The 121449-nt window shown below is 45.6% G+C and overlaps 6 protein-coding genes across 11 annotated transcripts in view; 5 read left to right on the plus strand and 1 right to left on the minus strand.

The window, feature by feature from the left end:
- LOC143323515 (mRNA decay activator protein ZFP36L1) overlaps nt 1-3016 on the plus strand; it is a 4203-nt gene extending 1187 nt beyond the window's left edge. The window contains exon 2 of the mRNA XM_076735388.1: nt 1-3016. This exon is cut by the window's left edge and continues 147 nt beyond it. Within this exon, the coding sequence (XP_076591503.1) occupies nt 1-1080 (1080 nt within the window). The 3' untranslated portion in view covers nt 1081-3016.
- A 6106-nt stretch (nt 3017-9122) lies between these two features.
- Nucleotides 9123-34922, plus strand: LOC143323567 (glycerophosphodiester phosphodiesterase domain-containing protein 5-like). Of its 3 annotated transcripts, XM_076735472.1 has the most exons (18): nt 9240-9408; nt 20468-20679; nt 21532-21637; nt 22138-22241; nt 22424-22517; nt 22707-22766; nt 22850-22948; nt 23097-23190; nt 24981-25126; nt 25308-25390; nt 26194-26443; nt 26550-26768; nt 27173-27330; nt 29427-29574; nt 30089-30171; nt 30827-30906; nt 31361-31483; nt 31697-34922. In XM_076735472.1, exons 8-17 carry the CDS (start codon nt 23136-23138, stop codon nt 31453-31455), a joined length of 1317 nt encoding a protein of 438 aa, XP_076591587.1. In that variant the 5' UTR covers nt 9240-9408; nt 20468-20679; nt 21532-21637; nt 22138-22241; nt 22424-22517; nt 22707-22766; nt 22850-22948; nt 23097-23135; the 3' UTR covers nt 31456-31483; nt 31697-34922. The 3 variants fall into 3 exon arrangements, with proteins under 3 accessions (XP_076591589.1, XP_076591587.1, XP_076591588.1); XM_076735474.1 differs by lacking the exon at nt 31361-31483 and having other exon boundaries at nt 9123-9408; nt 26293-26443; XM_076735473.1 differs by lacking the exon at nt 31361-31483.
- Nucleotides 34923-35095: 173 nt separating this feature from the next.
- Nucleotides 35096-58259, minus strand: LOC143323564 (unconventional myosin-VIIa-like). Its single transcript, XM_076735466.1, has 47 exons — nt 58161-58259; nt 57118-57302; nt 56540-56661; nt 56155-56297; nt 55897-56010; nt 55608-55676; nt 55358-55442; nt 55169-55245; nt 54920-55039; nt 54554-54696; nt 54230-54440; nt 53969-54104; nt 53720-53826; nt 50534-50671; nt 49945-50103; nt 49622-49714; nt 48330-48424; nt 48133-48217; nt 47767-47985; nt 47451-47558; nt 47112-47321; nt 46696-46902; nt 46242-46418; nt 45486-45575; nt 45274-45401; nt 45010-45136; nt 44788-44907; nt 44120-44293; nt 43805-44032; nt 43488-43655; nt 43145-43262; nt 42766-42892; nt 42412-42581; nt 42072-42262; nt 41828-41952; nt 41201-41358; nt 40832-40985; nt 40422-40577; nt 40236-40341; nt 39859-39972; nt 39512-39599; nt 39131-39237; nt 38774-38959; nt 38429-38545; nt 37917-38000; nt 37627-37746; nt 35096-37344 (listed from the first exon to the last, which is right to left on the minus strand). The coding sequence occupies exons 1-47, from the start codon at nt 58236-58238 to the stop codon at nt 37252-37254; spliced, it is 6330 nt and encodes a 2109-aa protein (XP_076591581.1). The 5' UTR covers nt 58239-58259; the 3' UTR covers nt 35096-37251.
- Nucleotides 58260-77322: 19063 nt separating this feature from the next.
- map4k1 (mitogen-activated protein kinase kinase kinase kinase 1) lies at nt 77323-98553 on the plus strand. 2 transcript variants are annotated; one of them, XM_076735467.1, is made up of 32 exons: nt 77323-77593; nt 86569-86626; nt 87628-87718; nt 87798-87862; nt 88416-88471; nt 88703-88750; nt 89175-89217; nt 89648-89720; nt 90040-90171; nt 90506-90568; nt 90867-90948; nt 91302-91418; nt 91496-91577; nt 91941-91993; nt 92421-92467; nt 92546-92590; nt 92723-92743; nt 92821-92869; nt 93078-93231; nt 93529-93629; nt 93881-93922; nt 94263-94341; nt 94447-94523; nt 94696-94756; nt 94850-94952; nt 95065-95123; nt 95296-95399; nt 96283-96460; nt 96610-96678; nt 97037-97129; nt 97223-97349; nt 97852-98553. In XM_076735467.1, the coding sequence occupies exons 1-32, from the start codon at nt 77486-77488 to the stop codon at nt 97946-97948; spliced, it is 2577 nt and encodes an 858-aa protein (XP_076591582.1). In that variant the 5' UTR covers nt 77323-77485; the 3' UTR covers nt 97949-98553. The 2 variants fall into 2 exon arrangements, with proteins under 2 accessions (XP_076591582.1, XP_076591583.1); XM_076735468.1 differs by lacking the exons at nt 77323-77593; nt 86569-86626; nt 87628-87718; ... (2 more) ...; nt 88703-88750; nt 89175-89217 and adding an exon at nt 89429-89480.
- Nucleotides 98554-99145: 592 nt separating this feature from the next.
- LOC143323581 (WD repeat-containing protein 20) lies at nt 99146-109798 on the plus strand. Its single transcript, XM_076735507.1, has 4 exons — nt 99146-100059; nt 102557-102739; nt 103420-104829; nt 105504-109798. Exons 1-4 carry the CDS (start codon nt 99649-99651, stop codon nt 105549-105551), a joined length of 2052 nt encoding a protein of 683 aa, XP_076591622.1. The 5' UTR covers nt 99146-99648; the 3' UTR covers nt 105552-109798.
- A 902-nt stretch (nt 109799-110700) lies between these two features.
- Nucleotides 110701-120750, plus strand: hif1al (hypoxia inducible factor 1 subunit alpha, like). Of its 3 annotated transcripts, none has more exons than XM_076734749.1 (15): nt 110701-110784; nt 113463-113653; nt 113834-113991; nt 114583-114667; nt 114993-115108; nt 115509-115693; nt 115891-115997; nt 116259-116406; nt 116567-116838; nt 117089-117261; nt 117373-117543; nt 117842-117996; nt 118830-118941; nt 119130-119253; nt 119735-120750. In XM_076734749.1, the coding sequence occupies exons 1-15, from the start codon at nt 110750-110752 to the stop codon at nt 119800-119802; spliced, it is 2100 nt and encodes a 699-aa protein (XP_076590864.1). In that variant the 5' UTR covers nt 110701-110749; the 3' UTR covers nt 119803-120750. The 3 variants fall into 3 exon arrangements, with proteins under 3 accessions (XP_076590864.1, XP_076590865.1, XP_076590866.1); XM_076734750.1 differs by having other exon boundaries at nt 117385-117543; XM_076734751.1 differs by having other exon boundaries at nt 117391-117543.
- The last annotated feature ends 699 nt before the right edge of the window (nt 120751-121449 follow it).

A 121449-nucleotide genomic window follows, 5' to 3' on the forward strand; every position in this document is an offset into this window, starting at 1 on the left:
AGCAGCTCTGAGGTGACCGACTCAGCCTGCTGGGGGCTCAACATGGCCTCCACCCAGCAGTGGAGCAGGGAGGGTCAGCTTCCCCGCTCCTCACTCAGCCACATCCCTTTCAGAGTCGACCGCTCCATCAGCATGATCGAGGGCAACGTCGGCAACTTGGGCGGCAGAGAGGACACGGCGGCAAACGTGTCCCCGCCGCTTCTGCTCCCTCCCCCGGGTCTCTGCATCAGCAACACCTCTCTCTCCTCCACTGCTTCCCCCTCTACCTCCAGACCTCCAGCCCCTTCGCCTCACATCTCCACCCGGTACAAGACCGAACTCTGTCGCACCTATGAGGAAAGTGGGACCTGCAAGTACGGCACCAAGTGCCAGTTCGCCCACGGCCTGGACGAGCTGAGAGGCCTCAGCAGGCACCCCAAGTACAAGACAGAGCCGTGCCGCACATTCCACACAATCGGCTTCTGCCCGTACGGCGCCCGCTGCCACTTCATCCACAACGCTGACGAGCTCCTGGCCGGAAACGGTGCCGCACCTCTCCAGAAGCAGAAGCCGAGGCCTCCTCTTCTGCGACACAGCCTTAGCTTTGCAGGCTTTTCCTCTCCACAGACTTTCCAGCCAGATGAGGAGTCACAACCTTCTTCCCTCCTCTTCACCCGGGCCTCCTCGGTTTCACCTTCTCCATCCTCCGCAGGGAGCCCAGAACTCCTGTCCCCTCTCTTCCCCGAGCCGGGGGCACTGAAGCATTGCCCCTACCCCTTCTCTGGCATCCCCGACCTGGCAGGAGACAGCGGTGATTCGACCCCACGCTTCTATGCGGTTACCGATTCTCTCAGTGGCAGGTGTCCCTCGTCCACCTTCACCTCCAAAAACCCAAACCCACGTTACCACCTCCCCCAGCAGCTGCCTGTCTCCATCAACGCCCCTCCAGGCCTTCAGCGCTGCTCCTCGGCCGACTCCCTGTCTGAGGAAGGCTACACCTCCTCCTGCTCCCTCAGCTCTTCCTCCAGTGGCACGGAGTCGCCGAGCTTCGAAGGCCGGCGCCTGCCCATCTTCAGCCGCCTGTCCGTTTCAGACGAGTAGGGAAGGGTTTTACCGCAGGGCTGAGTTTAATGTGGGATAGATGGTCTGATTGTTTGACTCTATGTGACCAGGATCTGATGTTTTGTGCCCAGTCCAAAAACAAAAGAGCAGCTACATAAAGAAACTGTCTAAACTAGACATTCAAAGCTCAGATACGAGTCACAGAGGGGCAAAACGTTAGGTTTTCAGTCCCTCCTAAATCCAGTCGGGTAAACGTACCTAACTTTGTGCATATTGCATTTCTCATCCAAGCAGCTGTAGCGCTGCTCAGTGTTCGTCCAGTTTTAGCCGACTTCTTCTTTTGTTTGATTGTTATTTTTGTAAGTTTGTTCTTTTGCGCCGTTGTTACTGCTGTATACTGTTGTATACCCATTTTTAGAGAATACCTGCAGGGTACTTCACTTAGCTGGTCCTGCTCAGTGGGAGGTTCTGTGTGAGAATTTCCTGTACCCTGATTTAAGAAGGATTTTAAGATTAGTGCTGTTTGCTGTGTGTAGGACTGCTGTGCTATCCACAAGGTTTTTTCTTATTTTAATCCTCACGAGTGATGCCAGCCTGCAGCACTTCTCCAGTCATATTCAGGGCTCTCTGTATGAAACCAGCCTCTTGAGTGAGAGGGTTGAATAACTGTATGCCGTCACTGATGGATTCATTGATTGGTTGCATGGCTGTGGCCACTTGATTGTATTTGCCAATTTAACTGCCTGGCATGGATTCAGCTAAACTGCCTTAGCAACAAAAAATAGCACAAGTGTAGGCAACCCACTGACTCTCTAGCTACCAAAGTTAATGCTAGATTTCCCTTAACACACTAGTACTGTTAACACCTAGACTAGCCTTTAGCGAAGACAGGTAACACACAGTGTTAGGATTATTGTTATTGTAGCTTAACACTTTTCTAGACTTATTTATTGCTTTTTGTATCATTTGTTGTTTCTGTCAGACTTTGCTTTGTGATTGTGTTTATGCATTTTTTTTATAATACCAGAGAAATTCTGCTTTACTTATGCATCCATGATGTCCGTCTGCTTTTCACGCCATCCAGAAGCTTTAAGGAGGCTCGCGGAGAGGAGAGGAGGAGGAGGAGGAGGAAGAAAAACATTTTGGCATTCTTTATGTATGTTGCCTTACTGAACAGAATCAAGGCTCTTTGAATTTTCACATGAAAAGCAGCTCGATGTGTCGGTCAGCGTTCGTGCTGCTTCCTGCTGCTGGTGTGAGCGTACAGTGAGTCTACTCTCCTCTCCACCGAGCCTCACGTCTCTGACTGTAACAACCTTTGTACAACTGTATAGATCTGTTATCTAAAGACAAAGTGGTGAAAGACGTTGGCCACTCACTCACAGCCTCAGTGTGAGTCAGCAGTGCTAAATGCAATTGTGGGTATCAGTTTGGGATCTACTCCACCATCAGAAGAGTTTAATGACTGTGTTGATTGTGGGACTGATCTGAGCGTCTGTCAGGGCTGCTGTGTTGCTGCACTGTGGTCTCAGTGTGGCGAAATTCCTACCTGTGCTCTCCTTTTCTCTCACGATGAAAACAAAGGTGACCTTTGTTTGCAGTGTTTTTTTATCTATCAGAGTTGCCTTGATGACAATGTGTTTGTAGGTCGACCTCTGTTGCACGCTAGCTCGCTAGCTAACTCTGAGCGGCAGGTGAAATCAAGCGAGTTGGAATGAAACCAGGCAGATGTTTGTCTGTCGTGATGAAATCGACTCAGCCTGCAGCGACGAGTCCAGAGACGCTCGCTGCTTGTTGCTGTAGCTTATCGTTAGCTCGACCCGACAGCAAGCCGTTTTTGTAACTTTTGTTAACTTAAAGTCTTATTTATTGTTTTTCAAAGCAAAACCTATATTGTGTTTTTTGTTTCTACATAATTTAAGTGCATTTATTGTTTACATTCCATGGGTTATGTTGATATCTTAGCTCTTTATCTTAATATATTTGTCCATTTTTATTTCAAAATAAAAGTCTTTGAACAATAAGAGCTCAGTGGCCTTGTGTCTCCACTTTGTCTGAAGTAATTACATTAAATTAAGGATGCTTTAATTAGCTTTAACATGGATTTAAGATTTTTCCTATGACGCAGAACAAAACTTGAAAGTAGTATGAAACATAAATATATGAAAGAGTTAAACCCCACACCTTTCTTTAAAACATGATATTGAGCTCTTTCACTCTTCTCTGATCCACATTGTCCACACTCTGTCCTCAGGAACGTCCCTGTGTCCAAGCTTAAGTGTCTCACATCATCCCTCTCCGCTCACTCTCCTCTCGCTTTCTGCAGCTCTTACTTTGTTATTCCCTGTTTTCTGCAAGATTGTGTCTCATGACTCGGAGGGAAATGATCATAATAATGACTGATTAGCTCAGCCTGATAAGCCTGTGTGCAGTTAAAGGCAGCTTCACTCTGCAGAGGCTGCTGTGGACAAAATCTCTGTATTGCATAGAGAGGAGAATATGGGGGGATGCATGAACAGTAGAGGTGCTTTTACTGCCACTCTTAGAAGTACTAAATGCTTAAATTGACAGTATTGATTTTGTCTTCCCGTGTCAATGTGAGTGATGAGACTGGAAAGTTCTTTGTGTTTAACATGAAGCAATAACACAAATGTTCCTTTTCGGCGAAGCGTTCCCACGAGCGTCACTTCAAAATGCTGCCAGTGCCTCCAGGTCCTTTACGATCATCTGTGTCTCACTGACACACAAAAGAAACAAAGATTAACTCTTACTCATGTTTAGGGGATCTCGCAGCCCTCCCCTCTGTGTGTGTGTGGTGTGTGTGTGTGTGTTTATGTGTGTGTGTTGTGTGGGAAGGGGAGTGAGTTTTGTTGCGACTCGTCTAAACAGACCAATTTAGAGTGAGTGACACTGAAGAGAATGTTTGGGCAACAGATGCTCGAACAAAGACTCCCCAGCACACAAAGGGACACAGAGATACTTGTGACTGATTTCCATCTATTCACACAAAGTGGAGCAGAAGTTGACGTCCTCCCCTCTGTGTGTGTGTGTGTGTGTGTGTGTGTGTGTGTGTGTGTATTTGGACCTGGGGAACGAGGACATTTTTGGAAAGCGAGGACACTTTGGCCGGTCTTCACTTTCAGACATGTGTCCAAAGGGAGATGGAGGGTTCAGACTTGGTTTTTAGGGTGAGGGCATTTAGTTGTGATGGGTAAGGTTAGAGTGAGAGGCTGGGGGATGTATTATGTATGAGGGACCTCACAACTCTAGAAGCACAAACGTGTGTGTGTGTGTGTGTGTGTGTGTGTGTGTGTGTGTGTGTGTGTGTGTGTGTGCGTGTGTGTGTGTGTGCGTGTGTGTGCTGGCATGCAGCTGAGGGCAGGCTGAGGATTTCCCTCTGGTGAATGAATAACAGTAGAGTGAAGCAGGAGCAGACTCCCACAACCCCCACCGCTACTTACCATTCAATACTCATGGTTGTGTGTGTGTGCATGAATGTGTGTGTGTGTGTCTGTAAGACCTTAAAAAGGCCAAGGGCCATCCCTGTGCAGCCCCTCGGCCCTCCCTCCCCTCTTGGTCATGCAGGCCTTTTGTGTTTCCCTGCTTTCCCTTTTCAGCCTAACATCTGTATGCTAATGCTGTTCAATGGGAATGGACTGGAATCATCCTGGGAGAGAGGGTGAGGGGCAGCTACCCCGTGTGTGTGTGTGTGTGTGTGTGTGTGTGTGTGTGTGTGTGTGTGTGTGTGTGTGTGTGGATAGAGATGGGTGAATGAAGTGATTTGGGAGAATTCAGCAGTGGGAAAGGGTTTGCACTGGGCTTAGAGAGAGAGGAATGAAAAAGAAGATTTATTGATTAACGAGTAGCTCAGGAAGGAAGTTTAAAGGAGGTGTGTGCATAAGTGTGAGTGCGTGTGTGTGCGTGTGTGTGTGTGTGTGTGTGTGTGTGTGTGGAGGGGTCCACAGATAGCCCTGTGGCGTGTTGAAGTGTTGAGGTTAACCTTTTTTGATATTATTTTGATATGGTACTGATATTTTTGGACATCTTGCTCATTTTTGTGAGATGTTTTAGTTATATGTTTCTTATAGTTAATATTTCAGTGTGAAATGCTGAAGGCCTGTGTAGACACTCACAGTGTGGAACAAACGATAGCAATGACGTGTTTCAAATATGTTGTTGAGGTATTTCACTCTGGATCGAAGTTTTGGTCCAACTGACTGAGTGAAATACATGAGAGGAGCTGGTGTCGTGTTGCTGTGAAGAACCCAGCTTTAAAAAAACATTAAAATAAATGAGAGTAGATGCACTGTTGATGCTGGAGGCCATCCCTGCTGCCTGTATTTTACTGTTATTTTACAGTGAAATCCTTTACAGAGCATAAACACTGGAAGCCCGTTGGAGAGGGAATCGTTTCACAGGAAGTAAAATATGTTCTTTTTTACAAATTTGTTTATTGGATTTTCATCATAACCAGCAGAGACGACCACGGAGACATGTGACCCACAGTCAGCTGCTGACCCGTGGATGGAGACGGCTAGTCTGAGACTCCATCAGGGACTGAGAGGAGCATCTTCATCGTCTACCAGGCAGGAAGCTGAAGAGGAGGACAGTGAAGCGGACTACATTTATGTGCAGTGTTAATCTATAGATGCATGAAGTCTGATATGTAACAAATACTAAAATCTAACTCACCTGATTTCTTTGTGACACTTTCTTTAGTAGTTTTTGTATAGCAGTCACAGTATACACGTATGCAAACACACTCAGTATGTACATAGATGCCAACATATAAACCTATGTGTCTACACACTGGTGTAAACAGCTACCCAAATACCGTATGCACATATACATACATACATAGAAACCTAAAGTGGTAATATTAAAGAAAAAAATGTGAAATGATTGCAAACAAAGTACATTAAAATCTAAGACATACCAACTAACATACATGTTACAGTGGCTTACTTTAATGCTAGCAGCTTTCTTCATCATCAGAGCACTCAGCTCAGTACAGGACACATTTACTTCAGCACTGATGTCCACGAAAGACAAATGAGGAGACCCCAGAGCATCAGCCAGGTGGAGATGTAGAGGTGATGCCATCTAGTGGAAGCTTTAGTGAAATACACAAGTCTCTCTCTCGAGTGTGTACTGTATGTATTTACGATAAAGGATACTTGGTGACATTAAATATGATGGTTTTTACACCAAAATACTTTGTAGGGAGTAGTGTTAATATTTAAGATGAACTTGCCATTTGTCATTAGTTGGGTTGTGCAGAGTTGTGCAGTGTAACAATTGCACAGTCTGATAAACTAATCAGTTTAGAAAAATAAAAGCACCAAGGAAATGACTGAGCACTGCATGTTTATAAAAGAGAGGTGAACTTTACAACTTTTACTCTAATCTTCATATGTTGTGTGTACCGTGTATTTTGTGTCTAAGTTTACCTTTCAGTCCTGCCCTCGCATTAATGGATGTGGTTTGATGAAGTTCCCTTTTCTGACCACTGGATGGCAGCAACACGCAGGATTCTACATGAAATCATGAGCTCCATCAGCATGAAGGCAGACATGATGACATGATCTCCAGCCCAGAAAACTGTTAGAAACACTTAAGTAAAATAGTTTTTAGACAATAGCTGTTAGTTGTAATAGTCTCAATAATAATTATAAGTATTATTATACACAATTAACACTGACAACCAGAAACACATTGGACTATTGCAGTACTCGCATGTGACCACTGGATAGCACCGAAGATCCATGGTTTTTCCACAAAAGCCATTTGTCAGACACTTCCTGTGAAATCTTTCAAAATAAAATATATCAAAGGTAATATAGGAGGAGTTTTTGACATATATGACTAAAAACTGTTTCACTTGTTAGCCACAAGCTATCACAGCAACTGACAAACTGAAAGGGTTAGGGATGCTGAGTGGGTCCTGCTGTCTCTAGGAGAAGGCGATGGATCCAGCTCCGACCACTCTGACACCCAGGTGTGATTTACCTGTTTTAACAATATTATATACAGTTTATTTGTGAGTTTGGGTTTGAGTTTAAAGACACGTTTTCCCCCTGATGGCCATTTTTCATTTTAAAAGTGTGTGGGACCAAGCAGACAAGCATGAGGAGTCCCAGGTGGATCTTCACAAAAAAAAAAAAAAAAAAAAAAAAAAAAAAAAAAAAAAAAAGATTTATGACACAAAAATTAGTCAACACAAAAAAGTTCTGGGCCCATAAAAGAAGTCAGCTTAACAGATCTTAACTCACTCTATTATAATTTAAACAGAATGCAACTGACCTGACCAAACAAAGGCAAAAACAAACCTGGCAAAGACAAAACCGAGCCTAAATCCCCCCTGATGCTGCAGACACTTGGTACAGTCCAATTGGCCACTTCCTGTATTCCTGTATTTAAAGGCTGTGTTCACTTAGTCGCATCTTTCGCTCAGGTGTGGTCAGATGTGCCTCCCTCCAGATGCAGTGGACTTTCAATGCTGGTAACTGAAAAGACGAACTGTTAGAAGTGAAGACAAACTAAACAAACTGCAGCGTGACTGTATGGAAGAGAGCTAAGAGAGCTACAAACAGCAAAATAAATATGTATATTTTGTATGAAAACAAAAGTTACATGTCCTCCTTTGTGTCTGCATGTGTAATGTCATGAGGTTAAGAAGTCAACTCAATGAGTGATTCAATGTACAGAAACTAAGGTGAGTGTAGGGGGGGTACGGGCGAGCTGTGGCAGCAGTAGGCGCCATAACAGAAATATTTAGCGGTTGTTAATTTCAATTGTTTTAATTGCTGATATAATAAACGGTTTAAAACAATATTTGCAGTGTTTAGTGCAGGGTATATGGCGTATACCCACTTTCTTTTCAGTCGCAGCCAACGATGACGATGCTAACGTTACATCAGTGCTAGCCAGCAGCTCAGCTAACGATGATGATGCTAACGTTACATCAGTGCTAGCCAGCAGCTCAGCTAACGATGATGATGCTAACGTTACATCAGTGCTAGCCAGTAGCTCAGCTAACGATGATGATGCTAACGTTACATCAGTCCTAGCTAGCAGCTAAGCGAATGATAGCCCATTTCCCGCTCAAGGATCTGTTGCTGCCCCTTCGTCTTTCTGTGGTTAATGGTAATTTCATGATGATCATGACAATGCGCAAATACAACTGGAACATTTTTGGGTGAAGTAAATGTGCAAAAGCAGTTCTACATGTGAACACAGGGTGTCTATACTTTGCTGGACAGTTTGTTTGTTTGTTTGTTTGTTTGTTTTTAAAGCATAAATTAAGAGTATATCCACTTCTTTAGGCACCACTGCATATTTGGGATTTTGTTTTCAAGACAAGTTTAATGGCTTTTTTTAGCACAATGATGTAGAAATTGTTAATTTCAATGATTTTAAGTGATACTTTGTAAATGAAGTATGTGTATGTATGTAAATTTGTTCCTTTCTGTGGCAGTTTCTATCTTAATTAAAGGATTTCCAATGACTTTCCACTGGTCCTGAATGTTATACATTAATATACATATTGCTATACATTATTATTAATTATTTTGCTGTCTTAAGTTGTGATATAAACTGCCTTTGATGCAGTATATCAGGGGATCCATGTGGTCATAGATGAAGTGAGAATGAGATGAATGGTGTTTTAAACACCTACAGAAAGGGCCATGCCATCACCTAAGACATAGAAGATACACAGAAACGAGAATTAATACAGAACAATTTCTTTGTTAATTTTGATGTTGCTTCAAATATTTAACAATCCTGAACAGAAATACCTAAATGATATAGTTTGGACTGAGTTCTGCTTCCGTTAAGGGTGGTGGGTGTTGCTGCGCTGTAAAGGAACATACATAACACGACGTTTATATGTGTGTACACACACAAATATATACACGTGTATATGTATACGTTAATAAACAGGAAAAAATACTGCACAGTTGTTTTTCTGCCAGTATTACAAAATCCTCAGAAATGTACAAATGTGCTTTCTGTTGTTTTGTAGATTTGCTTCCGGTCATCTTCGTTGGGTCATTCGATTTCAGACAGAAGTGCGTTGTGGTGACGTAAGCAACAGGTTGCCTGGAGCCCCTCGCGGATGCCTCGTGCCTGCGGTTCTCCTCCTCCCACTCCTCCTCCCACTCCTCCTCCTCCCCCCCTTCTCGCCCACCCGCAGCGCGTGCTGGTACTGTCGGCTCTATGCCCGTGTCCTCGCACAGGCAGCGACGCGGAGCTCGTGAGGCTGCGGCGCTGCACGAGACCACTGCAGCTTCAGTCCGCATTTTCAAAGACTGTCTAAAAAAGAGGGAGGAAACGAGCGGAGAGCAGCAGCCAAACGGCCTGGAGGTAAGAACATGTCCACAGCTCTGCAGGCAGACTGGAGTCAGTGTGAGCGGGCTGAACGTTGTCCGGTTTAACGGCGAATTCACGCGCTGTCATTTCGGTTAACGTTACTCAGCTGACGGTCCGCTGATTAAGGACAGACAGAATTTTTCTCCTCTGATTTTAGTCTGAGACATTTTTTGCGTTTGGCGTCGTTTCATTGAAATATTGTCAAAATCTTGTTGACACTTGTGATTTTTATGTTTGTTGGTGTTTTACATTCTGATTTAAGTTGCTGCTGCTGATTGAACGCGTTTTAATCAAACTACCGACAGCTCAGGAGGACATTACAATCCGACAGTTTGAGTAAGGGTCAGCTCTCGAGGCTGTGGCTTTTATTTTTCCATCCTTTTTATTTTCTTTCCTTGTTGGTTTATTTGCATTGTCGAGTAAGAACATATCTGCTGATGATACTCTGTCCCTCCTCATGTCCGGAGTCCTGCAGCCTTTATTCTTTATTCTAGCAGCTTGTTTTTCATGGTGCCTTTCGGTGTCTGTCCTCCTGCGGGCTGCAGTCCTGTCTCAGCAGCTGATGTCTCACGTTGTTGATCATTCCGTCAGTGTTGAGCTCAAACTGCGTGTCTCCCGCAGGAGCTCCGTTTAGTGACATTGTTGTGATTGATTGCGTTTATGCGGCACTTTGGTTTGAGCTGCGCGTCACGGCTCCGTCGGCCTGCGTCTGGGTCGTTCTGGGTCTTTACTAATAAATACAGAATCCAGGTTCGAGTCCCGAGTCACGTGGCTGGACAGCAGATGTACATTTATGCACTGATCCCCGAGCCAAGGTCAGCTCATAGACATGCAGCTGTGTGAGGAACAACGCGTGTGAATGAGCTTTGACAAGGATGAAGATCTCTCAAAGTCCCATCTTAACGTCAGGACACATGCTCACAGTGGTGCTGTGGGTGCAGGTCTGCTCAGCAGTGTGTTTACCCACAGTCAATTCATCCCATCACAGAGGCTGAAATGAGGAGAGGCTCAGGATCTGTGCGTTTTGTGTTACTCAGAATACAAAAATACAAGGTGCACGGGAAGGAAAAATAAGGAAAATGAAAAAACTGTGAAAGTCGAATCAGCTGAGCTCAGGTTTAAGTCTGAGCCCGCTTAGATTGGATAGACAGAAAGATGAGAATTTGTCTGTTGGTGTGTCTCAAAACAGAGCAGCACACCATCATCTGCTTTTTGATCTTTAAGCTGTCGTCTGCCTCAGCAGCATCAGTCCAAATACTTGAACCACACCAGCTGAAATCACAGGGTTCAGGTGTCTGAGAGGTTTCTGAGATCATTAGTTTTGGATTTGCAGACCAGTCTGGCTCGTGATCCTCATAAATCCCTCAATTCTTGGGTTTTAATAGTTCTTTTGTGTTTGGTCATAGATGCGTCTGTAAGCCACATCGCTCATGTTCTGTGTTGTGTGAGTCTGGATCATATCGAAACTGTGATGTTTCAAACGCGGCTTGTTTGCTGGTTGTCTGTCAAAGCCGGTGACGTCTTCCACATCTGCTCCTAACAGCGTGTTCTTTGAAGTCCAATCTGGGAACCACAAATGTAATTGGAGGTTTTGCGTGTGTGTGTGGGGTCTGTCGTGGGTGTGTCTCCCACGTGTGGCACTCAGCAGCAGAAACCTCTAGGTCCTCAGACTCGATGTGATGGCTGTTTTCAGCTGGTCTTTGTGGTACCTGAGTGGAAGACAGCATGCTGGTGGTGCATGCTCAGCAGACTCCAACAGACTGAGGATCCAGCAGCTGAGGAAGGTGGTGGTCATCTCGGGGTCTTCTTCTGACCCACAGTGGAGTCGTGCTATGGGGACTGCACACCCCTTGAAGCACTCTGAAGACTTCACTGCACAGGTGTCCACTGCTGAGCCAGATGGGAACATCTGGATCCAATAATGGAACACCTTGCAGCGATGGGGTGTCTGGCAGGTTTGAATGAACTACAGGCCTCCAGTCGGACCCCTGCACGCCAGCGGCACAGGGCAACAGCCGCTAGCAGCTGGGTTTGAGTGGCAGCTGCTGTCAGACGCCTGTGCGACCGAGCACTGCTGCTCACCCTGACTGGAGAACGGCCTGGAGATGGTGGCCTCCTGGAAGGTTCCACTGAACGGTCGACACAAACACAATACACAGTGGTGGTGTTCAGGACCCACACACCTGCAGCAGGTGTCATGTAAACACTAACACACAGCAGTGAGGAGGAGAACGATGATGGAACATCTCCTCTAAAGCTCTGCAGCACAGCTTCCTGACCGACCTTCATGACTCCTCAGAGAAACTAGTGTTCACGTTCTGCTGGGTCTGTCACATTTGTGGTCTCCACCAGAGCTGCAGCTGAAAGAAGGATTTCCAAGTTTCCAGATTGTGCTGATGCTTTTGTGTACCTTGACGCAGTGGGAAAAGACAGATGACTGGACTGACAGCACGGCTTTGAATGGGCGGCTCCTTGGCTGATTGATCGACCACATTTTTCCCTTTTGTAAACTTGGATATCATGAGTTTTGTATGATGTTATCAGTTCAAACACAGTTTTTTAAACCTAGCTGCATCTTTGTTGCTTTAACACTGAAAATATTTCTAGAGAAATAACCAGTTTTATTTCAGTGTTGTTGTTTGGCCTTTGGTTGGCCTCTGTCTCAGCAGCTGGAGGTGATGGTCGTGCCTGCAGGCACCATGTCTGGGCCATCAAATCAGCCTCCTTCCACTCAGCCTGACCTTTCAGATACAGAGGTGTACAAGTAGATTTTGTTTTTTTCTTGTAACTATTGTTTTTCCTGTTGTTTTTGTGCCTCTTGCAGTTGGCAAGAGGCTAAGGAACACAAATCTTAACATACCACACTAATCATAGGCAGATTTTGAGTCATACAGTTGGAATTAACAGTTGCGTTAAGCCTTATTTAAATGTTTTGGACAAGTTAATTAAATTGTGAATGAATATTCCCACAGGCTGACAGAGATCCCAGTCCAGCAGTAAAAAAAAGCAATTAAATCGTCCTCCGATACGAGCTGTTTCCTTTGCACTGAGGCTGATGATGACGACATGTAACGAGCAGTTTAGTCAATAAATCAACATGTTGGTTAGCTTATCATCAATCTGCCATGACCCTAACATCACTGCTGATATATGGCTCCTCAGACAGAGCTTTAATAAAGGCAGACTCTGCAAAATTCTGAATTGAATTCATTGCCAAATTTTTTGAAAGATCAATGCCGTCATTGCATTAATTATTCCTTCAAAATCAGCTCACAGCGTGATTAATGATTGGTAGGAAACTGACCATGACGTGGTTTCTTGTTGAGAGAGGATTGTGGGCATTGTGCGGGGCAGTTGTTGATGTGCTGTTGTTAGCTGCGTTCGGTCGGTGTGTTAACGGCAAAGAGCTGATTGGTCAGTGGACAGAGGGCTGCATTGTCTCAGTGCACTCAGTGTCTCCCCCTCTTTCTCTCCATCTCTCCATCCATCTGTCGTCTATCTCTGTCCATCTACCTATCCACTGTGTGTCCTTGTCCTCCATGTTGTCTGCACGTTCAGTGTTTACAGTGAAGAGCAGATGAGCTCTGAACGCTCACACACTGAAACACACTGCAGCCTCCTCCACTGTGTGCTCAGTGTTCAGCTCTGGGATTGCTTCTCTCCTCACCACCGGCCCTCTCAGTCTGGGACCAGTCCCGTTCAGCTCCAGGATCTGCTGCAGGGCTGCATGTTGGGACCACAGTACAGTAGCTCATTGTGTTGTTTGCCTCTGTAGTAGCTTGAGTCATTTCACATGCAAAGCAGTACAGCTGACGAGCTCTCTTGTGCTTATTTATCCATTGTAGATGCCAGAATCTCCCTGTTTACTTTTACTAAACAATATATCTTAGATGTTCTTGACACTCCCATATTTATTTCTTGGCCTTGACCCGCTTCACATTCATGCACCTGATGCCCACAGAGGCATCATTAAAGTTGAATCTAATCACATCCTGAAACCACAGTCGTGTGACTCCACAGGGGCAGCGGGGATGAAGTGCCTGCTTTAAACGGCACAAACAAACCTTTGGGGATTCAAACTCACGTCTGCAGTAACGAGCTGCTTCTATCACCGCTGGAACAAAACCTGGTTTGCACAAGTTGTTAAAGTGCCAGTTAGCTGACGAACTGTGCTGTGCTATTCACTGCAGATGGTTTCTGTCGCTCAGCTGACAAGTTAATCTTGTTTGCTCCATTTACCTTTTGTTGCTTCCACATCGTTGTTATTTTCCCTTCTTGTCCTGAGATGACTGCAGTGGGAGTGAGACATTAGTCACATTCAAACACAAAACCACTGTCAGCTCCTGTAATTCATCCCATAGAGACCAGCTAAATTAACACAGCTCTGTTTTGCATTTCCATCAGTTTAATGCCTTTAATAACTCTGACAAACCTGGAGTTTGAAACTGAGAACTGAGAACTGAAATCTATAATGTTTTTGAATTAATTAATGTTCAACAGAGCCAGCATCTCTGTATTTGCACCTCACCAGCTGAAACCTGCTAATTCACATTGCTCAAGTTATTTGTGCACATATAAATATGCATGAGGGTCCCTGACACTTGTTTTTATGAATTTGCACGATATGGAAAGTGTTAATATTCTTTGGTACATCTGTACAATCTATCGCTCTCAGCTTTCATTCAGCTCTGCATAAACTCTGCCTTTACATTTACATTAATGTTTTCATCTCTTTCCGAGGTCGTAGTTAAGGTGGTGGTGCACTGGAACATTTTTTGGCTCTGGGCTTCCTGGACGCTGTGATAGGTGCAGTATTTCCAGTTGTTATCAGTGCTGTTGGTTGTAATTTAATTCTTGCCGGGACACGAGGCAGTTGGTGATCCTGTCGGATGTAATGGGGCCGAGCAGGCAAGTGAAACATGACAGATCGCTAACCTGTTCTCTACCCAGCTGCCTCAGTTCCCCCCAGCATCCAGAAATGATGTAAGGCAGCTCGGCCTCAGCTCCTGTGATGTCTTGATGGCATTTCTACGGCGAAGGCCTTGTTCAGACCCACAGTGGGTAGTCCAGCCTGCTGAACTGCAGAGTGGGCTGCCTGAAGCCATAAAACTGCTGCTAATGTTAAAATATGAGATGGCACTTAAGATCAAATTTCAACATCTCCAAAAGAAAAGAAAAGAAAAAACAGATGGAAATCCTTTTGAGGCTGATAAATGTGATAAATTAGGCCTCACCAAAGGCCGGACGGCTCCTCACTCCAGGACAAATTTCATTTACCCGTCAGTGTATTAAGTTTGTGTGCAGCACATGACTTCAAGAGTGCAGATACCACAAAGAACTGCTTTTCCATTTTTATAAGGAAGGCGGTACCAAATATATTGTACCCTCCGTACAATATAGGTGATACTGATCATCACATAGATATATACATAAGACCGATCGGTTGACGTAGGAGCCGAGCTGAATGTAGGAGCCCTCAGTGATTAATTCCTTTTTGGATTTGACCTAAATATTGTCAAGTCCTTGGTCTCAGCAGAGGAGAAAGGCAGACTTTGTTCACCGAGCTCTTCTTCAACAATCGGTCCTTTTGGAAAACTAGAACAAGGCTTCTGGAAACTGGAGCAGTCTTTAAAACACCCTCTTCTTGTTTTCCTGGGTCAGCAGCAGGAAATCGAGACCTGTACTGTAACTATGTGCTATGTGAATGTTATCAAGCAGTCATTATTCTGCAGTCTGTTCGGTGCTGTGGACGGTGACAGGCTGGGGCTTCTGCTGGCCTTGGAAAACAAACTGTAGAAGATAAACGTGTTACTGTTGCATTTGATTATTGTGTCAGTTAGTTTAGTCCAGTTATTTCTAAGTGGACTTCTTTGAACCTGCTAATGATTTTCTTGTTTAATTGTTAATTCTTTGGTTTAAAAAATCTACAGTTTTCATCTTCAGCAGTCAAAACACAAGTTTTTGGCATTTTTGGCTCAAATATTCTGTTAATGGATTCAGATTCAGAGTCCTCTAAAGATTCAGCTCTAAAATGTTCCAACAGATAAACAGGGATCTGTGCTTAATGCTCGTTGTTTGACCTGAGGTTGAATTCTCAGTGGTGCTGTGTGACAAAGACAAACGCAGAGTAAAACTTTGTGAATGACGCATGCCTGCGTGTGCACGTACCTTCGGTTAGCACGATTCGGTTCATGTGCTCTGATGTGTGTGCCCTCTTTGTTTGGAGTCCCTCCACATATGGCAGGGCTCCCCCCTCTCCGTCTGTCTGCCTCCATGTCAGTGTGATGTACCAGAGGACGTCCCACACTGGGATTAGAGCAGTGCTGCCTGTCAGACATCGACTCTTACCTGCGTCATGTTGCTCCTGTGGTGCTGCAGTGGTTCGGTGGTCACAGCTGTCGGCTCACAGCTGCGTAGTGTTTTTTGTGCTTGGGTGTTCCTCAGGATGTGAATGTGAATGTCTGTTTCAGTTATTCTATGCAGCGTTTCCCACAGTGTGTTACAGAGGCAGAAATAAAGGCTGCTTCCACCTTTAAACAGATGATACTGAACTGACTGCACGATGAGACGCACCAGGATCTGTCAGACAGACAGCTGAGCAGATTACAGTGAATGACCCATCGTAGTTTAAAACGTCAGAGCAGCATGTTGTGGTATTGGGGGGCAAAGAAAACATGCAGAGTTTGTAGAGAGGGAGAAGTAGAGGTGAATGAATACGTTTTATTTACTGTGCGTAGTCCAATATTACAAATCACAGATTTTACTCAAGGAGCTTCACAGTCTGTGCAGTATATGAGCTCCTCTGTCCTTGATTTGGAAAAGGAAAACTACTCTCACCTGCTGCACGACTCAGAAGATGTCACCTGGTTGATGTTGGAGAAATAATCTGGATTTCATTTGTTCACTATTTAGACAAGGTCACACACAGAGGAGGCTGCCCGGCATCTGTTCGCTCACAGTGAAGTTTCTGTGAAGCTGTTTTTGAGAGCAGCCCCCAAAATTCAGTGGACTGCAGATTTGCTCTGAACTCCCCAGTGATAATTTGTGCAACGCTCTGCATTATCCGCGTTCCCCCTCTACGCCCTTTACCCAGAACGCTCCACCGACATTCACTCAAAGCCGCACCACTGAAGCGAAATCCTCAGCATGTGAAGAAATACCTGCATGTTCAATGATTATGAAATGCAAGGAGAAAAACACCAGCAGACCTCGCTGCTGTTCTTCATTCAGCTGGTTTCTCCGCTTAGCGAGTGGGCGATCTGTTTATTAGAAATAGTTTGTGCCTCATTCGTGCTCCTTGCTCTTTTCATGTTGATCAAATAATGCATGATTCAGGTCCTTTCAGCCTGTATGAAATGCTCCTGTTCTGTCTGCTCGACGAGGACGTGAGCGACACTCTGGCTGTCTTTGTGAAGAGCTGGCTGAATAAAGTGCGGTCCAGTCAGGTAGTCTGATATCAAGCTGCTTAAGTACTGGCCAGTGTCCAGAAGCAGAGAGACAGAGGAAGACTAACAGATGGACGGGGAGGAAGGAGAAGAGACAGTAAGGAGACACAAATATTCAGGAAAACGTCCAGACAGACAGACACACATAACATGTTTTAATCTTCATCACTTTTTTGGCAGTTTGCTCTATTTGTCCTTCCCTCCTTCCCTCCTTCCTCCCTGTGCTATCTTTGTCTGTGTCCTCGCTTCATGGACAGCAGGGGCTTTGAAATTTAAGACATGTGCTCTCCTTCTACCTCAGGAGCTCAGAGAGTCCTTAAAGTGTGTCGTGGCTCTCCTGATGCCCCGCCTGTCATACAGGTGACCCACCTAAGTTTGGTCTGTTGTATAACCCTTCACAATGAAAGTGACTGCAGGGGGACGGGATGTATTTACAGTAACCGCCACCGTTATCACCGTCCACAGTGGACACAAAGAGCTTTAGAGCTGAAATACTTAAATCTAGAATCCAGAAGCACTTTTCATCCAGTCACCTTGAACTCGAGCAGAAATGAGGAGGCAAGCACACACGCTGGGAAACAATCTCTGCTGCATTTTACGTCACACGACTCGTCCTATTTTAAAAATGGCCATGCATTGAGGACACCTGCACCTGCTCAGAGGTAAAATGGCCGTTAAGGTTCATGACCAGGGAAACGGCTCTCTGAGGTCACTGTTAATGTCACATCATAGTAAGCGGACAGAAGATGTTTGTATAGACTCTGATGGAAGATGGTGAAGTGAAAAGTTGTCTTCGTGAAGTCATGTTGTCCATGTGGACAGAGCGCCATGAGACAGCCGTCAGTGTCAGGATGTGGATGCTGAGCTCAGTCACGTCATTTTCTGTTTCTCTGTTTCTGTGTTTGTCTCTCTTTCTGTATATTCAGCTTACTTCATGCTGCCGTGCGCTCACTCTAAAATGCATTATTCACTGAGTGTGTGTGTGGGACACGGAGCAGTGTGAGGCGTGCTCTGTGTGTCTCACCCTGCAGAATTCGAGCCGAGTGCATCGCAGCTCTGATGACTCCTGATGCTAATCTGCCATTTCTTCTTCAGCCTTTTTTATTACTCCATCTGGTCCTTTCTCGTGTCGCCCACCTCCACGCATCCTTCACAGCCATAATAATAACAGATCTGATGTCACAGTTGCCATGGCAGCGGTGTGATGACTGGGCTGGTTGAATCGGTCCGGTGGCTGACTTCAGTCACGGAGATGAAGAATAGAATAGAATAGAATAGAATAGAGTTAACATGAATCACATACCATAGACTACAGTTTAAATGGAGTGAATTAATGGGTTGTTATATACCAGAATAGAACTTAATATAATTAATCAGTGAATATTATAATTAGCTGCTATTTTAGCTTTGCTGCTGGGTTCAAAGATATTGCGCTCTGGTTATCAGGTCGTTGCTGGTTGAAGAAGATGAACAGCGTGCAGCTACAGACGTCAGCGTCTGTCATTCAGTCCTGATGTGCTGGAGCCTCACACTCTGTGTGTTTAACACAACTCAGTGTATTTGCCATCTGTCAGCCTCAAACACCAGGATTACCCATATGACTGTATCCTGTTACACATCACACACGCACACGCTCACACACACACTGTGGGTTAAGCGACGTCAGTGTTATAAAACACTGAATGAATCTTATGACCAGACCAGTTCACACTCTGGCCTGTAGAGGATGTATAGTGGAGGGTGTGTGTTAAGCTGTGAAGATGACCTCTTTGTTGGCCACTGTTAAAAGCTGCTGCTGGGCAGACATTAAGCAGATTTAGGCCACCTATCTGGGCCTGGAACACATCACATCACCATTAATGAACTACAAGAGTAAGGAAGCTCAGCGGTTTACTGGGTCTGAAACAAGCTGAAGCTGAAACAATTACTGGATTAATCATTTAATCAATCAGCAGACTTTGATTAGCAACAATTTGGATATCAATTGTTGATCAAAAGAAAGTTCCAAAAATGATTTCCTCTCCAATGTGAGGAAATTTTAGAATTTTATGAAACAACATTTTGGATTTTGGACTGTTGGTAAAAGAAACCTTGAAAAAGAAACCAAAATGGGCTGTTACACCGGGGGTCTGACTTATTGACTTATTGTGTGAGTGATTGATGGACTGGACTTCCTCACTGGTTGGCTCATGGTGATAGTTTGGTTCATTGGGACATTTGATGGAGAGCTGTTGTATAACTATTTTTATTAAATCACACTACTGCTGCTGCTGCTGCTGCTGCTGCTGCTGATGATGATGATGATGATGATGATGATGATGATGATGATGTTCTGATGTTCTCACAGGTTCAAAATGCCATTTCTCTTTTCACCACATGGTGGCACCAGCAGTTTGTAGCCTTGTCTTTTAGTTTGACCCATACTGCGACCCCTACCAGCGAATTTGTGCAATGGCGGCTGCAAATGGAAAGAGGAAAGTTGACTCTGGAAAAATATTTTTTTTTCACTGAACAACGAAATTACTGTTTGTCTAAATTGCCAAAAGACTGTAGTCGTGTATAAGGAACTTAATGTTAAGAGACAAAACATGCTAATGTAGAGGACGAGCTATCGGGATCCACCGCGCCGAAAAAGTGAGGCGCCTTGAAACTGTTCCTCTTCACGCGAGCCCGCGAATCAGCGTACGCGAAAAGGCGATGCTAATCGCTAAACATGGCAGACCTTTTACGGAGGGCGAGTTTAACAAAGACTGTCATAAAAACGGTGGGGAGCATTTGCCCTGAGAAGAAGCAACAGTTTGCTAATGTTTGCCTGGCTCGTAATGCTGGAGCCCAGAAAATTGAAGACGTATAATCGGATGTTAAGAGACAACTGGAGGACAAGGGAGTGGATTTTCATTTATTTTCCGTTAGTCTGCGATTAAAGCACAGATGCATCTGACTGCTCTGTTACAGATTTTTCTTAGAGGAGGTGACGAGGACATGAAGGTAACAGAGGGGCTGCGAATATTTATTCATAAATGGGTAATTAATTAACAGTTATTATGTAGGAGGTCAACCATGAGCAACATGTAAACCAGGTGTTATAACAGGTAGAGCCAAGCTGCAACTAATTACTATCATTATCTATTAATCTGCTGTTTCTTTTATCACTAAGTTGATCATTTGGTCTGGAAAATGTCAAGAAATAGTGAAAAAAGTCCCACGACTTCCCATATTTTCATTCATTCATATTTGTTCAGACAATATTCCTGGCTGCAGTGTTAAGACGATGATTAATAGATTACCACAGCTGATTTTCTGTTGATGCTAATCAATTAATCAGCCTTAGTCTGGGGTCCTGTGCTCTGTTGCTGTTTGGATGAATGGCTGGTTTGCTGGCTCCTTTGGGGTTTGTTGAGCTTCTTTATGGAATCATGGATTAGCATAAAGAGACCATGTAAAAAAGGTGTGTGTTTGTGTGTTTCCTCCAGTCATAAATCACCTGAGCAGGTACATGTTGTATCAGATACATAGTAGGTCATTGTGTATTTCTGTGATTCCTGCTGAATCTGCTTTAGTTATAAATACACTTTAAATTGACTCCAAACTTTCTTCCCTCCCTCCAGGTGAAGGCAGAGCAGTGACCAGCAGTCCTGCCTTTTTCCCTCTGTCTTCCTCTTCATCTTCCTCTCTCTCTCTCTCTCTCTGTCTCTCTCTCTCTCTCTGTCTGTCTCTCCGTCCCTCTGTCTCTGTGATGCTGGGCTGTGGGTGAGTGTGTGCCTGTGACCAGACTGAAGCTGGGGAAGCTAAAGGTGGTGCGGCGGCAGCTGCTGCAAAGGTACAAACAGCACACACTCCGAGTCAGCGCTGACACACACACCTGACTGACTCACTATCATAAATGAATGAGTTTGCTGATGGTATTGGTTGCTATGGAAACTGTTGCAGTAACTATGGAGATAGGCAGCACTCATCACTTTTTGTTATGCATTTGAAGCAGCGATCGAATCAGCGACTGTAAGTTCAAATGAACTGCAGTTTACTCAGTGAGACGGTGTCCAGCCTCGCAGATCTGAGTTGACAAGGTTTTGGAGATCTTCTGCCACCATTTGATTATTTTAAAGCAGCAGCAGCATCAAATTATGTCTCAAAATCAAAAACCAGCAGCGATATCCCTTTCCAAAAAATGTCCTGTTACACAGGAAGACCCACAAACTGAGCTGTGTTCACTTGTAGTGGGGAGCTGCTTGTCCTGACATCGGACGGCCTATGGAGTGTGTCTGCACAGAAGGATGAGTCACAGCGCCTCTTTCTGAGCAGAGCCTGAACGCATCATCTAAAGAGGGCTATTGTGACAGATCGGTATGACTACTGTATGTTTATGAAGCACGTGGTGGTTTACTAAATCTGAATCCAGTATCAGAGTTGATTATTGAATTGAGGTCCTCATTCAGAGCTGTCAGAATGATCAGCTGTAATTATTGGCATGATATGAAAGATTAAGTGGAAGAAACTCTCCTGAAAACGTCATGAGGCAGCTCAGTTGTTTCAGTGAAGAAGCATCTCTGCTCTTGGTCTTGTCGGGTGACATGTAGTGTTGTTGGCAGAGGGTTCAGTTTATTCAGATGGATGTCTGAATGCACTCTGTAAGCTGCTGTTTACTTCACTAACTCCTAATTGACTGTTTCAGGTATGAACACCAGCCGTTTGTCTCCTGCCTGGCCGGCCTCTACGGGTGCCAATGGAGACGATACCAAAGAGCCCGAGCGCAGCCAGGAGAGTGCTGCTGCAGCAAGGTGAACACACACACACACGTCGGAGACAATGCACATTTTTTAATGTCAAATATTTTCCTTTGAGTAATGCATTAAAGTTATATATGATTCTGCCATCTGCTGATGCAAAAAACAACAGTATGATATCGGCGTTATACATCACCCATCGGCCACTCTGCTCTCTAAATATTGGCATTGGGCATTGAAAAACCCATATTGGTCGACAGCTAGTTAATTTGCTGATCATGCAGAGAGTATTGATTCCCTGGCCTGTTGTCCTCCACCCAGCCTGCTGACTCCAACAGTCAGTTACTGCTTTTCTCTGAGAAAATATCAGCACATATATACTCTGTCAGCTTGGATCAAAGTGTACTGCTTAAATAGCTGATTTCCTCTGTATCTGCCAGATTGTGTAGCGTCAGGGAGTTGCTGTTTTCCCCCCATTTATGACTGTGAGTCTTGTTAACATGGGAAAACATTTTCACTGTAAACATTTGATTTACCTGTCGTGTGTGTTCCAGGTGGAGTGTGGCAGCTTTGGCCTCCTGATCCTCACCTTCTTCCTGAGTTTTTTATTCCTGTATTTCTGGAGTGAAGCTCAGAATGACTACAATGACTTTGACTGGTGGGTCATACGCAGCACATCCTGTGCACACGTGTTGGCATGTTTCGAGAGATTTGTTTCAGCAAATAACATAAAGGAATGAGAGAAGTGATCATTGTAACTGTGAATGAATAAATGTGTGAAGGAACCAAATGCGTGATTCAAGCTTGATCCTGTTGACTGTTTGACTTGTGCTTCTTCAGGTTTAACTTTGGGAATCTGGGTTTCTGGTTTCCCTGGTCTCTGGTCCTGCTGGTTGTTGCTGCTGCTCTCTTCACATACATCGCCCTGCTATTGGTATGCACTGATAGATTTCAGCCTGTATAGTTTAAACAAGATGAAATTTACAATATAATACGATATACAATCAATCAAGAAGCAAACAAAAAATCTCTAGTGTTTCTCCTCACATAGAGCAATCTGAGGCATTTTAAAGTTTCAAAAGAATCAAATGCCTTCTTTAATGAACATCTGAACATTTTCCAGGTGCTGGCAGTGTGTCTGCTCTCTGAGGGTCAGAGGCTGTACCTTCACTGGAGCCACAAGGTAAATCAACACAGTCACTGACACGCCGCTCTTTGTGTTTCCCTTTGTTCGGAGCTGTGTTTTCTCACCCTCCTGTGTTTCAGACTGGCATCGTGGTGACGCTGGCGTTCTCCGTCACAGCCACCGCCATCCTGTCTGATCTCTGGAGCAAAGAATGGAAGACTCTCCTGCTCTCCCTGCAGGTAAGTCAATCCTGCCGCGCCAGCCAGTTAATACTGTGGCTGCATGTATCTGTATTGTGCTCATACAAACTGTAATTTGTGCTTTATGTTTGAGTGAAATATTCAAAACTGTGCTCTGACTTTCTGTAATTTTCTTCCTGTTTTTTAGGTGACAGCACCTTTCCTCCATGTGGCTGCAGTCTCACTTATGGCAGTTCTCTCCTGGCCAATTGCGTTGCACTTCTTCCGCATGAACAAGAAAGGTAAGCAAGCTGATGAGTGTTTATCTCTGTCAGCCTGGAAGCTAACATTGGAGGTGAGGCAGGACTTTGGCTCTATGTAAGAATGTCTGGTCGCAGCAGTTGTGGATATCAGATGTTTAATCTGTTCAGGTTTTGCAGTGAAAAAGGACAACATGTACACAGTTAGTATATGCTTAGTCAGCAGGAAAAATAAAAGTTAAACTACACGAAAAAATACAGTTTTGGTATCCTGTTTTCAATTTTTACAGTAATTCTGATCACAAACAATGTGTTATTACTTATAACCTGTTCAGAGTCCTCGCCCTCTGAGGGAGATCAGTTTAATTCACTCTTTGCCTCAATCCAGACCCAAAACATCTTAGCCAGGCCCTCCAGGACCCTTTGTACATGAAAATACTTGATGTTTGGGAATGTCATGGAGAAAGAGAGGCAGAAGAAGAGAAATCTAGTGACGAGCACAGCCAAGCTCTCACTGACGTAACAGCAGTAAGTGGAGGGAAGAAAGGGCTGAAGGACCTTGTTGATGACATATTGGCTGATTGCTGGCAGACAGTGGAGGGTTCCGGCTCTTAAAGCTTCAGTCAGGGTGGCGCTGAGCTGCCCCGTCTGCCGGGAACAAAGCTGCTCTGAAATCAAACATACCCCTCAGCAGCGTGACGCGCTGGTCTGACATGGCTTACACAGCTGCAGAGCTCCCTGTCGTCCCTCCTTCTCACCCTCCACTTCCCCTTAACACAAAATCAATGTCTCATTATTCTGCTCAACTTGTCTGTCTTGTGTGTCTCTCTGAAGATTTCTGTCTTCTTTCATCCTCTCTCTTCTTTTTTTTTGTTTATTTCTTACCTGCCCTGCCTCTTTTGTCTTTTACGTCTCTTTGTCCTGCATTGTCTCTGACTGTCTTTTCCCCTCTGCTGAACGGCTTTGACCTCTACTTTATGTCTGTCTGTGCCTTTCTTCTCTCTTTGGTCTCCATGGGTACTGTCCCCAGTTGCCATGGTGATTCAGCGAGTAGAGTGATGCTGAGTCATGTCGGGGGTCTCTCCTGACAAGAGATAAGGGGGAGAAAGACTTGACAAAGCACAGGATGTGGTACAGCTCTACCCTGCTCTGCTGTATTGAGATGAAAGGGAAGAGTCAGTGGGTTGGTTTTGTTGTTTCTCTGACTCCATTACATCACCTGTGGGTGTGATAACGGCTTTTCTACATGGAGTTAAGTTATTTTTTAACCCTGGTGACTGAATAAACCAGACGTCCTACATGTTTATGTAATGATGATGAGTGATTCTGTGTATGTTGTCTTTACCTGGGCTGCGTTCCCAGGAGGAATGGCTTCCTAACCAGACTGTGTCATTCTGTCTGTTGCCCGTATGGCTGCTGTTCAGCACCATGCCGCCATGTTGATCCTATCAGGAAAGATTTACTGTATATAATCCTGATTAAGTTCCAGTTCCTACCAGCAAACTCCTATAACCCTGAATCAGGTCATATTCAGAGGCTCGAAGGTGTATCTGTGGGTTTGTGGCGCAGTGTACTGCAAACAAAAAACACAATGAATGAACTATGATAAAAGCTTCAGATCTTGATTCACATCCTACATTTCTTCAAGGCACCCCAGGGTGCTGCTTCACCCACTTCAGGAACCGCTGTTGTACTTCCATTTGAATTCATCAACAATAACATTTAGTAAGTCTTGGATTGAAAACGAAGCCGAGCAGCTTGTATTCAGTGATTAAAAAAGGTAAATGAGTTTCAGATCAACGCTCATCCCAGTGTCTCTGTGTCATCTTTAGTGCATCAGGTGACTGTCCTGGGGCTCTACCTGTCCGTGCTGTTTTCTCTCTACCTGGTCCCTCTGGGAATGTATTCTCCCTGCATTAAAGAGGCAGGAACACTGGGACCCCCCCCAGCACTCATTGGACACAGAGGAGCTCCGATGGTAAGACTGAACTGAACCGTGACAGCTGAGTCTGTCTGAGTTCTGTTCAAAGTCTGTTCAATATGATGAGGTTTTACCCAGAAACTTCACTGCTGAGATCTGGAGATGTTTGTAACTGTGTGTGTGTGTGTGTGCGTGTGTGTGTGTCTGTCTGTCTGTCTGTCTGTCTGTCTGTCTGTAGCTGGCTCCAGAAAATACTCTGATGTCATTTGAGAAGGCAGTCGAAGCTGGAGGAGAAGGACTGGAGACTGATGTTACTATCAGGTATTAACGGCTCTCGTGTGTGTGTGTGTGTGTGTGTGTGTGTGTGTGTGTGTGGAAAAAATGTGTAATATTGCACAAGATGTAATGGGTTGGAGTGTATGTTAGCATAAATAACAAACAGTAGGTTGGTGATGTTGTGCTGTACGTCATGGCTCTGATAATATCAGAGCATATCATACCAACATGTTGTCTTGCTCCTGAAATCCTCATCAGAGCAGTCAGTCAGCAGTGAGTCTGTGTCTTGATGCTAATTGTACAGATCCGATGCTAGCGTGCTACCCTCAGAGCTAAGATGATTACTGCCAAGCTTAATTCAGTTAGCTGTTATCCCTCCCATCAGTCCGCGGCTGGTGGGTTAGCACACCATTTCACAGCCTGAGAACGGGGGGATTAGCGACATGGCATGACCCACAGTTAGCGAGTTAGCTTAATCCCATGCTGCAGGTGACCTGGTGAGTCTGGTGGTTCCTGTGCGTGTGTACAATAAGGTGTGTGTGTTGTCTGCATGAATGATTGTGGATGCTAGGCGGTTCCTGTGTAATTAAACTGTCAATGCTGTTGCGTATGTGTATTTATAGACATGTACATAGCTGATGTCACCCATGTGATTAATTAAGATGACAGGCTCGCTGCTTGTGTGACTTAATTGATCGCTGGTGTCTTGAGCAGTGAAGAGGGCTTTAGAGAATGAAGTGCTTATTGGTAACTTAAATCATCTTCTCTCCCTCCCCTCATTCTCTCTCCTCTTGTTTCTCTTCATTTCCTTTTCACTCCTCTTTGCTCTCCTCTCCTTTCATTCACAGTCACATGTCACAAGTTACCTCTGACTTTTGCACTTTCCTTTGCTTACATCCTAATTCCTCACTTTGGCACTCTTTTAATATCTCCATCTCTCTGTGTAGTTATGATGGTGTCCCCTTCCTGATGCATGACTCCACTCTGAGGAGAACCACTAATGTTGCTGAGGTTTTCCCCAATCGAACATACCTCGATGCCTCCATGTTCACCTGGGCCGAGCTACAGCAGCTGAATGCTGGCAGCTGGTTCTTATCGGTGCGACTCAAGCAGGCGCGCACACACACATACGCACACACACACACTTTGTAGTTGTGGCTTAGTGCCTTTTTTCTTTTCTGTGACTGACCACACTCTCTTACAGAGGGATCCATTTGGTACTGTGTGGTCCCTGTCTGAGGCGGACTGCTCCCAGGCCCACAACCAGTCTGTTCCCTCACTGGCCCAGTTCCTGCAGGTAGCGGCCCGAAGCGGCAGACTAGTGCTGTTTGACCTCCGCAGGCCACCGTACGGACATCCCTACAGTCGGTTATACATCAACGTCACTCTGCAGGTGGTGCAGGCCCACATCAACACCTCACAGGTAACTGTACAGGATGGATGTGTGCGAAATGTTCTCAAGTCCTCATTCAGTTGAAAGCTGAATGTATGATATGTTTGTGGCTCGGTTTGTTGTGTGACTAATAATCATGATAAACAGTGAAAATCTCTGTTTATGCCTGTAATATACATGTCTGGTACATTATGTAGCAGCAAATGTGAAATGTTGAATAAACATGTATCTTGCCTACTAAATTTAGCAAACCTTATTTTTCACAAGCTTCTTCATCACATTAACAAAGGTGTTTATTCAAAAGTGAATTGGTGGAGAAACGCAGGACAGCTCAGATAGATCAGAACATGATTGTCTTCATTTTAGTCAGTACTGATCCTTTAAATGTTTATGTGCCTTTGTGTGTGTGTGTGTGTGTGTGTGTGTGTGTGTAGGTGCTGTGGCTGCCGTCTGAGGACAGGGAGCTGGTCCAGGCCGTGGACCCGGACCTGCAGCAGACCTCTGGAGAGAAAGCTTCTATTCAGGAGCTGACGGACGGACACATCACCAGACTGAACCTGCACTACAGCACCATGTCACAACAGCAGATCAGGTACACACACTCGCTTACTCATGCAGTAATGACCTTCACGACAGCAACATTTTAGGAGATTTGAAGAGAGAGATTTCTGATTGCTGAATTTATGTGACAACTACATTATGCACATTATGGAGTGAACAGATTAAACTTTAAGGATCATTGTTATTGACAGATTTTAATAGACTGTTTTAAATGATTTTCACCCAAATTATACAACAGAGAAAAACATGAAACAGTAAAGTTACATTAGTAGCATGTTTGTACTTGAAAAGGTATTTTCTAAAATCTCATTTAATCGAGGATGTTTGCATTCCCCCAAAAAGCCTGATAAATTCATAACATACACATTTCTGAAAAAATAAGAAATTAAAAGAAACACACAGTACAGTCAAGCACTCAGTTATGCAATCAGAAATGTGACATTTCACCTGGGGAGGTTTTCAGACTGTGTGTGTGTGTGTGTGTGTGTGTGTGTGTGTAGTTATGTAACTCAAGGTACAGATGGCCACAGCGTCCTCAGTGACTCCATCTTGTTGCTTGTAGAACAACCACAGGGAGGTGAGAGGAGGAAGGGTAGTTAAAGGGCAGGTGGGTTAGGAGTTCATGAGAGAGAGAGAGAGAGAGAGAGAGAGAGAGAAGGAGACCTGAGTGCAGGAGAACTTATTCAGTGGAGGAGAGATTAGTTGGAGTGATAGGGAGGAGGAAAAGGATGCAGGAGAGGATGTATAGACAGTTTTGACTTGGAGTTGGAATGAGAGGAGGCGGTTTAGGACAGAGAAGGGTATGAGAGGTACTTACAGGAGGAGTGAGTGGGAGGCACTCGAACATACGCAGAGTCTGTGGGAGAACAATCTGCAGAGGAAGCAGCCAGAAAGATCGTTGAGTGACTCACATCGATGGTTTTTAACACAACTCGCTCATAGTCCACTGAAACTGTTTCCCCCTTGGTGCCGTTGATTCATCGCGTTGAAACCTGGAAACATCAGCTGTCACGGCGCCGTATTTGGAGCTGCCTGATTGGATGAATGTTGTCATATTGTGTGGTAACGGTTAGTTGTGCTCATAAAACGTTTGCTCATTTGTGTGATTTCTAGTTTGTGTGGTCGAACTTTACATGATGATTCTTCAACAGTGCAACTGTTCAGTGATTTACTTTCACTTTGGTAACTTCCCTCCAATCATTTTAGGGTGTTTTTGCAATACTCAACACCTAAACTAAGGAATACCACTCTGAATTAAAATGAAATGTTTTTACATTTAAATTAGGGATGCAGTGATTCGATTGGTCGAATCAGTATCGGGCCAATGCTGACCAATGTTTTATAGGCACTGTTTCTTTGTCAGCTTCATGATAAACGCAGTGTTTCCACTATCAGTAATCAGTTTTTAGTGACAGTATCGGCCTCATGTTACATCAATAATCACAATTAGTTCCACACAGTGAGGCCAGTAGATGGAAAAAATAAAGCACTGGTAGGAAACAGGTACAGAGTTAAAGCATTAGTACAGAGAAATGATTGTACCATTCCACGATGAATACGAGGAGATTAACCTTCCATAGCAGAGCTGTCTGTTTAAATGGTGAAATAGAAGCAACAAACTCCAGTGGCTGTGGTGAAACGTGTGCATTGATTTCAGTGCAGTGTTTGTTGCTCACTGCTTCACCCTGTGAAAGGTGTGTTATCTTAACACGAAGCCTGAGGCTCGTACTCCTGAACGTTTCTGCAACTTTTGCATAAGATCAAAGTTTGTACACCAACTGAACAAACTGCTGTGAGCTGACCCTCAGCGTGACATCAAAACCAGAGATGACAATGAGATGATGTAACTCCTGCAGGTTATACAACCCTCTCTGAATAGAAAATCTCTCTCAATCTCTCTTTCTTGGTTTGACTCAACTCTCTGATGGTCAGCTGTGATCAGCTGTGATCAGCTGCTTCTCATTTTTCTCATTTCAGGAAACGCAGTTGAGGAGACTTGGGATGTGTTCACTCATCCTCTGTTTGCAGCAGATGATCATCAGATTTCAAAGGACTCTTTCATCCTGAATCACGGTCTGTTCTGTTGTGTCTGATTTCATAATTGCACCCCCTCCTCTCTCTCTACAGTAAGTACCAGTCAGAGAACATCAGCACTAACCTGTATGTGATCAGCCAGCCGTGGCTCTTCAGCCTGGCCTGGTGTGCTGGAGCTCAGTCGGTAACCACCAACTCTATCCACATCCTGTCCAACATCAAGAAGCCGCTCTTCCTAATGGTGAGCACCTTCAGCTCAGTTGATCACATATTATCATATCAGATTCTCAGAATAAAGTTCACATCATACTACCCAGAATCTGTGTTAACTAGCTGCCATCAAAGGGAGTTTAGAAGATACTTTCAGTGACACGTCTCTCATTTTAAGTTAGAAAGCTTTGGAACATTTGGTGACTGTGGCTTCAGACTTGTATGTTTATATTTTAGACATGTGGAATTTGCTCTTATGCAGTCACACAGGAGCTTCTGTACCGTCTGAAGTCCTCTTCAGCAGGTTTCGTGGGTGTTTCGGATCGAGTCTGTGACCTTTTGGTTACATAAACTTTCTCTCTCACCACCTACATGTCTGTGTAAAAATGAGTGTGATTACATTTTTAATATGAGTGCTCCGGTCCAGGTCCCGTACTCTGTGCTGGCTGAATGAACAGACCATATTCACAGTCACACTCTTCTGTCCTTTAGCCAACATTTGTCTCAGCAAACGTAATCAACCCTTTCTCTCCGTCTCTCTCCAGACTCCAGAGGAATATAGCTTGATGTGGATTCTGACCGATGCTGTGTCTGCCTTCCTCATCATTGCAGTTTTCATATTCCATTGGTGAGTAGACACACACACACACACACACACACACACACACACACACACACACACACAGACAGACCTACCATGACACAAGTGACACAAGTCATATCATTTTTTCTAATAAAGCACACAGGAAATATCAATGTTAATAGTTTTATTAAAGCACTTCTTTTGCCTTCTGATGTGATCACATGACTCGTACACACATGTTCTTTTTGAGCATAAGCTGCCCTTTGAAGGAGAACATTAAAAGAGTGAGAGTGTGAATGTCCGTGAGGTTCATCCCTCCCTGTCAGCCTGATGAGGCTCTCCAGCACAAACGGCTGGAAATCCTTTTCACGGCCGCCTCTGCGGGTTTGTTTTCACTGTAGGTGTTCTTACTGTCGTCTCTTCATCATCAGTCCACCTCCTCTCCTTTTTATACCTGGGCTTTAGTCAACATTCACCTGGGTACCCTCTCTCTCTCTCTCTCTCTCTCTCTCACACACACACACATCCTCATGCATGCTCAGCATACACATCAAAGCAGTTACAGTGGTGTGTGTGGCAGTTTCAACGCACTTTGATCAACTGAGAAACACACCTGATGTTCTCTGCTGCTCTGATCGCTCTCTCTGTTGTGTGTGTGTGTGTGCGTCTGTGTGTGCGTGTGCGTGTGTGTGTGTCACAGGTGGAGAGAGAGAGGCCTGCCCTTCTGGTCCGGCAGCCGTCAGACTCAGGAGAACGGACCATACAGCAAGTTCAGAACAGGTATGAGAGCATTTCCCTCCTCTTGGCTCTCGTTGAGGCTCGTGTTTCTACTCTGCGTCCCTGTGGACAGTTTTACAAATTCCTTTCATTTCCATTTGATCTAATGCCTCATCTCCATCCTGGCAGATACTTGCTGTGTTTACTGATCAGGCACTTAGCCAGAGATTAGGACATCTCATCTCATGGCTTGAGTGAGAGTAAAAAGGAAATGAGCTATTAGAGAAAAACCTGAAGATATCCTTAAGATTTTCTCTCTTTTCATGAACAAAAGATAAAAAAGGTAAACTGTAAAACTAATTATTATATCTCAAGTCAACAGTGTTGATTCTCAGAGAATGTCAGCTGGCTCGTTGGAGGCTCCAGCTCGACCAGCAGAGACGAGACATGATCTTATGATTACCGTCTTTGCATGCAGTGATCTCCTGCTGTGTGTGTGTCTGTGTGTGTGTGTCAGACTCTTCAGAGGTCATCTGTGTTCGCTGGAGCCCCCTCCACTCTGACCCCCTTGCCGGAGCCCTCATCTCTCTCCCCCCGGTCTTCAACCCATGACCCTGCATGTCAGCCCTCCAGGAGCCTTGTATGAACCCTGAACCCTGGTTGAACTGTAGAAAACTTGCATGCACCCTCTGTGAATGTATACTTTCAGAGCTCACAGTGCTGTTGCTTGGCTACCTGCCTGTACTCACCCACCCCCCACCCCCCACCCCATCATGTGTGTGCCTCTCTCCTCCAGTATAGCCTCAGTGCTATCCTCAGTGCTCCTAAACTCCAAACTGTTTGACTTTTACAGAGCTAAGTGACGTGTGGTCCATCTCCAGTGTCAACGTCCGGCCCGACCTACGGAGCACGCCCAGTTCACCCAGTACCCCTCACCTGCCCACCATCACAGAGGAGTGACTGGGGGAGAGGGGGAGAGACAGACAGAGAGAGAGAGAGAGGCAGTGTAGAAAGGTCCAGATAATGAGAGAGAGGGAGTGTCAAAGCCTGAATCTGAAGTATGTCTCACTAACACTAAACATTCATGGCCAAATAAGCGACCATCAGTCCAGGTTTGACTGACAGCGCTGCAGCGTTCAGGAAAGACACGACCTGTGAGAAACGCTCAGAGAAAGCCAGAAGTGTGTAAATAAGCAGAAGACTGCCTGTTCATGGATGACCTCACCACTCATCGTACGAGGCTGACTGACATCCTGAGACAGCAGACTCTCTTGTCTTTCTCCACTTCCTCTCTCGTCCTCTCTGAGTCTGTGGGCCGACCGCCTGCAGGAACTGAACCACTGAACCAAACCTCATTCACAAATCTGCCATCAGGGACGGAGCAGAGACACTGTGGACACCGGTCCAGGAGCACCAGTGTTCATTTCCATACTGTAACCTCATAGATGCCATTAAAACGCCTGGGCGGCGAGGACGGTGACACGCCTGAGGATGTCTCCATCTCTGCTCATTCAACACCACCAGCTGAGCTCAACAACACAAGACGTTAAAGAAACTAAACCCCCAAAAGAAAACAGTGAATATATGAGCTGCAGTAACACAGCCTGCTTTAAGCTTTTCCGTCTCGTGTTTCTCGTTGATAAAAACCAAGCGTGTCAGAGTGGAGGCGAAGCTCTGAATGAGTGAACGCTGATGGTGATGAAGCTTGTAACCTCAGAGCAGGAGACAACTGGACGAAGATGAAATGGACTCTTCGGTAGGAGCTACTCTTTTTCATTTTCAGCTGTGCACATACAGCATCAGGTGTGTTAGACCAAACCTTAACCATGTCTCTAAGTGTCATCTGTCCGTGAGTCGTCGGATGCGGTGTATGGACTGTACACTGTTGGACTGACAGAATGAATGTAAACCTGAGGCTTGAGAAGGTATCGTTAGCTACCGTTCCTGTTTTTTACTGAAGTGAATGTATCACCACGTGGGGCCATGTTTCTCAAAAGCATGTTAGCAATGTTTTGGCTTGAAGTTACTTCAGTTTGGCCTCAGAGTTGTGCCAAATGTAGAATCAGCTGCTCTAAATGAAAATAAAGATGCTTTTGAGAACCAGACCTTGTATTCTTTTTACGAGGCAGTGAATGCAGCATCCGCTTCCTCCTCAAATATACGCACACAGTACTTTGTGGAGGCGCGACTGCCTGTGCAGTGTTGTCCTCACTTACAGCGACGCTCAGTCTGACGTGCAGAGTGTCTTGTCTCAACCTTTCAGGTGTGAAATCCACGAGGTTAGGGGCCTTGATTTTCTGAGGGGGTTTCCAGTTTTCTGGACAGTGATGGAGGTGAAGCAGGACACGCTGCAGTAAGTGCCATTAAAAACAACTTTATTTTCATTGTTTAGAATCAGAATGACTTTATCCGTCCAGCACAGTCAATGTGCAGTGATGTATTTGGAGAATGTAACAGCAGTTTCTGACGATGCACCTGCCGGCAGGTATCTGCTGCAGACTCAGTATAACACAGTGATTCACAGTGGGGCGCTCTTCATTTAACCTGCTGAACGAATTCACCTGAGTTTATCCAACTAGTCTTCATTCAGCGTTTAATCCCAGATTCATTCTTAGATTTGGATAAATATTGGACTGTACAGGTTTCGGGCTGTGGATTTTGGCCGTTGGTTTCTGTCTCTGTGTGTCCTGTAACACCCTGTAGTCTCACTCAGAGCCTCAGACCTCTGAAAGAGATTGGTCGATGTTTTCCTCAGTCCTGAGGTCTGAATGAAACATTGCTTATAAGATCTAGAACTAAAGTAAAATTACGACTGTACTGTACTGTATTGTTCTATGAATCAGTGGTTAGCACTTAGTTTCACTGTATTTGTGTTCCTGTTGACAGTAGTAGTACGATCTCTTGGTTAGGCTAAGCATTTTAGCTACAGTTATCAATCACTGCACAGCGATATGTATTCTATTGAATATGATGTTTCTCACCATGAGACCCTTCATTTTGAGTGAGCGGGTCAGGTGACGATGCTGAACTGCGTAGGATTTCCTTTGGAAATGGATTACATTTCAAGCCTCACGTGTTGGATTTATTCAACCTTTGTTTCATGGACACTTTCTTGAAGTGTTAGCACACCCAGAATCTGTGTTGTTGGTGGCAAACGCAGCTCGTCCAACGGTGATTCAAGGAGGACAAGTTTTCAGTTGAAGACTTGAAACTTCTCTATTTCCCAAAATGAGTCGGGTGGAGCAGCAGCAGCACCCCAGAGGTCAAAAACCTTCCTGAATTTCACAAATTCATAGAGATTTCTCAAACTCAGTCCACTTCTCCACTCTTACACGCTGCTCTGCACCTTATTTCACAGAGATAAACCTAAATGAGTGCCGTCAAACCGTTAAGATCTAGAAGAAACACACAGTGAGGGTTGGAGGAAATGGATGTTAAGGACACTGAACAGTCGGGCCACAGACTCTCCCTCTAGATGCAAACACCTTCTCATCGTTACATTACTGTACAATTTTCTAGTTCTTGGCAACACTAAAGGCTTCGTTTGATCTTCCTCAGCCTTCGTTAGTACCACATGCCTGCTTTGCTGTCTTGATGCCTGCTGTAGATATAAATTAGGTTTTTTTAAAGGTATGTTTGAGGTCAGTGCTCAATTGGAATTATTAAATGGAGTTCTCCATATCAAAGCTGTGTTGTGGATTCCGCTCCATCAGCAGTGATTTAGGGGGCTCGCCCTGACTGGACTCTGAGGTCGTCGTGTAATGTGAATAAAAGTTTTCAGACAGAGGAAAACACTGAATCTTTTAAAGTCAGAGCTTCTGAATTAGAAAATCACTGAAGTGATGAGTGCAACCGTCAGCATCTCTGAAATGATGTGAAGTGTGTAACAGCTCAACAGCATCGTTGGTGCTGAAGAAAAATAACATACGGTGTAATGGAATAGCATTATGGGTATTAGAGTAGCATTTTACATCTTGTACTGGACTGAACGGCTGTTTTCATTTTGTTTTCTTTTTTTACTGTAACTTTTCTCTGATTGTAAATGCTGCTGTCATCTGGTATTAAAACATTAGAAACGAGCTCTGGCTGTTGGTAACTGTCTGTCGTGGTTCTCCGCCCTGTTTGCATCCTGGCAAACAGGAGCCAGTGCTGGAAGGTGGCTAGCTAACATTATTTCAGACAACGAGCCAACATCATGACCGTAAACAGCAGAATGCAAAGCTAACGAGTTAATTCACAGATATCAGTCCAGTGGAAACAAATGTATTTAATGTGTTAGAATAATATAAAATAAAAGTGAGAGCACACGTTACCCAGACCATGAAATCACCACAGGAAGTGAAGAAGACTGAGATACAGTCACAGGCAAAACAAAAACGAATGACTCCACCCTGAAACAGCAACACAGCAGGAGAAGTACACGTCTGCATCAGTCCATGAAGAAAAAGAACAAAGTGAACAACACGAAGGATCAGCTGGAATAATTGGCACATCATACAAACAAAACCAGTGGAGGCGAGGCCACCAGGTGAGTGTTTGTCCAACACTCAGAAGGTTTTCTGTCCACCGGGAAGAACAGCTGAGCTCAGGTGAGGCTGACTTTCTGTCATAGACCAGGCTGTGTGTTTCAGAGCTGCCAGAAACATCCTAACTCTCAACTGTGAGTAAAAATGTCCTTATTAAAAAGTACTGAAGGTAACTTTGAGTCTGTGAGTCATCACAGCTTTGCTCACGTCTGAGCAGCTTTTCACCTCCGGTCCAAAAACGCAGTTTTAATTTGATCTGAATGTCGTTTTCTTTAATCGCTGTGTTTTGATGCAGGTCCAGATCCAGAGGGAACACGTCGTACACGTCGACCCTCAGCCTCGGTGTGGAGGTATGTGCTCGTCCAGTACTTCAGTTAAACTTACTTTGAGTCATTTTACTGCAGTGCAGTGTCAGTGAAATCACTTTCTTAGCAACAGGAAAAGTTTAACAACTCTACTTTCTCTACATTCCTTTTTACTTTTTTCAGTTTCCCTTTTAATACAGTGATGGAGGATTTAGACGTCAGAGTTAAAAATATTTACATCTGCTAATTTCAGCGTGTATTAAGACACTGAGGTTTGGAACAACAGAAAAAAAAAGGTAAAAATACAGGACTGTTGAGTCCTGTTAACAGTCTTAACTAACTCACTGAAGACAGATCCAGCTGAAAGCCCACAAAGATAAAGATGAGTAAAGATAAAGGAATGTTACGAAACACAAGAACAGCTGCTCTCCACGGGAATGCTGGGTAATGTAGTCTCAGAGAGAAAAACAATTAAGGCAAAACTAAAAACAAAAGAAGAGGCGCAAACATAAACCATGAGCTGAATATTAAAAGAAAAGCTCCATATTCAGCTGTTACAGACAGTGTGCTGCAGGCCACAAACAGCAGACCTGTACTCTGTTTGTAATCTCACAGTTTGAAATAAATTAGGTCCCTCACATCACTTCACTGCTCAGCGTTTGGTTCAAGGCCAGAGAAATAGATAAAAGATGAAAGTGATGACAGGAGAGAGACTGAACCTAAGAAGGAAACTCAACAACTTCTCCACCTGGTCAGAGTTTAAAGAAGGAACAAGACGTTGATGTTCAGAGCTTCACTGAAGCTCCTGTGATGCTCATCAGACACAAAAACGCCACATTGTTGGATGGATGACATGTTTTTAGATCCTTATCGCTTCAGAACAACATGTGTTTACCTAAACAAAGACTCTGACAAACGTAACGTCTGAGCTGAATGCTAACGTTCATACGGTCACGTGTGAACATTCACATGTTTAACTGCACATTAACTTTACCTTTTGTCAGTCAGGCCTACAGGTGTTGGTTAAGCACATGTATGTATTAAAGTTCAGTACTTACAATATGATGAAACATGAAATGGATGGATGAACCCATGAATTGACTACTGTCAATGAGCTTCCTCTCTACTGTAGTCCAGTTATAGTCTATAGATGCATCACGTCACATGACAGGTTAGTGATGTCACAGGTCAAAGTCAGACATTAAGCTGTGAACAGCTGCTGCCTCGCAGGGTCGCCGCATCTCAGCTCGTTCTGGTTCTGCTCTTGGTTCCTGAACCAAAACAGGAAGAGCGACCAGTTGGACTGAGGGTTTGAGGTGTCAGAGGTAGTCGTCCTCACTGGACGGCTCGTCCTCATCGTAGTTGTAGTTGTCGTGGTAATAGTAGCTGGGGCCTTCGCCGGGGTCGTCGCTGCTAGCAGCCGAATCCTCCCCGGTGAGCTTTGACCCTTCGGAGCTAGCAGAAGGACTGCGGCTCATCCTCCACAGCTGGTGGGCAAAGGTCCGCCCCCAGCTGCAGTGCTGGCCAATAGGGCGCAAGAGCCGGATGAGCTCGGCGGCCTCCTGCCAGTAAGAAGTTCACTTGCTGTGGCCCCGCCCGGAGCGCTGCTTGTTCATGGTGGTCAGCATCTGACTGATGTAAGAGGTCAGCAGGTCGTCCATCTTGTAGCCCTGCAGGTGGAATGGAAACACACACACACACACACACACACACACACACACGATAAAAGTAGAAACCTCAGCAGAGCACAGCGCTCATGAAATCAGAGCTGTGGAAATTTACACTGTAAAAAATTCATCATGTCACCTGCAGACAGCAGGTGTTCTGACCCTTTGCTCCTGTTTGTTCATGAGTCCGCTATCACGTGACACTCACTCATTATTTTAATACCTGCTTTCATTTCAGAATTCACAGTGTGTGTGTGTGTGTGTGTGTGTGTTGCTGCCACCTACCAGCGAGGTCTCACACAGCAGTTTGCTTCCTCTGACCAGGTTGCCGATGGTGATGTGGAAGTACGTGTTCCCGCTGCTCCAGTTGGAGATCTTGGTGAAGGGGTGTGTGGTCAGGATGTCCTGCACGCACACGCACACACACACACGCGCGCGCGCAAGCACGTACACACACACAGAGGGGACGTCAGTTAACATCAGTGGGAAATGGCAGTTTACTGTGCGCTCGTCCATCATTAAAGCAGAACCTTTAACCTTTAACCTGAGTCAGGTGTTCCTCTACAAACACTAACCTTTGTCTTTGGGTCGATGAGACTGACTCCATGCTTGTTGATGGCAATCAGCAGGATCTCTGGGAAGTTGGGCTCCGTGGTTTGCTGAAGACAAAGACAGAGATCAGTGTGGTGTGACGTCAAAATATCCGTTATCACATCTCATCACTGTTACATGTACAGCAGTAATGATCCTGCTTGATGCTTATTTCTGCTTCAGGTGACACAGGTGAAGCAAAGATTTCTTCTCCGACCAATCAGAGGCCTGCATCTCTAACCGAGGCGAGGTTTTTCAAGTGGCTCCATGAGGATACGGAGAAAACGGGATTATTTTCAATGATTGATTTGATTCCCCTGAATACTGTTCGAAGTTAAAGCTCACAGAGACACATGCTGTTAATAAATGTGAAAAAAAAAAAAAAAGCGATGGTGTGATTTTTTTCAGCTCCACGTGGACGTTATGCTTCACTACGAGCATTGGAAGAAAAAAGACTGCCACACAAACAGGAAGTGACAGGCTCAGGTGTGTTTACCTTGACCTCAAAGAAGGCGGAGCCAAAGGTTGGCCATTTGTAGATGATCTTCAGGAACATCAGTTTGGCCTCTTCTCTTGATTTACCAGCCTGCTTGTTGAAGTAGGCCACCACAGACTGGAATCAGACAAAAGAAATGTGTTCAGATGATCAAACACCGAGAAACCACGTGAACCGTCAGCGCAGCGCCACCACAGCCACCGCACATCTGCACGTTTCTGTAGTTCTTCACAGAGTAACACGTCTTCTTCTCTACTGAAACCATCAGCTGATCGTGTCCCATCTCATTCACATCATAACAAAAATTAAGCAGATCAGCTTCTGAACAACAGAAAACCCTTTTACCCGTTTCCAGTCATCTGGGGACATCTGACGAATGAGATCCTGAGGAACCAGCTCCCGGAGCATCTTGGGAATTGTAGGAAAGTGGGATTTGTCGTCCTCAAACTTGACGCGGTAGATGAGCGCTGCGAGCTGGAAAACCTCTTCTCGTGAACACTTGTGGTAGCCACGCAAGTATTTAGGCAGCTCCTGGTTAAAGGAAGAGAAGAGCGGGAAGAGGCGACGTTATTCACACAAAGGTACGTTTTTATTACAAACACAATATGAATCATACCTGTTGGAAACAAATCAACAGATAATAAGCAGATAAGAACTGTGGTGAATGGAAAATAAGCATGTGTTAAATCCCAAAACGCTGACCTGGTAGTAGTGAAAGATGGAGTCAGCGAATGAGTCCTTCCCCGGAACTGTGCTGGTCCACAACTTCTTCATGAAGAACACCTGATAGGTCAGAGAGGGGACGATCCCTGCTGGGAGGGAGGATATTAATATCAAAGTCATGGTGCTTCTCTCTAAAGCAGTGTCAACAAAACTGATCATCAGACCTTGAAGGTAGAATTTATTACAGAACTGTTTGGTGTACCTAACAACACCTGAGCGTGCAGGTGAGTGGAGACCTGACGGGGGCATTTTTCATTCATATTCCACACTTGATTTTCACAAATAGTCCAAACTTCCCACCAAAACTCAAGCAGTCAGCATTTTTACTTCCAAACAGGTAAAACAGACGCAGGTACGAACCATCTTTAGCTGGGCGGGACTTCTTGATCCAGTCTGTCAAATGTCTGACAAAGTCAAAGAAGAAATCTCCTTCTGGCACACTGATCACCTGCAGAACACACACACACACACACACACACACACACACACACACACACACACCAGCTTGATGAAAGGTAATCAATAACCTCCCTCGACAAACTGGACCTTATGATTATGTTATATATTTACATATCAATCAGGAAGATCAAAGGCTGTAAGACCCTTAAAATGTGAATTATAATCATTCAAAATGAGGAGCCTGCTTTGAAAGGGGGGTAGGGTGAACATTTTGTTCTGCTTCCCAGAGACGACCTTTGACCTCTGACCTTGTCTGAGATCTTGACGAAGAGGCTGAAGCCTTCAGGAGATTTGAGCAGCAGTCTGGTTGAGATGTTCTGGCAGAACTCCTTCGCTTTGGTGCTGGACTCCACCTCAAACGCCTGCAGGGTTGAGACACAAACAGTCTCAGTTTTTAAAGGACAAGTGGACGTTCAGGTCATGGCTCAGGACGGATGTATAACCAGTGATCAGAGGCGTGTCTTCCAGCTATCTCACCTGCTCGCTCTCTAAATATGAACAACCTGTATTTTATGTTGGCTAAACACACATCTGTAAGTTCTGTCGCCTGGATGACGTGTCCACATGCAGATCACATTTTAACACCATGAGTGGGGTTTTATATGCTAACGTGTGTGTTTCATACCTCGTCTGTATCATCAGGGAAGTAGACTTTGTGGAAGATCTGGGTCGTCTTATGTTGGATGGCCTCCACTTCCACCAAATGAGGGGGATACTTCCTGGATCCGTTCCTGTTTAGGCAGCCAGGAGCCATGAATGAAGTGGTGAATCAAAGGCTGGTGTAATCAGTTAGAACTCACTGAAGTTTTACCGTAGAGCTTTGTGCAGCCTCTGCATGCAGTCTCCAGAGAGCGGGTGGTGTTTCTTGGACTGGAGGAAGCGCTGGATGTGCGGCAACAGAACGTTACTGGGAGGGAAGAGACCAGTACACAACCAGAGCAGCTCCCAGCCTTTCTCCTCACTGTACCTGCAGCAGCACAAAACTCACGTTCAGCCTCTCGACCTACTGTACCACAGAAGTCTGGACCCTGTGCACGGCATCCTGTACGCCCCTCCCTGCATCCACACCTGTTCACTGTTCCACCTGCTCCCACACTCCTGTTAATTATACCTCAGCAGCAGACTGATGGATGTCTGATGTGACTCAGATGTAGCAGTAAATGATATTATCAGTCATACGAAGTGCAGCGATCAGAGTGATTATGGTGTCAGTTTACACACTTGACGTGGTTGTCAGTGAGCTGCTTGATGATCTGACAGAAGATCTCGTCTTTCAGAGGTTCGGCCTTCAGCGCTCCTTCAAAGATCTGGTCTGTCAGCTCGTTGACCGAGCGCGTCCTCTTGGACGGGTAGTCGCCCATGTACTTCATCATAGGTGGGACACACGTCAAGGAGTAAAGCAGTCTGGTTAGCTTGAACACACATGTAGAATGTACATGAACATCTGGATGTGACACACACACACACACACTTTAGTCTAAAATCATGAGGTTAATGTCGGTGTTTCTCAGTGTGTGTGCGTGGTCAGCAGATGGGATCCTCAGAGGAGCTGCACTAAGCTGAACTTGAAATCAACTGATTAAAGGATATCTATGAAGGACATGCAGGCGTCCTGAGCCAGCTCCTCGTGGTTCACGACCTTCTTCAGCAGCGGCTGCTTGAGCGGCTCTCTGGTGCAGCTCCACATCTTGTCCTTCCCCCGATTCTTCGTGACCATCACCCTGCTCAGGGTGTGCTTGGGCGGAGGCCTGGGGGGAGCAGAAATGATGCCAAGAGGCAGGAGTGCAGCTGACGTGAAACCACGCGTGGTGTCAGAGCACAAAGTCTGTCACTAGTTATTTATAATGTGAGCTGTTATGTTCAAGAACCGTGGGCCACAAGAGCGTTGATAACTTCTGAATCAAACTGAGGACGTTTCCAGATCACACCTGCAGTCCTCTACACTGTGAGGCCAAATCTGTGCGTCACCTGACATCACGCCTGTGAAAGATCTGACTTAAAGGTAAACAAAGACCAAAAAGGGCCGAGAACTGATCCCTGAGCAGCTCCATGACTGACGTGACTCGAGGAGAAGAGACAGGAAGAAAAGACCCAATACACCCAAAGTCCATGTGTGGGTGTACTCGTGTGTTTTGTGCTCATGCTTTAACAATGTGTACATACCTGTGTGTGTGTGTGTGTGTGTGTGTGTGTGCGCGTGTGTGTGTTGTGTCATACCTGAAGTAGTCGTAGGAGAACTCCTCCAGCGTGTAGGGTTTCATCCTGCCGTCGCTCTCTGGCAGGACGAGCTGTGAAACACGAACTGACTCCTGACGCTGGTCCGGTGTCATGGTTACCAGCGCCTGATTGGTTACAGTACAATACATCAGATTACATTCATTGAACAGAAGCGTGGGGGGGGGGGGGTCAAGGCTGTGAAGACGAGTCGTTCTGTGGAGTCATAAAAGCTTTCTTCTCTCACCACGATGTCCTGCTGAGGCCGAGCCGTGGTGGGCAGGACATAGACGCAGTCAGCTGGGAAATCTCCTCTCTGATTGGTTCGTTCGTTGATGCCGTGTGCCCAGCCTGAGTTGAGGACCTGCTCGCCAGTGTCCTGGTCCAGCAGGATCAGGTCTCCCTTCAGGAAGCTCAGGAACGTGGACTCCTCCCCAGCTGTGAAAGGAGGAGTTGCTCTGAGGTCTGATGATCAACATTAAGGCCAAAACTACAGAAGTACATCAGTCCTCAAGTTAAAAACTGAAACAAATCCTTCTTCTGAGCTAAAACAAGGTCTAGACCTCCTTCCAGCGTTCAGGACTTACTGGGGTTGGGGTTGTCCTGCAGCGCGACCACAAACTTCGACCTCTTCCTCAGGCCTTCCAGGAAGGTCACCACCAGGTCGCGGATGTCCTCGGCGTTGTTGGAGGTGAAGGTGTACTCGTCTCCTTTGATGGTTGCCAAAGTGAAACTCTGGCTCTGCAACTTTCCTCCCCTGAAAGAACGAGTCCTCGACGTTAAGCAACAGAACGCTCTCCACAACGTCAGAACGACGTTAGCAAAAAGTCAAATAATCAAGAATGCAGGAAAGGAAACAGAGACGGAAATGTGGAAGGAAGCAGGAAGTTGATGAAGGAGGGAATAAAGGAGAGGGAAAAGAGGACTTCAGCATGACTCACCTGCTGCTGGAAACTGCAGTGATTTCTGGGAAGGAGAGCTCTAAGAGGACCTGCTCCTGCTCGTCCACAAAGTAAACCCCAGTCCAGTTGACGGCGACGATCAGGTCGTTTTTAGGCAGACTGGGACCTGAGAGAGAACGGAGGAAGGCTTTACACCTGAAGGACTCACTGTGATCAACAGGAAAACACCTGGAGCCTGATGATCCAATCCAGAGTACAGATCTACTGCAGCGTCACTGGTAGAAACACCAGAACAAAACAGACCTGAGGGAGCAGGAAAAACATCTAACCCCAACGTGACATTACAGGACGACTTTGGATGACTGGATGTTGGTTGGTTCATCCTCTGCGCCTCGGTCACATGTTCGCAGACACTCACCTGAGAACTTGAAGGCTTCGTAGAAACGAGAGAAGAGCAGAGGCCACTTGTGGCGAGCGAAGTCCACCACTTCCTCCTTCACCTTCTGAGGGTCAAACCTCTTCTGGGTGTAGATGCCCTGAAAGACCGAGACAGAGACGCTGAAGACAAAGGACCAACTGTGAGGCGTCTTCATGTTCATTTCACTGAAAGTCCCTAAACTGACGACCTGCTGGTCCGACAGCTCATCGTCTGAGTGCTCATATGAACTTTCACAGCAATCCATGAAGTATTATTTGAGTTTTTTCAGCCTGGATCAAAACGATGGGCCGACCAGTTAAAGCCTGCAGGAGACGTTAAAAACCTTTTTGTGAGCAGCCATGATGAAGTGAGCCCATTTCTCCACCGTCCTGGACGTGCTGATCTCTCTGTCGGGGATGTAGGAGGGAATGAGGCTCAGCAGGCGCTCCAGAAGGATCTCTGAACCGTAGTCGACGTAATACTGCTGAGAGGCCAGTTCTGCCAGGTCATCCTGCAGAGACAGAGACAGACACAGAGACAGAGACAGAGACAGAGACAGAGACAGAGACGACTGAGAGACGCTCCTGGAAAACATGAGGATTTGTTTTATCTCTAATGTCTGTCAGGTAAAAGCAAAAGGCCAAAGAAAGGAGAGGGCACCCTGTCACAGCGGTATTCTCCAAACTTGACGCCCCTGACGGTTTGTTGGTAGATGAGGTTGGTGGCGACCTGGTCGTCAGCGGGGCAGTGCCAGGGCGTGAAGATCTCCTTCCTGAAGAACAGCCTCCAGGGGGCGTTCCTCTCCTGGGCGCCCTGCTCCTTCGCATACTGCTCGCACTGCGACACGGCGTCCATCACGTGATCGTTCCCGCTGCCCAAAGAGGAGACCTGCAGGAGGAGACGACACGTTTACTGCTGCTGCTGTCGTTTCCTTAAATTCACTCTGTGTGCGTGTGCATGCGTGTGTGCGTCCACCTTGTCGAACAGCGCGATGTAGAGTGAGAACCCGAATCGGTCCCGCAGGTTGATTTTGTCGGACAGGGCGCTGCACAGCTCCTTGGCTGTGGTGGCCGAGTCCGTCAGCAGCGTCTTGGTCGTGCCGTCCATGAACGTCACCGGCAGCATGATGGGCTTCTTCGACTTGGTGGCCTGGACGTAGATTTGAGAGCTTCAGTCGAGTTTCCAGCTGAAAAAGCCTGATGCTTTTTGTCTTTAGGGTCCATCTGGGACCTCTGAACAGTTTGTTTCTCACAGGAGACGACGGCCGTGTTTGACCTCTCCTGCAGCCTTTATCTACTGTTCATCTTATTCTTTTCAAGTCGCTTTCAGCCATGTTTCTGATGCTGTTTCTGCGTCTGTCTTATTGTGTGAACTGTTCAGCTTCTACTTGTATTAAAGCATCCTGTGCAAACAAAGTTTCACTCTTTTTCTCACATATTAGACTCTCATGTCTGCTGATGTCTCATTGGCTGCAGAAACAAAGTCTTTCCCTTGACTGGAACTCCACCTAAAGGCAGCAAAAACTGGATGTTGGAGTTTTCCAACAGCACCTAAACACAACTGGGATCTGTCTTTGTTAGAAGATATCCAACAGTCTGTAAATACAGTGTAGCGTGTGTGTGTGCATGCGCGTGTGTGTGCACCTGCAGCTCCAGCCAGGATGGAGGTTGTGTTCTCGTGCCGTTGACGAATGTTCGTCTCAGCCTCTCTTCACAGTACGGAGCGTAACCCGGCGGCCCGCTGCTGATGAAGTTCCTCAGGTACTGAAGGGAAACAGACCAAACCAAACAGGCTGGAGGTTCCACAAACACAAACAACAAACAGCAAAACAAAACGCGTTCATCGCGGAGGCCTCGCTGTCTGACCTTGACGAACTTGTCTGAAGGGGCGAAGCAGCCGACGCACAGAGAGATGAGGATCCAGCCCCGAGCGTGGGAGCTCTTAGAGGGGTTCTGACTCAGCTGCTTACAGATCTGACAGTAGATCTCATCCCTGACACACACACACACACACGCACACACACACACACACACACACACACAAACACACACACACACAGCAGGTCACATAAACCCCCTATACTTATGCAGACAAGCGTGTCTCGTGTGTGTGTGTGTATGTGTGTGTACCTCAGGGCTGGTCTCAGGATCCCGTTGCCGATGATGAAGTGAAGTTTCTCCAGATTGGATGTCGGCCGGTCCTCCAGCATGCTGTTGCCGTGGAGACTGTACTCCCCATCATTCAGGCGCTTGGTGACCTGAAAAGCGTCACGCTGTCACTCTACGGCTGAAACATCACAAAGCAAAGCGCCATTTCTAATCTTCATCTCTACGCGTCTCACCTCCTCCGTGATCTTGGATTTCTTCTTCAGGGTGAGCGACACCAGTTTGTGCCGGACGCTGTTCTTCTTGTGGCTGTCAGAGTGAGGCGTCTGGAGGCGGGACGAGACAGGACATGGCTCATAGACCAATCAGAGGTGCTCGTATTAGCCACACACACACCATACATGATGAGTGTGACTCTCAGACTGAAGTCAGGGACCCATCAGAGGTACAGGAAGTGACCCTCACCACCAAAACACTGCTCATGTTCAACTTTAATTTAAACATCTGTCATCAGACGCACCTGATGGTCACCATGGAACTCAGATCCTAAACTTCTTTTTCTTGTTTCTGAGGTTTGCTCAAGTGTTTCTCATCAGATTCATTGAACTCTTTTAACTGCACAGACTCGTCATAACCTGTTTGTTTCAGCCTGATGAGTTCTGCCCGTTTAGCAGCAGGTTTCATTCAGAAAATGTTCACTAAGAGTGAAAGAAGCATTTCACACTGCAGAGGGAGCGAGTCCTGAGTCATCAGAGAACAGATCATTAACAAATCACAGACGAGCTGGAGATCAGCTGAGCGACACCAAAACAACTCGCGTGAATATTTCATCCAGATTCATAAAGAGGTTTCAGATGAAACACCTGAAAATCCCACGTTACTCCAAACCAAACACACAATGCTTTCATGTTTAAAGAGTTGAAACATGTTGGACCATCGTGTCCCAGCCTCCTCCTCCTCCTCCTCCTCCTCCTCCTCCTCCTCCTCCTCACCTCGCCCTCGCCCTGCAGCGCCTGCAGCTCTCTCTTGTAGGTCTTCTTCCCCAGCGTCTCGTAGATTTTGGTCATGACGGGGATCTTCTCGCTCCCATCGCTGATAGCCGTGTGGTACTTGGGCTCCGGCAGATCTCCCATGAACCTCAGCACCGTGATCCACACCGCCAGAGCGGCCTGAGCCAGCGAACAGAAGGAATACTCTTCACAACTTCAGAAAGGTGTGGCAGCATTCTTGGTTTCATTTTGTTGGAAATCAAATATAAATATTACACTAAATCTTATTTTTGACCTTTTCAGATGATTCAGGAATGAACTAATGATGGAATGAAATGATTTTCTGAGGTTTGTGTGTCTGTTTCAGGGCAGAGAGGAACATGTTCAGACACGAGCGTCTTTCAGAGAAAAGAAGAAGTCTGCACAGCTGTGGGGTCAGAGGTCAAAGGTCACCTACCAGCTGGTCTCCCTCGTCTTCATGGAACAGCAGCGGCTGCTTCAGAGGCCGTCGGACGTAGGTGTGCGTGGTGGTGCCCTGGAAGTAGGTGGCGGCAAACTTGGCGAATTTGTACTCCGATAAATCCTCCTCTTCATCGTCCTCAGGAAGAGGAAGAGCCTCATCCAGATCCTCCTCCTCCAGCTCTCGATGGGTCCGCTCCAGGTCCTGCAGACAAGGCGAGACTTCAGTGACTGACTTCAGGCCAAAACCTGCAGACTCACAGGCGTCTTTTCATTTCTGTAGAATGAGCTCGCCATGTTGCACCGCCATGTTTCTATAGCGGCCCAGGAGGGGCGGGGCTTCAGCTGGCTGCAGTCTGCAAACTCACCACCTCATTTGATCTCAGTGAGATCGAACACAACGAGTCTGCTCACCTCAAAGCCGGCGGGTGCTTGTCCCTCCTGGCCCGGGAAAGAGGCCGTCGTCCCCAGGAAGCCGAACATCTTGTCCACCATGTCAGAGTCGTTGACGGGCTCCATGCGGGCCTTCTCCATCTGCTCCACCATCTCCTTCTTCCTCCGAGCCTCCTCCTTCTCCTTCTTCTCCCGCTCGGCGTCTTCTTTGGCCAGCTGGGCCAGACGTTCCTGAAACGAGGGCGTAATAAGAAGGATGAATAATAATAACTTCACGTCAGCTGGAGCGACATTCAGCAGAACAGGAGGAGAGGATTCGAGCAGCGAGGCTCTGACGACGTCGGCCTGCTGAAGTCGCACCTGGTGTTTGCGCTCAGCCTCGGCCTTTGCTCTCTTCGCAGACATCTGATTCCTCAGTCTGGCCTCTTCAGCCAGGCGCATCTTCTCCGCCTCCAACCGCCTGCGGTACTGAAAGGGAAGACAAACGAGCCCGCCATTAAAACTGCTGAGGCAGCGAGCGTTCAGGGGACTTATGACCTCATCAAATGTAGTTTAGCAGAAGTAGAAAGTAGCAAAAATTAAAATAATGTGTACTTAAACAGTGTACTACAGTTCTGTGTGTGTGCGTGTGTGTGTGCGTGTGTGCGTGCGTGTGTGCGTGCGTGCGTGTGTGCACCTCTCCCTTCAGCCTCTTGTACAGCCGGCGAGCGATCATTCCTCTGGTGTAGGCCTGGATGGTGATGACGGCCCACAGCCGGTGTCTGAACGCCCGGCGCACCAAGAAGCCCCGACAGCGCCCCTGGAAGCACGTGATTCGCTGACGGGCCACGTGATACGACGCGCACAATTTCCTGGAACGAACCAGAGCCTGAAGGCGAGAGAAGCCGGCTCGCATCTGAGAAAAAGACGAGAAGAAGAAGATTTGTTTTCACCGTTTCTGACAACATTTCTTTAACAACACTTGTTTACACTCTTCTGTGATCTGATTGGTTGTGCATAGTGTGCATGCAATGTGGGTGTAAAACACAGAGATGCTGCTCACGGCGCCGTAGTTCTTCCGACACTGATACCCTCTCCACGTTTTCTGGATCAACACGGCCGACTTCCTCATCTTCAGGAAGTTCGATCTGATGGCGGGAAAATGAAAAATCAGGAACGACTGTTTGTGTGAAAGTTTCAGTTTTCCTGAACCTTTCCACAGAAAAATCACCAGACTGCTGTCAGGTTCTTAAGGCCCACCTGTCCTTGAAACCTCGAACCACCTTCTGAATGAGGATGACCTTGTCTGTGATGGCCTTATCTCGCTCGATCTCCAGCAGCATGTCGTGGTGATCCTACACAGCAGGAGGAGGACCAATAAACAACAAACAAAGCTAAGCTAGCAGCCGCTAGCTGCTCTGAGAGGCACAGCAGTGGTTTGAGCTAGATGCTAACATCAACGTGCTAAAATGCTCACAGGTACAATGTTTACTGTGTTAACATTTGCTAATATGTATGAAATACAAAGCACAGCTGAGGCGAAAAAATAAATAAATAACTAATGAACAGTAAAAGCAAAGATTATTACTGATCATCCATCTTCATTAGACAAATATATTAGACTGTTTGACAGGGAGGAGGCGGACAGGAAATGAGTGGAGCGAGATGACGCAGCACTCCAGTGTTTACCATGTTCAGGAGCTTAGCTTAGCTTAGCTTTAGCATCTTAGCATCCAATTAGCGCTCTACACTAAGCACAGTGTGGGTCTGCTTCTGTCTCTGTGATCTGTCCGTCCCGTCAGGGTAGCGTGGCTATTGGCCGGCCTTCACCCCCCTGCACTTTCTACTTCCTGTTCAGCTTCCTGTCCGGCCGGCAGAGACTGGCCTGACGTCCTGAAGACATTTGTGTGAAAACACACCTGACTGATCAGTTTAGAACAAAGTGAGCTCAAAGCTGAAGGCCAATAATCCGCTTTTCAACCATCTGTATCTGGACATATCTGTGAGGGACTCACACACTGAAAACACACAGCTGAGCCTAAATCATCATCAGCTGATGTTTTCATGTGACCTCTGGGGGAAGAGGAGACAGTGTCACTGTGGCAACCAGCAAACGGATGTGCCTTACCAGTGACTTTTGACCTCTGGACAACATCTGTCCTCACCAGGCAGGAAACCAAAGCAGGCACACACACACACGCGCACACACACACACACACACATACACACACATACATACACAGATACACACACGCGCGCACGGACACACATGCACACACACACAGCAGAAAAGCAAAACACAGTGTTTCCCGTCATGTGAGGTGGAAACAGTCACAGCAGAGCTTCACTGCTGATGTCATCATGACAACATGGAGCAGATTGTTTACGGTGGAAACTTTCACCTTCAGTCAACGGCTGATGGACAGAAGTTAGAATACCAGCAGTCATGATCTGATGTTTATAAAAGTTCAACATTTAAGTAATCATCTTCTCCAGGTGGACATCTTCTGTTTCATCTCATCGTTCATCTCATCACCGCCTCGTTAACGTACCTTGAGGAAGATCTTGGTCTTTCCCATCTGCCAGTCATCGTCTCTGCCGAGCACGGCCTCAGCGATCCTCTGACAGGTTCCCCTCAGGTCCTCCTGATGGTGGAGGGAGACCGTGTCAAAGCAGAGTCTGCAGACAGCTAACAGCTCTGTGACACTTTGAGCTAAATGCTAACGTCAGCACGCTAACACAGTCACAATGATAAGAATGAGTTTCAGATTCCACTAAAACACCAAGCTTTCAGGGCCGACTCACATTCGTATATTCAGGCTACAGCACATGACAAACACACACACACACACACACTCCTGTAGTCACACTCTACCTGTTTGTACGCCGGTTTGACGCCTGGCATCAGCACCCGGTAGCGGTCAACAAACTCCACGAAGGTGTAGCGGATGGGATATCCTGCACGGCGGATGCGAATGGTCTCCATCATTCCAGAGTACCTCAGCTGACGCACACACAGCTCCCTGTCAAACAGCTGGAGGCAGACACAGCTCAGCCTTAATTTACCTTTCCTTATTTTGTCATGTGTGACAAACACGTCATCACTTTCCATCTATCAGCAGGAACGACAGAGTAACAAAGAAACACCACGAGCAGATCAAATCATGTTACCACGTCATGAAAAACGGCTTTAACACTTTAACTCTGATGTTTTTCAACCCCTTAAATCCTGTTACTGTGTCCGAGTTATTCAGCTCTGTCTGCTTTGACGTACGAGTGTCACATCTTCCTGTTCTAACAGCTGTGCAGCGGCCTGAAACCTAACGTCTCCATGCATGAAGTCACTTCAGACTGTTTTCAGCTGCGTTTGCATTCGTTCATCTATCCCACAGGACTCGTCCATCATTTTCAAATGAAGCAGCTTTGCTTGCCGTCGTTCTGGTGAACGTAGTGCAGATACTCACCATGGGCTTCTTGTACTCGTTGGGTTTGATGCAGCGAACGAAGAACGGCTGGCAGACGCTCAGAGTCCTCATCAGCAGCTCCAGAGATCTTTTAAACTGACTGCTGAGTGTTGGGGAACGCTTCCTGGTCTCTGCCCCCTGCACACACACACACACACACACACACACACACAGAAAGTGTCAGAAACAATGAGACCTCTTCTCTCTCCCTGACCTTTGACCCTTTTCCTCTCTCTAAATAGAAAAGTCTGTCTGTCTGGCTGACTTTGCAGGTTCAGTCAAACAGAAAAATCACTATTTTTAAAGCGGAAATGAGAAACATTTTTTGGTTAAACTTCTTATTTGTGCGAACTTGATGCTCCTGTTGCATGAATGATGGTCAAATAAAACAAGCAGTCTGAATAACGTTACATCTCTGTGGCTGAGGGAAATTAATATCATTTTTCAAGATTTTCTGACATTTTACTGACAAAACACTGAAGGATTAATCCAGACAATAACCTGTAGATTAATACAATGAATACAACTGCTAACTGACCTGAAATATTGCTTATTTAACATAATGTAGGAGCTGTCTGTGCTTAATCTATCTGGTTTTGACAGTCCAAATATCATCACATTAATGTCAAGAACAGAAATTAAATCACAGTATTAAAGTTTAGAAAATTTTTCAGAAACGTTCTTTGAATTTGTGGGAAGTTTGCTAATCTTACCAGGAATTAGACGTTGTCACGCTGTTCTTCCAGCACAGAAAGCTAACTCACTGTTAGCTTCGTGTCCCATCAAAGCTGCTTTATTTGCACTAAGTGTGTGTGTGTGTGTGTAAGAGAGACTGTTTAACGCATGAATAATTATAAAATAAGACATTTGCTTTAGCCAGTAGTTCAATTGTGTATTGAAGCTAACTTCATTAGCTTCGCTAGTTAGCTTCATCTCAGAAATCCGATCCTCAGGGTTGAAGGTCCTGGTGTTACACCGCATGCTGTTACCGGTTAAAATCTGTGCCCCGACACTCTCTGCGACGCCCAGCCTTACACTGACCCCTCAGGAACTTTGTCAAGACCGGAATTTACTATCAAAGGATGAATCTCACGTAACGTCTTCGTTACGAACTTTGGTAACTAGCTAAGCTACCTAGCTAGCTAACTGATGTCGTAAATCAAGTCAAAAGTGCGATACTTCACAACCGCCCAAGTTAGCAAACATATTTAATTTATTTGTATTTATTTATGTATGAACGCCTCCACCGTGACAATGCCTTCGAGCAGATTATCCCTCTGTCGTTGTCGGTTATTTCATTTTGAAAGTTTCGCCGGAAGAGTTTGTGTGGCGTTGTGTCTGTCTTTACAACTCGGGTAACGACTGACACGAGTGTTTTTAGAAAGTTGCCCTCCAGTGGTCACAGTGAGGAACTGCAACACCCCAATAAATTCATGGGGTCATCAATAATCGTAATTAACATTAATGTGTACAAGTCACTATTGTCGTTATTGTCTCGAATCAGCATTAGTAAAATGTGTATTGATAAAGAGTTGTTTTTGAATAAAGTTTTCTGGTGTGGAAAATATGCTGCATGTCCGTCTCACGCTGATGAAACTCACTGTTGACATGATCCCTTGTGAAATCACAAGTATTTGCTGCCCTCCAGTGGTCACAATGAAGAACTACATCGACCTGATTCGTCAAGTTGGACATTTTAAAAATCAAAGCAATACTCACACTTCCGGCAAGCGCTTTCAAAATAAAAATACGACATAACCGGAGCCGGAAATTAAAAGCCAGAAATGATTGTGGCAGTTAAAATTCAGTGGATTAATCCTTTATGTCCTATCTACATTTACTTCACAATGATATGTTAAAGTAAAAAACTCATCTACCGTCACTTTAATTATACAAATTAATCGCACTTCTTGTGATATGAATTTCAACTGTTTCAGACTGCAGAAACACTATTTCAGAAAACGATCATTCGTTTAATCCCACTGCTGATTAATAAACATAATCATTCGTGATCAATGTTTACTGTTCGTTTAAGTTGGGTGACGGATTTATTTTGAAAGCACTAACCGGAAGTATTATGATTGTTAGATTATCATGTCTCACTTGACGCGTCGTGTTGATGTAGTTCCCGCTTATGACCACTAGAGGGCTGTATATACCGGTCAGTCTACAACACTCCTCTCCGCCAGTTAAAGGCAGACGTGTAGCTCACTCTCCACACCATAAAACTGTGTCAAAACAATTATTTATTATAACATCTTTTAATAATACTGATGATGCTGTAATCCGTAATAATTACACTAATAGTGACTTGTATACATTCACAATCATTAATACCACCGCATACTACTGTAGGATTGCAGTTCCTAAATGTGACCACTGGAGGGCAGTAAACACTGCTGATTTAGTTTGAACCACATGAAGGCAGACGTGACAGCAAAGTGAGCGCACCAGAAAACTGCTGACACGGTTTGTATTAACACACTACGGTGTATGTGTGCTCTTTGTTAAATACTGCCTTTGTGAATGTTTTGTTCTGGTCTGTTTACATGCAAGACGATGGACAGAATATTAGAAAATAAAAAATCTTGTCAGTTTGTTTTTATGATTTTATTATGAAAGTCGTCAGCAGAAGTGTTGCTATGTTATAGCGTCTGTTTTGACTCTTTTGGGGCTCACAATTGATGTGACTGTTTTGAGAATCTCTTTACCGTCTAGTGGTCAAATGAGAAACTACAACAAGAAATGTCAAGTTAACAAATAAGACCACTGGATGGCAAATACGACTTCCGGTCAAAATAAATCTTTGTGTCCCTGCTGAAGCATTGCGAAACCACCGGAAACTCACACAATTCATATTTATTTTTATATGAATCTGACCTGATGTTATCTTATTTCAGAATTTCATTATTCTAATCAGTTTAATTTGATCCTGACATGCAAGAGCACACACACTTATACACACACACACACACACACACACACACACACACACACAGAAGGAAGACAAAGCTGATGGTAGTGTGAGCTCTGAGCTGAAGGAGACGTTGGACAGGTGGAGTCTGGATGGTCGTGATCTCTTTTTTATAGTTTGTTTTCTTTCATTTTTAAATAAAACCCAGAATGATGGGAGTTAGTATATACAGTGTGTGTGTGTGTGTGTGTGTGTGTGTGTGTGTGTGTTACCATTGCGACATCAGCCTGGAAGATCTGTTTGATGAACTTGTTCTTGGAGGAGTGAACCAGCTGGATGATGTCACCGTATAAAGTGTCTCTGTTCTTCTCCAGGAAGCCTGCAGGACGGACACACACACACACACACACACACACACACACACACACACACACACACACACACAGGCTGTGTTACAGTGTGCACGTAACAAACAAACACATCAGCGCACACTGCAGAGGCAGAGAGGTCGAGACTCTGACCTCTCGTTTCGTAGTAAACCACTCCGGCAAAGTGTTGGATGCCAAACTGAGTCTCGTGGTTGTTCTTCGGAGGGATGTAGTTCGTGTTGAGCTTGTGCTGAAAGTTGAGCTTGTTCAGCATGGTGGTGTCCGTCCCCTGCAGGACACAAAGACACACACAAACAAACACTTCCTGTCACCAACCAGGCGAGGGTGGAGGACTCCGGTCGAGCTCTGAGCAAGCGGGGGCCAGGCGTCGTGGCGCCGGCTGAGCGGACGTACCTTGGGGAACTTGCTCTCCTCGTCGATGAGCGAGATGATGTTCATGGGTTTGATGGCGATCATGTCCAGAGCGTCCTGGTTGTCGGTGAACTCGATGTGCTGCCAGTTGATGTGCTCCAGGTTGTACTCCTCCTGCTCCAGCTTGAAGACGTGGCGGACGAAGAACTGCTGCAGGTTCTCGTTGGCGAAGTTGATGCACAGCTGCTCGAAGCTGCAGGAAGGAGAAGTGGCGAGAAAAGTGACGATGAAGGAAGCGTTTCGCCGTCAGCTGACGCTCTTCAAGAAGCTTGCGTGTGTGTGTGTGCACGTGCGTGTGTGTTGTACCTGTTGACCGTGAAGTTCTCAAAGCCGAAGATGTCCAACAGTCCGATGGAGCGTCGGAGAGCTTTGGGATGTGAGGACGCAGGCTTGTAAATGGCTGCGTTGATCTTTTCCACGATCCACACAAACAAACGGCCATAAATTCCCTGCAGGCACACACACACACACACACACACACACACACACACACACACAGAGGCATTTAACACCTTTATTTGACCTCGAGGATGCACACGGTGTGTTGTGGTGAGAACTGAATGTAAACATAACTTCCTGTAATGGATCTCAGCTGTTTGCTGATTTTTGAGGTCGTACACGATCGCGTGTTAACTGAGAAAAGTTCTTAAAAGGTGCTTTTGATAATTGTACCTTAACGAAAGCGTCGCGGACATCCAGAGCTTGTTCCATGCTGAGCGGCGTGGAGACGGTCTCTCCTCTGGTGATCAGAGTCCGGCTGGTCAGACAGTTCATCAGATCTTTGCTGTCCACCTGAACAAACGGACACTTTTCATCTTGAAGCTCGACTCAAAACACCTGAAAGCTTCCTGAGGTTTGATTCAAAGTACTGAACAATGACCAGGGTCATGGATGTCGCGTGTGTGTGTGTGTGTGTGTCACCTCCAGCAGCGTAGCAGCAGTGCTCAGGTGAGGACTGCGGACGACCTCACAGGCGTCCAGGTTGTCGTAGGTACGAGCTGCAGGGTCAAAGGTCAACAGAAAATCAATGATGAAGACCGATGTGGGAAACAAACCAGAGCAGCGACAAACAGCGTGAGGACTAAACCGCTGCGAAACCTCTGACCTCACCTTCATATCGGAGGTTTCCCATGTGTAATATAGCAGCCAGCAGCTTGGAAATCTCCCAGTTCTCTTTGTCTGTGAACATTAGAACCTGCAGAACAGAGCAAAGGAAGAAGAAGAAGAAGAAGAAGAAGAAGAAGAAGAAGAAGAAGAAGAAGAAGAAGAAGAAGGCTCATCCTCGCCACGGCTTAGAACACATGAGGGTAAAAACCTAAAGTGAAACAGTGAATCCTCTCTGCCGTACGACAGTCAGTACCTTCATCGCAGAGCGGATGTTGGAGTACTCCTTCATGTCGTCTCGGCCATCACACACCGTGCAGTGACCCTGCAGAGAAACGTCCGTTTTTAAAGGAAAAACCCTCAAATGTTAAATATCATCAACACGTTCGCAGGATTTTGTCCTTTTATATTTCTGCTCTGATGTTTCTGTGCACTGGCTGAGAGACGGGATGTCCTAACGAGCGTCCTCTAACTGCAAAGACTCAACGACTGCGACAGCTAACAGGCCGATAACGACACAAGGACAAGGGCGAAGCGTGACTCACGATGGTCAGGTAGGTGTAGTCGGTGGCTTTGCTCAGGCCCAGCTTCTTCTTCTCGTCCGCGGTCATGCCCCTCAGCATGCAGTAGAAGATGTGGTAGTTCCTCTCGTCGTAGGCCTGCAGACACAGAGACGTCACAGCCGATGAAACATCAAATTCAGGAGTTACAGCAGCACAGAGGTCTGACAACAGACACGTCACTTTGAATTCACATTTTCAGGATTTCGTGATTGGACCACAGAACAGGTGAAACGGTCGTACCTGTCGGCACACTCTGGACTTCTCCAGCAGGTATTGCTCTATCTTGGCTCCCTCTATGGCTCCCCTCTTGTTGAAATGGATGTCGATGTATTTCCCAAAGCGAGACGAGTTGTCGTTGCGGATTGTTTTAGCGTTGCCAAAGGCTGGAAGAGAAACAGCAGAAACCACATGGACGGACCAGGTGTACGTGAACCTGGCGGGGTGTGTTTCAAGAAGACAAGCTGAGCTTCAATCTGCTGCCTCAGACTCTGAAGACCTTTTGTGGAAGCAGCTCGCTGGACCTTCCTGATACAGACCTCAAACATTGTATGCTGAAAATATCGATATCAATGTGTGTGTGTGTGTGTGTGTGTGTGTGTGTGTGTGTGTGTGTGTGTGTTCCTACCTTCTAGTATAGGGTTGGCCTCCAGGACCTGCTGTTCTATCCAGGAGTGTTGACCACTGATGGCTGCCAGGAACTGAAGGATCAGTTTGGTGCTTTCGGTCTTCCCTGCTCCAGACTCACCACTATTAAGTCACACACACACGCACGCACACACACACACACACACACACACGCACGCACGCACGCACGCACGCACACACACACACACACACACACACACAGAGCAAAGATTTTACTCTGAGTATCAGTATCTTTTATGCTTCACCTCCAGTGTGAGTGTGTGATAAGTTCACTTTGATTTCCAATAGGACAGTTCAGACTGAGCTCACACTGCTGCAGATTAGATCGATTTGAGTGATCAGAGTCTCTTTGGGTCTCCAGCTCTTTCGGCATAGGGGCCCAGGGGCCAATATAATCGGTCCTTGAGTTTAGCAGGTACTTGCTTGGTCCATCCAACAGATGTCGAGATATTTCTCTGCGGTGGACAAATGAACTGATGGACAGACGCTTCCACCTGCACTGCTGACACCGGGTCTTTGTCACATGATGGAGTTCCTGCAGTCTGAACTGGTTCCTACCTGATGATACAGCACTGGTCGCGGTTGTTCCTCTGCATGTTGAAGTAACAGTTGTCAGCGATCGCAAAGATGTGTGGCGGCATTTCGCCAATCTTCTTGTTGGTGTAGAGGCGGATCTGGTCGGCCGTGTAGATGGGCAGCAGCTGGTAAGGGTTCACGGCCACCAGGATGGAGCCAGTGTACGTCTGCACACGGAGGACAAGGGTTTTTTAAGGTCAGTGTAATCTGATTACTGCTATTAGCCTCAATGTTTGAGCAGCACATACGGGACAGCAGGGGTGTTTGACAGGACACAAACCAGCCATGAGGGGCAGCAAATTACCTTCAGCTAGATGCCCAGTGTACAGTGCATCACACAAGAGTGCTTATCTGTATTTTTGCTGTGATTAAGTAAGAAGTGGAGTGAAAGTCACGTCAAATATAAACTCAAATCCATGTCAAACACATCAGATCCGGTGCTGTCTGCCCACACAGCGAGCTGGGGCTGCTGGAGGGGAGATGAGGTGATACAGGGCTCGTAACTCAGATGGTGAAGGATGACAGTGAGAGCGCATCAGTGTTGGCCACAGGAGAGCAGACAGCCATGTTGGAAACAAATGGACGTGCACCCAGGCTGCAGCACTGGGCTGCTAAACCCGAGCGGATCAGTCCCACAAAGCATTCTGACCTCCAAAGCTTCGGCGAGTCATGATGTGCTGTCATTTCCTGTGTGTGTCACACTCAATGATGGCTGTCATTTATCACAAAGAGTCCATGCAATGTTTGTGCAGACCAAAATAAAATGAGACACGTTTCATTCCGTCATGACACTGATGACAGTCTGACTAACTGAGGTCCATCTCCCTCCAGCCATGCCTGACGTGCAGGAGTTGACTTACCCTGCCACCACAGTTTGTCTTCAGAGGAAACAGGAGGAGGGGTAAATTCAAGAGGGCCGAGAGAGAGAATAGAAAAGCAAGAAACTGAGGCGCAGTGCAGAAAAACAGTCAACAGCAGGCTGCGTTTGTGAGATAACACCAGGGAAGTCCAGCAGGAGCACTCACATATATGAGTCTTTCTCTGTATCTGATGAGCAGGTTGCGGAGGATGCCGGCCTCGTTGAGGTCCCCCAGGCGGATCATGTCCTCCACGCCGTGGATGGAGGTGGGATGCATTGGCTTAATGTTGGTGGCGTTCTGGGGGGAGATCCAGTGCTCCTGGAGGGGGGGGGGGACATGATGGTGGGCTGTAGACCACGGTCTGACCACATTTCAAAGTGTCCTCGGAGAAGACACTGAACCAAGCAAACCACCAAGACCACCCAGACCCCTTCATGTAGCAAACAGCACAGTGTTTCAGCACTTACATTTCCTTCATCGTCCACCACCTGGATCTGTCCGGAGTCGCAGAGTTTGACCACCGCGCCGATCGGCACCTCAAACTCCCGACCCGTCTTCAAGTCCAACCAGACATAGTCGCCCTGGAAAGAAATCGAGGATTAAAACCAACATCAACGTTAGCATCATGATTTAGTCAAACCACAGTCTGAGATCAGATCAGGATCAGAATAACAGCGACAAGGACGATCCAGAAAGGAACAATGCTGGTGCTGGAGTGTCTCCATGCATCTGATTGGTACGTTCGCCATTCGGATTTTAGATCTGTAAGATGATCAGACTCTCATTTCTTGGCTAAAATAACTGAATCATCAACACTTTCACGCTGCACCTGGACCAGGCTCAACGCAGTCTGGACCTTCAGAGTCAGACTGAGGCTGAAATAAAGCCTCGTATCATCTTCTGCCTTCCTGGATTCAGGCTCCTGTAATCAGCTGCAACGGAAACCACCAGCGACACGTCCATGATCACCTGAACTCAATTAAAGCACATGAAGCCAGGTGGAACCTGCGTCCATTCACAGGCTTGAGAATCTATGACCATGAACTTATACCGAGACTTCTGTTTCCCAAAATGTCTGTTGATTCCTTAAAGGTGTTGTTGCTCAAAAACATGCGAAATCACACACACACACACACACACACACACACACACACAAAGGTAAACACAGTTTTCAGAGATACAATTATGATTCATGACTCAAAACAAAACCACATTCTTGTGACTGCAGCATATTTATTTTAACAGTCATGTAATGTTAGATAAGACAGCATACACACACACACACACACACACACACACACACACACACACACACACACAGAGGGATCACAACAAGGCCACACAGAAATATAATTAATATTTGATGCATGTAACACGGGAACATACGCACATATGTTACGCAACACAATCCCACAGAAGACAGGCATACAATTATGAGTCATGAAACACACACACACACACACACACACACACACACACACACATACCGGCAGCAGCGTGCTGTGTTTCATCACAGTGTTGACGTTGCGTAGCAGCGCCCATTTGGCCAGATCCTTCTCATAAAGCTCCACGTAGTCCCGACGCTTGTACATCTTCACGTGCACAAAGCAAACTCACACACGCTCTGACGGTGACGCGTGACGGTCGCAGCTTTGTGTTCCACACTGAGATGAACACACACATCCACGAGCGCAGGTGGGAAGGTGCACGAATTGATCCGATGTTTGTATGATTTCGGTTTCCTCTGTGGCTTCCTGACACACACGAGTGGATAACTTCCAAACATCCATGTAAAGATCGGACTCAGGTCAAGCCCACAGGACAACACGCACACTGCAGCTCTCACTAAACCGCTGAGATCTTCAAGGTCTTCATGTGCAGCAGGTTCAGTTCACCACAGGTTCAATTTCAGCAGGTCACACCTCTGCTTAAAAAAGAAAAAGCTGAAAAGCCCTTAAGTGTCGACAAAAAAGTGATGAAATCAGGTCCAATATCAGACATCTTACAGGGTAACGGGGTCAAACATTCCAGTTTGTGGCCTTCAGTCGAAAGGTGGAATAAAATCCAGCCTTCTGCTGATCTTCAGGTAACATTCAGGGACTCCTGCTCTCTCTCTCTCCCTCTCTCTCTCTCTCTCCCTCTCTCTCTCTCTCTCCCTCTCTCTCTGTCACACTGACACTTCGCTAACCCAGCCCCCCACAACCTCACCTGCTGCCCATGGCAACAAGATGCCACTTCCTCCTCAGGTGTGTCCTGTGGTGTTGGATTTCTGGATAGATAAAAACACCACAGGCTCATGCTGCAATGTAAAATCTGAATGTTATGCATAATAAACTGTTTCCTGACGGAGGAATTACACACATCTTCACCAGCAGAGGGCAGACATTAAAGCATCTTCAGCCTCAACACAATAAACAATGTTTTTGATGCTAGTTAGCAAAAGTTGCAACACTAATCGCGTCACCTTGCTTTCCATTTCCTCTATTTTAAGAAAAACCCCTTTCCAGTCCAGTAAAAATGTACCTGAAACACCTCCAAGACACACTCAAAGTAAACTGAAAGCTGGTCTTGTCCCTGCACGGTTCTGGTTTCGTTTGAAAGGAAACACTCTGAACTTTTGTCCCCAGCAGCCAGAATCACTGGACGTGCTGCTGCCATTGAGAAATAAAAGTTTAAACACACTGAAGAAGAAGGGTTTTTTCCCGTCTGAATATTTTTTCTAAATAGATGCTTGCAGATGACGATTTCTGGGCTTTATTAGCTTGAAAACACAATGGGATCGCAGCATGAAGCCTCACCCTCGTCCAAGTCCAATAAAACCTGCTAACAGTGAGACAGACACTGAAGATTTTCACGTTTTCTCTGAATGTACGTCCAGACATTAGCTTGAGAGGAGAGAGAGACGGGAAGAACGCTAGCTGTGAGGTGGTTACTCTACGTGTGTGTGTGTGAGTGTGTGTGAGTGTGTGTGTGTGTGTGTGTGTGTGTGTGTGTGTGTGTGTGTGTGTGAGTGAGTGAGTGATGAATGGCTGTTTGAGTGTGTGTTACATACATGTCAGTTTAATTAAGTAAATACTCTGTCTGGCAAACTGAGCCACCTGAACATTACACCACCAAGCCCCTGTCTTTCTCACACACACACACACACACACACACACACACACACACACACACACACACACACACACACACACAGAGCTATGAGGGAGTAAGCCAACAGCAAACTATCAGAAACCACATTTTGAATTATTGAACAGAGGAGCTGTTCGGCGTCTGTCTTTTATATTTCGTCCTCTGTCTGTCTCTCGTCCTCCCTCCCAGCATCCTGGTAACTTATGGGGACAACAAGTCAAAGTGCTCTTCCACTGATGTAATGTTACACATAACCCGCACAGTAAACTAGCATGATATAGCGCTGCTATCCATTGGCTAATGTGTCGGTAGCTGGCCAAAAAATGTCTTTGGCGTTGGACAGCAGAACAAGTTTTGAATGGCATCGGAAAGCTAAATCATACAGTTGTTAGGTTTGATCTGATTGACATGTGGTCTATTCCCACTTTAGTCTGGGGGATTAATCACAAACACTGATGGATGGATGGATGGATGGATGGGTGAATTCATGTAGTTGTACAACAGCCATCCGTTACTGTTCAAGCACAAACGGCTGATTGATCGCTGACCGGCTGACCTCAGTCTGCCTCCAGCAAACATTTAGCTGAGTGTTTTTCATGACAGCGTTCCCCAACCGTCAGTCTCACATCGACAGAGGGTTGTTTTAACTCACAGGCCTTTAGAGGCTTTTTACAGAGGTCATTTAAAGATCGATGAAGCCTCCGGGTCATCTAACCAGACACCACAGCAAATGGATGCAGCTGTGGTAATTCATGACCTGCTGACAGTCAGAGAACCCAGTGGAGCGGTTCATCTTCAGCAGACAGGATCAACAGTACTGTTAGTCTTTTCATGAGATCATGAGCCTTCGAGTGTCACCAGACTCTCGGCTACAGCTGCTGACGTGCTTTAAAAGTACTGATACCACACTGTGAAAATACTCCACTACAAGAAAAAGACCCTCAGGATTTATCCACAGTCATGATAAAAAAAACTGTAATCTGAAAAGTAACTTGTAATAAAAGCTGTGGTGGAGCAAACTGTACAATGTTTGCCTCTGAGATGCAGTGAGGTAAAAGTACAAAGTGGCACAAAATGGAAATATTAAAATGAAGTATGCATATCTCAAACTTGTACTTAAGTAAAGTACTTGAGTAAATGTAGTTTTGGAGTTACACCTCACCACTTCATTTTTGTTACATGTACCTTTGTTCTTCAGATACAGCAAAGTAATACTTCTGGTATTACTTACTTTCTCTGGTACTTCATTTTGGATTTATTGAGTATACAGAAGTTATTTCTAACGCAATTATCCGTGCCTCTCAGACCTCTGATGTCACACAGGACAGATCGAGGGCTCAGGACTTCCACCACGACTGCTGCTGTGATCCCACACACACACACACACACACACACACACACACACACACACACACACACACACACACACACACCGTGCTTTGGACATGACTGAGACGAGCCACGGTGCCGGTGAGGCGTTAGCAGGACAGCAGTGAGGTAATGTCCACGCTGCCCGCGGTGAACGGGTGTGTGTTCTCGTCATCTCTTTCTTCAGGTAAATAATTCAGGGCAGACATGAGCCAGGTGTTCTCTTACGCCTGCTAATGTCACTGCTGTGCAGAGAGGTAACAAACCAGGAGGACAGACAGAGAAGACCCTCTGGGACCCCCTTGAGGTTTAGCTCGTGCTAAATGAACTGGAAACATGAAACTCTTCATCACCAGTTGCAGTGCTTTGTAGTCACACTTTTTGCAGCAGCGTGTTTCGGAATATTTTGTTCCCTTGATAATGAAACAACATCACAGGCCGCTGCTGACGTTCAGAGTAATCCAGTTACTTCACAGTTAGGAGCGTTTGAAGGCAGCTGTGAAGAGGCCACATGACTGATGAAGGCACCTCCAGCTCATCTCGTTTGCATTTATATAGATCATTTAGAAAAGTCAAAGGTCACAGGGTGAGATATGGTGACAAGCTAACCGCGCTGGTATTTGTCACTGAATAAACTCGTCCATAAAAACACAGACTGTCCTTTCGCTTCAGTGGACAATCAACATTAACATTTAGTCTCTCCTGCCTCCACGAAGACGACAAAGGAAGTACAGCAAGAAACTGACCAAGACGTTCAGAAACAGTGATGGAAGAAGCATTCAGGTCCTTTATTCAAGTACAAGTTGTAATACTACAATATAATGACACCTAGCACGTAAGATTTTGAAAGCAGGACTTGTAATTCTCAGCAAAATGTACTTAAAGTATCCGAAGTAAAGGCAGTCATGTGACTGCAGCTCAGTGTGAAGTCATAACTGAAGCTTTGCAGTATCCTGTTACCTCATTGTGTACGAGGTTTACTACAAATTATACACACCCAAGGTCTGTGAGTGTGTACAGGCGCAGGTCTGCCCCCTGCTGGGCTTCATGAGAGTCTTCATCACCAGTTAGAAAACAGTTACTCAAGTAAAGTACAAGTAAAGTCTTCTTAAAGTACAAGTACCTCAGAACTGAACAGTACTTGACTAAAGCTCTGTGGTTACTTTCCTTCACTGGAAATAAACAAACTGTGTGTTCGTCCACACACACACACACACACGCACACACACACACACACACACACACACACACACACACACACACACACACACACCCCTGTCCAGTTCCTATTGTGGTTGTCCAGTAAATGAGAGAGAGCTGCTGAATGAATGAATGAGTGAATGAATGAATGAATGAATGCCAGCTCTCCATCACAGTAGAATTAAACGCGACACTGAACACAGAACAAAAGAGAGAAACAACACACAAACAGGCTTTGAGTAACTTTGCTGTTTCCTAAACTAACTGAAGTTTGAGTCAGAATCATAATGATTATGATTGATGATGATGATTTTATTTAACCTTTGTGGATGATGAATGGCTGCTGCAGACAAAGTGGTCTAACTAAACAAAGCTTTAACTTCCTCATCTGCCTTGAAGTCCCATCATGCACCCTGAACCCTGTGATGAGTCCTTCACCTTTCAGAGACCACAACCATCCAGGCCACTTTGTTTTCCTTCTCCAACCATCCACACCAGACGAACAACCTCTGAGATCAGGACAGACTTCAGTTCAACAGGTGACGGAACGAAAACAAGACGATATCCACCGAGGAAATCACGTCAGCCGTCACTTTCCAGCTCATCAGCAGGAATAAAGAGTTAAAACCTACTCCTGATGCAGCAGAAAGTCAAGACAGAACCCGTGAAGGAGCATAAAAACTGACATGTTTGCGTGCTGATGTGTGAGGAGGCTAAACCCACGTGAACACAGAAAGCAGCAGAACTCAAACTTAAGCTCGTTAAATTCAATTAGAACCTGTGAGACTGAATGTGAAACAAATGAAAACCACAGTGTTTCTGGAGGAGAACTGTAACTGTAAAAACATCCTGAGCCTGAGTTTACCTGGATGAGGGTGGTGTATCTGTAGCTGAGACGCCGTATGTTCCCCTCCCAGCCCTCCGGCGGCCAATCAGATCCCCTCCTGTTCATTTCCATTGTCATGTTTACCACGTCTAGTTATGATCTGCACACCATTGTGAGCGTGAAGGACTGAAAAAAGTCAAACATGAATGTCGTCGTGTCAATCTGTCATGTTGAGAAGAAAGATCCACGAATGTCTGTCGACTCCCAGACGTCAGCATCAGCTTGGTACATCCAAAGATTCCTTCAAGCTGGAGATAAAAGTTCTGCTGTTGATCCAAGGTCATCCACAATTTTCCTTCTTCTCCCATAAAAAAGAGCTCAGAGCCGTGTGTGTAGCAGCAGAGGTCACACACACCTCCTGTGCAGCAGTTTGACCACACCTGCACAGTCTGGACGGAGGTCAGAGTGTGTGTGTTGAGACAAACGTCCACAGAGATGAAGGCTGATCTCTGTCCGTGTGTGTCTTCCTTTGCTTTATCGGCTTGTCCCATTTGGGCCTCCACGTCGGGGGGGACGCTGTCAGAGCTGATTAGTCCATCATAAAGGCCGACAAGTTCAGCAGCGCATTAACTGAGCATCAAAAACACCGACACTCAGGCCAACGAGCGTTTGCGCGCACACGCAGTCGTACGTAGACGTCCATTCATTTCCTGGAGACTCACCCGAACCTTTATTTGCATTATGGGGACTTTAGTCTCCGTACGGAAGGAGAGCCCCCTCAAAGTGACTGTGAACAGATTTATGTCTGCACAATGTGAGCACACACACATGCACACACACACACGTACGCACGCATGCACAAACAGGCATTCAGCATCTTGTCCAATTTGTGTGTGTGTGTGTGTGTGTGTGTGTGTGTGTGTGTGTGTTTGTGTGTGTTTGTCTACAAAGACGGTTCAGTGGAAACAATGCGGTGTAATGAGTGGCTGATCCTCACTGAGTGTTGTTGTACCTTCACTGCAGACACACACACACACACAAAGAAGGCACACAGTTGGCAAACATTCAAACATTTTGCAGCAGTTTTCATCCATCTGTCATGCTGGCGTGTGTGTGTGTGTGTGTGTGTGTGTGTGTGTGTGTGTGTGTGTTTACCTGCTGTAGAATGACCATGGTTCTGGTTTCTGTCCTCACGCCTGGACATCAGCAGTCGCCTGTAAACCCTGAGAAAGACAGAGGAAGCAATGAGGGCGTCTATTCCTACAGTAGGTAGGAGCACATTTCATTAAAAGTAAACTTAAACATATAAAAGCCCAAAAAACAAGAAAATCAGGGATGACCAGTCCTCCGTGTGCAGATCAGCTTCAGTCAGATATCGTTTTACCCATAAACACGATAAAAGCAGCAGCAGACACATAAAAGTCGCTCGTTAAAATTCTGTTGGGTTTTCTCTTGAACAAAATAACGAGACGAGTCTGTTAATGGGATCCATATAAAGCAACACACACGCACACACAGAGAACACGTGTGACAGACTGTGAGCAGAAAGGAGCACAGGGAGGAGGAAGAGTACTTAGTACACCTTAATTTTACTGTAGGTACGGTTTGTGAATGATGGAGGTAAACAACAACATTCAGCCCAGGCTGTGCACTGTGTGCAAGATAAACCTGTGGATCCAGTACATGTAGTGACTGTGCAGACAGACAGACAGACAGACACACAGACAGACAGACAGACAGACATGTTTGCCCAAGAAAAAAAATTTGAATTTTGAATAAAATGTGCAAAACAAATTTTGGTGCTACTCTATCGACCAGGTTGAAGCAGGTAAGTTCAGGTTCGTGTTACACTAAGAATAGAAATTACTTACTGACAAAAGGGGCCAACAGGGGGCAGCGGAAACGAGCTGGAAGCACAACACTGACTTTTAAAGTCAAAACAGCCAACAGTTGCTTGTTTACACAGTCAGCTGAAAGACAGCATCACTGGCACTGCAGTCGTGAATGAATGAATGAATGAATGTTTAGTCTCGTTTCAGCTCAGCTTTGGTTTTTACCAGCTCCTGAGAGAAACGTCTGTCTTTGTCGTGTCATGGACATAAATGTTCTCTATAGGCTAGTTGCTAACTGTGTCCGCCTGTCATCAGCAGGATCACTACGATCAATGGCTAATCAACGGCTACAATTATTGATTACAGCCACTTTAAGGAGAAGGGCCAGCTGTCTAATTTCCCTTTTCGGGACTTTACATTTAATGTCTAAAAATGATTAAGAGACAGGTTAGAGGTCAAAATGATTCTGTTCACATGACCTGTGACTGCCTCTGCCTTTCTGTGTCATATGACACTCAACCCACCCAATTAGCTCTCTGTTGTTGTAGTATGTTGGTGCCCGTGTGTGTGTGTGTGTGTGTGTGTGTGTGTGTGTGTGTGTGTGTGTGTGTGTGTGTGTGTGTTTGCATGTGTTATTCATTAAGGACAGACTTAGAGTATCCTGAATGAGCATATAAGGTCAACAGAGTAATGGCTGCTGTATTTATGCGTGTGTGCGTGTATGCGTGCATGCGTGTAAATTAGCCCTAGTAAATTTTTCAGCCAGCCTTCATGAAGCTTTAGTTTGATCCTCTGACTTTCTGACGCATGGCGGCCGCGGCACCTCGACCTCATTAGACGTTTTGTTCAGGCTTCTCTTTGAAGAGTGAGTCAGAGTTACACCTGAGGTACGAACAGAGCCAGGCTTCAGATCCTCTCCCTGTACGATCCCGTGCTGTTTGAGATGGTCTGCATCAGGAGTTCTGTGCGTTTCAGAGGTAATTTTCTCAGTAAATGAAAGAATTTATTTCTTTGGTGTAGCTGAGCCCAAGCCCAGCATCAACCTGCTCAAGTAGAGCTGCTGTTGTTTGACTCTGTAGTTGCGTTAATCATTATTTTTCCTATGAGTGATTTGAGTCAGTTTAAAACTGTGTTACTACTCTACAGCACGGGTGCGCAGCTTGTGGAAAAAGTGTAGCGATATGTGCAGTAATTTGTACACTTGAAAGGAAAATCAGAAGGGGGCTGATGGGTTTTCAAGTTTAGGAAATAGGCTTTAGTTTGTTTGTTTGTTTGTTTGATCTGTTCTCTTGAATTTAACAATCAGCATTCAGATCACACAGTCCGACACAGGAGGAGGTGTGTGTGTGTGTGTGTGTGGTCGGCACCATTTACATGTTGCACTTCCGCCATCTTGACCTCCTTGTTTTGGGAAATGCGCTCATGCATTCGCTCTCCATTTTTAACGCTTTCAAAGGGCACAAACAAAAATTTTTGTCGTTTCATTTGAAGGGCTTGTTGGCCGGTCCGGAATACCGGCGAAGGCTTGCTAATGCTAACGCAACCAGCAGCTACGTGTGAGGCCCTCAGTGGAGCGACGCTCAGCCAGTGCTCTGTGACAGTCGACATGCAACTACAGCGGTCAGAAAAATGGTCAAATAATCCAAAGTGAAAGAGGTACCACCACATTCACACAAATACACACCAAATATAAACACATGACATGAAACACAAGCATCTCTCTCACACACACACACACCTCCCCACCCACACACACACCCTATCAATATTTCAGTATGTAATTACCCCAGCACAGGTCTGGGACAAAGGTTGTATGCAGGCATGGGCTTTGTGTGTGTGTGTGTGTGTGTGTGTGTGTGTGTGTGTGTGTGTGTGTGTGTGTGTGTCAGATTTTATACCTGTGGATTCAGACACATTTGTCAAGGGCGAGCAACACAGCAAAAGTAAAACAGCCTGCAAAAATATAGAATACTTTGAGAGAAAGAAGTGAAAAACAAGTGAAGACGGGAAGGAATGAAACAGACAGACGGGTGGTGGAAGGTTTGAGGTTTGAAAACAAGAGCAGAGGAAGAACGAGAAGGAAAGGAATGACGAAAAAAGCACGAATGGAAGAAGAGAGAAGCCCATCATCGCTGTTTCAGCCGCTAAATGCTCCGCTCTGTTCAGCTTGTCTCTGCTGCTGAGCAGGTAGCGTGACCGACAACATCACTGTCATCAAGCTCCGTGAAGGTGACACGTTCATGGAGCTAACTTCACCAAATTCAGCTTTAATGAACTGATGTGTTGTCAGCTAGAATTTGCTCACATCAGCAGACTGTGTTGAAATGTGAATGTTGACATGACTGCAGCTACACCCAGCTCAGAAAATGATACGCGTCAAGATAAGAGTGTAAAGGTTTTGTGAGTGCTCAGGGAGGGACCAGGAGTCAAAGCCAACCTTAACATTTTGGTTAAACTCTCCGATACGTCAAACAATATAAGAAAAGTCCATTTTTTGACTCGTTAATCACTTACAGCCCGTCATGTCTGCAGACCCTCAGTCTGGACCCTCTGTTAATGATGTCGACCTTATTATTGTCACAAACTGCTCAGCTGATTCATGAATTATTAGTCTTGCAGAATATGATACCTATCAAAAAGCAAGTCAAAGTATTAAAGCTACAAACTGATGACGCCGCTCAGCTGACACACCTGGTTCTACCTGGACTGCAGGTCTTGACATTATTAAAGGTATCTGTCACAGTGCTGGAAGCGTGCTGCGTGATGAGATGCTGACATGCTGATGGACTGGAAGGAAACAGCTGCAGGTCTGTTGTGTCTGTGTTTTCTGTGCCGTGGACATATTTCAACACGTTTCATTTCCAGAGAAACATCTAACTGCTTACATGCAAGTTAAAGACCCAGTGCAAAAACACACCGTGGCCCTTTAAAACACACACACACACACACACACACACACACACGCCGTAAGGAGATTATGCATAAAGCCAACATGCATCCAGCCTACTGACTGCTTGTCCTCACCCTTTAGCGTGATCTGAACTCTTCTTCTCGTCCTCTTGCTCTTCTGTCTCGCTCTGTCCTCTTTGCTCCAGTTTTCGTCTTGACGTCCGTCTTCGTGGATGGAGGGATGAAGGACGGAGGAAGAGAACGAGACGGTGGGTCTTTCAGTGCAGAGACACCTGAAAGACAAAGTGTGACACCTTGATTTGGAGTTTTTCTCCTTCGCATGTAGATGTCCAGTGTCTCCTTGTGTCTCCTTGTGTCTCCTTGTGTCTCCTCTCTCAGCAGCTCTTTGTTTCACTCCTCACCCTCAGAAGTAGCGGACTTTCTTCTCCTGTTCTTTCCTCTCCTCTCTCTTTCATGTGAAGGTACACAGCGGTATGAGGAGTGAATGACTCCCTCCCCCTCCCCCCTCCCTCCCTCCCTCCCTCGCTCCTGTTGGTATAAATGGTGACACGGCAAGTTGCTCATTCACTGCCACTGATCCCTGTTAGAGCGAGACGGGGAGAGAGAGTCAGTGGGGGGTGATGAGGAGCACAGGAGGTTGTAATCAGACACACTTATGCACGCACGCACGCACACAAACGACGTCTGGGGTTAACAGCAAAACTGCACGTCTGTGATAAACACACACACACACACACACACACACACACATCCAGCATTACCTCTAGCTAACTGTGTTTTACATGCACAGTAACACTCCCCCAGACGTGTGAACAGACTTTGACGTGTAAAATCACTTCTCCTGGAACGCATCACGTGACTTACCTGGTTGAGGTTACTGCTTTTGTGACGCCTCTAAATGCAATGCGTGAAAAAAAGCTACTCTTCATCATCATCCATACTAAACCTCCTTTGCACAGTAGCACTTTCCATTAGGGTCGATCAGAAAGTTTCCCATAATCGATTGACTTTGAGTTCGACATCGGTCCACAGCTGTCCCATTAGAGCGGGGGTGGGAAACCTCCTGACTTTTATACCCTGTCTGTTTTTCTACTGCTGGTCTACCAGGACAACATGCTATTATTGATGAAGTTTTTATCATTAAGTGGTTCTACTTGGTTTTGAAAGGAAATGAGACAACATAAATCAAGACATTCCAGGAGTTCTGGGTCCTTCCTATTGAAATAAAAAAGATGGAATAAAAAGGAAATTAAACTACAAAAAACTGAAGCAAAAATATGAAATAATTTTAATTTTCTCTATGTTTATTATTAAAGAAAAAGATCTTTTGCATCATTTGGGGTTCATGGACATTATTAATGAAAACTTAAGAATTTGTAAAATGAATCAACATCCAAAAAATAAAGACCTGTCAATAACACTGAACACTAAATAGATTCTTAGCCTTTAGCTCCATGTAAACAGGCAACAGGACAGTTATGGATACAGTCTAAACAATGTACAAGTTGATTTTTTATAAAGAAGCGCATCAGTGTGAGGCAAAGCACAAAGCTTGAGGCCTGTATCAGGACGTCAGAGCTAGTTTAAGACTAATGTGTTTTCTTTCTAATATTCAGTGAGCAGCTTGTCTGATATCTGCAGGGAATGTGTTCCAGAGCTTTGGGGCGTGATGGACAAAGGCTGCGAAGGCTGGAAACCTCCAACAGACCAGCAGCAGGGACAAGGACCTTAAAATCTGATGTGCTGTCTCCTCTTGGTTCTGGAGTTACGCTGCAGAGTTTTGAATGAGCTGAAGTCTCTCAGATGTTTTTTCAGGAGGACAGTGAATAGTGTGTTACAGTAATGGAGTCGGCTTGAAATCAAGACATGAGTCAGTTTTTCAGTATCTTTGGATTTATAAATGTTGCGCTGAGAGGAGAGAGGAGAGAGAAGGCACTGGGCATCTACATCAGAAGGAGAAAAAATCCAAAATGAAGTGGTCACGCTTTTCTTCCAGGTTTCTCTGCTGTGAATTGTTCATTTTTCTATGGTTGTAGCTCCCTGCAAGCCCAGAGCAGATGTCACGTTCCTCAGAGATGATCTCCAAGACGGATGTCAAACTGTCTCCCTCTGAAGCTTGTTTGAAACCGCTTTAACGCTCAGTCAGTTTAACGGCTTTAGTGTCACAACCCACTTAACTTGCTTACAGGCGACACCTGGTGGAGGAAGCTGTACAACACAGTCACAAACACCAGAATGTCAGAAATGTGAAACTGACAGGAAAAAGGTTCCCTGCCTTTGATCTACACTTAATCTCCTGTGATATGACCATGTATTTGTGAATGAATCACATGTGATGAAGTTTGGATTAATCCACCTCGAAATATATAATCTGACCAAGACATGTATGAAGTCATACCGTCCCCATAACCCCAGATCTTTTTAATGAGATATTACTGATTGTCAGGGCAGTCAAATAGTTAAACCAACCTATGAAACTGAATTACAAGATAAGTTTCATTTTAAATACTGGTGAATGTAGAAAACCAGTGAATGTAGAAAACCAGTACAGTCCTGATGTACTAATATGAGCACAGGCTTTTAATGTTGTAGCTGGTCCAGGTAGTACTAAAGTCAAAACACTTATTCATAATCTATGATAATCTATACTAATATATCACAATCCAAAAGTGGAATTATGTCTGATAAACAAATGTAATTCAACATAAAGTACATTTCCCTCAACGAAGTACAAAAATACTACACTACGATAAAAAGTGTCAAATTAATGTAAATTGAATGAGTTTGTTTTATCAAACATGCCTGGAAGTGGACACACACACACACACACACACACACACACACACACACACACACACATGTTTATTTTTGAATTTTTGATGTTTGACATTTGATGTTTGTCTGTTTGTGGGCGGAGCCTCAGATGAAAGGTCAGAGATCAAAGGCATGGAATGCGATGATGTCACATCCATGGCCATATATATGCATGTTAGATCAATCAGAAAACCCAATTCTTTATTTTGACAAACGGCGATAGATATTTTGTAATATTGGTGAAAGATCAATGGACATTATGGAAGAACCACATACTGAAAGAGAATCCACTCGGGAGGACTTGTCCCAGTGGAAGCTGCAGAAGCTGCAGGAGGCCTATGAGAGCCAGGACAAGTACTGGCAAGATCTCAACGTTTCTAACATCAAGAAACGAAAACATCTGGAGGCTGAAATCAAGGCTCTCAAGGAACGTTTGGAAGGCAACAGCACAGAATTTAAAAGTCTTGAGGAAGGACTCAAACATAAACTATCTGTCTGTGACAAAGAGTGCGATACATTAAAGAAAAGAGTTACTGAACTGACAGGTAAGCTTGAGTCTAAGCAAAAAGAGATCAAAGAGAGGGTGGTGCAGGAGCAGGCGCTAGTTCAGGAAAACAAAAGAAAAGACCGGCTACGTCAAGAGCTGGACAAGAAACACCTGCAAGAGGTGGAGAAATGGAATGAGCGCTTGAATAAGCTGGAGGAGGCACACAAAGAGGAGGTGGAGGACTTAAAAATGGAGCTACATGATGGAGACCTCGCCACTAGAAAACTACAAAAAGAGCATGAGGAAACAAAACATGAAATTCTCGGCAAGTGCTCAAGCCTGAATGTGAAAAATGAGGCGCTGGAAGAGTCGCTTAAATCTATGAGGGCAAAGGTTGAGGACACGACCAGAGAAGTGCATCTGTTAGAGGAAGCTGTCAAAGAAAAAGACAAAACTATTGACACGAACATCCAGGACTTAGCTAGGATAAGGGAAGCAAAGTGTGAATATCAGGACCTATGGCACTCAGAGACGCGGAAGAATGCTAATTTAAGTCGTGTATCTGATTGCATGTTTGAAAAGATCAAGAGTCAAAAGGTCAGTCTACAAGAGAAAGAGGACGAAATCACCGCATTAAAAAAAGAGCTAGAAATGGCGAACAAGGAGAAAATAGATCTGAATGAAACAATGGAGAGACAAAGAAGCAAACTGAAGATCTGTGACGCAGACATTGTCAAGCTGAAGACAAAGGTCAGCCAACTGGAGACCTATCAGGAGCGTTTCAAGCAGAATCTGGACGGATGCATGGCATATGTTACTGACCCCAAGTTATTCAAGACCAAAGTCCTCAATCTCAAAAAACACTACCTGGACAATTATAAGCGAGTGGAGCTGGAGGATGTGAAAGAGCGTATGTACAAGATGCAGAATCAGTTTCTCAGTGACAAGATCCATGAGTGTAAAAGGATCAATGAATCTCAGGCCAGGAATATGAAAAATCTGCAGAGGCAGTTGAACCGAACCGCTGATGAACTGGACCAGACCAAAAGCCATTTCGTTCAATCAATGAGTCAAAAGGTTGTGGAGGTGCACGAGTTAAAAAAAGGACTCAAAGAGACCGAGCTCAAGCTTCAAAATGCATCCAGGTCGGGACAGCAGAGGTTAACATCTTGGGGCAATAATAAAATCCTGCAAACTGCTAGTGTTGCCAGAAATACACAAAACGTTGCAGAGGAACCACAACTCCTCTCTCCGGACGACCGGAGGCTGCCAGACCTGGTAAAGCAATCACCATCCCGCAACCTGAATGACCGGCAGCTACCAAGCCTGAGCAGTCAACCACCATCCCGCTACCTGAATGACCGGCAGCTACCAAGCCTGAGCAGTCAACCACCATCCCGCTACCTGAATGACCGGGAGCTACCAAGCCTGAGCAGTCAACCACCATCCCGCTACATGAATGACCAGGAGCTAGCAAGCCTGAGAAGTCAACCACCATCCCGTTACCTGAATGACCGGGAGCTACCAGGCCGCCAGCATGAGTGTATCACATCACCTGTGCAGCCCTGTACAAATAACAAGGGACCATCATCCAGGAAGAATCTCGGCTTATCTGTGAGACCCTATGGGCCTGGTCGTCTCCCACCGGTTGACATGTAAAACTCAAATTGTGAGCCACCTCCAATCAACGAATCAATTCAATCTTCAAATCTTTCCTCTCACTTACCAAAATCATGGTATACTGGGCAAAGTATAGGCCAAATCATACAAAAATCATATAGCTGAAAAAATCATACAAATCATATGGCTGAGCATGTCTTAATTCATCACTCAAATTCGGCTCTAATTAAGACAAAAAATAATAATATTATAATGAATATAAATAATAATAACAAATAAAAAAGATCAATAAAAAGATAAAAGCATTTTAATTTCTTTATTTTGTCACTAAAATATGGGTTTTTGTTGATGTTTTTGTTTGTTTGTTTGTTTGTTTTGGGGGGGGGGGGGGGGTGTTCCTGCTGCAGATGTTTCTGTAGTGCAGGCAGAATTATTACCCAAGGCCCCAAAATCTCAGACTTTTTTTCAAATGTCGGTGCCTCCAGCATTATATCTTGAACCCTTGTCTGACCTATTTAAAGTGCGGCGAGGTGAGGTCACCACACCCCCTCCCCTCTCACCTCACCCTCCCCCACAGCAGCCATGAAAAATATATGAAAATAGGAAACATGAAGGAGAGAGTGGGACTGCAAAGTCCTGACAGTTTTTGAATTTTGTTTTCAATGTTTGAATTCAATTTTTGAATTTTTGTTTACTTTTGATATTTTGTCTGCTTGTGGGCGGAGCCTAAGATAAAAGGCCACAGATCAATGGCTCCATTGTGATGATGTCACAGCCTGTTAAAGTAGTACTGAAAATGTTCACATACAAGGCTTCATTCTTTGTTTTCATCATAGCCCTTCCCTCTATTTCCTTCACACTTTCTTATTTTTGTTCTCATTGTTTTATTGGCCCGTGTGGTTTGAGCGAATGACTCCTCGTCAATAGATGTTACAGCTAATGTTGTCGATACCGCCACCTGCTGTACCGGAGGGCAGTGAAGCAACCACATGAAATAGGAGGTCATGAGGGTCGACAGGTGTGCGTGTGGCAGAGCTGCATCATCCGTTCGCTGTTTTGTTGTTATGATCTCTGTCACATGAGTTCATGGCAACGTGCATATTTACTTTTAATTCAATGCACAACAGAACATGATGAGACGAGTGTCGTCATTTTGTTTCGTCTTTTATACATCAAAGGAAACGCCTCCTCGCTCATAGCTCCTCCAGCAAGCCGCCTTTCTCTTCACTCTTAAATGCAAATTCAGAATGCAGATGTTCTTCGAGACCTCCTGCTTGGTCACTAACTGTCTTCGTTTCGCCCACAGTTAAACCTGCACAGTTTGAAGTTTCTGAGCTGCATGTCGTGTGTCAGCGGTGTGGGACGCAAGCGGAGAACATGCAAACTCCTCACTGTTTCATACTTTACACACTCAGATGGTTTGTGCCAAATCCTTATTAATAACCTCATCGGTCCTGCTCCTATGGCTGAGCTGGGGCTGAGGCAGTTATTTGTGGTTAACTGGCCCCTGTTATGCGTCTGTCACATGTGGGTGTTTGTGACCCACGTGGCAGAAATGAGACTGTAGGCAGGCACCCTTCAGACGGAGCAGGAAGGATAAATGTCAAACGATGAAGACACTATCGTGATGTGATACCAACAGCGATGTTGCTTTTCCTTGAATGTGTCTTTTATGGAACCTTTTCATGAATAACACACACTCAGCTGCTTTATCATTCTTTTAATCTTCATAATGTCACAGCGGCTCGTGTTAGATGCACCAGCTCGTTACACGACGAGCGAAGCACTTAATAAAATGAGACAAGGTGAGGCGAAACTTTCTGCAGCAGCGACTTCCTGCAAAACTTAAACAAGCAGGCAAAGAACAGAACACAGGCAGCCATTGAGAAAGTATGGTGGATACGTTTGCTCACTTCATGTGAGACACTGAACGAGATTTTTCTTTCTTTCATTCATTCTTTCTTTCTTTCTTTCTTTCTTTCTTTCTTTCTTTCTTTCTTTTTTCAGCTGTAACATATGATCCTTCTAGGTGTGACTGTTTGGAACAGCAACAACCATCTCTTACATCTGATGAGGTTCAGCGCGCTAAAGAACAGCCTTACAGAGCTGCTAGTCTGGCTGAAGACTTGATCTGTAGCTGTAACAGCTGATGCATGCGTACTGTGTACATGCTCCTTCTTACTCAGATAGTGAATTAACTGCGTTCATACTGTAACAAGTAACAAGGTGTCTCTTAACATCTGGCTGGACACAAAAGATAAAAATTATGACATGCAATGAACATGCTGCAATGCTGGAAGATGCTACAGATAACCGAGAATGCACTCAGGCCATTCACTTTAAATACAATAAGTACTTCATGAGGAATTTTCAGAGCAGATGCACAGATTTTAGCTCGCTGAAAGGATGCAACAGGTGCCCCTTAATTATCTGTGGGGAAATGCTGCTGAACAGGAAGCTGACGGGGAGCTCCAAACACAACTGACTCGTCTTGCAGAGCTGCAACACATACGCACACGCGCGCACACACACACACACACACACACACACACACACACACACACACACACACACACACACACACACATTTCAGTAAGCATGAAGCTGAGAATGAAACTTACACTGAGAACCCAAAACAGCACAACTGCCATTAATCCCCTACAAGATACACACATGTAGGCGCCCATATGTTCTTATAGTACTCACACACACACACACACACACACACACACACACACACACACACACAGAAAGATCTTTGTTTTAATCCCAATCCTAACTGTATCCTCCTTTAACACAGTTTCATCTTAAAAGATTTTTAAACAGTTTTTGCATGTTGATCGTCACAAGCACAGACACACAAAAACAGACTCTACAAGAAAACAAACACACAAATCAAACACACAGACTTAAAGAAAAGCATCAAATATGTCTCTGTGTGTCACACATGCACACACACCCAACAGGAAACAGAGCTGGATTACATAAATGAGCTGAGAGAAAACGCTTGGTATGAGAGAGAGAGGGAGGAGGATCGATAGCAGGCTGAGAAACAGAAACAGGAAGGTGTGTGTGTGCGTGTGTGTGTGTGTGTGTGAGTGACAGCAGCTGAACGACACCAGTCAGAGACAAAGAGAGGCCGTGTGTCTTTTCCCAGCATCTGACGTCTCTGAGAGCTCATCAGTTCTGGAGCCCGTAGATGTAGATGCCACTGAGCGTATGAGTGTGTGTGCTTGTGTGTGTGTGAGAGAGAGTGTGTGTGACATGCCTGAGCGGGAACACTTCTAACATAAAGCGCAGAATGGATTTCCAGCACAGGGCTGCTCTGGACATCTCCACCAGGAACCCTCAGGATGACTTTGAGATCCTGCTGAGAGTCGGAGGAGGAACGTACGGAGAAGTTTACAAGGTCAGAGCTCTGAGCTTCACACGTCGCTTACTGTCAGAGACAAACGCGTGCCACATCTAAAATTCATCTTTTTCCTGAAGCATTTGAAGGATCTTTCAAAGAGAAGGGCTTCTTGAAACAGCTTGAGACGAGAACCTGATTAATTTTTTTGAGACCGAGTCCAAATTTAAAGCTGTAAAGCAGAGAAAATGTGTTGGTGTGAAGGGGATGTTTGGCTGTTGGCTTCTCAAGTCAAGCATGCCTTACTTCTGCCTCTTTCACGAGCTGCTCAACAAACCGTGTCGCTTCACAGTTTAACCTACGATAAAGCCGGACGGTTACACACTGGCTTTCTCGGGGCTGAATAACTGCTGTTGTGCTCACTGGGAATTTCTCGATGAGTTTGGAGGGAAACATAGGTGTGATTGATTTTAGTTTCATTGGTTGATTGCAGTCACAGCCTCAGTGCAGGTTCCAGCCCTGCTGGAGGAAGTGGTTTTACAAGAAGTGAAAGTATTCTTGTAAATAGCGGATAGTCTTTTTGAGAATTTTACTCCAACTGAAAACTGTCCATATGAACTGTGGACTGTAGCCAAACTACTTCACAGTGTCCACCTTCGCTTCAAGTTCTGATTTCATGCTTTCAGTTGTGTAAAAGCTGTTTTAGCACTTAAACAAAATTCAAACACAGTATTTGAGATTCAGCTTCAGTCAGGAGTCGAATGCAGTCAGCTTTGTTCAGATGTCATCTAGTCCTTGACCCTGATTGGATGACGGGTCCCACGTTTTTTTAATCTCATGTTTATCAAAGCTCAGGTTTTTGTTTGTCAAGGCCTCTCTTGAAACTTTGAGATGCTAAAATTGGTGCTAGACTTTTAAAAGATGTTGAGTCACTGAGCTAACACAACTATTATTAACAAGACTTTGAGCTACTGTGTCTGTAAGTCGCCTAGTTAGCTAACGAGCTAACTACTGGCTGGTTTATGCTGAACATCTTATTTCAGGAAGTTGCTTTTATATTTACAATAAACCAAAATTCAACAGAAACTTCATTTGATACTAATTTTATTTTTGACATGTGCCAACACATGATTTGCTCCTCGTAGCTGAACACAAGTCATGATGAAGGTATGAAACACATCTTCATGTGGAGCTCTGTGCTGAGGCCGCTGTCTGTCCATTGTTAGATGATACTGCAGGAATTTAAGGGGCAGCTCACCCAAATCACAAGGGAGCATATCTTTCGTCACCTGCGTGTCTCTTCATGCAGGTCCTTTTGGTTTTATACGCTGAGGTTTTGAGGTGTCTCCCTCTGAAACTTCTGCCACCACCGAAAACTCAATGGAAGCCAATGGAATCTTGTCAATAGTGCAAAAAGTATAGGAAAAAAATCAGTACAAATAAAAGATTGGATGAAAAATTTGTTTTTTCTCATTATCCTTCACGCTTTATGTAGAATGTCTCTAAGACAGAGACCCATAAAGAGAATAGTGGTGGCTTCCCTTAGTGCACTGTGGAAAAAACAGCAGCTAAACTTGTGTTTGACAAACGTGTCGCAGCACAAATTCAGCCTGTGTTTTCTGTTTTTAGGGCCCAAAATGATCAAAAGCTCAGTGGCACAAATGTGAATTTTAGTGAATTTGATAACAGTATAAGTTTGGTATATACTGTATTTACTGTATTTACTGATCTCATTGAATAAACATCAGTAAGTTGTGCCGTGTCTGTACCGCTCTGTCAGCTCATCAACCAACTCCTCAGAGACCATAGACAAGTCTCCACAAAGGACAAACCTTATCTGGTGCATCATCAGTTAAAGTGTGGAGCATCAGATTCACAAAATAAATTGAATTATCATCTGAATTTGGTGTTAGTTAGTAGTTAGCTGTGCCTTTACGCCCTCGATTGGCATAAAGGCACAGCTAAACGCTAACATGTGGCAACTCAAGTGGGTGAACAGTATTCTCAGGATTCTCTGGTACTTTCCACAAAGCCAGTCACACCTGAAACAATCATGTATGGAAACGTGACGTGAGCTGTTACAATCAGAGCTAAAATCATCAGGGTGGACTTTTCTATTGGCTGTTTTTTGAATGTGGAATGAGAGTTTAAAGCTGAAGCTCCAGCCAGCACGTCCCCTTTCATAGAGGTTCATTTGACCCTTTCAGTAAATCAGGGGAACCACTGGCTGGGGAGAAGCTCGTCCTTTGTCTCTTATGGACGTTTATATGCAACTCATTTGCTTTAAGGGTTTGAGTTCACTGGCTGTGGACGTCAGGGTGGACGGACAGACGTGGGAAGCAAAGCAAAGCGCTCAGCTTACTGTCGACTTTTTCAGTCGTTATACTTTTTCATATTTCCTCAGCTTTCATCAAGTGCTTTTACTTACCAAGACAGAAAGATCAACACGTTCATTGTGCTTTAGGAGCAGATGTGCCATCATACTGTGATGGTAATGGGCAGTGCACAGTGCGCAGTGGACCACTGCAGCGTAGCATGGTGATGGATGCCATAATACAGACAATGGTATGTCAGGGTACAAAAATGCAGCTTGCAGTGTTTGTCTTGTAAATGTTACATGGTGATGCTGTATTTTAAGGTCCAGTGTGTGCGATTTCGTGGCATCTAACAGCGAGGTTGCAGATGGCAGTTGAACATCTCTCACCTCACCCTGCCCTACAGTAGCTGTGAAAAACACACATGTGAGTACTACGGTACTGCTAACATTTAAGATGGCACCATCCTGGTACTTCGAGCTCGACTTCAAAAACAGAATAAAACATTGTAATTTATCTGGATCTTTTGATAACTTTGGGGAATATCAGGCTTCAGAGAGTCCAGAGGGAACAGTGCTAATGTGAACTGTGCTACTGTTCTACTGTTAAAAAAACAGTAAACTCAACGTAGCTGATGCAAAGCAGGTTAGCTGTAAAGTGAGCACACTTCCTCTAAACAGGTCGGTAGACCCCGCTGTCCTGTTTTACAGAGAGATTTGCATAGTTCCTTCCTTCACATGTGGACACACACACACACACACACACACACACACACACACTCACACACACTCACACACTCACACAGACCCACATACAGATATAATCACACCCACACACACATGGACATGCACTCAAGTACATGTTTCTGACAACGTGTTGCTTCACACACAGCACAGCATAGGTCAGCCTGCAAATGCAGCACCTTAGCAGCATCAGCAGCAGTCAGAAAGTAGGCCTTTAATTTCAAAATGTCTGGTGGTGACGGTGCAGCAGCAGGCGCCAGTTTTCAGTCTGAAGTCGTAGAAAGAGGGAAGGTCAGCAGAAAAAATCTGAATCAATTCAAAAGACCCCTTTAAGAGGATGAGTCAGAGAAGGATGTGGCGACTGCACTGGATGAGTCAGATCTGTGTAATTATAATAAACTTCTACTGCTGTTATTACCTTTTAACAGCAATTAAAAGGTATTTTTTAAAACATTTCGGAAGAAGTGCAGCAGTGTGAGGCAAAGCGCAGAAGTTTCAGGTCTGTATGAGGAAGTCATAGCTAATTAAAGGCTAAAGTGAAAGATGAGATTTTAGCTTTCTCTTGAAAATGTTGGCTTCCCTGATGGCTGTAGGTAGGTTTGACGAAGGCTGAGTGCATCCTGTGTAGTACACCTGGCTGCATCTTGTTTGTTCTGACCAACCACTCCTCATGTTAACTGGTTAATATCAAAAGGTTTATTTCTGGAAAACAGGTTGGAACTTGCATTAAGAGAAAAAAGAGAAACAGAAGTAGTTGGACAGAGCAGCTCCACCATCACTTCTGTGATGTCTCCAAAGACGTAGAATTTCTCAAAATTTCTCATCAGGAGGTGTTTGTGTTCCCCTGAATACGACCTAAAGAGCTGAACTGTGTCATTGTGGTCACGTGATTTTAGGCTTCATTCAGCACCACAGTGCTCTTCTTCTGTCCTTTAAAAAACTGGCTTCCAAGGACTTTCTGATGGCTAAATGGCCAAACTTTTCTATCATGCGTTCATGATTGTTTTTTAATATGATTTTATTATTTATTGTCCTGCTCATCTTCCACCACCAGCTTTATATTTGTATTTTATTGGTCTTTGTTTGGTTGTGATAATACAATGAGTCAAAGAGTTCAGGCAAACAGGAAACTTCTGAATTCTGTTATTTTAGGGATTTTTGTGTGTTTTTTCTGTCTCACCTGTCGCTGCACTAGATTTACAGTATTTTCCCACCTTTGTTGGATCCCCCATATGTGAATCAGGGAGTGCAAAAGGTCACGACCTACAGAAGCTGCGTGTTCTTCAGAAAAAAACTCACCCTCATGTCTTCTCTAAGATGAAAACATGCACTAAATGTCAAGTGTACAGTGGAAGATGAATCAGACTTGCTGAGTGTCTGCAGGCACGTGATCTCTGCTGGTTTTCACATTCAGAGGTCACTTCCTTTGTGTGTTCAGTCATTTTGATCACGGTCAGAGGTCTTGGGTAGGACTCAGAGATGCTCCTTCCCCTGGTTTTGTTAATGTTTGATCATTGTTATTTCCTTCACAGCCACGCACAGTTTAAGTGAGTTTCACTGTATAAAATACAGCGGGTTAGACTGGGAGCTGACTCAGACTTGACGGGAAGGACTGCAGCTCTGCATATGGGTTGACTTTGCTTATCAGATTTGGCCTGTGCTGCTGAACTGCAGATGGGGTTGCTGTTCAACATGGTGCAACAATAGTTTCAGACCTGCAGCCACGCAGAAGCCTGGGGCTGCACCTGTTGTGTGTGCAACCTCAGACGCAAAATGAAGAAGTGAGACAAACGAGCAGTGGACTACATGCAGGAGGTGCCTGCAGAGTCGACTTAACTGTGTCAAGTTTCTGCTGAAAGAGTGTGGTTTTGTGTGTGTGTGTGTGTGTGTGTGTGTGTGTACTTTGTAAGAACCAATTTGAGTTTTAGACCTCGGGAGTGAGGACATTTTAGGAAAGGGAGGACATTTTGGCTGGTCCTAACTGTCACACTTTATGAGGCCAAATGTCTTAAAGGAATCATTTTGTTTATGTGCTAAATGACTCAAATGAGATGATAAAATGGTTTAGTCTGTGTTTGTTCATTCTGAGGTCATTGATGTGTTTCAGTTAGCTAAACCGATGAACACGTCAATAACTGGATGTGCTTGGTCTGGATTTCCTTCAGATAACTCCAGACAAAACTGAACTGTGTTTGGTGCTAAAGAAGAAAAGGTGAGTCTCCGCCCGTCCTGCCTTTAACAACTACATTGCAATCAATAATTTCAGTCAATCAACTGCAAAGTCTGCATGATGTCATCTTAAAAACCCGGCATGAAACAGGTTAGAGTACTGTGAGGGTCTCCCTCAGGATGCTCCAACACGGACGGAGCTGGGTTATAGTAAGGGCTCAGGCTAGCATTGAGGTTAAGTGTCAGAGATAGGTTCAATGCGTTTGGGGCAGTTTTTAGGATTAAATTAGGATTACAGATCAACATTGTGTTAATAATGGGTTTGATGTATGGGCTCATTGGTCTATGTAGGTAATTGATGTGCCATGTGCTGTGGAATGTGTGCAGATACAAGATAGCCCACCCAGTTTTTATGGTTAATGTGCTGATATGAGATTTCCTGTGTGGAGTCTTATCTCGTCAGGCATCAGTCAACTCATTTACTTCAAGAACTTTCTCTCCGTGACCTTTCACATCAGTACGTCAGGTCTGATGTTTGTTGTTCAAGGAAGAGAGCAGGATCCACTTCTTCATTTCTGTTCATCTCCTGTCTTGTTTCTGGTGAGGTGGACTGTTTGCATGATCAAACCTGCTGGTTTCAAAGTCTTTAGCAGCAAACCCAGCTGCCGTGATGCTATTTGTTAGCTTGTCCGCTTTGTGAGTGAGTGTGTGTGATCAGAGGTCAGTGAAAGGAAAGACTCCTACTTCGAGATGAAAAAAGGTCTGCGGCTTCCCCATGACGTCCAACTCGTGTGTGCGTGTGTGCGTGTGTGTGTGTGTGTGTGTGTATTTCGTTGTTTACTGATCACTTGTTTACTGTGCGTGTTTCCTCTCAGTGACCCCTCTGATGTCACAGCGGTTGCACGCTAACACACACTTCGATTGAGTGGACTTTTCCATTGTCATTGTGCTACTCGTCCGACCGTTCATTCGGCAGAATGAATCGTTGGCATTGTACATGTCTGCAAACCACAGATGCAGTCATGTATGTTTCATATCACATCATTTCTACAACAGTAATGTAGTTCAGATTTTCAGTTCGTATGAGCTGAGTGTTGTCATCGGGGGGACGGGATGGTGGTGGAATGACAGCCAGCAAAGATGACTGCAAGACAGCTGCCAAGCAGCAGATTTCCAAACTGAGATGTCGTTTCCATCGTGTTTGTGGTGACAAAACCATGAAATTCAACCCAATTATTGTCTTCTCCGAACCCTAACCAAGTGGTTTTTGTGCCCAAACCTAAACAGACCTTAACAAAGCATTGAAAAAATGTAAATGTAAAGTTTGAATGTAAAGAAAGTTTCAACATATTCATGTTTTGCAGAAACGCACAATGCCAACATTTACTCTGGTGATTGGGTTGAGTGCAGACACGATGCGACGACACAGATTCAGCTGCTTCTCAGAAGGTATTAACCTGCTATGAAAGTCTGCTATGGCTCAGTTTTAACTAGAAGTGTTGTGTAATATAAGGGAGCTGCTGCACAGGTACATGTAATCTTCTGATGGTGAACATGACTAAAGTTTCTCAGAAGTTCCTTTCACAGAAGGCATCAGACAGAGAGCTTTTCCAGAGTTAGAGTTAAAAGCAACACTGAGTCAAAGCTGTTTTGTGAGTCGAGCATGAAGTGATGTTTTTGATACCGTAAATGGGTCACTTGTACGAACGCAGGGAAAGTGAACACACAGCCTTTTAGCTGCCTTTGTTCGCCTCTAATTCATTTCTCTGCGTTTTGAAGCAGCACGTACAGAATCCGTTGACCTGTTTCGAGCTAAAACAAGCCGAAAATACGTGAAAAGAACCATAAACCATCCAAGTTAAGAAGCTGGAGCATCTAGCAGTTTGATGAGTCAGATATTTGAGACCAGTGCTGGACCAGTGAAAACTGGACTGAAAGTTTTGCTATTAGTTCGTCCTTCTGGTTAAAAAATGCTTCATGCAGCTCTAAAGGTCAGGTCCAAGATTAAAAGGTCAGTTCACCTCAATGACAAAACAACATCTTCATGCAGGTCCAGATTGGCCTGAGAAGCACCTGGAGAATTCTTCTGCAGGGTCAGGCCAGTGTTAAAAATGCAGAGTGAAATGGGTAATCAAAGCAACACAGTGCAGCTGCAGACACTCAGGACGGCTCACCTGACTGGGCGCACACACATCAACACAGGTTCAGCCAGTGCGAGGAGAAAAAATGGACATCACATCCAAAAGAGAGGAGGAGAAAAGGTGGAGCTGAGAGGGAGTGCTCCAAAGGAAAGTGCCAGAAACATGGTTAGTGTGTAAAAATGCCGCCCTCAGCGCACCAAGATATCACAACCCCCCCCATCTCGAGCTCGTTCTTGAAAAACAAACAGGTGCAAAAAACACTTACGCTCCATATGAATATTTATTCCTGTGGCCTTAATTCTGGAGGTGCAACTGACCGAGTCTGGCAGCTGGAGACATTCGGCAGTTTTAACCTTTTGGGTGTTTTTGAGGAAAGATACGTTAGAAAAGTTGTTGTTTCAAAGTTCAGTTGGTGGAGGAGCAGCGTCAGGTGTGGTCACGGCTAAAAAAGGAGAGCGCTGCTGGAAATAAAAGCTCTTTCATAAATGTAAGTTGGTTATAGCCGTCCTCCACTGTGACCACAACACCCCGACTTTCCACTCTGCCATTTCGATGTCGAAGTCGAAGGCAGTCTGTCAGTGGGACGCCAACATTAGAACGCCTCAAAGAGCAACGTGTCAGCTTCCATTACGGCGTATCACTCACTGCGGAGGTGACCGCGGCCGGCGGTCTACGCATGTCTTTAAAAGTGATTTCTTTTCTGTTTGGGGTTCTGTTTGTTTTCTGTTCTCATTTAATCAGCATCTTAACGCGTCCCGCTCTTAAAATGCTGATGGCACTCTGCTCATTTCATGAAATACATGACAACAAGCTTATTTTGTTATGATTGTTCAGTGACGAGGACTCAGGACAGCAGTCAGGCCGCAGTAGCTGTCTTCTGATAGAAGTCCATGTGCTGTGGATGCTGTTTGGACGTCACTCAGCTGAAAGTATTTTGATAGTATTTGTTACTTTGGACAAAACCGTCCAGTAAATATCGTTGTGTCATCTTTAAATCTCCCTCTCTGAGGTGGTGGAGTTTCCGTTGTCGCTGTATTACCTGTCCTGCTCTCACTGACTGTGTTTCACGAGTGACACGGTGTCAGTGGGTATTTCCTCTCAGTGAGGTGGGTGGACTCACTCACGTCTGATCTACAGTGTGCATACAGTGTGTGTGAAGTCATCTGCTCCACTCACTCTTCAGCCTTCGTACCTGAGGAAAAGGTGACTGGAGGGGGGGGGCAGTGAGGGTCTTCAAAAGTGCAGGAGTGTGTGTGTGTGTGTGTGTGTGTGTGTGTGTGTGGTGGTCCATCGCTGCAACACTAAAAAATGTGTGAAGGAAGTTCTGTTTACAAACAGTGTGAACAACAATGAGAAGTGAGACGAGTCTCTGGTCTTACACAATTAAAGGTCAGCGTGTGCGTGTGTGCATGTGTGTGTGAGTGCATGCTGGAAATGTGTGGGTGTGTGTGTGTGTGTTAGCAATAGCTCCTGCGCATGTATTTTTATGCCCTAAATGCCACAGAGTGGTGCAGGGGGCTGTTTTTTGCACTCCACTGATCTGGACAGCAAACATGCAAATGAAGCTTTGCTCAACTCAAACGCCGCATTTACAGTTCAGTGTCACCACATGACTGACAGCTCCAGTGTGAAAATGACGACCTTCACTTGTGTTTTTGTCTCTGCAGGCGCGTAACAAGCAGAATGGAGAGCTGGCGGCCATCAAGGTCATCAAGATGGAACCAGGTGAAATGTTACCTGAACGTTCATCCTTTCGTTGGTCACATGTCACATTTGAGCATTAAAACCTTTTCACTTCCAGCCTGGCTGCACTGCCCCAGCCTCATCTGGTGAACGTCCCCAAACTTGTTTCAATGCAACACGAGTACTAGCTCCCGTCCTCATTATGATAGCATTCTGGGAGCTTTGAACAGAACATTATGCTGCAGTAAAGCTGAGAGGCAGAGCGCGGCGAACAAAGAGAGAGGGGAATTATTTTGCACAGTGGCACAGCGACATAAATCATCCAAATCAAATCTGTTAGACTCCAACAATAACCAGAGAAAACAAGCTGCAACTGCATTCAACTACAGCCCAACAGTTTGATTACACTGATCAACACTTTGCGTAACCAGGAAGTGTGATTAGTTTGAATTGCAAAAATAAGAGAGCCCACTGACTCATTCAGTCTGTGCGTTGATCATCAAAGCTGCTCTTCAGAGGACGTAGGAGAAACGATGTTTGACCGCCTTATTTAAACCATGCACGCGTGTTCTTCATCTGTTTTACGTTCTGGTGTCAGAAATGGAAACTTCACTCAGCTCTTTCTTTTCTGACTCAGGCGGTGGAGACAAACAGCAGAACTTTAAACAGATCTTAGCGTCTATTTTATAGCATGTGGTACTTGTTTTAGGCTTGTGTGTATCTGCTAATAGTTGAGGTGACAGATGTTTACGGTGCAGACATCACACAGTATATAAGATAAGATAAGATAAGATAAGATAAGATATAGCTTTATTAATCCCATGCTGTTGACTTTAAGTCGTGAAAACTGTATACTGTGCATTACATTACATTCATTCATTCAGTGCATTCAAACTCAAGAGGAACAAGAGCTCACTGTCATCAAACGCTGGTAGTGCAGCCCTCAGTAATAAACAGTTAGCATGTGGTGTGTATGCCCACTGACTACACCTGTCCCCAGGTGTAATGTGATGATAATGATGTCTCTCCATCTGGTTCCACAGAGGATGATTTTTCTACCATCCAGCAGGAAATTGTGATAGTAAAAAGCTGCAAACACCCGAACATAGTGGCGTATTATGGGAGCTACATACGGTAAGCTGCCATGTTTCCTCTCTCTCTCGTCAATGTTAGATACAGTCGCTCACTCAGAGATCTCCTCTTCTACCTGCAGAGCGAATAAACTGTGGATCTGCATGGAGTTCTGTGGAGGAGGCTCACTCCAGGACGTCTACCATGGTGAGTGTGTGTGTGTGTGTGTGTGTGTGTGTGTGTGTGTGTGTGTGCAGCTAATTATTGAAGAGCATACCATGAGGAGGAGCAGCCTTTGTGGTTTTTGTGGGTTTGATTTGATTCGATTGATCTACAAAATCTACAAATTCATTTAAACCAAAACAGCATGCAGCTGAGAGGATATGACCTCTACCACAAAGTCTGTAAAACATCCTAAAGGCCTCAGAGCTGCGACTGACTCGCACTAGATAAACGATTAAAGGGGCATTCTCTTCGTGTCTACAGAGTCCACTGCACCGCCATGTTTGTACAGTAGCCCAGAAGGGACAAACTTCAAATGTTCAGTCCTCTGTATCGACAGTATTCAAAGCATCCTGCAAAACAATCAGTACAAATATTAATATGGTGATTTTCCTTTTTCCAGTCAGGCCTTTCAGTACTGTGCTGTGTAAGCTGGAAATGCTGCAGTATTATTTAATAATGACGATATTAATAAATATTGATAATGTATAAGATATTGATTATTGCATTGACTTACTAAGTGAACCGTGTTCTGCAGTGACTGGTCCTCTGTCTGAGCCACAGATTGCCTACATCTGCAGGGAGATGCTTCAGGTAAAGTCACAGATTACTCACTAATCATTAACTGCTTTCACTCTTCATAATCTGAAACAAGATACTGCTGACAATGATGTTCAAGGGACAAACGCCCACTTCTACCAATTGTTCGAAATGTTTGTTCCCTTTGTTTCCTCTTCATGGCAGAAGTGGGTTTAATAGGTCAAAGTATAATATTCACTGCGTGTGTGTGTGTGTGTGTGTGTGTGTGTGTGTGTGTGTGACCAGGGCCTGGACTACCTGCATGCACAGAAGAAAATCCACAGAGACATCAAGGTGAACACACCTGACAGTGATGTTTGCTTTACTTTTGTTTGCTTGTTTCTTGTATTTATTTGTGGTGAAGCACGTTCGGACTGAGAGCTGATAACAAAATAAACTGTATGTCTGTCATTGAACCAGCTGACAAAGTTTTACAATTTCGTGAAGAAACTCTGAAGAAATTCCAGACTTTCAGTCTTTTCATCCTATGATTTTAAAATTGGAAAATGATTTAGAAAATGCAGCGTTAAATCTTAAAATAAGAGAAGATACAAAAAGAGCTTAAGTCGTTGAATGAGACTTTGGAGTTGACAGATGTTTGATTTCCATCGTGTGTGGGCTCAGATAAAGACCACTGAGTGGGTAAATGAGACTGTGTATTGTAAGATGTTTCTGTGGTTGTCTGTGTTGATGTTTGTCTCACCCTCTTTGCTTCCAGGGTGCCAACATCCTCCTCAACGATCAGGGCGAGGTCAAGCTGGGTAGGTGGATGTGTGCACCGTCTGCTCTGCACATGGTGTGGTTAAAATGAGTCACTCGCTGCAAGAGCGACGGTTCAGCTAGCACGTCTCTGCCATCTCGTTATTCGGTATCTAAGGACTGAAAGGGCCTCTGCCATGTTTCACGCTGGTGCAGAATTGAACACACCACTTAGGCTGACATGTTCATTCAGAAAAGAAGAATACTGAAGAATACTTCAGGGACATTATGATGTGTTCATGGCTTCTGTATGTTCACCGATACAGTAAGTCATAAGTCAAATTTCATGTATGTGAAAACCTGTTTGGCCATAATTCTGATTCTGGTGCATTTAAAGAAAAATGGTGCTTTGCTCACCAGCACAGCATCTTTTTTTATAAGATTTGAATGACTGGTTATTATTTATGTTAATGTGTGTCCTCTGTTGTGTAGCTGACTTTGGGATCTCAGCTCAGATCACAGCCACTCTGGCCCGGCGGATGTCCTTCATCGGGACGCCATATTGGTAAGGGCATCAGCCAATCACCTGAAGGGGTCGAGTAATGACTGAGGAACCAGTTTAATAGGGAGGTGATGCATGATGGCATGTTGCCATTAAGGCCTTTATAAATGAATAGAAACCAGTGGCTGTGACATCTTACTGTTAGAGATGCCCACCTGATGAGCAGAATAACCGTCAGCAGTAATGAATCTTCAGGTGGAGTGATAAACTGAATCTAGGGGTGCAGTGGAGGGGAGGCGGACGTGTGTCTGTAGAGGACATCACCCTAATCCAAGACGGTCTAAGTCATCTGCACTTGTTGCTGTTCCCCTCCCGTCCACAGGATGGCACCAGAGGTGGCAGCAGTGGAGATAAAAGGCGGCTACAATGAACTGTGTGACATCTGGTCTGTGGGCATCACAGCCATAGAGCTGGCAGAGCTGCAGCCGCCGCTGTTTGATGTCCACCCGCTGCGGTAAATACACACTGAAAGACACGAACGCACACTCCTGAGTTAACGTTAACCACAGCGCTCCATGTGACCAATCAGAATCAAGCACTCACAGTGGCTATTTTTTGTTTGTTTTGTCAAATCAAATGCAAAGTCATCAGATTTTTGACTGCACCCAGACATCTGTGTGTCCATGCATGTAATCGCTAGTTTCCCACAAACGAACATGTCACACTGTGGCCTACAAACCTGCTATGACAGAGCAGGTTACACGACACCCCAGGTCTGTGCAAAGATATGTGACGCTCATCACACACACATTCTTACTGACTGTGGTCTACTGTGTTGTTTCCTGCAGCGTCCTGTTTCTCATGTCCAAGAGCGGCTACCAGCCTCCTAAACTGAAAGACAAGTCTAAATGGTAAATAAAGAATCATGAGAGCGAATGCTTCCTACGATATCAGTCAAGCTGTTATGATCTAATCAACTTTCTGGTCCTACATTTGTATTTCCAGCCTTAAACAGATGTTCTGTTCAAGCCTGCAGGTGTGGAAGTAATTCCTGCTGCTGCATTAATACAAGCAGATAAACAGGATCTAAATACAATCATTATATGTGTGTATACTGCATGTGTTTATGACCCACTGTATGCAGATGATGTGTGCTTTCTTCATAAGTTCCACATTATAAAATGCAACCAACGTGTCTCCTGTGTGCAGGTCCTCCATGTTTTATAACTTTGTTAAGGCCATGCTGGTGAGGAACCCGAAGAAGAGACCCAGCGCTTCCAAGCTGCTCTCAGTCAGTACTGCTCACCTGTGCTTCACCTCAGGGTCATAGAGAGTCAGTGCTGCTTCAGACTGACTGTTGAGTGTAGAAACACTGACGGTTTATGAATGTGTAAGAGAAAAGAAACTGTTTGCCAACAAGTTCAACTTAAAGGTGACGAGACGTTAATGTTACATTCACGACTTGTTTCTGCTGCCCCCAAGTGGTCAAAACGCAGGTTTAAAGCAGCAGGTGACCACAGCTTTATCTTCATGTACTAACATCTGCAGGCTGGCTGTCATCCAGCGTCAAGCTTGGCCTCCTGTCAGCTTTGTCTTTACTGACGGAGCTGTACTAACTGTCTCCTCTCCGTCCCGTCTTTGCAGCACATGTTCTTGACCCAGCAGTGCCTGAACCAGGAGCTGACCCTGGACCTGCTGGAGAAGTATCGAAACCCTGAGAGACTGAAGAGCTGCCTGGTGACGGAGGAGGACGAGATGGAGGTCGGTCATGTTCTCCCTGGGTTTCTACGCTCTGACACCATGAATCATGAATTAATGTGTCTTCCTGTTGATTGAAGGTGGTGCTGCCTGGATCTTTAAAAAGGATCCAGTCCATCAACAAACACAACCAGGCAGAGAGGACAGACTCTGACATAAAATGTAAGAAAACACACTTTATTGTTGGTGTGATGCTGAGTTTTAAGATTTAAATATAATTATGGTCTCATCACATGTAAAGTGCATAAAGATCACAAAAATAATCATTGAATCAAATCATCAAATATTCACTGTTAGCAACAATTACTTTTTCAGGTCAACAGTTTAAAACTGGAAATTTCACTATTTTCTGTGCTCAAATTTAGAAAAAGTTGACTCATCTGCATTTATTGGATGAATACTGCTCATGAAACAATTCAGATTCATTCTGCCTTTGCTGTTTTTGAGGCTACTTTTTGTGAACTGACTCAAATGTTAATGTGAAAAGCATGATTGTGTTAAATCTTGTCTCTCGTGGTCGCTCAGTGGAGCAGATCTACACTCGGAGGCCTGTGAAGAAAGAATCGCCGAACACGACGGTGAGCTGGTTACACATTTCGTGCCAATAGACGGACTTTTTACACACACATCCACTGCATGCATCCACTGTGTACAGTACACTCATCCAGTACAAACATCCCTCTCTCTCTCTCTCTGTTGGTATTGCAAAGTAAATGTGTGAAAAGTCAACAGTGCTGATTTTCAGGCAGGCACACGACAGTGAAAGAGATTCCAGGTGTTCTGTCCTCTAAATGCCAACAACAGGTACAGAACTCAGCACAGGTGAAGCTGAATTCTCAGCTGTTGTCTTTCTAGCTTCACTTTGGGCTGATTTTTACCACAAGATGAACAAAAATAGCACAACAAACGGAGCAGTGTGGATGGGAATCTGTGACCTCTTTGTGTTTCTGTTTGTTTGTACACTTGACCGTAACAAATATTGGTTATGTCACATGTTTTTCACAGTTAAGACCTTCACCGGGATCAACCAGCAGCACCATGAGTTCAGTGAGGTAACTGTCCCACAGATGATCATCACAGACATGAGTCACATCAACGATGCGAATGTCTAACTCGTCTCTCTGTCACAGGGATCAGGACACGGACTCAGACGATGACTATGACGATGTGGACATGTAAGAAGACTATTTCAGTCCAGTTTGACAAAACACCTCAGCATACGAACGAATCAAGTCCAGAGTTAGATACAGATGCACATGATAGGATAAAAATGATCTTTAATTTCTTTTTCTTCTTGTCCACCTCAGCCCGACAATACAAGCCACCAGGTAAGCTGAGCTGAACACCTGTGCTCGTGCGTGTTTGCACCATTAACACACCAGACTGAACAAACCCTCTCTTCCAGCGGTCTCATCATGCAAACTGATGAAACTCCGCCTCCGCTTCCTCCAAAGGTGATTATTGAGTGAACAGGCAGCAGATTAATTGATCTATCATGAAACATGGATTTATGTGTATGTTAATGACAGCGACACCAAAACTGCTTTTACATCCAAAATACATAAAAAAGCTCCATCATGAAAATGATCATCAGTCATTTTAACTTGTTTTAGAGACGTTTACTTAAGACACTCAGCATGTGGCTTGTTTCCGTGCGTGCAGCCCAAAGCTCGGACCAGCTCAGAGGAAAGCATGGCAGGCGAGGACGACCGGGCGAGGAAACCCTGCTCTTTGTACGCCCCCTCCCCTCTCATCAGGACCTCCAGTGGGACGCACGTCCGCCCTGCACTCAAACCACGATCCTCACGACACTCAGGTGAGCTGCCTCACCTTTGCACTGTGCTCGGACAAAGGAATAAAACACCAGTATGCAAAATATAAAAGAATAACCGATTAAGTGAAGCTGTGCGTGTTTTAAGTGTTGCTGTATGTCCTTCACACAAGTCTAACATGGCACCCTGAAAGCTGCCTTCAGGAGTGTGTTTAACCAGTGTCATCCTCAGACATCACACACACATCTGCTCACACACACACACCAATGTGCCTTTTTTATATGAAGGCAGTGAAAATGCTGTCACTCAGTTTCTTCTTGTGTTTATGTGTGTGTGTCCAGACCCTGCGTCCTTCCCCGCCCAGCCGAATGACAACCCGGCAGACCTCCTTCCTCCTGAGCTCCCTCCTAAAAACATACGCAGGCGGCATCCCCCATCGAAGGTACAGCAAAGGAGGAGATGTGAAAAGAAAGACAGAGATGTCCCCGGAGGACACAGAAGTGGAGTTAAGACAAGAGAGAGCAGAAGAATATAGAGATGAATTCAGGTGTAACAGGAAGGAAATGTTCAGTTTGTGGTGACACTTACAGAAGCTAATTCTCAGCTTTAGATGCTGAAGGAAAAGAAAGTGTTTCCACTTCCTTCCTCTCCGCGACGTTAGAGTTCTGACATGGTTTTCCTTTTTGTTCTCAGGACCATGCTGAGTGTGTCAGCCCCATCATGAAGAAGCCTCCTGTGAGTTTCTGCTGCTTCTCCACAACTTCTCCTCCCTTCATATCAGTGCGCGTCTGACGTGTGTGCTGGTGTTTGATGTTTCACATGTTTGTTATCAACCATTTCAGTGCTCCAGTAGCTCCATGTTTATCAGAATATGTTCAGTTTCAAATTATGAAAGTGGGTCTTTCAAAAAGCCCCAGCAGATAAATAAATAAATAAATAAATAATAATGACAATTTAAATCTTTTTAAATATTAAACCCAAATGTTTATTATTATTGTATTTGTGCATTTTTGAATTCTGTTTTCTTACCTTTTTTAATCTACATTTGCTTAATTAATGAAATGGTCTTCTCCAGGTTTACTTCAAAAAGATCTTCCACGGCTGCCCTCTTAAAATAAACTGCTCCACCACCTGGGAGAACCCAGCTACCAAAGGTTGTGTCATTGAATGACGCACGCTGTAACTTCCCTGCTTCTGTCGTCCTGTCAAACGTCTGTTTTACCTGTCTGACCAGCCTGTGCGTCCTCTCTCTCCCTCAGACCATCATCTGATCCTGGGAGCAGAGGAAGGAATCTACACCCTGAACCTCAGCAGCTCGGAGGCCACGATGGAGCTGGTAGGATCTTTATCTAGTTAATACAAACAGGAAACAACAACAGGAAGTGATGAACAGACTGCTCTGGTTTAGTTGTTGTTGATATTGTTTGTTGTTATGCATGCCAGAGCTGGATATTGAAGATATCTGCAGCAGGAGGTGAATGAACGAATGTCTTCTCTCTGTCTTTCAGTTGTATCCCGGGAAGTGCACCTGGGTCTACACCATCAACAACGTCCTCATGTCTGTATCAGGTAAATCAAAAGAGCCTTAGATGAAATGAAACTGACTGGCTCTACGTCCTCAGAGCTTCCTGAAAGAAGTTTAAAATCTCATTCTGTGCTCAGGTAAATCGCTGCAGCTTCACTCCCATTCGCTGAAGGAGCTGTTCGAACAGGCTCGGAAAGACCAGAGGATGGTGTCCTTACCGACTCACAGACTATTACCAAGGTATCACTGGGGTCTCTGCGTTTCATCTTCTGTCGCTCTCTCTCTTGTTTGCTTTCAACATTTTGTCTCAGAAAATGCCAATTAAAAACTCTATGATGTATTTTGTCCTCAGGAAATGTGCAGTGACGTGTAAAATACCAGATACCAAAGGCTGCAAGACCTGCTCAGTCGGTGAGACAAAATGCAAAAAATAAATAATCAGTCACGTTTGACTTCCAATGAAAATTAGCTGCTCGTTTTAGGTTTTAAGCTGCATTAGGAAAAGTAAAGGATGCAGCTTCCTGTGCAGCCGGCAGTTCATCTGTGCTGACAACTAAAACTGCTATTTGGTCTTTTCCTGCAGCGGGTAACTTGCAGCGAGGCTGTGTGTTCCTGTGCTGTGGTCTGGAGTCCAGTGTGGTGCTGCTGCAGTGGTACGAGCCCATGCACAAGTTCATGCTCATTAAGGTGCGTGATATGTACGATTTCAGTCATCTGTCGTTTCTTATTTGAAGACAAAACTTGAGTATTTTCATTTTAAGCAGGTCAAACAGGTCCAGCCTTTAAGATTTGCAAATCCTGGCTTATTAATAGTCCCTTCATGCTCTGTCGCTGTTTAAGTCTAATCCTGTGCTCCAGCGAAATCAAAGAGTTGTCAGATTTCCTACAAAGACAAATGCAAGGGAATGCAACATCTAGGAAAGAGTTTTTCATCCTAAAGATTCAGAGATGCATTTATTTGTCTGATGTCAATGTGGCAGCACATTATGGATGTAACGCAGCGTCATGCTTCTTTAAAACATCCATTGTCGAGTCAAAAATGTATTTTCAAGCCTTTTTTTCTTCCAGTAAAGTTGACAGACGTTTTTCTGCTTCAGGCACTGAAGGTCGTAGCATAACTTTCTGTGATGAAGAGAAACCCATGAATGCTGAACAGGATACTCAATATTAAATAAAACAAAAATATTTAAGTTAAGTTGAGTTGAGATGATGCATAGTTTGATTCCAAGAGCTTATTTTTCTTATTTGTCATTCAGTTTTTACCATCTTTATTGGACTCACACTGACAGCAGCTCATAAAATGACCACAGGCAGAGAAATAAAACATTTTATGGCCACTATCAAATTTATGAGTTAGCTTTAAACCATAAAACCATTATGGTTTAGAGACCAGACTCAGTGGTCCCCCCACCACGCTGTGGCTGAAAGGTTGCAGGTCCTTGAACACAACACTTTACCTGCCTGCTTAGTTTTCTGCCTGTGTGAGATGAAGAAACCACAAACACGTTTCAGGTACATGCAAAAGGAGATCAAACTCTTGACTTGCACCTTTCCTCTTTCATGCTTGCAGCATTTTGACTTCCCCCTCCCCAACCCTGTGCGGGTGTTTGAGATGGTGGTGGTGCCCCAGCAGGAGTATCCGCTGGTGTGTATTGGTGTTTCTCGGGGGTGTAGCCCCAACCTGCCAGTCAACGTAGAATACATCAACCTCAACTCCAACACATCCTGGTTCACCAACTCTGGCCTGGGTAGGCTGACACCGCATTGATAAGACCATTATAAAGACTTCAGAGTACACAAGCTCCAAACCCACTTTGTTCTGAATCCCCAGCAAACTTTTGGTCTTTTTGTTGGTGGTGTTGTGTGTCTGTGTTTGTGTGTGCGTGTGTTCTTACAGAGAAACCTTGTCCAGATGTAGTTCAGGTAAACCAGCTGGACAGTAGCTCACTGCTCGTCCTCTTAGAAAGTAAGTTAACACAAGTTTCATTCAACATCTGTCATTCATGTTAAAATGCTCATGATACAATGTTCCAGATGTGAGACAGAAATACGCAAAACAACACAAATATCTGTATGTTATTGTGCATTCCTTATACACAATGGTTTGGCTCTCCATGTGACGCCTTGTGGAACATATTGGAGATAATAATACTGAATAATTATGTTCCCACTCCAGTCATGGGCAGCAGGAGTGATGTTCAGGTTCATTTCAGGTGTTTCAGATCCATAATAGCCTGTGAACTCTACTGTATGTTTTGTCCATGTTCTGTCTTACCTCCACACCTCCATGGTGGGAGTCCAACACTAAACTCTCTCCTCCACAGAGTCGGTACATATAGTCGGTCTGGAGGGGGAGGTGAAGAGCAGCAGGCCTCCACCACATGACACCACCTTTTCCCATGATGTTGACTCTATAGGTGAGAACATCTTCAAACAAACCAGTGACTGTGGATGAACAGAGCCCAGCATTGACCCTGTCTGTCTGTCTGTCTGTCTGTCTGTCTGTGCAGTATATTTTGAGGACACGCTGCTGGGGGTGTGGCGTCACGGCTGGCAAAGAAAAAGACAAGGATTCAGTGAAGTACTGGAGGAAACCACAGACCCCAGGAAGATCTACAGACTGGTGCAGTCAGACAGGTACAGCGTGTCTTCACTCACTGCTCCAGTGTTCGTGTCTGCTTGCTTCGATTTAGAAGAAACTGTTTTCGGAACTTATCGCCATCGTGATAAATTGTGCTGTTAAACACAGGGGATGTTGGAAAGGATTAGGATGGTGCTGGATGCTGCAACCAGCTCGGATAGCTGGGTGTGAGTGACAGAGTGGAGCGTGAATGGGATCATTTGGGTGGATACTGGAAACTGTTTGCACTGACAGCCTGTCACAATCCAGTGGGTGGTGTTAATGCTGCTCATATGGATGCCAGCTGCCATAAAACTCATCAGCAGGCGCTCTTTTCTCTGTCTGATCAAACATGATGACTTTGTTGCAACTGCAAAATAGTCAACTCAGCCTCTGTTTACAACCAGCAATTTGGAAATTGAAAACACCACCTGTGCCCCCGTAAGGTGTTCATCGAGTTTAGGCAGGTTTAAACTCCACCATATTCATGCTTGACTTCCTCTGACCTTCTCACTGCAGGATGGTCGTCTTGGAGACGCGTCAGACTGAGGACCAATCAGGGCTGTCCAATCTTTACATCCTGGAAATTGCTGAGAACTACGTCCTGTTACCCTGACTCTCCAGTCTGCTGGCATAGAGCATGATGGGAAACTCCCAGCTCCACTTCTGTATGAGAGCCTCTACGCAGAGCTTTCATCTGTCATCATTAACTCTGACTGGCATGGATGCTTCACTGCCACAGTATTTTATTTTCTAATGGGAGGACGTGCCAGAAGGAAATGATGGAAGGAAGCTGCAAATTCATACTGCTGAAAGAGGATCATTGTCTTGTATCCCTCAGTCTTGGAGATTCTGCTCTTATTTATGCTAATTTTAACTTTTTTTGGTTCCGATCTCAAGAATCCACACAGCTGAGAAAACCCTCGCTGATAGTGAAGGAAGGTCTCCTCTGGCACTAAAGGGGACTGTCTACTTTCTTCTGCCACAGTATTGTTGATTGCAGCAGCAGCCGCCTGCAGGGACTGAAACATATGGCTTCCCAAAGATGCCACGTACAAGCATGGACTGGAGCATAGCAGCGCTGCTGTGGCTCATGCTGTGTGTTTTGAAACCTGAGTTTGTGTTGGATAAAAATACACACTCCTTACTGCTGTTACACTGTAATAAAGTTAATTACCACAAGATGCAGTGAACTGTACTGACTGTGGAGGAATGGGCCAAATCAGCCTCCATTAATGAAAGAAATAAAATGAAAGTAATCCCTGTTAGGATGTGTACTCACATCTGAGGAGCTGAGTTGCTACCTGTGTGTGTGTGTGTCCACCCCTCAATGTGTGCATGAGCTGCTGCTATGAGAAGATGATGATGAAATATTACAGCCCCACAGCAGTGAAGTCTTCTCAATTTGTTCCTCGCTGTGTTATGAGAAAGTACAGAAGGAGATTAGCGCCGGCACAGATTGTATTTGCAGAAATCTGTCATGCTCGTGTTGAACTACTGGATGTAAAACAAAGTATTCGATAATAAATTAATCCAATTCAGCCTTCTGAAGATAAAAATGAGGGCATGAAGGTGTTGGGAAACAGCGTTATTTTTAATTATAGCCATCACACACCGTCAATAATATTTGCATCATTATTGCATTGCATTTTTGCATCTTTAGTTTGAATTAATTTATTCATGTAAACAGTTTTATTTTTATCATGTAACAGCTCAATGTGAACATGAGTGTCACATTTCTGCCGTTCAAACGAAACGTGGATTTAATCTCCCTCCATAAAAAGAGTTGTTGAGTTATTTTGTGGCGTTTTAAAGAGGAACCTGCTGTTTCTCATGAGGGCGGAACATGAAGGAGCACACATGCTCCCACAGCTGATCTTTAGGGAGGTGCTGTTGTCACTGGGAGGTTAAATGAGAGGTGAGTGAAGCAAGTGGTCCGGGGCCGGATGCCCTCTCTTTACCCCCCGACACCTCGGTGGGAGTGCGCAGTGCCAGGCCGGGCCAGCAGCAGCAGCAGTCGACGCATCATCGCACGTACTTTACGCACACTGGATGCAGAGACCCGGTCGAAGATGATGCTCAGACCGGCTCAGATGGGCTTTCTCTCGGGCTTCATGTATCAGGTAGCGGCGGTATGGTTGCCGGTACTCGTGTAAAATGCTCTGGAGCAGACCGGGTGTGCTGGTCGGCCTAGCTGAGCTCGGCTGCTGCTGCTCGCCTTCGCCTCTCCCATTTCTATTCTAGTACTTTTTTATTGTAGCTTTATTATTTCCAGGTCAAAATCTCAGTTTCCTGTGCGGCTTGTTTGTACTAAAAATGGCCGGAGATGGCGGCGCTCTGAAGGATATCAATGAGATTAAATCCCAGTTCCGGACCAGAGAGGGTTTCTACAAGCTGCTCACCCTCTCGGACTCGCAGCAGCGGGGCGGGCTGCCGCGGGGTCCGTCCGCCGGAGCCACGCTGGGCCCAGGGGCTGGACCCGGTACGATACCCGGCGGAGGGGTCGGGCTGCTGCAGGGGCCCGGGGCTGCCGCCGCCGCCGCTGCCGCCGCCGCCGCCTCCTCCTCTTCCAATGCCGCAGCCAACTCCTCTCCGGCGGGCTTCCTGCCGCCGGTCCGGGTCTCCATGGTCAAGCTGCAGCCCGAAGACCCGAGCGAGGAGTCGGAGCGGGTGTGCTTCAACATCGGCAGGGAGCTGTATTTTTACACGTACACCAACATCAAGAAGGTGAGCCTGCTCTCCCTGCGGCCAGAGTGACAGATCGGATGGTCAGGCTTAGCTTAGCATGCTAGCCTGCATTGCTAATTTGATGTCGTTAGCTCGTGTTTCGTCATCTTCCTAAACTGAGCCTCTGCTGCTGGTGCTGCACAGAGCTAGCCAACGTGCTCACGGTCAGTTTCTGTATGGTGTGCACTGCAAAATGGAGAGGCTGGTGGTTTGTCTGAGCGGACCGTGAATGGTGCATCTTCCAGGCGGATGCACGGTGTCAGCGGAGGCTGCAGGGGAGCGACAGTACGAGCAGGAAGAAGAGGACCGACAGCTCTCCATGCACTGCATGTCTGCTGAAAGCATGTGAGCCACAGGCTGCTGCTCCTCTCTGCTGCACGTTCACTGTTAACACACTGAGGATGTAGCTTGCTGGTGTTGATATTTTATGATGATTCAGTTTCTAATTTACGATGAGATGCTGCTGAGTTTAAAACCTTCAGCCTCACACTGCATCACAGGCTCTGCTGTCCCCTGACCCTCCATGGAGCAGATTAAACACTGATTTAAAAGTCAGAATTCAGTGTGAAAATCAACTATTCCCAAGCTTTCAGTCTGTTGTAATGTGTCTCATAGTCCACATGACAGACATCTGATATTGTGCATCAGATGTTTGTGTTGACCGGACGCTCGCCTGAGGGAAGGATCTGCATTTGTCCTCCGGTTTCTCCTCACAGAGCTTGTTTTTAGCATCGCTAGCATGCACCAAGGAATTTTAGAGGGCTGAAATTGCTTGCAGCCAGTTGCACCGCTTGCTTCTTAATGAGGAATGCTAATAACCCATTTAGGACAAACTGGAGGACGAATGTAAAAAGCTTGTCCTCCTCTAACGTTGCACGGATCAATGAGGGCAGACGCTGGAACTTAGATTTGTCATTCTGGGTCATCCAGAAGTTACTCCACAAGTACAGTAACTGTGGTTCATGTTCACATGCAAACAGTCAACAGTGTGAAGATACACGTCATCGTCATCGATGTACTGAACAGTCAGAGTTCACTCAGTGTCTGCATTCAGCCAGCACACCATGTAGTACATCATACTACAACTTTACATCCTCAAAATTCAGGGGTTTGTAGCCTTTATGTGAAGGAGGAGATGATGTCTGTAAAGTCTGAGTCTTCCCTGCTGCCAACATGAAGTACTGACTGCTACCTAAACCGAAGTCCTGATCAGATGCCTGTTGAGCAGTGATGACTTCCTACATTTCCCAGAATCCCTCCTTGTGCCCCTGCAGACATCAGTGGTGGAAACACCTGCACACTTCCTCTAAACCACAAATTTATTTAAAAGATGGGTTACCATTTTTAAAGTCTGTCTTAAAGCACCAGTGTGCAGGTGTTAGTGACATCTATCACCTGAATACCCCTCGCCTCAGCCCTCTCCTTCCAAGAGAACCTACAGTGGCCTTGAAAGGCGCTCTCTGGAGTCATTGGTTTGTCCATTCTGGGCTACTGTAGAAACATGATGGACTCTGTGGAAGATATAGATAATATTTCTGCCGAGAGATCCCAATAAATCCGACACACTCGACCTTCAGAACAACACTCCGATGCCTGGAGATCGCTTCCTGACAAGCGTCTGATGGAAGAGACAAACTCCACAGCCGGAGCAAAAACGTCCAGCAGGTTTATCTGAAGCTGATGAAACCGTGTTTCTGTGCTGAGCTGCACCAGAGGGCGAGTAACGTAGTGAGGTATTAAAGAAACAGGCCGCTGAAGCCTCACATTAACATCATCAGGCTCTGGAATGTGTTCAGAACAAGGATTTTTACACTTGCAGCACTTTAGGAAGGGATCCGTATGAACGGGAGTACAACAAAAAACTGCTTCAGTGCTCATGTGGACGCCTTCAGTTTCAGTGTGAACCATCCCGTAGATGGACAACGTGTCGCAGATTTCCTGTCAGTTAGTTATGTTTTATTGGGCGTGATGAGTGTTTTCTTTGTGGTGTGGTTGATCGTGACTCCCTTTGTGAATATTTAAATCATGACAACAAGGACTGCAGTGTAATCCAGAATGACTTGAGCAAACCTTCAGAGACCAGGTGTGACCTTTAGGTGTGCTGGTGGTGGGTGGACCGATAACCTAGAAACACTCCTGCAGCCATGTTGCTTTCTGGTGTGTAGGACGCATCAGCGTCTCCCTGTACGCCTGCTGACCGTCAGCACACAGAGCGGCAGCAGAAAGAGACCTTTGTTCCTTCGATCTGTCGCCAAAACCTGATGTTTCCGTTGATCTTGTGTGTGGATGAAAAATGGTTTTATGTCACACTCTGCTGCAGGTGGAGACACCTCAGCGTGCTGCGCTTGATGAGTATTTGTCAAAATATAAAAAAATATCACCGATTAATGCATGGGCACAGAAATGTGATTGTCAGCAGGTGTTTGTTGCTGTGTTTCCTTGTCAATGACACCCCTTAAGACCCCCTGAACGTGATGCCGTGGTTCTCTCTCTGCAGGCTGTAGACCTCAGTAAGCCGATAGACAAGAGGATCTACAAAGGGACTCAGCCGACGTGTCATGACTTCAACCAGTACTCGGCCACGGCAGAGAGCGTCGCCCTCATCGTGGGCTTCTCAGCCGGACAGGTCCAGTATCTCGACCCCATCAAGAAGGAGACCAGTAAACTCTTCAATGAGGAGGTATTGTGCTGCGTGCTCAGCTTTGTGCCGCTGTGATTAAATCCTGCTGTAAAGCGTCAGAACAAATTCGTCATTCTTGTGTCATTTTTTTTTTTTTTTTTTGCCCCAGTTTGGATGCTTCAGAATTCAGACAGTCTTCATCGTTTTCCCTCCAACATGCTTTGTTGTTTCCACATTCTTCCACTGCGTCTCCTGAACTGCCTCTCTGTGTAATGGGATTCTCTTTAATGGGATTCCCAATTGAATTTAGGAGATGTGTGTGTGTGTGTGTGTGTGTGTGTGTGTGTGTGTGTGTGTGTGTGTGTGTGTGTGTGTGTGTGCATGCTTTGCGTGTCTCCTGAATCTGTTCACCTCTCTTAGTTTTGCCTCTCTACATCTTTTTCTCTCCTCCTCTTCCACCTCCTGGTGTCTCCTGTTTGTCTCTTTTCCCTCTCTGTACTTTATATTCTGTCGTTTTTGATCACGTTTTGCTCACAATGAGGCGACTCTACGTGATGTTCTCATAAAAGCACAATCAAATCTAAAATCAAAGTTTGATATTTTTTCTCTTTTTCTTTTCCTCCACTCTCCTTCCCATCCTCCTTTCATTCATATTTTTCTCCTTCTCTCTTCCTCCCTGTCCTTCTCCTTCTGTCCACTTCCTCACATTTTCCTCCGTCCACCTCCTTCCTGTCGTCCAGAGGTTGATAGACAAATCCAAGGTGACGTGTCTGAAATGGCTTCCCAAATCGGAGAACCTGTTTCTGGCCTCCCACGCCAGCGGCCACCTCTACCTCTACAACGTGGACCACCCGTGTGGCACCACGGCCCCGCAGTACTCTCTTCTCCGGCAGGGCGAAGGCTTCGCCGTCTACGCCTGCAAAACCAAGACGCCGCGCAACCCGTTGTTACGATGGGCGGTGGGTGAAGGAGGCCTCAACGAGTTCGCTTTCTCCCCAGACGGTGTGCACGTGGCGTGCGTGGGCCAGGACGGCTGCCTGCGCGTCTTCCACTTCGACTCGATGGAGCTGCAGGGGGTGATGAAGAGCTACTTTGGCGGGCTGCTGTGCGTGTCATGGAGTCCTGATGGGAAATATCTCGCCACAGGCGGAGAGGATGACCTGGTTACTGTCTGGTCGTTTGCAGAAAGTCGTGTGGTCGCGAGAGGTCACGGCCACAAGTCCTGGGTCAATGTGGTGGCGTTTGACCCCTTCACCACTTCCCTGGAAGACGACGAGCCCATGGAGCTCAGCGGCAGTGAGGAGGACCTCCACCAGGGGGCGCCAAATAACTCCATGCACTTCGGCCGGGTCCGAACCAGCAGCACATTGTCGCGTCTGTCCCGGCACAGCTCGAAAGGTGGCGGCTCTGCGGCGGTCACGTACCGGTTCGGCTCAGTGGGGCAGGACACCCAGTTCTGTCTGTGGGACTTGACGGATGATGTGTTGTACCCCCGCCTGCCGCTGTCCCGTGCCTTTACTAACACTTTTGGACCCTCGCTGTCCAACTCCGGCAGCGGCGGGATCAACAGCACTTCAGGTGGGGGAGGAGGTGGAGGTGTTGAGGGGCACCATCACCCACCTAACACCAACACCGGCACCTCCAACCCACCGACGCTCCCCTTACCGCTTCCTCGCTCCCTTTCTCGCTCCAACTCTCTGCCCCACCCTGCGGTGGCAAACGCCTCCAAAGGCCAGGGCACCTCGGAGGGCGGCGGAGGAGGTGGAGGAGGAGGAGGGAGCAGCAGCGGAGGAAACAGCACACCCTTCAGCATCGGCCGCTTCGCCACGCTGTCGCTCCAGGAGCGCAAGTCGGACAAGTCCGGTTGCAGCAGTGGGGTGGAGAAGGAGCACAAGCGGTACCACAGCCTGGGCAACATCAGCAAAAGCAACGATAAGATCAACGTGGCGCCGAGGAGCAACCGGCTGGACGCCGCCAAGGTCCTGGGAACCACGCTGTGCCCGCGCATGCACGAGGTGCCGCTGCTGGAGCCGCTGGTGTGCAAGAAGATTGCACACGAGAGGCTGACGGTGCTGGTGTTCATGGACGACTGCATCATCACAGCCTGCCAGGAGGGGCTCATCTGCACCTGGGCACGGCCGGGGAAGGCGGTAAGTCTTCAGTCAAGCCTCTCATTGGACGGTGAGGCAAATCAGCACTGAGGCTGCAGCTGACAACTGCTTTCACTGTGATTGTGTTCATTATTGATTAGTTGATTTATGGTTTATTCAGTGAAATGTTAGCAAACTGAAAAATGCTTCAGAAGCCGAAGTGACTGCAGGCCAAAGTGATTTCAATGATTATCACGTTTTAAAAGCTACAATCACAGAACTTTTATCTGCACAACTAAACGATTTCAGCAATCAGTGGAAATTTGATCAAAATGAAACATGATGAAGACAAACAGAAACCAGCTGGAGGGAACACAGCTGCTGATGAAGAGGTGCAGCTGATTGAAGTGAAGCTCAATTCTTTATTCTTCCTGAAATGATTTTTACATGAAGAGTCTCGTATTTAATTCTTTATATAGAAGGAGAATTCCAGTCACTTATTTCAGGACATTCATCATGAAGCTGTGATCAGCTCGTAGCCTCTAAACTGTTTTCCCTCTCAGGTCAACAGCTTGTTCTGAGCAGTTTGACACCTGGTGGATGTTTCAGGCTGAAGGAATGACTCAACAGTTGGACATGATTTCACCTTTTGATCTTCCTGCTCTCAGAAGTGGAGGACAGATCTTCGTATTCTGGTTTTCTAACTTGGTTTCATGTTTTCTCTTTGTGTTCAGAACTTGACAGCACAGAACGGGAACTCTCCGAGCGGCACGGTGGTATAGCTGGAGGAGAAGCTTTGCACTCATCCCCAGTCCTTCCTTCCTTGTCTCTTCGCTGTCCAACACCTTCTCCACCCATCCTCACAATCAGGGGCCAGCCACCAGAGACCTACCCCGCCTACCACAGCAGTATTAAACCCTCAGTATTACTCTCTGTACCTGTCACGACCCAAACCCTGATTCCTTTTGCTCGCACGGCGGGCAGTTTGGTGGGAAACACTTCCTGAATCGTCGGCACATGAAGTATGAAACTAACATCCAACAGATTTTTGAAGCCTTCAGATAAACCGAAACTTAACAAGTCAGCTGCTCGTCTTTGGAACAAATGCTTGAATATTAGCAAAGAGGCTAGCTAGCATGTGAAGCAGTCAACAAGGTTCTGGTAGCTCGCTACAGTGTGGTCAGGAATATGCATGACATGGCCAAAAGTATGTGGACACCCCCTGTGACGTGGGGCTGTTTCATGGTTTGTGTTGGGCCCCTCAGTTCCAGTGAAGTCTCCATACGTCAGCATACAGTCACACTTTAGACAACAGTGTTCTTCCAACCCTGAGGCAGACCTGATCCGCCAGCATCAGTGCTCAACCTCATCGGCGCTCTTATGGCTGAGTGGGAGCAAATCCCTGCAGCCGGGTTCCGACATCGGATAGGAAGCCAGAACCGTCATGGTGTCGCTTTAGATTTAAGGGACTTGTTCCTGTACGTTTGATCAGTTAGGAACCTGAACCGTGTGACGTCATCGCGGTGGGCAGCGGTCGAGCGGCGCCTCGCTGTGCTTCGTCTTCAGGGAGCGTTTCCCACCTCGAGCCTCCGTGGGAGTAAAGTTTATTCCCGGTGCTTCGGCCCTCTGCCTTCACTTCACCCCCCGTGATTCTCTGCAGAAGGACTGCGTGGAACAAACAGATGGTTTCTCCTTCTTTGTGTCTGCAACCCTGAAGCTACAAGGAGCGAGCAGCAGGCCAGCCTCCGCCTTCATCCGCCCCCCGCCCCCCCCATCCCCCTACATGCAACAGACACTGCGAACGCCACGGCCGTTGTATTTAAGTTATTTATTTTATCACAAGACTGTGTAGTAATTTATAATGTAAATACTGAAAATACTCTATAAATACAAAGAGGACAAACCTGTATGGAAATAATGACTTGACAGCAAGGAAGAGAAGAAGAAGCGGAAAGATGAAGAATATTAATATATGAAGATCCTTCTATTGTACATAGCAACAGTTAAAAATTGAATGTCTGCTGTTTTAGGGAACTTGAAGATGTCAATGTGTTTTTATTGCGTGTGATAGAGTTCCTTGAGTTGGTCCCAGACGGCGCGCTGGGTTTAATCTGTCGACTGAAGCGGAAGTGTCTCGTGACTTTTTAGAGAAACTGACTCCTCGAGCGCAGAGAGCAATATTGAGAGCGGCTGCTCGCTGTACATCTCAGCCGAGAAGGTCCTGAACGTCGCGCGTGGACAAACAGCATCTTAATGAATAACCTGCTCACGAACAAACAAACACTCACTCTTGCACATTCCGGACGTAGAACTGCTCTCTCTCACACACACACACACACACACACACACACACACACACACACACCCCTCATGGTGTAACGTCATACGTTCTGTGTCTTGGACTCCATTCCTGTTGCACCTGATTGCCTCTTGCAAGAATTTGCACATACAGTAAATCCACAGTCCATCCTGAGCTGCCACCCGTGTTCTTGTCTTGTCTGATTGGACGTCCGTGCAGAAACGCCTCCCGTAACGCCGCCGTTCCCCGCCTGAAAACAGCTTTTTGATTCTGCTTGCTGATTCTGGTGCTTCTTGAATCTCTGAAATGATCTGAATCTGTTGCACAAACCACAGATAGTCTCTGTAGATTTGGGCCTGAAAGTATGATTGAGTCATTTTTGGTTTTGTTTGTTTTTTCTGGAGTTGGACGAGCAAACGTGAGCAGATTTTGAAGAAGACAGGACAGAAACTCTGCATGCTGATACCATGCTGCATGAAAAGCTTCATCACACTGAACAGACTGAACGGTTTGGGTTCTTAACAGTTCGTGTTTTTCACATCTGTACCAATTTAAGAGACGTTAGCAGCAAAGGATGCAGCCGTCTGTCTGTCCACCGCTGTGGTCCAGACTGAAAACAGTTCATGTGTGGATGCACTTCATGAAACTTTGTCCAAACACTCTCAGTGAGATGAATTCTGCTGATTTTACATCTATTATTTATGACCAAAAGCCTGCAAACTCACATTCCCATCAGCCTCAGCGGTCCTTTGTGTTTAATAGTGATGGACAGATGTTAGCGTGCTAACATGCTAAGCTATGATGAACAAACATCAGTGTAGAGTTAGCGTTTAGCTGACGGAGCTGCTAGCGTGGCTGTGGACTCTGAGGCCTTCACAGAAAAGCTGCGGTGGTCTCCGTCCCTGCTTGTCTCTTATTGTTCTGTCACCACTTTGTGACTCTGGCACAGGAAGTCTAAGGCCCGCCTGCAAGGCTCTGATTGGCTCGGTTCTTATGCAAACTGGAAAGCTATTCGTAAACAGGCCGCAGTGACTTCATTTCACTGATCTGTTCCGTCTTCTGTGACGCTGAGACACGTCACATGACCTGTTGTAAGGCTGCAGGTTTGAATGTTGAGGAATGGGAATTGAAAAGCATCTTAAATGATGAATAACTGCTCGTTATAAATGTGAGGCTGGTAAAGAAATGACCCCTCGCTGATAATCAACAAACCTGCACGCCAAACCATCGCCGCTCACCTCTGAACCATCAGCCACAGAGAGAGAAAGGCCTGCAGCAGTTCTCCTTCAACACGCCTCCAGTTAACAAACCACTGCCTCCTCCTGGCTCTGACATGTACGAAAGCTGAATGCTGGCAGTATTTTAATCTGCGTTTGTGGTTTTTCTTTATTTTTTGTGAGTTATCGAATTTCCTGTCTGACAACATATCCTATAAATAGCAGAGTACCTTCCAGGACTGCCGGAGCCAAGGTTGTGCCCTTGGAGCTGCAGACGAACCACCAGGCTCCTCACGCTGTGGAGCCGGCGTGATGGTGCTGTTGCAGCCCATATACTTGCCTTTGCTCATGAGCTCTGGGGTCAGTCTCGACTAAATTAACGCTTCATCACAACATCAGAGATACGAGTTAACGCTAGATGTGCTCTCTGTGGACGTTAAAGGGAAACGCTCGACCCAAACAGGCGTTTAGAAGTTTGATCTGAGGCTCTGTTCCCACGTTTCAGCAGACGTGGAGGATTCATCATCTGCAGAAGGTCAGGCAGATGTGTTCCTGACTGCACCGAAGTCAGTCTGTCAGAACTCATTCAGAAGTCTCCTCTCGTCTGATTCTCATGTCTCACACAGTTTTTTTTGGTCACTTCTTCTTGAAGCTTTTCTGTGCGATTCACGTGGAAACAGGTGCATTTGTTTATCAGCGAGCTCAGGTCCAAAGTTCAGATGAAATGTGAGAGAAGAATCAACATCAAACCAAAAGAGATCAAACTGCAGCTTTTCCAGTTTGACTTGACTCTGCTGCACAGGCGGTTTGAGGAGCCTGATGGGACAGTTTAGGCTCTTTCTAACATTTGGACTATGAAGTGCAGGAGGTCACGAAAAGATGCTCCTCACATGAAGTCAGCACTCGCTCCTGAAGATCGACTTTCAGTGTCTCAGCCAAGGGTTTACGCTTCTTTCTGTGCTTTAAAAACAACCGTTTAACCTAATTTCAGCTGCGTAAAGCTGCTTTAGTCAGAGTCAGCTGACAGGTGAAGGTAAACAGCAGTGAATACGAGATAAATGGATGATGATTTGGCTGTAAGAGCATCAGGATTTAGTCTAAGGGGCTTTGAGCTCTTTAAAAGCACTGAAGTGAAGCAATCACAGCCGAGTTTCCACCTGAGAAAATTCAGTAATTCACCTGTTCGGTTTGCTGTGTTCAGGCAGAAAATCCAAAAACGAAATAATCTGGGATGTCAGAGAACTCTGAAAACCAACATTCAGTCACATTTCTATTCAGTTTGTCGTCATTTCAGGCCGAATCGAGACATTTATTATCCCTCTGTGTCTGTGTGTGTAAAATATGCACTCTGTTATCCCCATACAGGTATCCCATGCATGGACACACACGCACACACCCACCCACACACACACGCTTTCACACACACTTTATGCCTGTTCTGGTGGGAGTTATAACAGCAGAATGACGTCACTGTATCCAGTTTGTATATGGAGATCTGTTATTAAAACGTTAAACCTGAAACCTGTGTGTGTGTGTGTGTGTGTGTGTGTGTGTGTGTGTGTGTGTGTGTGTGTGTGTGTGTGCAATCAGCTCTTAGTTGTTCAGAATAGATTACGATGCTGTTTAATTGCAGCCCCTGTGTTGTTCAGACTCTGATGGTCGACAGGGGGCGACACACACAAACACAGTCACTTCCACTGCTTCCGGCCGCTGAGGAGGAAGAAAATGACCCTTACACCCGAGAAAACACGAAGCTTGTCGACGTGACGTGAGCCATGTCGTCCGATGAGAGTGTCAAGTCAGACACAGTAAGACCGGAACTCAACAGATGTATAAAATAAAGGCTGTCAGGAAAAGGAGATTTGGGCCCACTTGAATTTCAGCCAATGTAATTATTCAGTTAATATTTTCATCAGTAATCAATAATACAAATAATTATTAATCTAATATTTATTCCGTGAAATGTCAAAAATAACAATAATAATAATAATACCTCCCCACTAATGACTGAAATTAAAAAACGGTTTTGTTTAGGGACAAGTTACCACTGTATCAGTCTGATGATTAAAAGGATTTTGTTGGCCTCACGTGAATCCCAGCATAGCTTTGACCAACTCAAGGTGCAGTGACTAAGAACACCTGTGTGCGTGTATAATCGACACTAATGCATCATACAGTTAGAAAATAAAAGTAACAGGTCACCATAGCTGATGAACAGTCCAAAATAACCTAAAACATAAATACACAAGTGCAAGCTCTCAAAACTGAGCTCAATGACAGAGCTTGAGTAAATATACTAAGATAAGATAAATTAAAATGCATCGTCGTAGTATCTGGAAGCGGCGATGTCAGAAGGAGACTTTTATTTTGGAAATGAACGGAAGCAGAACGGAACTCTACAGTAATGAGCTTGACTATTAACAGTGATGAAGCGCTGGACGGCCGCTCCGTGAGCAGTCTGAACATGGAGGAGAAAGAAGAGGCCGTGGCCGTCAAACGGTGAGACTGATTCATCCAATCACACCTTTAATGTCTTTTATCGTCTCTGGAGTCGTTTTCTTTGTTCACTGTAACTTTCCGACATGACAGCAGTGGTGCACGCGGCGCTCTGATATGTAGTATTTTAGGGTTTGATCAGTTTCACCCACAGCTGCTCTGTTCCGTCTGTGTGAGTGAAGAGCTCCTGTAATGTCAGGTACAGGTGTTTGTTTGTGGCTGTCAGGAGTAAACAGTTGTTTACCTGCTGCTCAGCCTTTGTCCGTCAGTGGAACCACAGATCACAGATCAGATTTCATCTTAAATGTTCGTCAGATTCTTCTTTCAAGATTTAGAGATCGTTGAAAGCCTGCAGGCTGAGAGACAACATGAGCTGCTCTCTGCTCTCAGCAGCTTTATTTCCGCCACGCCTGGAATCTGTAACATTAACCTCCGGAGTTTAATGCAAACAGCTGGAAATAACTGCACGTGCACGACCCGAGGCGACCTGCAGTGTGCAGGTGAGCAGAGAGCACCTGGACTCACCTGCAGTGCACTGTGATGCCGGCTGCGTGAGGGGAAAAGTAAAGATGAGATGAGTTTGCATGTATTTATAAAACAGTGAGAATCCTCATTGTAAATGTAATCTGCATAAAATTAATCAAGTATTTTGATAATTGATTCATCATTCAGGTCGAATTTCATAAAAAAAAATGCCGTAAAGCTGCTGGATCTCACGTGTCCAAAGCCTTTGTTTGTGTCATGTGACCGTGAACTTTTGGTTTGGACTGCTGGCCAAAACAAACCGCTTGGAACACAGAACACACTCTTATTGTGTCATATTGTGTGTGTGTGTGTGTGTGTGTGTGTGTGTGTGTGTGTGTGTGTGCCGTCACACACGTTGACTGAACATCAGTGTGCTCCAACGCAAACAAACAAGGCCTGGTTTAACCCTCATCCACAGTTTAATATATGTGTCAACAGGTGTGTGTGTGTGTGTGTGTGTGTGTGTGTGTGTGGAGTCTCTTTTTTCAGGACTTCCTCATACATCCCTCCCCCCCCCCCCCCCTCTCTCTCTCTCTCCCTCTCTCTCTCTCCTGAGGACATTGTGTTCTCTGTGAAGGAGGCCGACCTGTTGGTTAGCCTTCACCTTGCAGTTCACACACACACACACACACCCCCACTGCACAGACTGTGTGTGTGTGTGTGTGTGTGTGTGTGTGTGTGTGTGTGTGTGTGTTTTCCCCTCTCACACACTTTCTGCTTCTGCAAATAAACAACTGCTTACATTGAGTAATAGCAGTTTGTTCTCCAGCACGCGCATGCATATACACACACACACACACTCACACACACACACACACACACACACACACACATTGAGCAATCACAGTCTGAGTGAACACTGTGTTCTCGGAGTGTTTGACAGGTCATTATTATGACGGAGTTGTAGTTTTACTGTTAACATGAGCAGTAGTATCAGTAGTGCTGTTAGCAGCTGACGACGCCGGCTTAGGCTTTAGGAAGTTCTGAGATTTCTCAACGTTTTTAGCCGTTTTTTTTGACAAACTGATTGTGGGAGTAATCAATATATTAATTCAGTATGAAAATAATCATGAGCTGAATTTGTTTAGGAAGAGAAGAAGAAGCTCGTTCAATCAGTGAGATCTCTGGGAAACGAGTTTCTTTCCAGCTCCAGCGATAAACAAACCAAATCCCCCTGTGGTGTGCGTGTGTGTGTGTGTGTGTGTGTGTGTGTGTGTGTGTGTGTGTTGCTCGCAGTGGTATTTGATGATGGTTTGTATTTATGTGTGTCACGAGATTATTTCTGAAGTGGCGTCCGGCTGGTGTCCCCTGCGTCCTTCTTCTTCTTTGATGTGTTTAATGACTTTATTTGAGTCCATCTGATTGGTTCTGTGGATTGTGTTTGAGGAGCGCGTTCATGCTGTGTGACGTGACTGCATGTCCACAAACTGTTGAGACATGAAACCCTGCTTTTGTTCTGTCAGCACGTGTTTGTGATTCAGGCCAAAGCAGGTCAGGACAAATGGAGGGAGGGAGGGAGGAGGGAGGAGGAGGAGAGAGGAGGAGATAGGGAAGAAAAGACAGCAAGGGAGGGAGGGAGGAGGAGGAGAGAGGAGGAGATAGGGAAGAAAAGACAGCAAGGGAGGGAGGGAGGAGGAGAGAGGAGGAGAGAGGGAAGAAAAGACAGCGAGCGAGGGAGGGAGGAGGGAGGGAGGATCTGGACGGCGTCCCACAGGCTGGAATAAATAACATTCTGTTCTCGTCAGTTTGGGACATTTTTCCCTGTTTTGTTGTCACTTCTGTTCCCAGGGAACGAGGCCTGCTGTGGGCCTGAAGAGTCCAGGATTTAAGACTTTAAAGGGCAACAGTTCAGGTTTCTGAAGGCTGAAAGCTGGCCCTCCACATCAGAGTCAACACAGATCACATGAGCTGAGAGAGAATTTTGAATTGACTTTTTGATGGTCGATGTGAAACGAATTAAAATTCTCATTAAAAACAGCTTTTAATCGCTGGAGTCACTGAATGAATGAATGAATGAAGCCGCTTTAACGATGCTGAAGAGGAAAACTGTGACTGGTGCAGCTGAACTTTAAGGGTTCAGATTTAGTTTAATGTCCATCTGTCCTGTGGCTCTCCTCTTCCTCCTCTTCCTCCTCCTCCTCCTCTTCCTCCTGTAGGACCAGTTCGGAGCAGAGGAAGCTCCGCTCTCGAGATGCCGCCAGATGCAGGCGGAGTCAGGAGACGGAGGTGTTTTACGAGCTCGCTCGCACTCTTCCTCTCCCCCGTCGAGTCTCGACACACCTGGACAAATCCGCCATCATGAGAGTCGCCCTCAGCTTCCTGCAGATGCACCGCCTCTTCCGACCAGGTGAGCAGAACTTCCCCAGGTGCCGTCTGCTGCTTTCTCAGCTTTTATTTTGTATTTTTCATTTAACGTCTGTGCGAACCTTTTGTGGGACCTTACCTGCAGCTATAGTCTGTACATTTACATGAAGTCATGCTTTTAATTTGAAATGTTTGCCACGCTCTGTTTGCTGTAACACACCAGGAGAGAATCAGAAAGAGGAGTCTGAGGAGGACGAGGAGGAAGATCCAATGGACGCTTTCTACCCTCAGGCGCTGGCTGGCTTCATCATGGTGATGACCGAGGAGGGAGACATGATCTACCTGACGGAGAACGTCGGCAGACACATCGGCATCACACAGGTACACGAGGACGGAACAAGAAAACTGGTTCAACACTCTGATAAAATCAGTCGGCGTCAACATTTCCACCAGATCAGCCAGCGCTAATTTCCCATAACACCCTGCTGCACGTAGAAATGTGAGGAATCATCCCTTTAACAGCAAATAACAGAGATCTGGGGTCTCTGGTCAGCCCTCGCTGGCTGTCGCTTCACTTCACTGCTTCTTCTTCACTGTGTCTTTAACTGGACTCGGTGCTTTTACTGTAAGCCTCTGGGACAGAACGTGACCTGTTCTGAGAAACTCGAGCCGGGAGGGACGCCGTGCCTTCAGTCTATTCTTAGCTGTGTTTGAGATCAAGTTTATTATTGAAGCACGTCAAGGTTACGCTGACTGCATACACAAACACAGAGAGGAATGTTCTGTCCCGCTGCTGCTGTCGAGCTGATCTCACCCAGCGGCGGCTACATGCAGCGTCACCACCTCCCTCCTCCTGCCAGCGAAGGCGGAGTTTGTTTTGATTCATCCGACAGCACATTTAAAGAATCGTATCGTGTTTTCACTCATTTCCAACCTGAAACTGATGCATTACTCTTTGTGTGTCGCTGACAGTTGGAGCTGCTGGGACAGAGTATTTATGACTTTGTTCACCCGTGTGATCAGGAGGAGCTCAGAGACCTGCTGACTCCACGTCCAGGTCAGACGCACTGTTTCTTATTTCCATTAAACTCGTCACTAACAAAGTCGAGCGAGAAGAAGATTAGATTCTAGAGTCTGTCTGTATCTCCAGGACTTAATACCCTGTGCTGTGCTTGAGGCTATACTGGGCTAGTTAGCATTAGCATGCGCTTTCAGAAATTAATGTCCAATAAATGTTTGGGACATTAACAGTCACTCAAAGTCACTAGAAGCTGTTTAGTCTGAAAAAGATTTTTTCGGAATGATAAATGTTTGCAAGCAAAGAATTTAAGTGGAGAAACATCTGCGAGCTAGCTGCGTTAGCTTTGTCGTGTCGCTTCCAGGTTTGAGTAAGAAAGCACTGAAAGAACTGCAGAGTGAGAGGAACTTCTTCCTGAGAATGAAGAGCACGCTGACCAGCAGGGGGCGCACCGTCAACATCAAGTCCGCTGCGTGGAAGGTTCAGTATTAGCAAGACTGCATATAAACACACATACACACACTTAGCTCAATGCTAGAGTCCAGTGTGGACAAGCTGTCCAGCCAAGAGTGGTACTCTGAGCACACACACACACACACACACACACACACTCAGGGCTAAACTCCAGCCTGAAAGAGATACGAGCAGTCAGGTTGTGTGTGGCGTTCAGCCCAGTTCTCCTCACAGTGTACACACACACATCCACACACACTCTTTACAGCACAAACACACTCGCACGCTCACTGCAGAGCAGCAGATTGGTGTGTATTCACGCCTGATGCAGTAATACAGAGGAGCATTTTCTTTAATTGTCAGACAGTTTTGGACTGAAAGGAGAACGTTGGACTGTCTGACTTTAGTCTCTCGTCCGTTCCTTCAGGTTCTGCACTGTACAGGTCACCTGCGTCCGTTCGGTGGCGGCTCCACGTCGCCCCCTGCAGCCAGAGTGATGACTCTGCTGTGTGAGACCGTCCCTCACCCCTCCAGCGTGGAGTTCCCTCTGGACTCTTACACCTTCCTCACCCGCCACAGCATGGACCTGCGCTTCACACACTGCGAGGGCAGGTAGGACGAGGCCTCACCTGCTGCTGAAGCCTGTAGCTGAGATCGACCTTTGCCCTCCTCTAGGACGGGAGGCAAGAGAAAAGAGGTTCCCCTTTGGGAGAAATGTCAGAGAGAGAGGATTTAAAAAAAACCTCTGAACCTTTTTGTTTGAATTTTTCATTCCTCCGTTGTTTTTTCCTCCATCGTTCTGTTTCCAGGGTGACAGAGTTGGTGGGATACAAACCTGACGATCTGATTGGCCGCTCGGCCTACGCGTTTCATCACGCGCTCGACTCTGATCACGTCAACAAGAGCCTGCACACACGTGAGTCTCAATCTGTGTGTTTGTGTGAACTGTACTACTATTCTGAATATATTCAGAAGCACAAAGCACGTAGTAGTAGTAGTAGTAGTAGTAGTAGTAGTAGTATATGTACATGAAGGTGTAGCTCTACTTTTAATACGCAAAATCTGTCACTGAAAGATGTTGAAGCTCATGAAAATGAGCACATTTGAGCCTTTTCACCATCTTTGTGTAAACACAGACTGTTTTCTGTCCCCGTCCGTCCGTCTGTCCACACTGTAGTGCTGTCCAAAGGTCAGGTGAGCACCAGCTGCTACCGTTTCCTGGCTAACAGCGGCGGCTTCGTCTGGGCGGAGACCCAGGCGACCGTCCTCTACAGCAGCAAGACGTCGCAGCCCGAAGCCGTCGTCTGCCTCAACTTCATCCTCAGGTACGGCGAGGGCAGGTCACATGACTCAGAGACAGAGCAGGTGATCACAGAGCTGTGACAGAAGATGTGGGACGTGAAGAGTTAACGTAAACGACGTGAGGATGTGGTGAATATACGTACAAACCCTCCTCTTCTTCTTCCTCCTCCTCTTCTTCTGCAGTGCCGTGGAGCAGCCAGACGTCGTTTTCTCCGTCGAGCAGATCCGGTGTGATCAGACTGATCCCTCGCCGGCGCTTGCACCAAAGGATTGTGGGCCGTCTGACGTCTGTGACTCTGACCCTGACGATGAGCGTCTGGCCAGTTCCGGTGAGACTGAGGACGTGGGTTCGAATCCCGGCAGCGCCGCAGAGCTCTTCTTCAAACTGAAGGAGAAGCCGGAGGAGCTTCTCCAGCTCGCTCCCGAGGCGGGAGACGTTATCGTGCCGCTGACGGGTGAGACAGCAAAAACGTTTGGAGATGATGAAGATGATCTCTGGAAAAGTGATTTTGCTCATTAATGTCATGACCGGCTCAAAACAGGAAGTGACTCTTATATCTAAGATTTGTACTTTTGTGAGTGTGACTTTTTCACGCAGACGCCTCATACATTAAACACAGAGTACGAGATCATTGTAATTAGAATATTTCCCTCATTTTACTCGAGGCTCGTCTGATTTTATCGGTTTTATGTGTTTTCTGTCAGATTTTGCTGAGCTGTCGTTCTTCAATCCGTCCGGTCCAGACTCGGTGCCGGACCACCCTCAGGATCTGTGTACTCCACAGCTGAGACAGCTCCTCTCCCCCATCTTCAACCCCCTCACCCCACCTTCATCATCATCCTCATCACCGCCCGCCTCCTCACCTGATCCTGAGCCGGTAAAAAGGAGCCTCAAGTCTTTTTAAATCTTTGAAAGCAACAGTTTCTCTGTCCGTCCAAGAGTTTCAACTCTTTATTTCTCTGTGTCTCAATGTGTCGACCTTCCTCAGAGCACCTTTGAGGAGGAGGAGGAGGAGGAGGAGGAGGAGGAGGAGGAGGAGATGGGCGAGATGGGTGAGATGGGCGAGATGGACGAGATGGACAAGATGGACACCAGCAAGGTGGAGAAGTTCTTTGCCGTTTGGCCAGAAGATGGTCAGAAGAAAGGAGAAATGCTGGAGGTGAGAGCAGAAACATGATGATGATGATGATGATGATGATGTTGATGAAGATGATGATGACGATGATGGCTGTTTTTACAGGTTACAGTGCTTCACATGGCTGAACCAGGATTCTGTACAGATCCTTCTATTGACTGTCTCACAGTAGAATCATGTTCTGGGCCATAAATGTAACCTGATGTTAAAAATCCAAAGTTGAGACAGTTTAGAAGAAAATGATCTTAAACTACCAGCAGTCATCATCATCATGGCGTCCTGCTCGATATCTGAACGCCGCTTCCTGTCTGTCTGTTGTCAGGACACAGAGGGGATGGACCTGGAGATGCTGGCTCCTTACATCTCCATGGACGACGACTTCCAGCTGACCTTCCTCAGCAGTTTGCCAGAAGAAGCCGACAAACCTTCGTCTGAACGCTCGGCTGTGACACCGGCGGTCGCAGTCAGCAGGAAACGGTACGACAGGCCGGTTCCTTCCCTCAGGTGGATGAATTGAATCCTCCTGTGGATTCAGCCATGTTTGATATGTCTGATAAGTTCACTTTGAGGAGGAAAACGCAGCTCGATTAAACTGAAGACGTTTATGAATCAGAAGAACAGGAAACAACTGGAATGCAGAGATCAGCATATTTCTTTCTTTTGTTTGAGGAAGTTCCTTCCAAAATGAGATAAACTTACATAAGAAGCACACTAATACTACTAATAGGACATTTCATAGTAATCCTGTGATAATGTCTGAAACGGTGACTGATCTCAACGTTTCAGAGGTCCAGACTGAAGCTAATGTTCATGACTGAGTTTGTCCTGAGGGGGGCGCCAGAGGAGAGGCTCAATCAAAAGCTTTAATCCTCTGTATGGCGTCCACTTTAGGACAAATTAGGACATGAGACTCAGCTTGCCAGGTTCATTTCTCCATTCTTCCCCACTTAAAGAGGAATCAGCGAGAGAACAAAGAATCAAATAAAAATTAGACTCAACATGGAGCCAAAGCAGTGAACACACACACACACACACACACACACACACACACACACACGAGCGGCACTGTTGAATACTGCAATACTGTCTTGAGCAAAGTGTGTGGTGTGGTTAGCAGCAGCCAAGTACTGTCCATTATTAAGAAACATTGGACACCTGCAGCCAATCAGAACAGAGGTTTCACTGGTATCTACTCTGTAACTGTGGGTTGTCTGTGTACTGAGATGAAGTACTTAATGCAGTAAACAGTCTAACAAAGCAAGTTCACTGTGTAAATGTCTCTCTGTCCTCTCTGTCCGTCTCTCATGAAGGACTCATAACCCAGATGAGGAGACGTCGTCCCAGCTGATGATTCAGGACAAGAGACAGAAACAAGATGCTTCCTCAGTAGAAGAGGAACTTCTTCTCAGCCACAGATTACTGGTGAGGAGGAGGAGGAAGAGGAGGAGGAAGGAAATGTGTTGATCAAGCAGCTTTTTTAAGAAGTTTACTTTAGAGAATGAAAGATCATCTTTCCGCCATGTTGAATTGATCAGTTTTGATGAACCACTGCATCACCTCAGCCTTGACTTGTTGGGGTGTCTCACCTCCGCCTGTGACCTCCACTTCAGGGCTGTCTGGATGAAACCGACCAATCAGATTTGGTCCTGGATCTGGGAGCGGGAGGGTGGAGTCGGCTGCTCACAGACAGAGACCCGCTGTTTGGAGGTGTGCAGGGACTCTGTGATACTGCAGGTAACACACACACACACACAGTGTCGGATATGTTGTGTGTACACAGTGCAGTCACATGATGCAGTTTTTGAAAGTTGTTGTGCTCTTTTGCATAATTCCTTCTGCTAACCAGAGTTAGCATCCATCCGTCGTCCACAGCTGCAGAGCCGTCAGGCTCGATTCAGAAGCGTACACATACAGAGCGACACAGGAAGTCAGGAACAGTGTCGTGAATCCTGTAAAGCTTCAAAATAGAACACGCTGTGCCCCCGAATGTACATCAACAATAAACACAATTACAACAAACAAAAAAGAAACCATTGAACTGCGAAGCCCACTGACCCAAATATCAAGAAAATGACCAAATCAGCCAAACCAGGCAGGCTAAACGCTTCTGAAACGGGTTTGCAGCCACGTGGAGGATGAACAAAAACAAAAACGCTTTGTATACATGAGATCCTCCTCCATGAGGTCCTAACACGTTTGTCTCGCTCTCTTTCAGCTCTGATGAGGGACATTTTCAGTCCCCGCCCACCTGACCTGTCGCCGCCTCTCTCTCCTTTGACCTGACGGAGATCTTTTCAGTCGAGTCGGCTTTGAGCGCAGAAGTCGGATCCGTCTGAAAACACACGCACACACACCGCAAACACGCATGAACATGAACTGACACATGCTGCGTCGCCATGACGTGAGGTTGGACGTGACTTCGTCGCCTGTAGCTCAACCAGGACGTCACCATGTGGGGTTGTTGGGTGTCGTCGAGCGGCGGCGGCGTCTGTCCGGTCTGCTTCTGGAAACGAGATGGTGCTAAACGCAGAACATTTCTCTGAGCAGCTTTCATCACATTTAATCTGTTTCAGTGCTTCTCTCATCATTTAAACATGTAGGAACTCCCATCATGCTCTGCTTTGACCTTGAGCCAACAGCTGTTTCCTGCAAACACACACACACACATTGTTTATTTCAGTGGCATCTTTTTACATCTTTTTATACATTTAAACCTTTTTAAAGAGTACGTTTATTACTGTGTTATCAAAAACCCTGATTCAACAGTCAGCTGGTTTGTTTTAATCATCCTGTGGTGCTGGGCGGACGGGGTTAATCTAACACTCCCTGTAAGCTAACGTGAGGCGATCAATCAGAAAACTCTGACACGTCACGGCTGTGAAACCTTTGTGTGATTTTTAACGTATAATCTGATCAACTTGTGTCCTGAAGCCGTTAATGAGAGTCAGCTTGTTCAGATAGAAAAGTACTTAAACACTAGTTTTCATGTTTTTGAGCTGTACGTGTTCAGTTGCAGTGATGTTTCTACTTCTGTCATTTTCTACATATGGAGCCTGTTTGAAAGGTGCAAACTGTCCTGATTCAGTGTAAAACCGTCGACTCTTCAGCTTTCTGTGCCTTTAAGGATCTGCTCTGAAGGTCTGCTGTGCTTTGAAACCAGGGAGGAAATGAAAGCTGTCTTTTGTTTTCACTGTTTGCCTTGTTAAGCTGAATAAAAGCGTTGAAGCAGGAGCTGCTGTGTGGTCTGTGAGTGGCGCCACCTGCAGGCCATGATCAGGAAACCAGGAACAGAACGTCCGTCCAGGAGCCGTCGCTCAGATGTTCATACTGACGGTTTAGGGCTGAACGAGCAGCAGTTTACGTCAGCCAGCCAACAAAAGTACAATATTTCTCTCTGAAATGTAGTAGAAATATAAAGTACTATAAGATGGAAATACCCAAGTAAAGTTCACATACCTTAAAACTGCAGTACACCACCTGAGTAAATGTACTTAATTACTTTCCACACTGTGTTTCAGAGAAAAACACTGTACTTTTTACTTCACTACAGTAATCTGAAGGTGTAGTTACACATTTCAGGCGTGAGCAGCTCCACTTATTTCCCCTCTGATCTCACATGGTTTCATTTAAAGAACTGAAACCTGAAGAGATCAAATCATCCAGTTCACAAAGGCAAAAATGAAAATTTGTGTATCAGAACTTTTCTTGTTTGTTCGCTGATGTATGATCACTGTAATACTGTCATGACATCACTCACAGGGGCCGTTTGTCTGCATTTAAGTACTTTTACTTTGAGTATATTTTCATGTAACTTTGAGTTTTTTTACTTTTACTGTTACTTTGATCCTTTTCTCAAGCATCTGAGCGCTGCCTCCACCGCTGAGCCTTTACATTATCAGAAAAAGTGTATTTCAGCTTTTAAAGATTCAA

This window comes from Chaetodon auriga, chromosome 7 (assembly GCF_051107435.1).
Source record: "Chaetodon auriga isolate fChaAug3 chromosome 7, fChaAug3.hap1, whole genome shotgun sequence".
Taxonomy (NCBI): Eukaryota; Metazoa; Chordata; class Actinopteri; order Chaetodontiformes; family Chaetodontidae; genus Chaetodon; species Chaetodon auriga.

Bases quoted from the DNA above. Each gene is read 5' to 3' on its own strand.
- LOC143323567 (XM_076735473.1), top strand. From the start codon at position 23,136: ATGGCAGTTCTCTCCTGGCCAATTGCGTTGCACTTCTTCCGCATGAAC. The intron at 23,191-24,980 runs GTAAGCAAGCTG...TGTCATCTTTAG, and splicing joins CTTCCGCATGAACAAGAAAG to TGCATCAGGTGACTGTCCTG. The intron at 25,391-26,193 runs GTATTAACGGCT...TTTCATTCACAG, and splicing joins GAGACTGATGTTACTATCAG to TCACATGTCACAAGTTACCT.
- LOC143323564 (XM_076735466.1), bottom strand. From the start codon at position 58,238: ATGATCCGCCTGGGGGACCTCAACGAGGCCGGCATCCTCCGCAACCTG. The intron at 48,218-48,329 runs GTGGGCCTTAAG...TCCCGCCATCAG, and splicing joins GTTCGAGGTTTCAAGGACAG to ATCGAACTTCCTGAAGATGA. The intron at 44,033-44,119 runs GTGGACGCACAC...CTCCTCCTGCAG, and splicing joins ACATCGCGCTGTTCGACAAG to GTCTCCTCTTTGGGCAGCGG.
- map4k1 (XM_076735467.1), top strand. From the start codon at position 77,486: ATGGATTTCCAGCACAGGGCTGCTCTGGACATCTCCACCAGGAACCCT. The intron at 90,569-90,866 runs GTAAATAAAGAA...TCCTGTGTGCAG, and splicing joins CTGAAAGACAAGTCTAAATG to GTCCTCCATGTTTTATAACT. The intron at 96,679-97,036 runs GTAAGTTAACAC...TCTCCTCCACAG, and splicing joins ACTGCTCGTCCTCTTAGAAA to AGTCGGTACATATAGTCGGT.
- LOC143323581 (XM_076735507.1), top strand. From the start codon at position 99,649: ATGGCCGGAGATGGCGGCGCTCTGAAGGATATCAATGAGATTAAATCC. The intron at 100,060-102,556 runs GTGAGCCTGCTC...CTCTCTCTGCAG, and splicing joins CGTACACCAACATCAAGAAG to GCTGTAGACCTCAGTAAGCC. The intron at 104,830-105,503 runs GTAAGTCTTCAG...CTTTGTGTTCAG, and splicing joins GGGCACGGCCGGGGAAGGCG to AACTTGACAGCACAGAACGG.
- hif1al (XM_076734749.1), top strand. From the start codon at position 110,750: ATGGAGGAGAAAGAAGAGGCCGTGGCCGTCAAACG. The intron at 115,109-115,508 runs GTTCAGTATTAG...CCGTTCCTTCAG, and splicing joins TCAAGTCCGCTGCGTGGAAG to GTTCTGCACTGTACAGGTCA. The intron at 115,998-116,258 runs GTGAGTCTCAAT...TCCACACTGTAG, and splicing joins CAACAAGAGCCTGCACACAC to TGCTGTCCAAAGGTCAGGTG.